This window comes from Phoenix dactylifera, chromosome 15 (assembly GCF_009389715.1).
Source record: "Phoenix dactylifera cultivar Barhee BC4 chromosome 15, palm_55x_up_171113_PBpolish2nd_filt_p, whole genome shotgun sequence".
Classification (NCBI taxonomy): domain Eukaryota; kingdom Viridiplantae; phylum Streptophyta; class Magnoliopsida; order Arecales; family Arecaceae; genus Phoenix; species Phoenix dactylifera.
In genome coordinates, this window is record NC_052406.1 from 2,147,106 (window position 1) to 2,279,477 (window position 132,372).

The 132,372-nt window shown below is 39.4% G+C and overlaps 6 protein-coding genes, 3 long non-coding RNA genes and 1 pseudogene across 12 annotated transcripts in view; 5 read left to right on the forward strand and 5 right to left on the reverse strand.

The window, feature by feature from the left end:
- Nucleotides 1–944, reverse strand: part of LOC120113240 — a 2,511-nt gene extending 1,567 nt beyond the window's left edge. The window contains exon 1 of the long non-coding RNA XR_005515032.1: nt 686–944. This is a non-coding gene — a long non-coding RNA (uncharacterized LOC120113240). The remainder of the gene's footprint in view (nt 1–685) is intronic.
- Nucleotides 945–3,337: 2,393 nt separating this feature from the next.
- On the reverse strand, nt 3,338–5,232 carry LOC120113325 (expansin-A23-like). The gene is made up of 2 exons (XM_039134463.1): nt 5,148–5,232; nt 3,338–4,126 (listed from the first exon to the last, which is right to left on the reverse strand). Exons 1-2 carry the CDS (start codon nt 5,230–5,232, stop codon nt 3,507–3,509), a joined length of 705 nt encoding a protein of 234 aa, XP_038990391.1. The 3' UTR covers nt 3,338–3,506.
- Nucleotides 5,233–23,987: 18,755 nt separating this feature from the next.
- On the reverse strand, nt 23,988–26,080 carry LOC120113241 (expansin-A23-like). The gene is made up of 2 exons (XM_039134084.1): nt 25,951–26,080; nt 23,988–24,955 (listed from the first exon to the last, which is right to left on the reverse strand). Exons 1-2 carry the CDS (start codon nt 26,078–26,080, stop codon nt 24,336–24,338), a joined length of 750 nt encoding a protein of 249 aa, XP_038990012.1. The 3' UTR covers nt 23,988–24,335.
- A 2,538-nt stretch (nt 26,081–28,618) lies between these two features.
- On the forward strand, nt 28,619–30,290 carry LOC120103950 (putative disease resistance protein RGA3). The gene is made up of 2 exons (XM_039134464.1): nt 28,619–29,677; nt 29,730–30,290. Exons 1-2 carry the CDS (start codon nt 28,619–28,621, stop codon nt 30,288–30,290), a joined length of 1,620 nt encoding a protein of 539 aa, XP_038990392.1.
- Nucleotides 30,291–44,919: 14,629 nt separating this feature from the next.
- Nucleotides 44,920–46,219, reverse strand: LOC113461637. 3 transcript variants are annotated; one of them, XR_005515266.1, is made up of 4 exons: nt 46,082–46,219; nt 45,853–45,974; nt 45,118–45,767; nt 44,920–44,973 (listed from the first exon to the last, which is right to left on the reverse strand). It is a non-coding gene; the product is annotated as an uncharacterized LOC113461637 (long non-coding RNA). The 3 variants fall into 3 exon arrangements; XR_005515264.1 differs by having other exon boundaries at nt 45,879–45,974; nt 46,082–46,217; XR_005515265.1 differs by having other exon boundaries at nt 44,937–44,973; nt 45,137–45,767; nt 45,879–45,974; nt 46,082–46,217.
- Nucleotides 46,220–56,304: 10,085 nt separating this feature from the next.
- Nucleotides 56,305–72,728, forward strand: LOC120103994 (annotated as a pseudogene).
- Nucleotides 72,729–83,500: 10,772 nt separating this feature from the next.
- LOC120113242 lies at nt 83,501–86,829 on the forward strand. The gene is made up of 3 exons (XR_005515033.1): nt 83,501–83,672; nt 85,652–85,970; nt 86,350–86,829. It is a non-coding gene; the product is annotated as an uncharacterized LOC120113242 (long non-coding RNA).
- A 43-nt stretch (nt 86,830–86,872) lies between these two features.
- Nucleotides 86,873–99,038, forward strand: LOC103708247. The gene is made up of 8 exons (XM_039134465.1): nt 86,873–86,924; nt 87,028–89,084; nt 89,185–89,333; nt 89,712–91,874; nt 92,060–92,108; nt 92,190–92,437; nt 92,650–92,757; nt 98,560–99,038. The coding sequence occupies exons 1-8, from the start codon at nt 86,873–86,875 to the stop codon at nt 98,786–98,788; spliced, it is 5,055 nt and encodes a 1,684-aa protein (XP_038990393.1). The 3' UTR covers nt 98,789–99,038.
- Nucleotides 99,039–107,558: 8,520 nt separating this feature from the next.
- Nucleotides 107,559–112,528, reverse strand: LOC103708248 (ribosome biogenesis protein WDR12 homolog). Of its 2 annotated transcripts, none has more exons than XM_008793081.4 (14): nt 112,216–112,528; nt 112,020–112,120; nt 111,821–111,927; nt 110,501–110,536; nt 110,327–110,412; nt 109,999–110,063; nt 109,803–109,913; nt 109,579–109,710; nt 108,984–109,127; nt 108,582–108,690; nt 108,356–108,492; nt 108,225–108,260; nt 108,048–108,148; nt 107,559–107,855 (listed from the first exon to the last, which is right to left on the reverse strand). In XM_008793081.4, the coding sequence occupies exons 1-13, from the start codon at nt 112,376–112,378 to the stop codon at nt 108,059–108,061; spliced, it is 1,317 nt and encodes a 438-aa protein (XP_008791303.2). In that variant the 5' UTR covers nt 112,379–112,528; the 3' UTR covers nt 107,559–107,855; nt 108,048–108,058. The 2 variants fall into 2 exon arrangements, with proteins under 2 accessions (XP_008791303.2, XP_008791302.2); XM_008793080.4 differs by having other exon boundaries at nt 109,999–110,066; nt 112,216–112,527.
- Nucleotides 112,529–115,764: 3,236 nt separating this feature from the next.
- Nucleotides 115,765–120,023, forward strand: LOC103708250 (flavonoid 3'-monooxygenase CYP75B137-like). The gene is made up of 2 exons (XM_008793082.4): nt 115,765–116,748; nt 119,236–120,023. The coding sequence occupies exons 1-2, from the start codon at nt 115,837–115,839 to the stop codon at nt 119,875–119,877; spliced, it is 1,554 nt and encodes a 517-aa protein (XP_008791304.2). The 5' UTR covers nt 115,765–115,836; the 3' UTR covers nt 119,878–120,023.
- The last annotated feature ends 12,349 nt before the right edge of the window (nt 120,024–132,372 follow it).

The following is a 132,372-nucleotide window of genomic DNA, read 5'->3' on the forward strand; positions in this document are numbered from 1 at the left end:
GGTCGGACCCGTTAAGGGTCTCTCTCTTTTTTTTTTCCTTTCCTTTTCTTTTCTTTTTCTTTTCTTTTTCTTTTTTTTTCTTCTTTTCTTCTTTTTCTTTTCTTCCTTCTTCCTTCCCGAACCTTCTTCTCCCATTTTTTTTTTCTTTCTTTTTCTTCTCCTCCTCTTCTCTTCTCCCGATTTCTCCTTCCCCCTTTCTTCCCATTTCTTCTCCCATGGAGGGGGGAGGGCGAGCTCGGGAGGCTTGGGAAGAACGGGCAGCGGCTGATGGCGCCCGGCGGCCGGCCTGCGGCGCCCACGGCCACACCCGTGGCCGTGCTCGGGGGCGCATCGGCCGCCCGCGGCCGCGTCTGCCTCCCACCGCCGGCGACCCGCGTCCCACGACCGATGACCCGCGGCCCACGGCCGAGGCCGGCGCCCACGGTTGCGGCTACGGATCACCCACTGGTAAGTCTCTCTTTTTTTTTTATCTCCTCCCCCTTCCTTCTCTTGTGAAGGGGGATCGGCTCGGGAGAGGGCCGGCTTGAGGCCGGCGGCACCAGCTGCGCCTATGGCAGCCTCGGTAGCCGCGGTCTGCCTCCCCTTTCATCTCTCTTTCTTCCCTCTTCTTCCCGTTTTAAATTTTATTTTGTTCTAAATCTACTCTACAAAGCATAATTTGTAGAGAACAGGAATTAGAGCTTACCTGATCTGAAGGTGGTCGTCCGCCTCCTACTCCGGCGATGCGGCCCTTTACTCCGGCGGCGTGGGTCTAACACCGGGTCCTGCCAATCGGAGAGGATTGTGAGAGAGGGAGACAAACAGTGGAGGAGGAGGATGAACGGGTGGTGAAATGGTAGCCGATCGGGGCTTCTTGTAGCCTCGATCACTGGGAAGGCGGACGGTTGTAACCGCCTACCATCAGGCGTTACGAACGCCTGCACAATGGTGTAATGCCCCCCCCCCCCCCCCTCCGTTTCTCTTGGGAGTGGGACGGTTATCACAATTTCTGTCTACTCGACTCATTGGTTGTAATTATCTGTTTCTGTAAGTTCTATGGATAAGATTACTAAATTATGATTTAATATATCTGGTCTGGAAGAATAAAAAGTTTATTTTCCGACCTGCTTAGCTCATAACTTTCAAATGAGTAGGAAAAAATAAGAGAATTGTTAAAGAATGGCTCTAGTTCACCTTTTATTTTATTAATTAAATAAAAATATATATTATAATTTGCTCTATTTATACTAGTGAGATTTGTTCCTACAAAATTTACGTCGGATTCCTCTTCTAGTTGGAAGAATTACAACTCTTCCAAAATAACCGTGTATAGTGGAAATAATTATGAAAAATGTTAAAATTTACCTGACGATTGTTCTTAACTTCTCTATTTCATCTAGTTGTTCCCTGATTATGAGTGACGTGTGATCAAAGCATTTTGCAAAAAAGGAAACACTTATTTTTGCTGGCCCATTGTTGATCGAAATATTACAGTATGACCAAACTTCTGTGTGCATCAAACTCTTTAGGGTAGATGCAGCATCATAAATCTTGAATAGTTATCTAGTTTCAAAAAATAGGAGCATCTCCATTAGAAATTGTAAAGCAAAGTTATGGCCTCCTGAAATTTTGATACATGATTTAACTTTTGATGTAGTAGATCTTGCTCCAGGACCCTATGCAAACCTACACAAAATGGCTAAATCGGTCCACATTGGTTTGGTGATATTTGTGGATCATTAATTTATGATCAATTAGAAAAATTGACAATTAAAACTAAAGATGTGGTATTTCAAAACAGGATTGGTCTAATTCATATGTTCAAATTCACGAGCCAACTAATTTTGTTCACAAAACATTTTCCAGTTAAAGAAAAGTTTGACTCCACATTAGGTTTTCTACTTCTGATGATAATTTGTATTGCTTGGATGTTTCTGGTGCCACTTTGAACCTCAATTTGAGAAGAAAACTGTTGATATTCCATGGTCTTTGATCTTACTCTTTCACCCAATGCAAATTCTCAACATCTTGTTCTTAATTTGTTTACCAAATTATATCCCACTTTGATAAAGCTTTTTATGAGTGCTTTTCCCTAAAGTATGACTTGTGTAACATGCTCTATACAGTAACTCTGCTACATCAGTCTTTTCTGCAGTAAACTAATCAGTAAACTCTGTCTCCCAGGTTGCTTTCAGAGGGCATTGGGCTTTCTTTTATGAATGCCATGGCATACACATTGAGGCTATAGTGTGGTTAAAACCTCAAGTTCAGATGTTCTTTTATCTGGTGCAGCTTCTTGGTATCTAAATTATAGGTGATATTTCAGAGAGAATATTATCCTTTTCTAAACTGGTGAGAAATTAGGTCTGTAGATTTTGCAGGTTATTTTATAAGATGTATGATACAATATAACAGCAACTTTTAATTTTGGAGACTTAAAGAAGAGATAATTGTTTAATTCAGGCGGAAGCAATGGGTTGTAAATTTATGAGAAGAAAGTAACTGGGCTATGCTCCTCTTTCAGCAAGAGAGAGAGAGAGAGAGAGAGAGGTTGTTTTATTAATGTTGTTGTACAAATTGTGGTTTGCTCTGAAGCAATGATTGGGGACTATCTAGTGCCGCTATTGGGCATTTTGCACAAATAATAAATCAATTTTAATTGACTCATGGGAGATGGACATATGTTCATAAACATATAATGCATACCTGCAACAGAATTGCAGGTATAATGAAAGGAACATGAACTCATAAAGCTTTGCCACAACAACCTTCTGCAGTGACACAACCTCCACAAGCTTTGTCTCCATTGGTGACTGTAGTCCTTTCATATATCTACTCATGGGTTCCATATTTATTGACCTGCTTGCATGGATATAGTGTGATCCCCCAGAATAAGGGCCGGAGCACCACATTACACATCAATTTAGGTAGCTCAAGCGCTGGGGAGAAAGATACCAACTAGTGGATCAAAGTCCCAATGGTACTAAGTACAAAACATAATGCATACTTTTGCTGCACATAGTGAACAATTTTTTGCCATTGAATTGGTTAGATGAATGTTAGGGCTTCTCTTCTTAATTCTGCATTCATGAATTGACATACATTACCCAACCGATGCGTATATAGGTTTTATTTTGGAGATGGGGTCCCAGAAGGGCAGGTGAGTTGCATCATGGATGAGTTTCTTTTCTCTGAACAAGAAAAATCGATCCAGTTTCTTGTGTAGTTCAGGAGTCCGGACAATCTCATTATACGATCACAAGTTCTTTTTTTTTTCACTAAACACCTCTTAGATTCTACGACTGATATTAGCTAGCTTTCTAGCAATTCTTCCTATAACCTACTTAAGTTCCTTTTGATGAGAAAGATCATTTTATTGCAAGACAAATCATTCCACAAGGCTTAGACTATATCTATAAAAGGCTTACTCTATAGCAGAATAATGCGACACACTCTTTTGTTGCTCCAAATCCAAAAGGAAAGAACAATAATCCTATAAATGTACGTCAATTTTCCTTATGACTCATCTAGAATTGCTTCCCCTCAAATACCTGGCCAAATTTCCAGTTCGCAGGAGCCATGTCATCGGACTGCACCATCTTTCCATCGCTTGTTGTCACTCGAAATGACAGGCTTTGCCCGAGCAAGTGCCGTCGAGTCTGCCAGTTTTGGCCCCAGTTCCTGGTCATGGTTATCCACCCGGTTCTCGACCCCTTCACCTGCATGGCTTTCACGTCCCCGGCCCCTCCCACGTTATACACCAACACCAAGATCCAGTCTGGGTTGCCCTTGATCTCGAACCTTACGCCACCTTTCTTGATGCATGGGACCCTTCGGAACCGCACCGGGACGATCCCGGCGTGGTAGTCCTTGGTGATCTTTGTGAACATCGGCATCGAGAGATCGAAGTGCTTGCGAGGAGGATTGCACCAACCGCCATTGTTGCCCGGCTTGGCAGCATTCGGGGGGCAGAAGTTGGTGGCGGTGATGGTGATGGCCCCCGGCGCGCACCACCGGGGATCGTTGACGCACTGGAGCTGGAAGCATGCACCGCATGTGAGGCCATCGTTGAAGAGGGCCGTGCTCAGTGCCGCCGTCTTGAGGCCGTAGCCTTGCTTGAAGAGGTCGCCGTAGCCGCATGCTCCCTCTGTTGGTCAGTGAGGGATGATGGTAAAGAAGAGGAATAAAAAGCTTGGCCACCCAAAATTTATTCAATTGAGATGAATTACAAAGTCAAATTTGAAGAGAAAGCAGAAACAAGGAGAACTTAGAAGTATTCAGTTGCTCCAGATCAATCACACGAAGAATAGAGTAACAAAAAGGTATTTGGTGATGCAGTGAAATCCGACAATAAATAATGCTGATATTTATCTTCTATGTGCGCAGAAAAAATCCTCCTTCCTTATATTGAACTTATAATTAATCTTCCACCGGAGCAAATGGAAGGTCTTCCATAATTCTCTAGAAACTGACAAGGCTTTGTGATTACATAGAAGACAGAAATCATGTCACATTATTCCAAGATCAATGTCAATATGATTACTCTTTATTTTTTATGCATCCTAATCGATGAGATAAGATTGTAAAGACAAGTTTACCATGTCAATATATGTAACCACAAGAAGAATGCATTTACACTCCTTGGTTAGCGTTTTTTATGATCACCACCATGATGAGAATACTTTTAGGAATGGAAACACATCCTTGTCTGCATGATATACATGTATATGCTCCGATACTCAAAATTAAAAAATTATGAAGACAAGACTGCTGAAGCAATGGTGATCGAATAAAAAAAATACCCATGCATGGTCTTGTAGCACTGCTGAGTCAAAGTAGGTTACATCTAGTAAAAATGAAACACGGACCAGAAAACCCTTAGATCAGTCAATCATGTACACGCAAAAAATGAACTCAACCATGCTCAACTCCCCCATAGATATGCTATTTAAAAAGTATATATGGTAAAAATAATGTCTATTATGAAAATAATGACTATAGCAATAACTTTATCTCCCTTCCTCGGATCAAATACAAAAAATCAAATATTGGCTCGTGATTGCAAATATATTGATCTTTTTTGGAGCAAAACGGTGGTTATTGGTCCAAGATTTTATATAAAGCTAGAATGCATGAGCAATATATATTGAATGAAGACTATAACGCACGCATGGTTTCTTTGCCGCTCATGTCGCCATAAAACGTCGCAAAAGCTTTATGCCATCCATTGTGGGCGGCCACCCCGGAGGCCATCAGTAATATAGCCATGCATGCAATGCAAGCAATAGCCAAACCCATCCTCTCTCTCTCTCTCTCTCTCTCTCTCTCTCTCTCTCTCTCTCTGTCTGTGTGTGTGTGGTGGGGCTCTAGCTTCGAAGGTCGATATATATAGGCTAGGGCTGGTGGCAGAGGGGGAGAAATCAGGCTTGCACTACATAAAAAATAATTTAAATACTATTTGTGCAGATAATTAATTAAGAGCAAAGTTTTGATAGATTAAATTGGGATGCAGTGTTTAATTTGCTAAAATAAAGCAGTATATTAAAATAATAACTTGCTATTTGTGTGGAAAATAAATTAGGAGGAATGATTTGCTACATTGAATGGCGGTGTTTAATTTTGAATCTCCTGCATTAATTAGCAGCATATCTTGGATTAGATACAAATGTATGTTATAAATGGAATGCATTTAATAATTATCTATTTTTACTTTATGCATGTACCTGAATTTTTTTTTGAGTGGAAATTTTTTGTGCATCACTAAAAAATTAAAACTAACCATGCATAGAATTTTTTATAATATAATATATTTTTTTTCCTTCCACTAAACTTTCCAATCATTTTTATTATCAGCACATTAATTGTTGGAAGAAATACAGGCCATATTTTTTAGTCTCCTACCACCTTGGATCATCTTGATACTAAATTAAAGTTTGAAACTTTTCATATCTATAGAAAAATAAACAAGATGTAAATTATTAAAAATCTAATTTTAGTGCTTCAAACACTAATTTTTCTTTTTTGAAGCAAATATAATCTAATTAATTTTCTATTTGCCACCACTAAATATCACGTAATCATATCCGGATCCACACGTAGTCAAACTAAGAATCGGTGATACACATATAATTACATATATAAATCATCTTTTTTTTTAATACTATCGCTTAAAATTTTACAGAGGAGAGTGCAACAAATTCAATTTTACATACTTTATTCCATTTGGATGATTCAATCATCGAGTTATTAGCAGAATTCCAACGATCAATCAAATTTCATATAGTTGCAAAGTTTCATATGCAACTTATTTTGGAATCATAATAACAATTACGCAATCAAAATTTAATAGGTTTAGAGGAAACTGCCTTCCTCTCGTCTACGAGAAGAAGAGGGTCAACTGCACATTTTTTTCTTATTGAGTTCTTGCTTGCTTGCTTGTAGATCCAATGTGCTCAAGATAAAAGGATCGGAAAGCACATGTAGAAATGATAAACAAATCCTTGCTTGTTGTTGAACTCTTCTTTCCCAGAATTTAATTAATAGCATGCTTGAGAATAATGTTGGGGTGGTTAAGCAAATGTACGATAACCTTATGGCCGGCTTACCATCACAACAAACGACGCAAGCGTCAATGCCTTCTTTCCTTGATATAAATTAAGACTGTGGTTAGGTGGTGCTCGTCGTTATCAGTTTACTTCGAGTCAATTGAGCCGGTGGTCCATTTTATGTGGAAACTAGGAGTGAATCCATGCTTTCTTCTCTATTTGCAATCCAAGAGAAAGAGAGAAGCTCTGAGGGAGGAGAAGTGGTTTCTTCAGCATGGGGCCAGAACTGGTAATCGCAGGGTGGCTTGCATCTGTTGCAATATGTCAGCTGCTTGGCTTGGCCATCTCCTACATAAAGGAGCGGCCCGTGTGGCTGAGTATGAAGAAACAATTGAAGAAGCTACATGCCGCCCTTCAACGGATCCAAGCAGTGGTGGAGAGGGTCGAGAAGTTGCAGGTCATCAATGGCCATAACTCGGCAGAGGAAGCGTGGCTGTGGCAGCTGAAAGATGCTATGGACGAGGCTAGTGACGTGCTGGATGAGTTGGAATACTACAAGCTCAAGAAAAAAGTGAAGAGTCGAGGAGAAAAGGTGCGTCCCTCTGCCTCTGATCGCACTAAGAAAATTATCAGGTGTACCGCTTTTGCCTTTAAACATGGTAGGCATCTAAAGAAGAAGTTGAACAGAGCTGTTAAAAATCTAGATCATGTTGCTGATTCTGCTGGAGATTTCCTTAAACTTCATGATCTGTCAAACGAACATGGCAAGGAGGCAGCAGATTGTACCCCCTGAGAGTGGCTGCTTGGTGACTGAAGACAAGGTGTTTGGGCGAGAAAAAGAGATGGCAAAGATAGTTGGGTGGTTGAAGATGTCTGAAAGCTGTGAGCATGGGTCCAACGTTAAGCATATATGTCAAAGTTCTCCCAATAGTTGGTGCAGCTGGGATGGGAAAGACTACTCTAGCACAACCAGGGAAGGCAAAGGGAGTTTTGACCTCAGCATGTGGGTCTGTGTTTCCAATAATTTTGATGCGGCTGGCATAATGAAAAAGATCGTTCGGGCTGCAACCAGAACAAACCCTCAAGCTGAAGAACTAAGTACACTTCAAGAGATTCTTACAGAGAAGCTAGAGTCCAGTAAGTTTCTCTTAGTCTTAGATGACGTGTGGAATGATGATGATAGGTAGAAATGGGAGGATCTGGTGGCTCCTTTGAAAAAGGGGAAGCAGGGAAGCAAGATCTTGTTAACAACTAAAATGAATTCAGTTGCAGAAATGATTGGTAAAGTAATGGAGGGAACTGAGGAACCAGTGAATTTGCGAGGCATAGAATGGAATGGAGGCATGCATTTGCTGGTGTGAACCCTGATGATCATGGAAAACTTCAACGGATTGGCAACCAAATAGCGAAGAAGCTATGGGGGTCTCCTTTGGGGGCAAAAGTTGTGGGAGGAATGTTGAATTCTAACTTGAACTTTGAGTTTTGGAAAGAGGTCTTGGAAAATGGCGTTTTCAATTCAATACAGAATGAGGACTTCCAGCGAGTACTGAGATTTAGTTACATTCAGCTTTCACCACAGCTATAGCGTTGTTTTAGAAACTGTAGTATATTTCCCCAAGACTATCTGTTTGAAAGGGATGAGTTGGTCCGTATGTGGATGGCCGCAGGGTTAATCCAGCAGTCTGAGGATAAGAAGAGAAGCCCAGAAGATATAGGCTGTGAGTACTTCAATAGTCTATTAGGGAAATCTTTCTTCGATTGGGCTCTCCACTGGGTTGGTACGAATACCACATACTATATCATCCGTGATCTACTACATAAAATGATATGCTCTGTCTCCAAGGATGAATGCTTGGGAGTTGATTACAGCAAGCCAAACCCAAGAGATAACCCAACCACCCTTCGTCACTTATCTATCATGGTTGATGATCCACTTGTGCTCAACAAGGTGCCTCGGTTAAAAAACTTGCACACTCTTGTCCTATGGATTCATGGTCATGATCGCAGATGGGATGTTATGGTTAATAAGGTGCTCAAAGGATTCAAAAACTTGAGGGTTCGGAAATTAGAGTCATCTGCCACTTGCAAGCACAGGTCTCGGAATGCAATTGGTGATCTAAAACACTTCAGATACTTGCATCTTGACAAGATTGTTGATACAACTCCATTGACTAAATCAGTGTACAAGCTCTATCACCGGCAGACCATGATTGTTCTATGCTTGAATCCTTCTACAAAAAGAATAGGTGAAGGCATGAAAAGCCCGATTAACTTGCGACATCTGATCCTGCCGTCGGTAGCAATTCCCACAATAGCTGAGATTGGGAAACTTACTTCCCTCCTGGAGTTGGACAAATTCCCTGTCAGGGAGGGGAATGGCTGCAAGATAGGTGAGTTAAAGCACTTGAGGGAGCTTCATGGCGAGCTACACATCAAGAATCTTGAGAATGTGAGAAGCTGCGAAGATGCTAGGGAGGCTGAGTTGCATAATAAAGAGCATCTCCGCACACTAGTGCTGCAATGAGATACAAATTTGAGTAGCACTTCTGAGGTGGCAGCAAATGTAATTGATGGCCTCCGACCTCATTTTTGCCTTGCAGATCTGAAAATTATTGGCTACAGTAGTGCTTGTCCTCCATGTTGGTTGGAAACTCGATATCTCGCCATGCTAGAATCCATTACTTTGAGCAATTACGAAGAGTTGGAACTCCTCCCACCCCTTGAGGAGCTGCCTTTCCTCAAGTTTCTGTCTCTTGAAAATATGAGGGCATTGAGACAAGTTGGTCATCCATTCCCTAGGCGTAATATGGTCACTTCTTTTGGAAGGTTGGAGGTTCTAAAGTTTAGGAACATACAGATGCTGGCGAGGTGGTCTGGCGTAGAGGATGGTCAATGGTTTCCTTGCCTCAAGTTCCTCAAGATCGAGCACTGCTCTAGGTTGATGGTGTTGCCCCCACTACCTCATAGTTTGGAACGACTGGAAATATATGATGTGGGGTTGACTACTCTTCCAAGACTGTTGCAATGTCAAAATAACGATTGCGAGAGCTCGTCGCCATCAAATCTTCGTCTCTTGAAGATTCAGTCTTGCCACAAGCTAACGTCTCTAGCTGGAGGCTTGCTACAACACACTGATCATTTTATGGCTGTCGAGGAGTTGTTCATCCAGCAATGTAAAGCGCTAGTGCATCTGCCGGTGGAAGGATTCCAAAAACTCATCTCACTAAGAAGCCTCCAGATACGGAAGTGCCCGTGCTTGCAGAGACGCAATGCGCCTCATGATGACTTCTTTCTTCCCTCGTCGGTCCGGACAATTTCTATGATGGACTATGGTGAGATGGACGCATCACTTCCTGGTGCGATGCAGCACCTTGCATCTCTCTCCGTGATGCACTTGTGGGAATGCACAAGCATCACAGCCTTCCCCTCAGCAGAGGTGTTCAGAAGGCTCAAGGTACTTCACAACTTGTCCATTGTTCGTTGAACAGAGCTAACATCATTGGGAGGTTTGCATGCACTCATCTCACTCGAACGCTTGGAGATCAGAGGTTGCCCCAAGCTTGTGGAAGCAGCACTAGCAGCTACGCCACCAGTAACCAGTGATCCCGACGAAGGGGCAGCTGATGGCTCTGCATCGCCACTCGACATACTCCAGATTGATGACCCCTCATTGCTGCACTTGGAGCCATTAAGAAGCCTTACATCCGTTCAAGTTGTGCACTCGTGGGATTGCTCCAGGCTCCCATCCTTGCATGAGGAGTGGCCATTACAAGTCCGCAGTCCCGACCAAGTGATCCAGTTGAACAAGGCACTCTCTCTGAGGTTCCTCTCTGGGAGCTCTAAAGAACTCAGCTCCCTCCAGGAGGTTGCGTTCCCCTCTATTCCTGTCACTGCCAGAGCTGCCCAATTCATCACTGACTGTGATTCAGAGTTGGAGGACAGGTTCCACAAGAAGATAGGCCAAAATTGGAATAGGATTGCCAACATCCATCAGGCGGTCTTTCAGTCAAAGAAACAAAGAATATAACAACTAGCAAATTGTTACCGTATCCTCTCTCTTGGTAAGACCAATCTGTGCCCTTCCTGCACCTCCATCTTTTTATTTGACCCGCATGTTCCTCGAGATACTTATGAATCCAACCATCTCGCTTTCTTCCCTGCTGACAAATTGTTACCTTAAGTTTCAAGCAGGAGTTTATGAAAAAAGAATAAATGAAAGAAACTTGAAGTTGTGGAGATTAAGAATACTAGATTTATTAGAAGCACTAGTTGTTAAACTCCAAATACCTGAATATTTCAAAGCATGGTTAGCTTACTCCGGAAGCTAGATATTTCATTTGTTTCTGATGTTTGATTGAAGAACTAACTGAGTGCATTTAAAACTTGTTTCTGGCAAAAGGAAAAAGTGTGTTGTTACATGCCATTGCAAACTTTGCCTGCTAGTTCTAATGATGATTTGTTGCCCTTGTATTTTCCTGGTGTTTCTTTGAATATCAGTTTTGAGAATAAAGGTGCCAAAAGTTTCATTGCATATATTTTCAACTTCTAGATCTGTTTCTGCCTATAAATTGATCTTAATCATACAAACAATGCTAATTCTTGCCATCTCATTATTAAAATTTAATTTCTCAAATCATGTCGCTTAGATGAAGCTTTCTTTTAGCGCTTAAAGTATCAGTGAACTCAGAAAAGTCACTCTGCTATATTATAGACTGCTTAAAGTATCAGTGAACTCAGAAAAGTCACTCTGCTATATTATAGACTTGAAAGTAAATCTCACGAGTTGTTCTCGAAGTGCGCTGCCCGATGAAGCAGAAATATGTTGCGTATTTATTTTTTACTTCAAAAACAAGGTCTTATGGTGTGTATCTATATAGTTTTATGAGTTGTTTCTTTCTTATTTGTTAAATCAATGCCCTGGCATACACTTTGAGACTCGATATCATTGCAGCTAGGAGTTGTTTCAGATGTTTCTTACACATGAGGTATGGAGAAGTCTCAATCCTGCATAGCTTTTGCGAACGCTTGGCATCTGAATCAAACTTTTATTGCAGAATCTCAGAATTTCATTTTCTTTTGCACTAGCAAAAATCAATTTGATAAATTTCACATGTTGTTTTTAATATGCAGAATGCGCTGGATCAACAAATTTTAATTCTGAAGCATGTAGAAGAAATCATTCAATAATCATGTCTCTCTACTGTGAGTTCGCCATTTTATTGACATCGTACAAAGCGAGGTTGTTTCTGAAGCAATTGCTCAGACTAGTCTGTTGGTTTTTGAATGGAACAGTCTCATGGAAGATGGACATTTGTTCTTAGGCATATATTACATAAATGATAACAGTTTTTCAGGTAAAGCAGCAGCAATGTCTCCTAAACTTTAACCTTGGCAAGCTCATGTAAAAATACACCCTCCAAAGCTATGTTTTTGTTTCTGAAGGTAATATCTTAAATCCTTTTGGTTTCAAATTATTTGTAATTCCCATTTTTTGTTGATTTCAATACTTAGGGTCCATTTGTTTGCCTATAATTCAATTGCACGCAATTCAAATACAAGCTACAATTGAAAATGTTGCATTTGAAATTGCAGTTGCAAAACTTGTTTCTCTTTAATGCTCTGTATTTGAAAATTGCATATGAAATTGCAGCTGTTTGGTTGCACAATATCGAAAGATATTTACTAGCCCTACTCCTACAAATAATCTGATAAGGTTACCTCCTTGAAAACAATAAACTGTCATTTTGCTATTATAGTATAATAATTAACATTTTATTTTTATGATTATAATAAAATAATGATAATATTATTAGATTATTATACGATAGATATTATAGTAATTATATTCCTCCAAAATAATATGATGTTATAATAATTATATATAACATCATATTATTTGAAGATTGCTATCAATTGCGAGAAATCTTGTAATTAAAACCGTTGCCTGCAATTCCTATTATAAGATTCTGGTTCCTTTTTTTGCAGCTCATATGCTTATCTAATGCGGCTTCTGAGGAGTCCTTTCCAGCAAGCTAACAAAGTCTTTCCTCCCTTCAAATATTGGAGCCATGCAGTCCACTAAAACTCCAATCACTGCCAGACCTGCCCAGCTCTGTAGAAAGATTTAATTATCCCTCACTGTCATCCATCATCGAAAGAGATTAGCCCAAGATTGCCCACATCGGGCAAGTAGATGTCATGGCATCTGATGAATTAAAAGGCTTTGGCTGATTCCTCCTCTCTTTTGGCACAGTAAATTTTGTTCACCTTTTTGTTGCCCTTCCTTTCTCAATTCCATATTGCCCAAGTTAGCTATGAATCCATCCTTCTTACAACTTATTAAAATTTCTATCTACTCGACTTATTGGTTGCAATTATCTGTTTCCATAAGTTCTATGGATAAGATTACTATATTATGAATTAATATATCTGGTCTGGAAGAATAAAAGTTTTTTTCCGACCTGCTTAGCTCATAACTTTCAAATGAGTAGGGAAAAATAAGAGAATTGTTAAAGTATGGCTCTAGTTCACCTTGTCTTTTATTAATTAAATAAAAATATATATTATAATTTGCTCTATTTATACTAGTGAGATTTCTTCCTACAAAATTTATGTCGGATTCCTCTTCTAGTTGGAAGAGTTACAACTCTTCCAAAATAGCCGTGTATAGTGGAAATAATTATGAAAATGTTAAAATTATCCTAACGATAGTTCTTAACTTCTCTATTTCATCTAGTTGTTCCCTGATTATGAGTGACGTGTGCTCAAAGCATTTTGCAAAAAAGGAAACACTTATTTTTGCTGGCCCATTGTTGATCGAAATATTACAGTATGACCAAACTGCTGTGTGCATCAAACTCTTTAGGGTAGATGCAGCATCATAAATCCTGAATAGTTATCTAGTTTCAAAAAATAGGAGCATCTCCATTAGAAATTGTAAAGCAAAGTTATGGCCTCCTGAAATTTTGATACATGATTTAACTTTTGATGTAGTAGATCTTGCTCCAGACCCTATCCAGACCTACACAAAATAGCTAAATCGGTCCACATTGGTTTGGTGATATTTGTGGATCATTAATTTATGATCAATTAGAAAAATTAACAAGTAAAACTAAAGATGTGATATTTCAAAACAGGATTGATCTAATTCATATGTTCAAATTCACGAGCCAACTTATTTTGTTCACAAAACATTTTCCAGTTAAAGAAAAGTTTGACTCCACATTAGGTTTTCTACTTCTGATGATAATTTGTATTGCTTGGATGTTTCAGGTGCCACATTGAACCTCAATTTGAGAAGAAAACTGTTGATATTCCATGGTCTTTGATCTTACTCTTTCACCCAATGCAAATTCTCAGCATCTTTTTCTTAATTTGTTTACCAAATTATATCCCACTTTGATAAAGCTTTTTATGAGTGCTTTTCCCTAAAGTATGACTTGTGTAACATGCTCTATACAGTAACTCTGCTACATCAGTCTTTTCTGCAGTAAACTAATCAGTAAACTCTGTCTCACAGGTTGCTTTCAGAGGACATTGGGCTTTCTTTTATGAATGCCATGGCATAAACATTGAGGCTATAGTGTGGTTAAAACCACAAGTTCAGATGTTCTTTTATCTGGTGCAGCTTCTTGGTATCTAAATTATAGGTGATATTTCAGAGAGAATATTATCCTTTTCTAAACTGGTGAGAAATTAGGTCCGTAGATTTTGCAGGTTATTTTATAAGATGTATGATACAATATAACAGCAACTTTTAATTTTGGAGACTTAAAGAAGAGATAATTGTTTAATTCAGACGGAAGCAATGGGTTGTAAATTTATGAGAAGAAAGTAACTGGGCTATGCTCCTCTTTCAGCAAGAGAGAGAGAGAGAGAGAGAGGTTGTTTTTATTAATGTTGTTGTACAAATTGTGGTTTGCTCTGAAGCAATGATTGGGGACTATCTAGTGCCGCTATTGGGCATTTTGCACAAATAATAAATCAATTTTAATTGACTCATGGGAGATGGACATATGTTCATAAACATATAATGCATACCTGCAACAGAATTGCAGGTATAATGAAAGGAACATGAACTCATAAAGCTTTGCCACAACAACCTTCTGCAGTGACACAACCTCCACAAGCTTTGTCTCCATTGGTGACTGTAGTCCTTTCATATATCTACTCATGGGTTCCATATTTATTGACCTGCTTGCATGGATATAGTGTGATCCCCCAGAATAAGGGCCGGAGCACCACATTACACATCAATTTAGGTAGCTCAAGCGCTGGGGAGAAAGATACCAACTAGTGGATCAAAGTCCCAATGGTACTAAGTACAAAACATAATGCATACTTTTGCTGCACATAGTGAACAATTTTTTGCCATTGAATTGGTTAGATGAATGTTAGGGCTTCTCTTCTTAATTCTGCATTCATGAATTGACATACATTACCCAACCGATGCGTATATAGGTTTTATTTTGGAGATGGGGTCCCAGAAGGGCAGGTGAGTTGCATCATGGATGAGTTTCTTTTCTCTGAACAAGAAAAATCGATCCAGTTTCTTGTGTAGTTCAGGAGTCCGGACAATCTCATTATACGATCACAAGTTCTTTTTTTTTTCACTAAACACCTCTTAGATTCTACGACTGATATTAGCTAGCTTTCTAGCAATTCTTCCTATAACCTACTTAAGTTCCTTTTGATGAGAAAGATCATTATTGGAAAATCTGAAGATGATTTGCTTGTTCTAGCCCCTTCTTCTTTAGCACCAACAACAGCAGCTACTTGAGTATTAGAACCAAAAGAACCTTTGGATATATTTCTCTTGTACCCGGGTGGATAACCATGAAGGAGAAAGCATTTGTCAATGGTATGGTTATCTTTTTTACAGCGTGTACAGAATAATTTTGTGAGACACGGGCTGAAGTCGGCAGCCCCTGCCGACTTCAGTCCCGTTCTCTTTTTGGAAGGCCGGAACAGAGGATCGCGATTTGCGATCCTCTCCGGCTCTTCCGGGGATGATCGGGGCGGGGATGTCACTAGTCCCGCGGCACCCCCCCCCCCCCCTCCAGCTCATCCGCGGCCGAACCGCGGCCGCGGATCTCGCTCGGCCGCCGCGATCTTCGCGGCGGAGAGCCATCACGAGGGGGGTGATAAAAACCCCCCAAATCCTCCTCCCTAGGGCAAACCGAGCCCTCTTCCTCCTTCTCTTTCCTCCTTCCCTCCTCCTCCTCTCCGATCGGTGTGTCTTCCCGACCGAGCGCCGCCCGGATCCCCTCCGCGAGCTTCCCCTGCTCCGAGTTCCAACCCCTCGGCTTCAAACATCGCCGCCGTCGCTTGACGCCGGACCGAGCCTCCCTCGGCCGGGATTTGCCACCTCCGTCGACCGCCGGTAAGCCCTCCTCCGTCGAGATCCTCCTCTCCTCTGTTTCAGCCCAAGCAGCCGAGATCATCATCTCGGTTGCTTCTCCTCCCCGTCGGTCCCTGCAACGCCGCCGGCCGCCATGGCGGCTGGCTGGCAGTCGATCGAGGGGTGGCCCCTGGCCACCCAAGCCGGCCACCCCCGCCGGCCACCTCCCTCTCTCCTCCGTCTCTTCTTCTCCCCCTATTCGTGGGGGGGAGTTTGGGGAAGGAGGAGGCCCATCACGGGCCAAATTGGGCCGTTGGGCCCAGTCCATTGCAGGCCCAACTTGGGCCCAGTCCAGTCCGGTTGGGCCCAGTTGGGCAATACCCCCATGGGCCCAACTTGGATCCAGATCAAACCCGAAAATCCGAACCCGAACCCGAACCCGAACCCAAACCTGAACCTGAACCTGAACTGGAACCCGAACCCGAAACCCGGGATCCGAAACCCAAACCCATTTGACCAATAAACAGATTTTTTGCAGTTAAGCCCTTGGCAGTATGCTATTTCAGAAATAGGGACTCCTGTAATTTGTATTTGATCCCTATAGGAAAGATTTATTACATAAAGGCCCCCAACTATATTTATTTAGTCCCCTCACTCAAGTTTTATTATAGAATAGTACCCTGTAATTAAGTATTAGTCCCTGCAAAAAAATCTTATTGTATAAATGAACAAATTAGAAGCCAACCTTGGGGGCCCTATTTAGCCGAGTCTATGCGGGCCCATTGGGCCGAGTCCGATATGGGCCCTATCAGGCCGTGCCCATTATGGGCCAACTTTGGGCTCTGTTGGGCCATGTCCAATAGTATTATTTTTGAATTTTGCTTAGTCTGAAATTAACAAGAAATTAATTAAACTTTAACAGGTGAACCTGATCCGTCTACCTGAAATAGGAATCAAGCAAGAAGAGGTAAGTAACTTAATACTTCGAGTGTGATTTCTAAATTATTTGATAAATAGATTAAATTCTGAAATATGTTTTGTATTTAGTAAAATGGGTCTGGCATGTTAAATTTCTGAAAATTATGCTTTGAAATCCGTAAACTATGATTGGAAAATTTATGAAATCTGTTTTTATATATATGTATTCTCAGCATGGCTATGATCTGTTCTGTTCTGTTCTGGCCCCGCCAATGGGGATTATACGTTGGCCCTGTCGACTTGTAATCTGTGAGGAACCGGTTTCGACACCGTACCACCGGTGATTAGAATAGTGGTATTTGGACACCACCGGTGCTTAATAATAGTGGTGTTTGGCACCTTGTGCAACTCATGCCACTGGGTTACGTGGCCGTAGCCTATTATGTTGAGATTCTGGTATAAGAGTTTTTGGAAAAATGATAATAAGTTTTGAAAACAACAAAACGATGTTATTTATGATTTATTCCAGACATTATCCTGTATTTTGATCTGATATGCTCTGACCCCACTCTGGGGTATTTTGTTGCTTACTGGGCTAGTGTAGCTCATTATTCTATTTTCTCCATTTTTTCAGATCCAGAGGCTTGATCTCACGGGATTGAGGAGTGCGTTAGATTTTCCGACGATTCCTTCAGTTATTGGTCCTTTAGTTAGATTGATTAAAGTATTTAACTTACGTAAGCATATGTTATTTGAAATTTTGTAAGACTGCTTTTGAATAAATTTAAATAATTATGTCAGTTTTGAATATCTGTATTTGCTTTGATATGATCCGATGCCTTGCACGCCTGTGCGGCCCGCCGTGCGGGCGTGCGGCGTCTGCTGCGCCTCGGGCTCGGGGCGTGACAGATTTGGTGGTATCAGAGCTTAGGTTTCAGATTCCTAGGGATTGTATTTGAAATAGTCAGATGGAGCTTAAGTTTTAGGATCTTTAGGATTCGTCAGAAAGTTTGAGAGATGGGTAGACATTAGGCCATTAGATGAAGGCATTTATTGGCTTTTGTTATTGATAAATTTGAGTTATTTTATCATAATTTTGAAATGCTAAAATTAGACTGCAACCTAATTATGGTCGTAACCAAAGTGTGAATGAGCTACTCTAAGAGTTTTCTTGGTAGAGCAACTTGTATTTCAAGTTATGATTAATTAGATTTTGACTAAATTAAGTGAAGGAATATTAATCATGAGTTATTATCGTGCAATGTAATTATTTGGGAAGTTTAACTTGATATCAGGCACTGTGAATATTGCTTCTAGTTGAAGTTAATTATTTTGGTAGCAATTTAAGATTCATCTATAAAAAGATGTTTAAAGCTTGGACTAGAAAATATTCATTGAAATCTGTATGTGAATCATGCATGGAGCTCGTATATAGAAGGAAAATATACTCTGGGATGAGACTTAATAATTCTTATTTGGCTCTACTTGAGACTTAAAACAATTAAGATTGATATTTTGATGGAAAGTCAATTAGTAATCTTGAGAATATTGGTGGATTTAAATATTTTTTTTGGGTTGGTCGAAAATAGGACTTGCTTGATTTAGAAAAGTTCTTGATGCTTGAAAGAAAATAAAAAATAAAAATAAAAATAAAAATCATTGAAAAGTATAGTATTTTTGATTTTGATTGATATGGATATCATTGTGTTATTAGTAAATTCTCTAAAGTCCAGTAGATTTACAAGATCCTGAAATGTTTGCAGTATTACAAATAAAAATATTTTACTTATTTGAGGAGTTGATCTCAATGTAAAATCATAGAGTTTATATCTTTGTGGAATTTCTTGTAAATCTTTGAACCAGATTATTAGATTCTTGTTAGTTAAATATTTATAAATCAAGGCTATGAGTTGATTATGGATTTTGTATCACCGTATGAGAAATGCAAGGGGGATTTCATGAGAGGCCAAAATAAGTTTAGCCTAAAAGAAAAGATTCGGGATGATTAAATAAGCTCCTGAGTAAGTTAATCGATCGAGAATCTTTTAATTATCGAAGCTTCGAATAAATATCAACTTGTATAATAGAATTGTTAAGGAAAACTAGAATTGGCTTAGTTCAAATTTGGATCTAGAATATGATTGCTTGATTATATGATGGTACAAATACGATAACTATCTCAAGGGTTAATCATGATCTAGTGTACTTGGGAAGCAAGGATAAAATTTTGTTTGGATATTAAAAAAAAAAAAATTTGCTGATGATGTGGGATTAATAAGAAAGTTTGGAAAATATTGATCTGAGTTGTGCAGCAGAAATTTGATTAACTGAGTAAATTTAAACTGGTCAAAAATATTGACTGTGTTTTGGTAACATGTTATGATGAAAGACTATGTTATTCAATAATGAAAGATTTTGTTAATAAGGGAAGGTGAACACTATTGATTCTCAGGTCAATCCTGATATGATTATGTTATTTCTTGGATAGACTTTGCTATTTTTGGGTATGCTAAGAAAATAATAATAATAATGATAATTTGAACGTATCATGACTCGGGTTAGTTGATTGATGACCAAATATGGTCTAATTTGTTAAATATCTGAATAAACCATGCATTATTTGCTCTCATCTTATGATTTATAAGTTTAAGTTAAAGGCTTTGTGGCATATTGAATCATGGTATCAATACTTTGCCTTCTTAGACCTACTTTTGCGATTTGATACAAATCATTTTTGAGATAAATCGTTGCTATCTAATGATTATCAGTACATGTTCATTTTGTGAATCATATTCTTAGCAACATAATAATTTGACTCTAAGGTTAGTCATTATCCTTTGAGGGATCAGCACACTACCGGTTGCTTCTGTTTATGCTTATATACTATTTGATACTGGTGCTGCACATTCATTATGTCATCGATATTTGTGCGAAAACATGATCTACCTTGCATGCTGTTAGAGTATGATTTGCATGTTAACACCCCTGCTGGAAGTGGGATGATGGGTAATCAGGTCTGCAAGACTTGTCCGGTTCAGATAGTAGGTAAAGACTTGCCTGCTGATTTGATAGTTATAGATACGCATGACTTTGGCATAATTCTCGGTATGGGCTACTTAGCATCACACTTTGCTACCATTAACTGTCATGAAAAGCGGATAAAATTTTAGATCCCTCGAGATACTGAATTCAGCTTCATCGACAGTGGTGCATATACCTCCCCTCGAATTATTTTTGCTATGCAAATTAAGCGACTACTTAGAAAGGGGAGTATGGCATATATTGCCACAGTGGTTGACACTAGACAGTCAGATCAAAGATTTGAAGATATCCCAGTAGTAAATGAATACCCCGATGTCTTTCCGGAAGACCTCCCTAGCTTGCCACCAGATAGAGAAATTGATTTTGCAATTGATTTGATTCCTGGTACCACACCAATCTCTAAGACCCCCTATATAATGGCTCCAGTTGAAATGAAAGAATTAAAGGAGCAGTTGCAGGATCTTCTTGATAAGGGTTTCATCAGACCTAGTGTTTCACCTTGGGGAGCCCCAGTCTTATTTGTAAAGAAGAAGGATGGTAGTATGAGATTATGTATTGATTATCGAGAGATAAATAAAGTAACAATAAAGAACAAGTATCCTCTACCAAGAATTGATGACTTATTTGATCAGTTAAAGGGGTGATGCGATTTGGAATACGCGGAAAACTTAGTCCACGCTATGTGGGCCCCTTTTGAGATTCTGGAAAGAGTAGGAGCTGTGGCATACAAATTGACACTCCCACCTTCACTGTCTGGAGTCCACAACGTTTTTCATGTTTCTATGTTAAGAAAGTATATTCCAGATATGAGCCATGTGGTAGAAGTGGCTCCTTTGCAGCTTAGAGAAGATTTGACATATCCTGAGCAGCCTGTACGTGTGGTTGATAGAAAAGAGCAAGTATTGAGGAGGCACACGATTCCTTATGTTAAGATCCAGTGGAGCAATCACTCAGAACGTGAAGCCACGTGGGAGCTGGAGGACAAGATGAAGGAAAAATATCCGGACCTTTTTGCAAGCTAAGGTATGTTAAATTTCGAGGACGAAATTTTTCTAAGGGGGAGAGAATGTGAGACACGGGCTGAAGTCGGCAGCCCCTGCCGACTTCAGTCCCGTTCTCTTTTTGGAAGGCCGGAACAGAGGATCGCGATTTGCGATCCTCTCCGGCTCTTCCGGGGATGATCGGGGCGGGGATGTCGCTAGTCCCGCGGCACCCCCCCCCCTCCAGCTCATCCGCGGCCGAACCGCGGCCGCGGATCTCGCTCGGCCGCCGCGATCTTCGCGGCGGAGAGCCATCACGAGGGGGGTGATAAAAACCCCCCAAATCCTCCTCCCTAGGGCAAACCGAGCCCTCTTCCTCCTTCTCTTTCCTCCTTCCCTCCTCCTCCTCTCCGATCGGTGTGTCTTCCCGACCGAGCGCCGCCCGGATCCCCTCCGCGAGCTTCCCCTGCTCCGAGATCCAACCCCTCGGCTTCAAACATCGCCGCCGTCGCTTGACGCCGGACCGAGCCTCCCTCGGCCGGGATTTGCCACCTCCGTCGACCGCCGGTAAGCCCTCCTCCGTCGAGATCCTCCTCTCCTCTGTTTCAGCCCAAGCAGCCGAGATCATCATCTCGGTTGCTTCTCCTCCCCGTCGGTCCCTGCAACGCCGCCGGCCGCCATGGCGGCTGGCTGGCAGTCGATCGAGGGGTGGCCCCTGGCCACCCAAGCCGGCCACCCCCGCCGGCCACCTCCCTCTCTCCTCCGTCTCTTCTTCTCCCCCTATTCGTGGGGGGGAGTTTGGGGAAGGAGGAGGCCCATCACGGGCCAAATTGGGCCGTTGGGCCCAGTCCATTGCAGGCCCAACTTGGGCCCAGTCCAGTCCGGTTGGGCCCAGTTGGGCAATACCCCCATGGGCCCAACTTGGATCCAGATCAAACCCGAAAATCCGAACCCGAACCTGAACCCGAACCCGAACCCAAACCTGAACCTGAACCTGAACTGGAACCCGAACCCGAAACCCGGGATCCGAAACCCAAACCCATTTGACCAATAAACAGATTTTTTGCAGTTAAGCCCTTGGCAGTATGCTATTTCAAAAATAGGGACTCCTGTAATTTGTATTTGATCCCTATAGGAAAGATTTATTACATAAAGGCCCCCAACTATATTTATTTAGTCCCCTCACTCAAGTTTTATTATAGAATAGTACCCTGTAATTAAGTATTAGTCCCTGCAAAAAAATCTTATTGTATAAATGAACAAATTAGAAGCCAACCTTGGGGGCCCTATTTAGCCGAGTCTATGCGGGCCCATTGGGCCGAGTCCGATATGGGCCCTATCAGGCCGTGCCCATTATGGGCCAACTTTGGGCTCTGTTGGGCCATGTCCAATAGTATTATTTTTGAATTTTGCTTAGTCTGAAATTAACAAGAAATTAATTAAACTTTAACAGGTGAACCTGATCCGTCTACCTGAAATAGGAATCAAGCGAGAAGAGGTAAGTAACTTAATACTTCGAGTGTGATTTCTAAATTATTTGATAAATAGATTAAATTCTGAAATATGTTTTGTATTTAGTAAAATGGGTCTGGCATGTTAAATTTCTGAAAATTATGCTTTGAAATCCGTAAACTATGATTGGAAAATTTATGAAATCTGTTTTTATATATATGTATTCTCAGCATGGCTATGATCTGTTCTGTTCTGTTCTGGCCCCGCCAATGGGGATTATACGTTGGCCCTGTCGACTTGTAATCTGTGAGGAACCGGTTTCGACACCGTACCACCGGTGATTAGAATAGTGGTATTTGGACACCACCGGTGCTTAATAATAGTGGTGTTTGGCACCTTGTGCAACCCATGCCACTGGGTTACGTGGCCGTAGCCTATTATGTTGAGATTCTGGTATAAGAGTTTTTGAAAAAATGATAATAAGTTTTGAAAACAACAAAACGATGTTATTTATGATTTATTCCAGACATTATCCTGTATTTTGATCTGATATGCTCTGACCCCACTCTGGGGTATTTTGTTGCTTACTGGGCTAGTGTAGCTCATTATTCTATTTTCTCCATTTTTTCAGATCCAGAGGCTTGATCTCACGGGATTGAGGAGTGCGTTAGATTTTCCGACGATTCCTTCAGTTATTGGTCCTTTAGTTAGATTGATTAAAGTATTTGACTTACGTAAGCATATGTTATTTGAAATTTTGTAAGACTGCTTTTGAATAAATTTAAATAATTATGTCAGTTTTGAATATCTGTATTTGCTTTGATATGATCCGATGCCTTGCACGCCTGTGCGGCCCGCCGTGCGGGCGTGCGGCGTCTGCTGCGCCTCGGGCTCGGGGCGTGACAGATTTCCCTTTCTTTGATGAACCCGGTCTATAGTTTCCTTTAGCCATCATAGCAGCAGAGTCTAGGACTGGGCTATTTCCAACCTCTCTCTGTCTTTCCTCTTGTAACAACAGGGAGTAAACTTTACTTAGAGGTGGAAGAGGGTCAATGAGAAGGATTTGTCCTCTAATTTGACTATAGGTGTCGTTTAGCCCCATTAAAAACTGAATCACATGATTTTGCTCTAGTGATGGAAGTACCCCACATGTACAGTTCCGGGCAGATATGTAGTTATTCAAATCATCCCATAAGCCCTTGATTCTTGTGTAATATGTAGTGATAGAGGAGTTACCTTGCTGCAAGTTGGAAATCTCTCTTTGGATTTGAAAAATCCTCGGCCCATTGGTTTGAGCATAGCGTGCTCCTAGCTCATCCCATATGTCCTTTGCAGTTTCAAGATAAAGCACACTTGAGGCTATTTCCTTTGACAAAGAGTTGATTAACCAGGACATGAGCATGTTGTTGCAGCGACGCCATGCGAGATACGTTGGGGATCTTTCTTCAGGTCTGTTGATAGAACCATCAAGGAACCCATACTTTGTTTTTGCTTCCAGTGCCAAAGTCATGGATCGTTTCCACGCATAATAATCTTCATTGCCATTGAGTGGCTGAGGAACAAGAATAAGACCGGGGCTCTCTCCATGATGGAGATAAAAAGGGCTAGTTGGATCATTCATCGGATCAACAAATGTGTTAGTCATGGTGAGGTAAGAACTCTCAGAAGAGAAAGAAGGAAGAACAGCCACAGAACGTCCTCAACCTTCTCTGATACCATAAAGAAATGAAATTGGGAAAAAGGAATGGGCTCTCTTATTCATTGCAGTATACAAGGATTCTATATATAGATACCGATGATCCTTCTAGTGACTATCTTTCCTAACTGTTAACAACAAACTAGCAACAAAAAAAACAAATTTTTGGTGTAACTAATTCTGCCAGCTGCATGCGTAATGTGGAGTTTGTAATTTTCCAATAATCATTTTATTGCAAGACAAATCATTCCACAAGGCTTAGACTATATCTATAAAAGGCTTACTCTATAGCAGAATAATGCGACACACTCTTTTGTTGCTCCAAATCCAAAAGGAAAGAACAATAATCCTATAAATGTACGTCAATTTTCCTTATGACTCATCTAGAATTGCTTCCCCTCAAATACCTGGCCAAATTTCCAGTTCGCAGGAGCCACGTCATCGGACTGCACCATCTTTCCATCGCTTGTTGTCACTCGAAATGACAGGCTTTGCCCGAGCAAGTGCCGTCGAGTCTGCCAGTTTTGGCCCCAGTTCCTGGTCATGGTTATCCACCCGGTTCTCGACCCCTTCACCTGCATGGCTTTCACGTCCCCGGCCCCTCCCACGTTATACACCAACACCAAGATCCAGTCTGGGTTGCCCTTGATCTCGAACCTTACGCCACCTTTCTTGATGCATGGGACCCTTCGGAACCGCACCGAGACGATCCCGGCGTGGTAGTCCTTGGTGATCTTTGTGAACATCGGCATCGAGAGATCGAAGTGCTTGCGAGGAGGATTGCACCAACCGCCATTGTTGCCCGGCTTGGAAGCATTCGGGGGGCAGAAGTTGGTGGCGGTGATGGTGATGCTCCCCGGCGCGCACCACCGGGGATCGTTGACGCACTGGAGCTGGAAGCATGCACCGCATGTGAGGCCATCGTTGAAGAGGGCCGTGCTCAGTGCCGCCGTCTTGAGGCCGTAGCCTTGCTTGAAGAGGTCGCCGTAGCCGCATGCTCCCTCTGTTGGTCAGTGAGGGATGATGGTAAAGAAGAGGAATAAAAAGCTTGGCCATCCAAAATTTATTCAATTGAGATGAATTACAAAGTCAAATTTGAAGAGAAAGCAGAAACAAGGAGAACTTAGAAGTATTCAGTTGCTCCAGATCAATCACACGAAGAATAGAGTAACAAAAAGGTATTCGGTGATGCAGTGAAATCCGACAATAAATAATGCTGATATTTATCTTCTATGTGCGCAGAAAAAATCCTCCTTCCTTATATTGAACTTATAATTAATCTTCTACCGGAGCAAATGGAAGGTCTTCCATAATTCTCTAGAAACTGACAAGGCTTTGTGATTACATAGAAGACAGAAATCATGTCACATTATTCAAAGATCAATGTCAATATGATTACTCTTTATTTTTTATGCATACTAATCGATGAGATAAGATTGTAAAGACAAGTTTACCATGTCAATATATATGTAATTAACCACAAGAAGAATGCATTTACACTCCTTGGTTAGCGTTTTTTATGATCACCACCATGATGAGAATACTTTTAGGAATGGAAACACATCCTTGTCTGCATGATATACATGCATATGCTCCGATACTCAAAATTAAAAAATTATGAAGACAAGACTGCTGAAGCAACGGTGATTGAATAAAAAAAATACCCATGCATGGTCTTGTAGCACTGCTGAGTCAAAGTAGGTTACGTCTAGTTAAAAAAAAAAAAAAAAGTACGGCCACCATGCTCATCAACTTCCTCATAGATATGCTATTTAAAAAATATACATGTTAAAAATAATGTCTATTATAAAAATAATATGACTATAACAATAACTTTATCTCCCTTCCTCAGATCAAATACAAAAAATCAAATATTGGCTCGTGATTGCAAATATATTGATCTTTTTTGGAGCAAAACGGTGGTTATATATTGGACCAAGATTTTATATAAGGATAGAATGCATAAGCAATATATATTGAATGAAGACGATAACGCACGCATGGTTTCTTTGCCGCTCATGTCACCATAAAACGTCGCAAAAGCGTTATCCCATCCATTCTTGGTGGCCACCCCGGAGGACATCAGAAACATAGCCATGCATGCAACGCAAGCAATAGCCAAACCCATCCTCTCTCTCTCTCTCTCTCTCTCTCTCTCTCTCTCTCTCTCTCTCTCTCTCTCTCTCTCTCTCTCTCTCTCTCTCTCTCTCTCTGTGTGTGGTGGGGCTCTAGCTTCGAAGGTCGATATATATAGGCTAGGGCTGGTGGCAGAGGGGGAGAAATCAGGCTTGCACTACATAAAAAATAATTTAATTACTATTTGTGCAGATAATTAATTAAGAGCAAAGTTTTGATAGATTAAATTGGGATGCAGTGTTTAATTTGCTAAAATAAAGCAGTATATTAAAATAATAATTTGCTATTTGTGTGGAAAATAAATTAGGAGGAATGATTTGTTACATTGAATGGCGGTGTTTAATTTTGAATCTCCCGCATTAATTAGCAGCATATCTTGGATTAGATACAAATGTATGTTATAAATGGAATGTATTTAATAATTATCTATTTTTACTATATGCATGTACCTGAATTTTTTTTTGAGTGGAAATTTTTTGTGCATCACTAAAAAACTAAAACTAACCATGCATAGAATTTTTTATAATATAATATTTTTTTTCCTTCCACTAAACTTTCCAATCATTTTTATTATCAGCACATTAATTGTTGGAAGAAATACAGGCCAGATTTTTTTAGTCTCCTACCACCTTGGATCATCTTGATACTAAATTGAAGTTTGAAACTTTTCATATCTGCAGAAAAATAAACAAGATGTAAATTATTAAAATTCTAATTTTAGTACTTCAAACACTAATTTTTCTTTTTTGAAACAAATATAATCTAATTAATTTTCTATTTTCCACCACTACATATCACGTAATCATGTCCGGATCCACACGTAGTCAAACTAAGAATCGGTGATACACATATATATACATATATAAATCATCTTTTTTTTTATACTATCGCTTAAAATTTTACAGAGGAGAGTGCAACAAATTCAGTTTTACATACTTTATTCCATTTGGATGATTCAATCATCGAGTTACTAGCAGAATTCCAACGATCAATCAAATTTCATATAGTTGCAAAGTTTCATATGCAACTTATTTTGGAATCATAATAACAATTACGCAATCAAAATTTAATAGGTTTAGAGGAAACTGCCTTCCTCTCGTCTACGAGAAGAAGAGGGTCAACTGCACATTTTTTTCTTATTGAGTTCTTGCTTGCTTGCTTGTAGATCCAATGTGCTCGAGATAAAAAGATCGGAAAGCACATGTAGAAACGATAAACAAATCCTTGCTTGTTGTTGAACTCTTCTTTCCCAGAATTTAATTAATAGCATGCTTGAGAATAATGTTGGGCTGGTTGAGCAAATGTACGATAACCTTATGGCCGGCTTACCATCACAACAGACGTCGCAAGCATCAATGCCTTCTTTCCTTGATATAAATTAAGACTGTGGTTAGGTGGTGCTCGTCGTTATCAGTTTACTTCGAGTCAATTGAGCCGGTGGTTCATTTTATGTGGAAACTAGGAGCGAATCCATGCTTTCATCTCTATTTGCAATCCAAGAGAAAGAGAGAAGCTCTGAGGGAGGAGAAGTGGTTTCTTCACCATGGGGCCAGAACTGGTAATCGTAGGGTGGCTTGCATCTGCTGCAACTAATCAGCTGCTTGGCTTGGCCATCTCCTACATAAAGGAGCGGCCCGTGTGGCTGAGCATGAAGAAACAATTGAAGAAGCTACATGCCGCCCTTCAACGGATCCAAGCAGTGGTGGAGAGGGTCGAGAAGTTGCAGGTCATCAATGGTCGTAACCCGGCAGAGGAAGCGTGGCTGTGGCAGCTGAAAGATGCTGTGGATGAGGCCAGGGACGTGCTGGATGAGTTGGAATACTACAAGCTCAAGGAAAAAGTGAAGAGTCGAGGAGAAAAGGTGTGTCCCATTGCCTCTGATCGCACTAAGAAAATTATCAGGTGTACCGCTTTTGCCTTTAAACATGGTAGGCATCTAAAGAAGAAGTTGAACAGAGCTGTCAGAAATCTAGATCATGTTGCTGATTCTGCTGGAGATTTCCTTAAACTTCATGATCTGTCAAACGAACATGGAGCAAGGAGGCAGCAGATTGTACCTCCCGAGAGTGGTTGCTTGGTGACTGAAGACAAGGTGTTTGGGCGAGAAAAAAAGATGGCAAAGATAGTTGGGTGGTTGAAGATGCCTGAAAGCTGTGAGCATGGGTCCAATGTTAAGAATGTCACAGTTCTCCCAATAGTTGGTGCGGCTAGGATGGGAAAGACTACTCTATCACAACATGCCTACAGGGAAGGCAAAGGGAGTTTTGACCTCCGCATGTGGGTCTGTGTTTTCAATAATTTTGATGTGGTTGGCATAATGAAAAAGATCGTTCGGTTTGCAACCAGAACAAACCCTCAAGCTGAAGAATTGAGTACACTTCAAGAGATTCTTACAGAGAAGCTAGAGTCCAGTAAGTTTCTGTTAGTCTTGGATGACGTGTGGAATGATGATGATAGGAAGAAATAGGAGGATCTGGTGGCTCCTTTGAAAAAGGGGAAGTAGGGAAGCAAGATCTTGTTAACAACTAGAATGAATTCAGTTGCAGAAATGATTGGCAAAGTAATGGAGGGAACTGAGGAACCAGTGAAGTTGCGAGGCATAGAATGGAATGCTTATCTCTTACTTTTCAGGAGGCATGCATTTGCTGGTGTGAACCCTGATGATCATGGAAAACTTCAACGGATTGGCGACCAAATAGCGAAGAAGCTGTGGGGGTCTCCTTTGGGGGCAAATGTTGTGGGAGGAATGTTGAATTCTAACTTGAAGTTTGAGTTTTGGAAAGAGGTCTTGGAAAATGGCGTTTTCAATTCAATACAGAATGGGGACTTCCAGCCAGTACTGAGATTTAGATACATTCAGTTTTCACCACAGCTACAGCATTGTTTTAGATATTGTAGTATATTTCTCCAAGACTATCTATTTGAAAGGGATGAGTTGGTCCGTATGTGGATGGCCGCAGGGTTAATCCAGCAGTCTGAGGATAAGAAGAGAAGCCCAGAAGATATAGGCTGTGAGTCCTTCGATAGTCTATTATGGAAATCTTTCTTCGATTGGGCTCTCTACTGGGTTGGTACGAATACCACATACTATGTCATCCATGATCTACTACATAAAATGGTATGCTCTGTCTCCAAGGATGAATGCTTGGGAGTTGATTACAGCAAGCCAAACCCAAGAGATAACCCAACCACCCTTCGTCACTTATCTATCATGGTTGATGATCCACTTGTGCTCAGCAAAGTGCCTCGGTTAAAAAACTTGCACACTCTTGTCCTATGGATTCATGGTCATGATCGCAGATGGGATGTTATGGTTAATAAGGTGCTCAAAGGATTCAAAAACTTGAGGGTTCTGAAATTAGAGTCATCTGCCACTTGCAAGCATAGGTCTCTGAATGAGATTGATGATCTAAAACACCTCCGATACTTGCATCTTGACAAGATTGTTGATACAACTTCATTGACTAAATCAGTGTACAAGCTCTATCACCTGCAGACCATGATTGTTCTATGCTTGGATCCTTCTACAAAAAGAATAGGTGAAGGCATGAAAAGCCTGATTAACTTGCGACATCTGATCCTGCCGTCGGTACGTAGCAATTCCCACAATAGCTGAGATTGGGAATCTTACTTCCCTCCAGGAGTTGGACAAATTCCATGTCAGGGAGGGCAATGGCTGCAAGATAGGTGAGTTAAAGCACTTGAAAGAGCTCCGTGGCGAGCTACACATCAAGAATCTTAAGAATGTGAGAAGCTGCGAAGATGCTAGGGAGGCTGAGTTGCATAATAAAGAGCATCTCCGCATACTAGTGCTGCAATGGGATACAAATTCGAGTAGCACTTCTGAGGTGGCAGCAAATGTAATTGATGGCCTCGGACCACATTTTTGCCTTGCAAATCTGAAAATTATTGGCTACAGTGGTGCTTGTCCTCCATGTTGGTTGGAAACTCGATATCTCGCCATGCTAGAATCCATTACTTTGAGCAATTGCGAAGAGTTGGAACTCCTCCCACCCCTTGAGGAGCTGCCTTTCCTCAAGTTTCTATCTCTTGAAAATATGAGGGCATTGAGACAAGTTGGTCATGCATTCCTTAGGCATAATATGGTCACTTCTTTTGGAAGGTTGGAGGTTCTGAAGTTTAGGATGGTCGATGGTTTCCTTGCCTCAAGTTCCTCAAGATCGAGCACTGCTCTAGGTTGATGGTGTTGCCCCCACTACCTCATAGTTTGGAACGACTGAAAATATATGATGTGGGGTTGACTACTCTTCCAAGACTGTGGCAATGTCAAAATAACGATTGCGAGAGCTCGTCGCCATCAAATCTTCGTCTCTTGAAGATTCAGTCTTGCCGCAAGCTAACGTCTCTAGCTGGAGGCTTGCTACAACACACTGATCATTTTATGGCTGTCGAGGAGTTGTTCATCCAGCAATATAAAGCGCTACTGCATCTGCCGGTGGAAGGATTCCAAAAACTCATCTCGCTAAGAAGCCTCCAGATACGGAAGTGCCCGCGCTTGTAGAGACGCAATGCGCCTCATGATGACTTCTTTCTTCCCTCGTCGGTCCGGACAATTTCTATGATGAATTGTGGTGAGATGGACGCATCACTTCCTAGTGCGATGCAGCACCTTGCATCTCTCTCCGTGATGCACTTGTGGGAATGCATAAGCATCACAGCCTTCCCCTTAGCAGAGGTGTTCAGAAGGCTCAAGGTACTTCACAACTTGTCCATTGTTCGTTGCACAGAGCTAACATCATTGGGAGGTTTGCACGCACTCATCTCACTCAAACGTTTGGAGATCAGAGGTTGCCCCAAGCTTGTGCAAGCAGCAGCAGCAGCTACGCCACCAGTAACCAGTGATCCCGACAAAGGGGCAGCTGATGGCTCTGCATCGCCACTCGACATACTCCAGATTGATGACCCCTCATTGCTGCACTTGGAGCCATTAAGAAGCCTTACATCCGTTCAAGTTGTGCACTCGTGGGATTGCTCCAGGCTCCCATCCTTGCCTGAGGAGTGGCCATTACAAGTCCGCAGTCCCGACCAAGTGATCCAGTTGAACAAGGCACTCTCTCCGAGGTTCCTCTCTAGGAGCTCTAAAGAACTCAGCTCCCTCCAGGAGGTAGCGTTCCCCTCTATTCCAGTCACTGCCAGAACTGCCCAATTCATCACTGACTGTGATTCAGAGTTGGAGGACAGGTTCCACAAGAAGATAGGCCAAAATTGGAATAGGATTGCCAACATCCATAAGGCGACCATTCAGTCAAAGAAACAAAGAACATAACAACTAGCAAATTGTTACCGTATCCTCTCTCTTGGTAACACCAATCTGTGCCCTTCCTGCACCTCTATCTTTTTATTTGACCCGCATGTTCCTCGAGATACTTATGAATCCAACCATCTCGCTTTCTTCCCTACTGACAAATTGTTACCTTAAGTTTCAAGCAGGAGTTTATGAAAAAAGAATAAATGATAGAAACTTGAAGTTGTGGAGATTAAGAATACTAGATTTATTAGAAGCACTAGTTGTTAAACTCCAAATACCTGAATATTTCAAAACATGGTTAGTTTACTCCGGAAGCCAGATATTTCATTTGTTTCTGATGTTTGATTGAAGAACTAACTGAGTGCATTTAAAACTTATTTCTAGCAAAGGGAAAAAGTATGTTGTTACATGCCATTGCAAACTTTGCTTGCTAGTTCTAATGATGATTTGTTGCCCTTGCATTTTCCTGGTTTTTCTTTGAATATCAGTTTTGAGAATAAAGGTGCCAAAAGTTTCATTGCATATATTTTCAACTTCTAGATCTGTTTCTGCCTATAAATTGATCTTAATCACACAAACAATGCTAATTCTTGCCATCTCTTTATTAAAATTTAATTTCTCAAATCATGTCACTTAGATGAAGCTTTCTTTTAGCGCTTAAAGTATCAGTGAACTCAGAAAAGTCACTCTGCTATATTATAGACTGCTTAAAGTATCAGTGAACTCAGGAAAGTTACTCTGCTATATTATAGACTTGAAAGTAAATCTCACGAGTTGTTCTCGAAGTGCGCTGCCAGATGAAGCAAAAATATGTTGCATATTTATTTTTTACTTCAAAAACAAGGTCTTATGGTGTGTATTTATATAGTTTTATGAGTTGTTTCTTTCTTATTTGTTAAATCAATGCCCTGGCATACACTTTGAGATGCGATATCATTGCAGCTAGGAGTTGTTTTAGATGTTTCTTATGCATGAGGTATAAAGAAGTCTCAACCCTGCATGGCTTTTGTGAGCGCTTGGCATCTGAATCAAACTTTTATTGCAGAATCTCAGAATTTCATTTTCTTTTGCACTAGCAAAAATCAATTTGATAAATTTCACATGTTTTTTTTAATATGCAGAACACGCTGGATCAACAAATTTTAATTCTGAAACATGTAGAAGAAATCATTCAATAATCATGTCTCTCTACTGTGAGTTTGCCATTTTATTGACATAGCTCAGACCAGTCTGTTGGTTTTTGAATGGAACAGTCTCATGGAAGATGGACATTTGTTCTTAGGCATATATTACATAAATGATAGCAATTTTTCAGGTAAAGCAGCAGCAATGTCTCCTAAACTTTAACCTTGGCAAGCTCATGTAAAAATACACCCTCCAAAGCTATGTTTTTGTTTCTGAAGGTAATATCTTAAGTCCTTTTGGTTTCAAATTATTTGTAATTCCCATTTTTTGTTGATTTCAATACTTAGGGGCCATTTGTTTGCCCATAATTCAATTGCACGCAATTCAAATACAAGCTGCAATTGAAAATGTTGCATTTGAAATTGCAGTTGCAAAACTTGTTTCTCTTTAATGCTCTGTATTTGAAAATTGCATATGAAATTGCAGCTGTTTGGTTGCACAATATCGAAAGATATTTACTAGTCCTACTCCTACAAATAATCTGATAAGGTTACCTCCTTGAAAACAATAAACTGTCATTTTGCTATTATAGTATAATAATTAACATTTTATTTTTATGATTATAATAAAATAATGATAATATTATTAGATTATTATACGATAGATATTATAGTAATTATATTCCTCCAAAATAATATGATGTTATAATAATTATATATAACATCATATTATTTGAAGATTGCTATCAATTGCGAGAAATCTTGTAATTAAAACCGTTGCCTGCAATTCCTATTATAAGATTCTGGTTCCTTTTTTTGCAGCTCATATGCTTATCTAATGCGGCTTCTGAGGAGTCCTTTCCAGCAAGCTAACAAAGTCTTTCCTCCCTTCAAATATTGGAGCTATGCAGTCCACTAAAACTCCAATCACTGCCAGACCTGCCCAGCTCTGTAGAAAGATTTAATTATCCCTCACTGTCATCCATCATCGAAAGAGATTAGCCCAAGATTGCCCACATCGGGCAAGTAGATGTCATGGCATCTGATGAATTAAAAGGCTTTGGCTGATTCCTCCTCTCTTTTGGCACAGTAAATTTTGTTCACCTTTTTTGTTGCCCTTCCTTTCTCAATTCCATATTGCTCAAGTTAGCTATGAATCCATCCTTCTTACAACTTATTAAAATTTCTGTCTACTCGACTCATTGGTTGTAATTATCTGTTTCCATAAGTTCTATGGTTAAGATTACTATATTATGATTTAATTTGTCTGGTCTGGAAGAATAAAAAGTTTTTTTTCCGACCAGCTTAGCTCATAACTTTCAAATGAGTAGGGAAACATAAGAGAATTGTTAAAGTATGGCTCTAGTTCACCTTTTCTTTTATTAATTAAATAAAAATATATATTATAATTTGCTCTATTTATACTAGTGAGATTTGTTCCTACAAAATTTACGTCGGATTCCTCTTCTAGTTGGAAGAAGTTACAACTCTTCCAAAATAGCCGTGTATAGTGGAAATAATTATGAAAATGTTAAAATTATCCTGACGATAGTTCTTAACTTCTCTATTTCATCTAGTTGTTCCCTGATTATGAGTGACGTGTGATCAAAGCATTTTGCAAAAAAGGAAACACTTATTTTTGCTGGCCCATTGTTGATCGAAATATTACAGTACGACCCAAACTGTTAGGTGCATCAAACTCTTTAGGGTAGATGCAGCATCATAAATCTTGAATAGTTATCTAGTTTCAAAAAATAGGAGCATCCCCATTAGAAATTGTAAAGGAAAGTTATGGCCTCCTGAAATTTTGATACATCACTACCAGAAAACACGCGTATAGTGACGGTGATTTCCGTCACTATACCGTGTTTCCAGTTACTAATACGGAATTTGTGACCGGAGCTTCCGTCACTGAATTGGTTACAAAAACACGCGTCACTAAATTCTCAGTGACGGCGGCGATTCCCATCACTAACCTCTGTGACAGAACCGCAGTCACTAAGCCGTTACAAATTCAAGAATTAAATATTTAAGAAATTACGTATTTTCCGTCACTATCCAGTTGCGGCATTAGTAACGAAGGTAACTTGGTCACTGATTTTGTCACAGAATGCGGTCACAAGTTTGGTCACTGATCTGTCATAACCTTCAGTGACAGATTTGGTCATCACAAACATGGTCACACATTTTGTCACTATATTTGTCATTAATCCCGTCACTGACTCTCAAGACAAGGTTACCGTCACTAATTTGTTACAAACGCTCTGAGCAAAATCAATTTTTATTAACCAAAATTCTGTCACTAAGTTTATGACTGCTCGTCACAATACTTGGTAAACAATTTAGTAACAAAAATTTGGTCGCTGATCACAATCTAATAACCTGGTATATTTGGCACATTGATTGGCTCATAATAATGATAATAATAATAATAATAATATCATTCATAGCAAAGGCATTTAACATTACGCAAAAGTCATTTAAAATATCCTTCAAAATAAGCATCAACATGTCCTAAATCCATCAAAATCAAAGTCTAAAAATATGTCATAGAGATCAACAGAGATTTCATTCCTCCTAGGAATGCAAAGACCTATCATCTAAGGCAAAAGCAATCATAATGAAGCATGATTAGCATATCCAGAATCGCCATTACTCCCCTGATCTGCAAGCCTTGGTCCAAAGCCCATCTCTTCTCTCATCATTTGAAGAACCTCCTCTTGCCATTTTTTCTTTTCCTGCTCAAGAATACGTAGAAGGTCTTCACGCATGTACAGCTCTAGAGCTTGACTTGTAGAGGTGGAAGAGGATGATGATTGCCCAATAATTCCAGTAAGATCCTCTAGGGGACTAAAGCCATAGACATGGCCATGAGTTGGGACACCAGTTGCCTCAAACCACAAGTCATAATCACATGGAGGAGCATCTAAAGTGGAGGCATCACCATATTTTTTGGAGTATTCAGCTGAATATTTTGCCTGCTAGTTGATTTAAAAGAAGAGAAAAATATTATGGTGGATCAAACAAGAGATAAACATGAGCAAACTCAATAATATTTATGAATCATAAAAAAATTATACTTACCATGACAGCTTTACTTCTCTTATCTACATATCCTCCCATGCCTTGCTTTGTCTTATGCATCCGATTAAAAGATTCAACTATTGTTGGCTCCCTACCTAACTTTAATTTTTACAAAAGAGAAAAGAAAAAATTCATTAACATATAATGGGCTGATTTGAGATGATTGAACAATAATATAAAAATTATTATAGAAATCTAATTGAATAAAGATGTGTACCAGTCGTTCGTCATGATTGACAAATGCGATTAATCCTCCACAGTGTTTAGAGATGCTACCATTCTTCATGGTGTTTCTATTATTTTTGTTGGCTTCTGATTTATTCTTCCATTTTGGGGAGATCCAAATGTCAATTAGCTTATTTCAATTTTCTCTAGAGATCCAATTAGGGGGTTTATCACAGGCTCTATTTAAATCTCCTTTTGCTTCCAGAAGCTTTTGGCTTCTGACCCTCCCTAATGAGGTTGTCAACCGTCGCTGACAATGCTTATTCCAAACTTGATGCACATGATGCAATTGTCCTGGAAGAATTGTGTGTATCTCCTAACAATATATAGGTCGCAAGTAATCAGACTTACTAATTGGCATGTGTAACAAGGGCAAAAGTTAATGATAAGAAATATAAATTAATTACATCACCTCAAATTTGTTCCACATTCCAACTTTAGCATGTGTAAGGACCTCCCTCCATGACAACCACGGACCATTGAAAAATTGGCGCATGATAGCAACAACTTTGTGACTGACCTCATAATCAAGAAACCTGCAATTTAAAAAATATTCATTAGAAAATAAACTAAATACTTTAAATGCAACAAACACATAAATTCAAATTAGTGATGGAAGAAAGTGATATTTTCATACATTCCTCTTGTGCACCTAACAATCACTTTTCCATTTGCATCAACAGGGGCTTTAAGGATTGGCTCTCGGCCATTGCTCTGTCTTGGATCAATCCCAAGTTCATCATTCATCTGATCCTCATTCATAGTATCCTCATGATTTTGCACTGCACCATTCATTTCTTCATCATTGATTTCTTCATTTGTATCCACCTCTTCATTCATGTCCCCATCAAGAATGTAATCATCATCATCATGACATTCCTCGACACGCTCAGGCAACCTAGGAGGTTGAGGAGGAACTTGAGTAGCAGTCAGTATTAAAGCTGCTTCCATTACCTCTTGGTTTCCCTTTTTTCTTGGCCATAGCTGCACAACAATAAAAAGTTATAGTTATTTCACAATATAAATGTCAACAAATCCAATCAAAGTAAAGAACAATCAGTGGACCTGTTGCTTTCCCTTTGCTCTTCCTCATGTCTGCACAATTATAATTTATAAGTCTAAAATTAGTTATATTAGCATTCATAAATATGCATGTTGTATTTTAATCTTTCTCAGCCTCATGCTCCTCTTCCTCGGTTTGTTCATCTTCAAAATCTTCTTCTTCATCCTCAAAGTCCTCTTCCATTTGGTTAGTTGTCAACTCAATTTCTACTGCATCAATATCTTCTGCATCTCTATTAACACCAACCAAAATGTCTGGATCATCAAGCTCATCTGTCATCGAGATTGGAGTAGGAATCCTGTAGTTTTCTTCTTGATAAAAATCAAGAAAATTTTCTTCTGTCCCACTAGGAGGAAACCTACCTCTAGCTTTTGTCTTAATTACTGCCCACCACAATCTTCGATTCTTCTTCTTACCTGGGTAACCAGTGTAGAACACCTGATGTGCTTGTTGAGCTAATACAAAAGGATCATTGGTTGGAAGTCTTAGTTTGTAATTGATCTCAACGACGCCATGTTGAGGGTGCACTTTCATACCCTTAACTCTATCATACCAGTCACATTTGAATAACACTACTTTATTACCAACCCCAAAATAGTCTAACTCGATAATGTCAACCAACATCCCATAATAGTCACTCTCAAAGTCATTGTAACTGCTTCCCTTAATGCACACAACACTGTTGAAGATTCTTTATCCTTTCCATATTCTTTGGTGTGAAATCTGTACCCATTTACAAAGTAGCCCTTATAACATTTAACTTTATTCCCAGGGCCATATGATAGGTCCTTTAAGCGCCCATCAACATGATTTTTGCTGTCATTAACCTAACATGATAAAAATAATATCATAAGAATAAATCAAGAGAAAGTCTAATTTATTATTATATTTATGAATTATGTACTCACATATGACCTAAACCAAGCCGGAAACTCCATTTCGCGTCGTCTTTCCAAATCTATTTGGCTTATATTTGGACAAGCTTGCCGGATATAATCATCAAAATACCTACAAGACAAAAGCTATAATCACATATATTGTACTCCATATGCATTTTTAAGCATGATTATAATTAAGTACTTGTGTAACTTACTTTCCAAAAGGTTGAACCTCCTCACAATTCAGAAGAACATATAAATCAGCAGCATTAAACTCCTGAGTAGTCAAATGCCTTCCAAAAGGTTTCCCAAAAGGCCGACTTGATGAGTAAAAATGGATAGACGATCCACGAGATCAAACTCCCCTTCGTCTTCATTACGGGGAACTTGATTTAACCTCATTTGTATAGAAGGCTCAAAATAATGCAAACAGAAAGTTGATATTTCTTCTATGATGTAAGCCTCGACAATAGAACCTTCAATCGATGCTCGATTCTTTACCTTCTGCTTTATATCATGCATAAGCCTATAAATGAGATTAATATGTTAATTTCTCAAATTTAATGGATACAAAGCAACTATTTAATGGTTTTATAGAAATTGTTACCTTTCAAAGGGGTACATCCATTTGTACTGCACGGGCCCCCCAACCTTAGCTTCATAAGCTAGATGAACAGGTAAGTGCTCCATTGAGTCAAAAAATCCAGGAGGGAATATCTTCTCAAGTTTGCAGAGAGTTACCACAATATTTTTCTCAAGAACCTCCATATCTTGGACACGCAAAGTTGTGTTGCATAAATCTCTAAAGTAACAGCTTAATTCTATCAATGCATCCCACACTGGTGCTGGCAATACTTCACGGAATGCAATTGGAAGCAATCTCAACATGAAAACATGACAATCATTACTTTTTAATCCGTAAAACTTATAATCATCCAGGTTAATACACTTCGATATATTTGAAGCATATCCATCAGGGAGTCTTAACCTTTCACCCACTCGCAGACCTCCATTGCTTGGTCTTTGGACAATACATAGGAAGCTGGAGGCTTAACTAGCTTTCCATTAACAAATTGAATCCTCAACTTAGGACGCTTGCAATACAACTCTAAATCTTGCCTTGCTTTCACATTATCTTTAGTCTTCCCTTTTACATCCATACAAGTGTAAAATATATTGAGAAACACATTCCGAACAATATGCATGACATCTAAATTGTGTCGAATAAGTAGTGTATGCCAATAGGGCAACTCCCAAAATATGCTCTTTTTCACCCAATTATGCTGTTTACCGAATCCAGGAATGGTGTGCTTAGGAGATTTCAAACCAAAAGTTATATTAGGCAAGGCAGAGACCCTATTTTTCAACTCCTCACCAGACAGTCGAGGAGGTGGGGGGTCTGTCTCTATTCTACCATTGAAGAAACCATCAACTTGGTATCTGTATGCATGGTCCATGGGCAAGAATTGACGATGGCAGTCAAAAAAAGAAGTCTTCCCACCATGTTGTAGTGTAAAAGTTTTTGAGTTCTCCATACAATACGGGCAGGCCAACTTTCCATGTATACTCCATCCTGAAAGCATGCTATATGCAGGAAAATCGTTGATAGTCCACAATAAAACTGCCTTCATTTGAAAATTTTCTTTTCTAAAAATGTCATAAGTGGTGACCCCTACTTCCCACAATATTTTAAGTTCATCAATCAAAGGCCTAAGCAAAACATCAATACTTGCCGGGGCTCTTAGGTCCAGAAATGACTAAATTTAGGAAAATGTAGGGTCGTTTCATACATATTGATGGTGGAAGATTGTAAATTGTTACGAAAACTGGCCAACAAGAATAAGGACGAGCTGATTGGCTAAAAGGGTTAAATCCATCCGTACATAACCCAAGTCTCACATTACGAGGCTCGATAGAAAAGGATGGATGAATGCGGTCAAAGTGCTTCCAAGCCTCCCCACAAGCAGGATGCACCATCTCATCTGAATCACCTCCCTTCACATGCCATGACATGTTTTCAGCCGTTCTGCATGACATAAAAAGCCTCTGAAGTCTTGGTGTTATTAAAAGATATCGCAACCTTCTATAAGGAACATCGTTTCTCCTACCACCACCATCATTTCTTCTGAGTTTATATCAAGGATGACCACAAATAGTACACTCAATCAAATTCTCTGTTTCCTTATAGAATAGCATACAATTATTCTCATAAACATCAATAGTTGTATACTCCAACCCCAACTTCCGAAGCATCTTCTTTGATTGATAGAAATCAGGGGGCAGCTTCTCACTTTCTGGCAACATATTCTTCACTATTTTCATGATTCGATCATAGCAAGATATACTCATATTAAATTCAGACTTGCAATTTAATAATTGAGTAATAGCAGATAACTTAGAGTATTTTTTACACCCTTCCCACAAAGGTACTTCTGCATCTTTCAACAAAGAATAAAAATCTGCAGCATCCTTGTTTGGCTCTTCCTCATGATTAACTTCAAGTGCACTCCTCAAATGAAGTTCCTCTTCTGGACCCATAGCTTCCATCACCATGGTTCTATATTGCTGACCATGTTGACAACCAACATCCATTGATGTGGATGCTTCAACTACACTTGTACTTATAGGAGCAACTATACCAAGTAACTCTCCATGTGCAAACCATGTTGAATACCTCGGTGTAAACCCCTTTCTCAACAGATGAACATTGACCGTATCACGGTTAAGAAATTTTTGGTTGTCACATCTTATACAAGGGCATCTAATCTTATCACCACTACAATACTCTAACTGAGTAAATGCAAACTCAAGGAACCCTTTAACTCCATCACAGAACTCAGCTCTTATATAACCATTTTCACTAAGTCGGTGGTACATCCAATTACGATCAACTGACATAGTTCCTCTAAAAATCAAAAAAATAAAACAACATAAGAAAGCCTAGAAAATATTAGAGAGATGATAAAAAAAGAAAACAACATAAGAAAAACAGGACCATAAAAACACGAAAGGCAAGATCATAAAAAATGTAAAAGAAACAAAAACTGGTATGATATTTATGAAGATGAGAAGTTATCATAAGCATGACAAAAATAAGTCCTACAATCTTGTCCCAGCATCATTGACATTAAAAAAGCATTCAATCTTTACAAAAAGCTGAACATAAGGAATTAATCTTTACAAGTTATCTGTTCATTCATCTAATACCAGCAATATTCAAAAAGCATTTAATCTTTACAAAGACAAGGAATACAAGTCCAATCATCCAAATTTACATATGGAATACTATCTGCTTCACATAGAACAAATGTCAATATACATGATCGCCTCTGATGCTAGGAAAGCATGGTACTTCTTAGCAAGCTTTTTGACCAGCTTCTTGATTGCACACTGGAAATAAGTCACAACCATGAAACAACACCACTTTCCATTTTTTCTTGCAGATGAACATTGATTGTAGAAATGAATAACATGACGAAGAAATTAAAATCCATAAACTTTACAGAGTCTGAACCCATCAACCCTCAAAATTACAACAGCTTATTTTTCTTCCTCGTGCCTAACATTTGTAATGGAGAAAACTATCAATAGCAAAAGAACACAAAAAAGAAAAGTACATATGAATGGAGAAGTCTCTCAAAACATGGAGGACCTGAAAGAAAGATACAAGTAAGCTTCTCAACTGATATATCTATCACTTTGTGTTCTTCAAGACACAATTATTTTATATATAACTCCTACATATTAAATGCAACACTCCACCAAACTATGATAATACATCAAAACATTTAGGGGGCTGTGTATAATTAGGCCATTAAATTCAGATACCTAACATTTTTTGTGGGTTCATTTCAAAACATATTATTAAATGCCAATCTAATTGGTATACACCCAAATGTCTGCAAACCATATAAAGTGGCCCTTTCTTTGCACTCGGGCTGGCAACTATGTTCATTAGTAAATATTATGGTGGTGTTGGAAATCCTCTGATTTGTGCTACTGGTTCAGAGCAAGATTGCTTTGGGGCGGTGCCCATGCCATTATCCTACTTCCATTTCAACATAATATGCATCAGAGGTCATTTTGGGTATTTTTCTTATACTCAGCAAATGAAGGGTTGGTATTTCAGTCATTTTTCGGGCTTTATTAACCCTTATTATTGGTGGCAATTTTTTTGGAGACATCTAACCACCTATTTTGGCTTGGTTAAAAGTCACTCTAGGCATTTATCACCCTGTGCAAAATTCGGTATCAGATAAAATTCTCCCTTTAAAACTAGAATAGGTTTAGGTCCAAGGCCATATATCCAAAAGAAAAATAAGATTTTTATTACAGTATTAGTTACAAAAATATTCAACTATATCGGCAAAGAACATATAGAGCACAAACCCTGTCAACCGTCTTTGCATTTTTTTCCAACAAGAGATCAGATCAGATATAAAGCACAAACCAATGTCACTCTGTCTCTTTTTTCCCCCTCCCAGATAGAGAAGTTTGAAAAGGGACTACCCGCAGCAGAGGGGGGAGGAATAACCCTCTCTGCCTTGCCTACCTGCAGCAGGGGAAGGAAAAGAACCCCTCAAGGAGGAAAAGAAGAACCCTAGCGCGGCCGTCGACAACTGCGGCCACGGCGGCGATCAAGCGCGGCGTCGGATCCACAGGCGGAGACCCTCGATAGGTTCCTTCCCCCTTCCTCTTCCTCTTCTTCATTTCTTTTATTTTGTTATAATGGGGTAAAAGGAAATGGGGTTAGGGGTTACCTCGCTCCGGGAAGAACCAGTTGTGGGTTCTGAAAACCCTACCCGACGAGCAAGAAGGAGGGGGGCGTCGACGGGGTGATGTAGCCGCGATGATCTTGTCCCGGGTGAGAGTTGGATCGGCCGATCGGGGGGCGTGATGTAGCCGTGGTCGCCATCGACGGGTAGGCAGAAATGGTCGGCAAGGGGGAGCCGGAGAGGAGAGGGCGGAGGTGGAGGAGAGGAGAGGGGAGAAGAAAGGGGAAGCCACGATGCCAAAATCCCTAAACCTCCAATCGGGCGACGCCAATGTGCTATACTAATCGGGCTGATAGGGAAGTGCTTCGAATCGGCTCGGGACTGGGTAAGTCGGTCTGCAAGCCAAATTTCATATCAAACTATTTTTTATCTATAAGGCTGATTGGACGGAACTTGATGTCTCCCAGCTCCCCACTCACGAGGATAAAAAAAATCCCACACCTTCTTCCAAAATCCAATCACATTGCATGAAAGTAGCAGTAGGGGTGCAAATGGGTCATGGCCGAATTTGGGTTATCGAAGAAATTTGGGTGCAACGGCGGGCACACTTAATTTCATTTTGGATTTTCCTCCTTTTTTTAATTTAAAATTACTCAAAAATAATATTTTTAATATTTTTAGAATTAAAAATTAAATTTGGTGACGGAAATTTTTGTCAAACACCCGTCACTGCCAAAAATAATCTTTTAAAAATTTATAAACACTTGGGTTACGATATTTGTGACGGCTGAATTTGTCACTGTCTCGTTGCAATTTCGGTTATCATTTTGCTGACAGATATTCCGTCACTATGATGGTCACTAAGTTTTGGCGCCCATCCTACCCGCGCACTCTGTGACCGGTCTGTCACTAATCTGTCACTAAGTTTACACCATGGTGACCAACTTTCTGTCGGTCACTAATCCGTCACAAATAGTGACTGATAACGGTCCATCACTAATTTTCCATCACTATACGCGTATTTTCTGGTAGTGCATGATTTAACTTTTGATGTAGTAGATCTTGCTCCAGGGCCCTATCCAAACCTACACAAAATGGCTAAATCGGTCCACATTGGTTTGGTGATATTTGTGGATCATTAATTTATGATCAATTAGAAAAATTAACAAGTAAAACTAAAGATGTGATATTTCAAAATAGGATTGGTCCAATTCATATGTTCAAATTCACGAGCCAACTTATTTTGTTCACAACACATATTCCAGTTAAAGAAAAGTTTGACTCCACATTAGGTTTTCTACTTCTGATGATAATTTGTATTGCTTGGATGTTTCTGGTGCCACTTTGAACCTCAATTTGAGAAGAAAACTGTTGATATTCCATGGTCTTTGATCTTACTCTTTCACCCAATGCAAATTCTCAGCATCTTTTTCTTAATTTGTTTACCAAATTATATCCCACTTTGATAAAGCTTTTTATGAGTTCTTTTCCCTAAAGTATGACTTGTGTAACATGCTCTATACAGTAACTCTGCTACATCAGTCTTTTCTGCAGTAAACTAATGAGTAAACTCTGTCTCACAGGTTGCTTTCAGAGGACATTGGGCTTTCTTTTATAAATGCCATGGCATACACATTGAGGCTATAGTGTGGTTAAAACCACAAGTTCAGATGTTCTTTTATCTGGTGCAGCTTCTTGCACTACAAGAAAATACATATTCAGCGACTAAGATTCTAGTCGCCGAATAACCATATTTGGTCGCCGAAACCTTTTCGCGACTAGTATACTCTTTGTCGCTGAACCCTAGTCACTAAAAGGTTTTGGCGACCAATATTGTGTAGTCACCTAAGGTACACCAACAACGACGAACATTTGGTTGCCGAATAAAATTTTCAGCGACCAAATCTATTGTCGCTAATTTCAACGCCGACCAAATAGTTGATCGTGGAATGTTTGTCTTCCGCTACCAAAAAATTGGTCACTGAATGTCTATCTTCCCCCACCAATAGTTTGGTCGCAGAATATATTGGAATGCATTGGCAACAAACATTTTTTGGTGGCAGAAAGTATTAACCTGTATTTAATTAACAATTCAAATTATAAGCTTAATATTTATTTTTGGGCTCGTTCTATCTGTACAACCAATACAGCCTATCCAATATCCATATTGCACAATACATTTGCTCATCCAAATAGAAGTATACACAATGTTAGAGAATCTATAATCATTCATTATAAATATCATCATCTATAAGTCTAAAGTCAAGCATACTATTAACCATACATCACAATATTTCATCCATACCATATGTTAAGGTGATAATCATCACCAAACACATCAAAATGTAAATTAAAAATCCCAAAATATCTGATCTTGCTATTCCTCCAAACAACCATCATATAGACAAAAATATTCTTATACCAAAAACTGGATTCTGCTTGTAGACATCTCCACCATGATCATCTGAACAAAAGCTATCCATGTACCAAAAACTAGATTTCACATGCTCATAACTCCACCATGTATCTTAGAAAGCAAAAAAGAATACACAATCAATAACCACATGTGAAAAATAATAAACTAAAATTCAAGTATAAGTTCACAATGACATTTCGCTTAATTTGATCAAAATCTCTAAATAACCTACGTAATATAAATGAGAATACATACCAACGAGTATTTATACCACCAGTTGAATACATGGCCCCATCATGATGGATAGATGACTTGTGCGTTTGAGTCTTTTCCTTTAAGAACTCTGTCACCAAACTTATAAGATGTGACACACGACTAGGTGTGGAAGAAGATGAAGAGGGCTTCGGCCCAACCCCAAATCCAAGAATGTATCTCTTCCTTTTTCCAAGTGTCTGCCTAGACATCTCTGATGTTAATTGCACACAGGATTGGGAAGATTCTTCTCGCAAGCTCAACATCCGCCAGTTCTTCACTATTCTACTGACTTTGCAAACACTGTACTCTCCATAGCTAATGTGATGGAAGACCAAGTTTTGAATCAGCTGCTCGCTTCACTCAGTTTATGTCTTCTATTAAAGGCAACTCCTTACTCCTAAGCTTCAATTAAGGAACTTATTTCCACCTTTCCTTGCTTATTATCAAAATCATTTGATCCTTGTCAATTCAGCAGATTGTGCAGCAATGCAACCTAAAGTCTCAAATTAGTGCATCCTTAGATGTAGTTGAAGTAACAAAGTCAGGCATCATTAATCACTGACCTTTAAGTCTGACCAATTCTCAATCAGATTGGTCCCAAGATCTAAATTATGAACTTTTATGTTCCGTGCCAACTCAGCTGGCAGAGCCTGGGAAATGAAGCAAGACATGGTTACAAGTGACAGAGACAAGCTAGGACTAGGTCAAAAAAATAAGGACTGTGACAACAATTACATGTATTTTATGCAGGTAAAACATACTGTAATCTTGTTTTGAGCAAATCTGATTGACTTCAAAACCACACATGACGTGAGGGAAGATCCAATTTCTTGAATTTGACAATGGGAGAGAGAAAGCTGAAATGAGATGTAAGTTAGAAAAGCTGTAGCAACCTCTGATATAAATGATCATAGTTGCGAAAAAAAATGAAAGAATTAAAACCATATCAATATTTAAATCTTACCTTTGTGATAGATGTCAATTTCATCAAAGAGTCACCAATCTCATGAATTGGATTTCGTGAAAGAACTGAAGAGAAAAGATTTAGGAAGAAAGAAAATAAATATTGCTATTTTTTTAAAAGCATTTCTCATCAATGCCCAATATACTGAGTTGGTATTTGTTGACCAAGAGTATGCAATAAAATAGTCAAAAGTTAAAAGGAGGATATCTGTCACGCCCCGAACCCAGTATCCGGATCCGGTACGCGACCGGCCGCATGAGCCCTAGAGCAGTGCCCTAAAGATCATGCAAGGCCTAAGATGAACAAAAATCCGATAATTCCATAGTTAATCACTTAAATCAAATAGATAAATCCAACATGACCAGATAATCAAATTGGTACATTTACAAATGCTTTCAATATTCATTGATATCAAGATAGACTAAGTAACTAATGACTCTCATACTCGCACTCTGCGCTCATTCCATCATGTCTATGCATCCTGCAACTCTGAAAAAAGAAAGAAGAAGAGGGGGTGAGCTTTACAGCCCAGTAAGAATCCCTACACATCCATACCAACACAATAATAATATGAATTTGAAAGCCACGACAAATCGATGCACATTTCATGAAATCATAAACCGGCTATCAAAAGGCTCAAATAATCAATATAAGTATGTACGTCAAATATCAATGAAAGTCCAACCACGCAAGAATGATATAGCATACGATAGCTCATAACTCTTCATTAATGTTTTCAATGCTTTTTCTTTCCATTCTATATTAACTTGATCCGGATCAATTATCTTTCCGACTTTGGGCTACATCCCGATCACGTTTCCGGCCCGTGACGGGGCAATCGATAGTATCACATTTCCGACCTGTGATGGGGCAATCGATAGTGTCACATTTCCAGCCTGTGACGGGGCAATCGATAGTATCACATTTCCAGCCTGTGATGGGGCAATCAATACTAACGAGATAAGCCCAAAGTCCCTACTCATTTAACCAATTCACATGCACACATCAATTCCTTTTTCCATCTTATATCCAGCCTAGACTAACCAAGGTTACGTTTCCGGCCCGTGACAGGGCAATCAATATAACATGGTTAGTCCATCCACCATATCCATTAGTCCAATTATTTAAATGTAAATTATGCTCAGGATTGTATCCGTCATAATATCAATTACAAACAAATATAACCAAAATACGATTTAATGTCATCATATCATAGGAACCCCATTTATAATTCCAAATATGCAGGTATAGGTTATGCGCATACATGCATCCACCATAGTACCAATCATAAGCCAACACGATCAAAATATAATTTAATATAAAATTATTTCTGCTTTGTCTGGATCATAGCATATCAAACATATATGATGTAAAAATATTTATATCATACAGGATTGGCGTACAAGGATTCTTACTTTTGTTAACTCAGATAGACTAATCACCCACCCTCACGGCGATCTATAAATCCGGATATGCAGAACCCTGCTCAGCGTCCTTTCGTCCAACAGATTGTTCCCCTACAGAATCAAGTCATTATTAAAAATTATCCAAAATATCTGACAACCCAAAAATCTTTATGGATCCTCTAAGGGTCCACAAGTATCTATCACCCCAGGACTAACCAACAGTCCATGATCTCCCTAAATTAAACTAGGGAGAAATCATAGCAATAAGAGAGAGCAACTAGAGAGGGAGAAGAACAAAGAAGAGGGAAGTGGATGGTTCTCTCTCTCTCCCCCTCTCTTCCTTCCTCCCGATTGGTGGAGAAACTTGATGGCGGCGGCCCATGGTCGACACTGCCCCATGACTGGCGGTGCCGGCAGTGCCGGCGGTGTGCCACGACCGACGACGGCCGGCCGGGATGGAAGAGAAAAGCAAACCGAAATAGGGGAGCACGGTTCACATCGATCCGGCGGCTTGCCGGCCGGATTCCCAAGAAAAACAGTGGCCTAAAGACAAGGAGAAGGAGGATGAGGACCTTACCTCGCCTCCGGCAAACTCCTCCGGCCGGCCCGACGGCGAACAACCCAAGCTTCTCACGGATCTATCTATCTCTCTCTCTCTCTCTCTCTCTCTCTCTCTCTCTCTCTCTTTTGAAAGAGCTCTCGATTGATGCCCTAGGAAGAGTGAAAAGGGGTCTTTTATAGAAGAGGATTGGTTCAATTTAGGTAAGATTTGATTCCCCTTTTTTTCCTCTCTTTTTTTTCTCCTCTTGCGGTGGATTCGGGAAAGGATTGAAGCAGGGGAGGGAGAAGACCCCGTTCGGGAGTCTCCCTCCCCTTCACATGGGTCGGGCCGGTGCCGTGGTTAGCGGACCAGCCCGGCTAAAAAATGTGGCTCTTACATTCTCTCCCCCTAAAAAAAAAATTTCGTCCTCGAAATTATCATACATGTGGGTTCAAATAGTTCCGAATGATTGACCTTCATCTCTTCTTCGAGCTCCAAGGTTGCCTCTCTTTCCGTATGATTGTTCCATTGCACCTTCACAAAAGGAATAGTTCGATGCCATGATACCTGATCTTTTCTATCCACAATTCGTACCGGAAACTCCTCATAGGTCAAATCCTCATGAAGATGTAATGGCTCATATGCTACCACGTGACTTGGGTATGGGACATATTTCTTCAACATTGACACATGTAAAACATTGTGCATACTGAATAAACCCGGTGGTAAAGCCAGTTGATATGCCACCTCTCCAACCTTATCCAAAATCTCAAATGGACCAACATACTTAGAGCTCGATTTACCATGAACCCCAAATCTCATCACTCCTCTAGTGGGTGACACTCTCAAGAAAACATGATCCCCAATTTAAAATTTTAGTTTTCTCCTTTTATTATTAGCATAAGTCTTTTGACGACTCTGAGCTATACGAAGTCGTTCTCTGATCACTTGCACCTTATCTATGGTCTATTGCACTGTCTCTGGGCTTAAAATTTTTCTCTCGTCCACATCATCCCAACAAATAGGAGATCTATATTAAAATATTCCAAGTCTAAGACCAACCAAGGAATCATCAACCATTAACACTAAATTTAAAATGTCCAAGTTTCTTCCAAAAGTTGTTAACAAAAGAAGAACCCTTTGGTGAAAGTTACATAGCTACCTCTCGATCATCTATAAAATCAACACCATTCTCCTCTACTAGAAACTAACTCAAGTGTTCTATCATAATACCTTTTTCATCAAATATTAATGTCCTTAACCAGTTTCAAAATAAGCCAAACCACCACACTTCCGTTGCGCACTTTGATTTAATCCATTAAATACGCTAAAGCCTCTAAATGATTTATGACCGAATTATCACTTTGCACTAGGAGTAAGAAAAATCCAAATTTTAGAACTTTAATTGAGCAGAACCTCCAGATCTCTCTGTCCTCAATTTATGCAGAGTATACTAAACATAACTAATCCTCAAGCCATTAATCAAGTTTAAGGTCCCTACATGATCTTCACAACCGTTTTAGAATTTCAAATATCTAGGTTTAATTTAAAATAAGTTAACCTTGGATTTCCTTAGCAATTCAATTAGACAATCTACGTTGATCTTCTTTCCAAAAAGATTTACTTCAAATTCAATGGGTTAGAAGTCATTGAGCCAATACACTATGATTAGAAATTAACTCTATCGATCTTCAGATCTTTCTTCACCAAGATTCTTAACATTCATCAGCAATGCTATATATGATAAATCATATAAACATCTCATGTCCGAGGTCTCTACTCAATATGACATTTATTAGTGGCTTCACCAATAACGACAAAAAAAAATCCCTGCTTAAATCTTAAATCTAGGCTTGAGTATTAAATTAACACATCAAATAGTCTTCTACAATTATAAGTAAAATCTAGTAACCCAATCCAAACATGAGAATTCAAATAATTAGAATTTTCCCATCAATATGCATACTCTATGGCCTCAAAATAATCAAATACATTAATAGAAAATAGACCTATTTGCAATATTCAACATGCCAATACCAGATATAATCCACATACATTTTCAACTTCGAAGAACATTCCTTTCAATATTATGGAATCTCCTTAGCTCACTTCAATACTATAGAAGATCTACTTACAAATCCCACTCTAATAATTAGCTGCAAAATCAAAAGTACGATCACATCAAAACCTATATCAAGTTTGAACTTACAGGTCATTTAAATAATATCTGAACATGGTATAACCGATATGCCATTGTTGACCTTCCTATAGTTATCTTAGGTCAAACCTCTCTGATCATGATCAAAGACAATTTATACTTTTCTTTCACACTCATCGAAAACCAAACTCGATGCATACATTTTATCACAATGCCCAGTGATCTTATACGTTAAGCACTGAATTTAATTGTCATGTTCCAAGTGATCATAACCTTAAGCTATAATATATTTTAGTCACGGTCCCTAGTGATCTTAAACATATGCTCAGATTCCAATTTTGTCACTATCCCTAATGATCTTAAACCTCAAACTCTAGTGCCACTAAGGCCACAGTCCTTAGTGGTCTTAAACCTTAGATTACATTATTATTCCTGTTACAATCTCAGGTGATTATAAACCAAGGCTCTGATAGTTTTCCGATCATAATTCCCCACTCACACTCACCTAAATCTTAACCCTAGGATACTTTAACCTTAGGCTCTGATACCACTGCTGTCACGCCCCGAACCCAGTATCCGGATCCGGTACGCGACCGGCCGCATGAGCCCTAGAGCAGTGCCCTAAAGATCATGCAAGGCCTAAGATGAACAAAAATCCGATAATTCCATAGTTAATCACTTAAATCAAATAGATAAATCCAACATGACCAGATAATCAAATTGGTTCATTTACAAAAGCTTTCAATATTCATTGATATCAAGATAGACTAAGTAACTAATGACTCTCATACTCACACTCTGCGCTCATCCCATCCATGTCTATGCATCCTACAACTCTGAAAAAAGAAAGAAGAAGAGGGGGTGAGCTTTACAGCCCAGTAAGAATCCCTACACATCCATACCAACACAATAATAATATGAATTTGAAAGCCACGACAAATCGATGCACATTTCATGAAATCATAAACCGGCTATCAAAAGGCTCAAATAATCAATATAAGTATGTACGTCAAATATCAATGAAAGTCCAACCACGCAAGAATGATATAGCATACGATAGCTGATAAATCTTCATTAATATTTTCAATGCTTTTTCTTTCCATTCTATATTAACTTGATCCAGATCAATTATCTTTCCGACTTTGGGCTACATCCCGGTCACGTTTCCGGCCCGTGACGGGGCAATCGTTAGTATCACATTTTCGACCTGTGATGAGGCAATCGATAGTGTCACATTTTCAGCCCATGACGGGGCAATCGATAGTATCACATTTCCAGCCTGTGATGGGGCAATCAATACTAACGAGATAAGCCCAAAGTCCCTACTCATTTAACCAATTCACATACACACATCAATTCCTTTTTCCATCTTATATCCAGCCTAGACTAACCAAGGTCACGTTTCCGTCCCGTGACAGGGCAATCAATATAACATGGTTAGTCCATCCACCATATCCATTAGTCCAATTATTTAAATGTAAATTATGCTCAGGATTGTATCCGTCATAATATCAATTACAAACAAATATAACCAAAATATGATTTAATGTCATCATATCATAGGAACCCCATTTATAATTCCAAATATGCAGGTATAGGTTATGCGCATACATGCATCCACCATAGTACCAATCATAAGCCAACACAATCAAAATATAATTTAATATAAAACTATTTCTGCTTTGTCTGGATCATAGCATATCAAACATATATGATGTAAAAATATTTATATCATGCAGAATTGGTGTACAAGGATTCTTACTTTTGTTAACTCAGACAGACTAATCACCCGCCCTCACGGCGATCTATAAATCCGGATATGCAGAACCCTGCTCAGCGTCCTTTCGTCCAACAGATTGTTCCCCTACAGAACCAAGTCATCATTAAAAATTATCCAAAATATCTGACAGCCCAAAAATCTTTATGGATCCTCTAAGGGTCCCCCAGTATCTATCACCCCAGGACTAACCAGCAATCCATGATCTCCCTAAATTAAACTAGGGAGAAATCATAGCAATAAGAGAGAGCAACTAGAGAGGGAGAAGAACAAAGAAGAGGGAAGTGGATGGTTCTCTCTCTCTCTCCCCCTCTCTTCCTTCCTCCCGATTGGTGGAGAAACTTGATGGCCCGTGGCCCATGGTCGACACTGCAACATGACCGGCGGTGCCGGCAGTGCCGGCGGTGTGCCACGACCGCGACGGCCGGCCGGGACGGAAGAGAAAAGCAAACCAAAACAGGGAAGCATAGTTCACATCAATCCGGCGGCTTGCCGGCCGGATTCCCAAGAAAAACAGTGGCCTAAAGACAAGGAGAAGGAGGATGAGGACCTTACCTCGCCTCCGGCGAACTCCTCCGGCTGGCTCGATGGCGAACAACCCAAGCTTCTCATGGATCTATCTCTCTCTCTCTCTCTCTGTTTTTTTTTTTTTTTTGAAGGAGCTCTCGATTGATGCCCTAGAAAGAGGAAAAAGGGGTCTTTTATATAAGAGGATTGGTTCAATTTAGGTAAGATTTGATTCCCCTTTTTTTCCTCTTTTTTTTTCTCCTCTTGCGGTGGATTCGGGAAAGGATTGAAGCAGGGGAGGGAGAAGACCCCGTTCGGGAGTCTCCCTCTCCTTCACATGGGTCGGGCCGGTGCTGTGGTTAGCGGGCCGGCCCGGCTCAAAAATGTGGCTCTTACATTCTCTCCCCCTAAAAAAAAAAAAATTCGTCCTCGAAATTATCATACATGTGGGTTCAAATAGTTCCGAATGATTGACCTTCATCTCTTCTTCGAGCTCCAAGGTTGCCTCTCTTTCCGTATGATTGTTCCATTGCACCTTCACAAAAGGAATAGTTCGATGCCATGATACCTAATCTTTTCTGTCCACAATTCGTACCGGAAACTCCTCATAGGTCAAATCCTCATGAAGATGTAATGGCTCATATGCTACCACATGATTTGGGTATGGGACATATTTCTTCAACATTGACACATGTAAAACATTGTGCATACTGAATAAACCCCGGTGGTAAAAGCCAGTCGATATGCCACCTCTCCAACCTTGTCCAAAATCTCAAATGGACCAACATACTTAGAGCTCGATTTACCATGAATCCCAAATCTCATCACTCCTCTAGTGGGGTGACACTCTCAAGAAAACATGATCCCCAATTTAAAATTTCAGTTTTCTCCTTCTATTATCATTATAAGTCTTTTGACGACTCTGAGCTATACGAAGTCGTTCTCTGATCACTTGCACCTTATCTATGGTCTATTGCACTGTCTCTGGGCCTAAAATTTTTCTCTCGCCCACATCATCCCAACAAATAGGAGATATATATTAAAACATTCCAAGTCTAAGACCAACCAAGGAATCATCAACCATTAACGCTAAATTTAAAATGTCCAAGTTTCTTCCAAAAGTTGTCAACAAAAGAAGAACCCTTTGGTGAAAGTTACATAGCTACCTCTCGATCATCTATAAAATCAACACCATTCTCCTCTACTAGAAACTAACTCAAGTGTTCTATCATAATACCTTTTTCATCAAATATTAATGTCCTTAACCAGTTTCAAAATAAGTCAAACCACCACACTACCGTTGCGCACTTTGATTTAATCCATTAAATACTCTAAAGTCTCTAAATGATTTATAACCAAAATATCACTTTGCACTAGGAGTAAGAAAAATCCAAATTTTAGAACTTTAATTGAGCAGAACCTCCAGATCTCTCTATCCTCAATTTATGCAGAGTATACTAAACATAACTAATCCTCAAGCCATTAATCAGGTTTAAGGTCCCTACATGATCTTCACAACCGTTTTAGAATTTCAAATATCTAGGTTTAATTTAAATAAGTTAACCTTGGATTTCCTCAGCAATTCAATTAGACAATCTACGTTGATCTTCTTTCCAAAAAGATTTACTTCAAATTCAATGGGTTAGAAGTCATTGAGCCAATACACTATGATTAGAAATAAACTCTATCGATCTTCAGATCTTTCTTCACCAAGATTCTTAACATTTATCAGCAATGCTATATATGATAATTTATATAAACATCTCATGTCCGAGGTCTCTACTCAATATGACATTTATTAGTGGCTTCACCAATAATGACAAAAAAAATCCCTGCTTAAATCTTAAACCTAGGCTTGAGTATTAAATTAACACATCAAAATAGTCTTCTACAATTATAAGTAAAATCTAGTAGCCCAATCCAAACATGAGAATTCAAATAATTAGAATTCCTCCATCAATATGCAATACTCTATGGCCTTCAAAATAATCAAATACATTAATAGAAAATAGACCTATTTGCAATATTCAACATGCCAATACCAGATATAATCTACATACATTTTCAACTTCGAAGAACATTCCTTTCAATATTATGGAATCTCCTTAGCTCACTTCAATACTATAGAAGATCTACTTACAAATCCCACTCTAATAATTAGCTGCAAAATTAAAAGTACGATCACATCAAAACCTATATCAAGTTTGAACTTACAGGTCATTTAAATAATATCTGAACATGGTATAACCGATATGCCATTGTTGACCTTCCTATAGTTATCTTAGGTCAATCCTCTCTTATCATGATCAAAGATAATTTATACTTTCCTTTCACACTCATCGAAAACCAAACCCGATGCATACATTTTATCACAATGCCCAGTGATCTTATACGTTAAGCACTGAATTTAATTGTCATGTTCCAAGTGATCATAACCTTAAGCTATAATATATTTCAGTCACGGTCCCTAGTGATCTTAAATATATGCTCAGATTCCAATTTTGTCACTATCCCTAATGATCTTAAACCTCAAACTCTAATGCCACTAAGGCCACAGTCCTTAGTGGTCTTAAACCTTAGATTACATTATCATTCCTGTTACAATCTCAGGTGATTATAAACCAAGGCTCTGATAGTTTTCCGATCATAATTCCCCACTCAGACTCACCTAAATCTTAACCCTAGGATACCTTAACCTTAGGCTCTGATACCTGTTCGTCCGATTCCTGTCCACCTAAAAATATGCTAGACAGATCGTTGTTAGAACCGACGGATAAAAGTTAAATTAAATTTCTACTCTTACCTGTTCTACTCGAAGAATAGCGGTTGTAAGAGGTCGATCCACAGGGAGGCGATTGGAGTTGCATAAAAATTAGAACATTCACTCGGATTCAAAATCGACTTTTGAATGATGGAAGAAAAACATTATTTTGAGGATGTTGATGGATTCTCTAGTCTACCGGAGAATATTTTTTTTATTGAAATTAACTAAAAGATGGGTATTTAAATTCAAAAAGCATTTATTTAATTAATCAAAGAAGAGTTTTGGCATAAATTAAAATGGATAAAATAAGAAGATTGAAGCGAACACAAATTGCATGAAGGAAGATTTAATTGTATTGCATAACAAAGAAGAAAGATTACAGAATTTGGAGAACGAAAATTAAAAATAATAGAAATTAAAAACTTTAGCATAAATAGATCTCTCTATTAAACTAAAACTAAAAACTCCAAGACAACATGCTCTCAAACTAAAACTCTTACTAAAAACATTGCTCTTCAATCAAAATAAATAAATAAGAACAACATGATACCCAAAACAGAACAATTAAACACCAATTAAAAATATAACCTTTAAAAGAAAAACAACTAAAACAATAAAAAAAAACAAAAGAAATGTAATGCTCTGTTTTCAAATCTGAAAACAGAGCACTACTGCCGATCCTTTCTTCTTCCTCTCGCTCGACTTCTCCTCCCTCCTCTGTTCTTGGAACTGATCCCCAACCGAGCTCCTCTCCTTTGGACCCCGCCGGCCACCAGCCTTGGACCCGCCGGCCACCACCCCGAGAGCCCTCGCCCTCCTCTCCCTCTCCGTCGGCCTCTTCCTCTCCTTAAATAGGTCGCCCACCCCCTGATCTATAGCGACGAATCCCTTGATGGAGGGGTAACGGATGCAGGGGCTCTCGAATCCGGAAGAGGGGGATTTGGTGCGGGATCATCGGGAAGCCGGAAGAGGAATCAATGGGCGGAAGAAATGGGGACTTGATCGATGGGAGGAAATCACGGAAGGGCTGCTGGGGGCTTGGACATGTGCTGAAACTCGGAAGCGGGATCATGGGGAAGGCTGAGAGGTTGATTCGGGAAGGGAGGAGATGCGAAATTCCCATCTGGTTGGCCAAGGAATCGCTGGATTACGGGATGAGAAACGCGGACTTCCTTCTTCAGGCGCTGCTGGGGACTGCTGGGAGCGTGATCGACGGGGTGCCGAAGAGGAAGGATGTTGATCGTGGCATGCTTGAAGATGGCGGCCTGATGCGGAAGGAAGGATCAGCTGGGAATCCGGAATGGGCGCACGTCTTGATGCATCGCGGGATCTTGGACACGGAAGGAGGGAGGAGCTGCAGACGGCGTGATTTGCTGGCACGGTGGCTGGCACGGATGAGGGACCGTCGGGGTCACGGAAAGGCAGGAGACGCGGGATCTCACTTGACTGAATATGGGTCATGTGCCAGTTTCTGCAATGGAATTGGATTTGGAAGAAGGTCCGGGTCCTTCTCTTCCCTTCTGAAGGGGAGCTGGGAGACACCAAGTTCCGTCCAATTAGTCATATAGATAAAAAATAGTGTGATATGAAATTTGGGAAATTCGTCACAGGTCATCTGTTCTGACTGGAGGTCAATTGCCAAGTCTTTCAAGTCATGGGTCAGCCAGCACCTCATAGTTATGATATGGTCAAATTAGATTTGTCCAAATTCTCTCCCAAAAACACAAAGAAATTGGACCCGATTCGGATCCGAACCCGACTCGGACCCGAACCCGACTCGTACCCCGAACCCCGAACTCGGACCCGAACCCGACTCGTACCCGAACCCGATCTTCAACCGGGTCGGATCTGGGAAGGGATCCTCTTTAGTCAAATTTGTACTTAATGTGCATTTTATCTCTAATTTATTAAATCTGTGCCAAACCCAAATATAATATTAATCCAGTGAATTTATCATTATCGGTTAGCAATAATACTAATTTAGGTGACATGTAGGTCGCACTTTTGTGCTCTCATCAATACCACTACTGTCATGCCCCGAACCCAGTATCCGGATCCGGTACGCGACCGGCCGCATGAGCCCTAGAGCAGTACCCTAAAGATCATGCAAGGCCTAAGATGAACAAAAATCCGATAATTCCATAGTTAATTACTTAAATCAAATAGATAAATCCAACATGACCAGATAATCAAATTGGTTCATGTACAAAAGTTTTCAATATTCATTGATATCAAGATAGACTAAGTAACTAATGACTCTCATACTCGCACTCTGCGCTCATCCCATCCATGTCTATGCATCCTACAACTCTGAAAAAAGAAAGAAGAAGAGGGGGTGAGCTTTACAGCCCAGTAAGAATCCCTACACATCCATACCAACACAATAATAATATGAATTTGAAAGCCATGACAAATCGATTCACATTTCATGAAATCATAAACCGGCTATCAAAAGGCCTCAAATAATCAATATAAGTATGTACGTCAAATATCAATGAAAGTCCAACCACGCAAGAATGATATAGCATACGATAGCTCATAAATCTTCATTAATGTTTTCAATGCTTTTTCTTTCCATTCTATATTAACTTGATTCGGATCCAATTATCTTTCCGACTTTGGGCTACATCCCGGTCACGTTTCCGGCCCGTGACGGGGCAATCGATAGTATCACATTTCCGACCTATGATGGGGTAATCGATAGTGTCACATTTCCAACCTGTGACGGGGCAATCGATAGTATCACATTTCTAGCTTGTGATGGCGCAATCAATACTAATGAGATAAGCCCAAAGTTTCTACTCATTTAACCAATTCACATACACACATCAATTCCTTTTTCCATCTTATATCCAGCCTAGACTAACCAAGGTCACGTTTCCGGCCCCGTGACAGGGCAATCAAATATAACATGGTTAGTCCATCCACCATCTCCATTAGTCCAATTATTTAAATGTAAATTATGCTCAGGATTGTATCCGTCATAATATCAATTACAAACAAATTAACCCAAAATACGATTTAATGTCATCATATCATAGGAACCCCATTTATAATTCCTAAATATGCAGGTATAGGTTTATGCGCATACATGCATCCACATAGTACCAATCATAAGCCAACACGATCAAAATATAATTTAATATAAAACTATTTCTGCTTTGTCTGGATCATAGCATATCAAACATATATGATGTAAAAATATTTATATCATGCAGGATTGGCGTACAAGGATTCTTACTTTTGTTAACTCAGACAGACTAATCACCCGCCCTCACGGCGATCTATAAATCCGGATATGCAGAACCCTGCTCAGCATCCTTTCGTCCAACAGATTGTTCCCCTACAGAATCAAGTCATCATTAAAAATTATCCAAAATATCTGACAACCCCAAAAATCTTTACGGATCCTCTAAGGGTCCACCAGTATCTATCACCCCAGGTCTAACCAACAGTCCATGATCTTCCTAAATTAAACTAGGGAGAAATCATAGCAATAAGAGAGAGCAACTAGAGAGGGAGAAGAACAAAGAAGAGGGAAGTGGATGGTTCTCTCTCTCTCCCCCTCTCTTCCTTCCTCCCGATTGGTGGAGAAACTTGATGGCAGCAGCCCATGGTCGACACTGCCCATGACGGGTGGTGCGGTAGTGCCGGCGGTGTGCCACGACCGGCGACGGCCGGCCGGGACGGAAGAGAAAAGCAAACCGAAACAGGGAAGCACGGTTCACATCGATCCAGCGGCTTGCCGGCCGGATTCCCAAGAAAAACAGTGGCCTAAAGATAAGGAGAAGGAGGATGAGGACCTTACCTCGCCTCCAGCGAACTCCTCCAGCCAGCCCGACGGCGAACAACCCAAGCTTCTCACGGATCTCTCTCTCTCTCTCTCTCTCTCTCTCTCTCTCTCTCTCTCTCTCTCTTTTAAAGAGCTCTCGATTGATGCCTTAGGAAGAGGGAAAAGGGGTCTTTTATAGAAGAGGATTGGTTCAATTTAGGTAAGATTTGATTCCCCTTTTTTTCCTCTTTTTTTTCTCCTCTTGCAGTGGATTCGGGAAAGGATTGAAGCAGGGGAGGGAGAAGACCCATTCGGGAGTCTCCCTCCCCTTCACATGGGTCGGGCCGGTGCTGTGGTTAGCGGGCCGGCCCGGCTCAAAAATGTGGCTCTTACAATATCGAAATTATTATGAGAATTATACATAATGCATTACATCTAAAGCAGTCTAAAAAGAATCAGAACACTATGAGAAGTCTAATGCGAATTTAACATTTAATATATCCTTGGATCTAACTGAAGAAAAATAATCAAAGCTTATTATTAAAAATATAAACAATCAAAATTGGCAATTAAAAAACAATCAATTTCCTGCACTATTGAAGTTAATTCCCATAGTGAAATGCATGAACCTCAATCTAAACTGCAAAAAAATTCAAGAGAATATGGAATCCCATAACATCATTAGGATGTCAGAACTACTCGTTCGACAATTGTTGTTTTATAATCCGAAGGCATTAATTTAGAAACTAAACACAATAAATTCATCAATCCAGCGAAGTTTCCATCCATTTCCCGAAATAGATAGCATAAATTCCACACAACAGAGAAAGTATCAATTTAATCTTCCCCAAATTACCACCTTTATCGTTTCCATTGAAAAACAATTCCATTAAGTAACAAAAATTAGATCGAGTAGAGCTCAAAAATCCCACCATAGAAGGACCATAAGCACACAGTATCCGTCTCGAAGCGGCGGATGATCCGCCAACCAGCATCCGACGCACCTCGTCGGCGAGGGCATGGAGCAAGAGGCAAGGAGAGAAATGCCCCAAATCTCCCTTCGATCTCTTCTTCTCTTCCTTCGAGATGGTCGGAAATGGAAAAACCTAGAGGTCCTCCGGTGGCCATCGAAGCAGCTCCGCCTGGCCGAAACGGAGGATCTCGGGGCAGCAGCGGAGAAGCGGCACTGGGACTGGGAGGATAGGAGGGCCGCCATGGGAGCTAGAGTTTTGAGAGGAGAGGGATTGGGGAAGCTAGGGTTTTGGAGTTAACGCAAAGGAGAGGGGATAAAATAGTGGTGAGAAGAGATAGTGGAAATCGGAGAGCCGCTAGACGTCCCCACGGTGTGGATAAGGCTGTCCGAAATCCGGGCGGTCCCTCGGGAGCATGCACAGGAATCCCGGACATTGAGGGGGAGGGGGATGTCCGTAATGAACTACTTATACTTATTCCCTAATCACTGACTTTTTTTAAAGAAGTCAGGATAAGACAAATAAAAGAAAGACTTGAAATACCAAAAAGAACTCATTCTATAATACTATAAAATCGGTCAAAAATCGCACTTGTACGTCCCAGCAGCATGGCAATGCGGAGGTGCCCTAGAGAGGGTTCTAAGACACCCGGGGAAATGGTCGATTTCCCACCTTCCTTTTTCTCGGGCATATCGAGAGGTTGGTCTAGTACAAGAATGAGAAGCCACAACAGCAGGGAACAGTCAGACACTGCGCGTTTCGGTTAGGGATTTGTTGGATTTAGGTTAGGGAGGAGGAAGAGGGGTTAGGGATCGCGTGGGGGCGGGAGGGGATGGGTGGGTGCCGGGGCCGCGGGTTGAGCGGCTGCAGGGGTTTTGGGAAGGGGAAGGGGGGAATTTGGGCGGGGCGGCGGCACTTAGTTTCATTTTGAATTTTCCTCTTTCTATCTTTTTTTTATTATAATTATTCAAAAATAATATTTTTAATATTTTTAGAATTAAAAATTAAATTTGGTGACAGAATTTCGGTCCAATAATCCCATCACTGCTAAAAATAATCTTTTAAAAATTTATAAACACTTGAGTTACGATTTTGTGAGGCTGAATTTGTCACTGTCTGGTTGCAATTTCGGTTACCCAGTTTTGTGACAAATATCCCGTTACTACGGTGGTTACTAAGTTTTGGTGCCCACCCTATCCGTGTATTCTGTGACCGGTCTGTTACTAATCTGTCACTAAGTTCACACCACGATGACCAAATTTCTGTATGTCACTAATCCGTCATAAATAGTGACAGATAACGGGCCGTCACTAGTTTTCCGGTCACTATACGCTTGTTTTCTGGTAGTGAAAGTTGTGGGATTGAGATTCAGTCCGAAGAGACGAGGATATGCTAAGTGAATTAAGGTGTTAAACGGCACCATTTGAAAATAAGTAGTTTTTTTTTTTTTTTGAACTTAGAAATTAGCATCTTATGGGTGCTAGTACAACATCGTTCGGTTTTACGAGAACCTTTCACTACCAAAAGTTTGGTCACTAAAAAACTCAAACTTTCTGCCCAATTTTTCATCCGGAAAAAAGCGCCATTCGTAAAAGTTTTCCTGGACTAAATTTTTTTAGTCACTGGAGGTGAACCTTTAAGGACCAAAATTTAGTCGCCAAAAGTTTTACCTCCAGCCCGGGCGAAATATTGGACTCGTGCCAACTTGGTATTGCTTTTTCCGCGACCAAATATGCATTTAGTCGGTGTAGGACAATTATTCAGTAACTAATAAGAATGTTGGTCGCAGATAGTCTTATTTTCAGCGACTAAACTTTAGTCGCCAAATGTTTTACCTCCACCCGCCAACTTAGTTTTGATTTTCCGCGACCAAATATGCATTTAGTCGGTGTAGGACAATCATTCAGTAACTAACAAATATGTTGGTCGCAAATAGCCTTATTTGGCAGCGACCACTATTCATTTAGTCGCCAAAGTGGTCGTTGAAAGTGTATTTCTTTTAGTGTTGGTATCTAAATTATAGGTGATATTTCAGAGAGAATATTATCCTTTTCTAGACTGGTGAGAAATTAGGTCTGTAGATTTGCAGGTTATTTTATAAGATGTATGATACAATATAACAGCAACTTTTAATTTTGGAGACTTAAAGAAGAGATAATTGTTTAATTCAGGCGGAAGCAATGGGTTGTAAATTTATGAGAAGAGAGTAACTGGGCTATGCTCCTCTTTCAGCAAGAGAGAGAGAGAGAGAAAGAGGTTGTTTTTATTGATGTTGTTGTACAAATTGTGGTTTGCTCTGAAGCAATGATTGGGGACTATCTAGTGCCGCTATTGGGCATTTTGCACAAATAATAAATCAATTTTAATTGACTCATGAGAGATGGACATAAGTTCATAAACATATAATGCATACCTGCAACAGAATTGCTGGTATAATGAAAGGAACATGAACTCATAAAGCTTTGCCACAACAACCTTCTGCAGTGACACACATCTCCACAAGCTTTGTCTCCATTGGTGACTGTAGTCCCTTTCATATATCTACTCATGGGTTCCATATTTATTGACCTGCTTGCATGGATATAGTGTGATCCCAAGAATAAGGGCCGGAGCACCACATTACACATCAATTTAGGTAGCTCAAGCGCTGGGGAGAAAGATACCAACTAGTGGATCAAAGTCCCAATGGTACCAAGTACAAAACATAATGCAATACTTTTGCTGCACATAGTGAACAATTTTTTGCCATTGAATTGGTTAGATGAATGTTAGGGCTTCTCTTCTCAATTCTGCATTCATGAATTGACATACATTAACCAACGATATGTATAATAGCTTTTATTTTGGAGATGGGGTCCAGAAGGGCAGGTGAGTTGCATCATGGATGAGTTTCTTTCTCTGAACAAGAAAAATCGATCCAGTTTCTTGTGTAGTTCAGGAGTCCGGACAATCTCATTTTATGATCACAAGTTTTTTTTTTCTTTTTCACTAAACACCTCTTAGATTCTACGACTGATATTAGCTAGCTTTCTAGCAATTCTTCCTATAACCTACTTAAGTTCCTTTTGATGAGAAAGTTCATTTTATTGCAAGACAAAATCATTCCAAATGGCTTGGAATATATCTACAAAAGGCCTGCTCTATAGCAGAATAATGTGATACACTCTTTTTGTTGCTTCAAATCCAAAAGGAAAGAACAATAATCCTATGTACGTCAATTTTCTTTATGACTCATCTAGAATTGCTTTCCCCTCAAATACCTGGCCAAATTGCCTGTTTCGCAGGAGCGACGTCATCGGACTGCACCATCTTTTCATCGCTTGTTGCCACTCGAAACGACAGGCTTTGCCCCCACCAAGAAAACGGCTAGATGAAACCTTTTTTTATTTGAACATAAAATTAGAAGAGGATAGATATGATACTCAAATTTACCGTCATTCTTTTTACATGCAGCAACTAATGCAGCTCTTATTTCCTGTCAAACATGTCTAAAAGCCACAAATGTTCTTGCTCTTTGCTGTTAACTTAACACTAATCTATCTCAATGATGAACATTACATTGTCACTGCCATCAATAGCAGGAGACATCCAAGGCTCTGGTTCCTTATATCAATAGATGCCAGGTGATAAGTTGGCAAGATTTGAAAAAAAAAAAAAAAAACATGGAGTAGCAAGTCTTCTGCAGATAGAAGGCAAAAAGCACTTGGCACAAATAAATAGTGACCCTTTTGAGCCTGGTCCAGCCTCTTAGAAACATATCGTAAATTAGGGTGTGGCTTGGTTATTGTTTAAGCTTGAAGGGGAATTTGAGTACCGAACTGGTATGGTGCGATTTACCTCCGTACTATCTGGTTTGGTATGGTATGATGTATCATGATTGTCGGGATTAGGTTTGATCAATTCCAACCTTGGGTCCCAGCAAACATTAGGCCCAGAGCTTTGACGCTGAAGTAGAGGGGAGACGATCTTCAAAAAGACCATCATGCAACCAATCCTCAGTCATTTAGGATTTCCGAAGACAATCAAATTGGAAGAAGGATAAAAGAACACAAAAACCACAGTAAGTTTTCTTTGAAATTTAAGTGTAGAAAAATAGAAGTGACTTCAAAGTAGTTATGTCCATTGGCTTGAAAAATTTGAACCATCACAATACTTATTCATTCAACTAGAAAACAAATGAAAATAGAACAACTGAAAGAAATAAGGGCATAGCCGTGATTAATTGATGCTGATACTGTGAATGCCGTGTAGAGTAGGGGTGCCAATTGGACTGGGTAGGAGAAGTCGGACCTAGGCCTGGTATCAACCAGACAAGGTTTGTTATTGTAGCACTATCCTATGACCTAATGTTACGGGCATGGTGTTAGCGTGTGTAAAGTTATGTTCGATGAGTCAAGCTTGAGCTTGAAGTATATAGTCTTCATTTGGATTATGAACTCTTCGCGGCCTCTGGATTGTGAACATATATGTGAGGATGATGGTGATCCCATTTGATACGTCCGATCACAGCCAACATGGCAAACCGACCAATCAAACCTCTCCAAGAAGCTCTCGACCAATCAGTCAAAGCCCGCCATGTGGCCAACTCAGAAGCGTGCAAAGAGTCCTTCAATTTCAAATTTTCTCCTCAATTGATGACACGGCCGCAATCGCAAATGATTTCCATAACAGTATAGGCAAGATGCATGGAACGTGATGTGCAGGCAAAACACCCTCATGAAGCCTTCCGGAAGTGCAATAGCCTACCAAAAATGGCCGATCCACACATCCGAATCCATCGGTGACGGGCACCGACCCTCGCCTATATAAACCATTCCTAGGGGATTCTTCAGGTAAGTACTCTCAAGCCTTCTTACGCCCTTGTGCTATCACTCTACTACACTCACAACACCTCCACTAGTCTCTAAGGAGTCTGAGAGGACCACTTTATAGATGAGGTACCCTCGGATGTAGCTAAATTATTACTACTTACACTATATCCAAACCAAATATCTATGATTGGAAGTTAAATCAAAAATAAGTCTCAGAAGGCTCTCTGGTATAGACCAAGTAATAGCAGGTTTTCAAAAGAAGCATCTTGCCAAATAAGAGGTTTTGGAAGGATGTCAATCCTTCAAGTAGTAAGGTGTAGAGTGAGTCAATCATTAGGCCAAAATTGTACTTAGCCACTAGCCCAAGTTACATTTTAGCCTTCGACCATGCGTCCAAGTAGGCCGAAACACTAAGGGTGCAGACCAAGTGGCTGGGTTGTTGACTGAGAGGGCAAGAGCTATCGACTTAAGATGAGATTTTTAATGGAGCAAAGTCCAAAAATAGTAGTTAGCTAGAAGTTACCACTATCTATAACATAGGATGAGTGGTCACACTATCTAGAACATGAAAAGAGTGCCTACCATGCATGATATAGTGGCTTATATAGCATATAATAGTAATGACAAGAGTCAAAACTAAGCAATGACACATATTTTACTACTATCTAAGATATGAGTGGAGTGGTGGCACTATCTATCATGTATAGAAATAGTAGCTCATGTGGCACACAATAGTAAGAATAAGTATAGGTCACGATGACACCTATCTTAGTAGTTGATAAGCCATTTACAAAATATCATATTGTAATGCTAAAAAAGAGAAACCTTTTGGCAAATCAATCAAACCGGTTTAACTTCATCTTTATATTTTAAGTTATCCTTCTTTTAACTTTTGAATTGTATGCTTTATTTTTTTCGGTAAGATTCTAATTTATCCATAGCAGTAGTAATAGTGTACCTCATAGTCCCTGCTATAACCCTATTATTTCTCTCCCAAATAGACAATGTGATGGTGGCAAGAGCCCTTAAGGCTAAGACATTTGGATTCATGCTACCATTATTATCCTCCTTTTATTTCCTTTCCAGCTAATCTGATGTCGGCAGTATGTTCATACAATCACTCAACTTAGTTGCTAGGCCCGTTACCAGTCTCCACTAGCCAATAGGGCAAACAATTGGCCGTGGCTTTTTGCAATCCATCAAACTCTAAGGCAACCATCTCAGCCACTTCATTTTGGCAAATCAATCAAACCGGTTTAACTTCATCTTTATATTTTAAGTTATCCTTCTTTTAACTTTTGATTGTATGCTTTATTTTTCGGTAAGATTATAATTTATCCATAGCAGTAGTAATAGAGTACCTCATAGTCCCTGCTATACCCTATTATTTCTCTCCCAAATAGACAATGTGATGGTGGCAAGAGCCCTTAAGGCTAAGACATTTGGATTCATGCTACCATTATTATCCTCCTTTTATCTCCTTTCCAGCTAATCTGATGTCGGCAGTATGTTCATACAATCACTCAACTTAGTTGCTAGGCCCGTTACCAATCTCCACCAACAAATAGGGCAAACAATTGGCCGTGGATTTTTGCAATCCATCAAACTCTAAGGCAACCATCTCAGCCACTTCCCCTTGGGTAGTGGTTCCCATGCTAGTTTTCCCTCTGACCATAGCTTCCTCATCAACATGAGAATTGAGATAGGGATGAAGACTTGCTGATACTAGTCTTGCCCTTAGAAGCCTAGTCAGCTGATGGATCCTCCTCAACAACTTGGACTCGAATTTTGGGAGGAGAATTGGAGCCACTTGGTTGCTTAGAAGCCAAATTCTTTTCTCCTGAGGCGCAAGGCTAAGGAGATTGTTAACAGCTCGTTAGGCACAACGCTCTTCTTTTCTTAGACACCCTCTTGACCGGGATCCAATCCCTTCCAGCTTATTTTTTAGCTATATATTTCTTTCTTAGGCACAACATTTGGTTCGATCCGCTTGGAGGCCTGGGTTTCGGCCCACCTGCATGGGCCGTGAGGTTAACCCCTAATTTTAAAAAGAAAGAGAGAGAAAAAACTACTTCGCTGCCACACTTCGCTCCCTCTCCCCTCGCCCAATCCGCCATTTCCTCTCCGCCAAAACCCTAACGCTCCCCCTTGCGGCGCGCACCGGAGCTCGGAGCTCGTCCATGGCGGGGAAGACGGCAATCCTGGGGCGAGCCCATGCCCTCTTACACAAAACCCTAGCCCTAGTACCCCCTTCCGCGCCGCTATCTCCACTTTGCCCCTCCTCTCCCAGGAGCCCCAGCTCCAGGAACCTCCCTCCTCCACCTCAGCCACAGGCGGCGCCGCCTCCCCGCTTCCCCCGAACCCCTCCACGGGGAGCCCCTTCTACCAGGAGAACTGGCGCGTCCCGAACCCCGGACCCGCCCCTGTGCTCGGCGGTCAGTCCCTCGTCCCCCTGGGCGGCTCCGCCACCACCCGGATAATGGCCTACTCCCAGACCCTCGACATGGCCAGCCTGATGAACGTCTTCGCTGACTGGATGACGTCGCAGCGGTGGTCGGACCTCAAGCAGCTGTTCGAGTTTTGGATCCGGTCGCTGGATGCCACCGGGAAGCCCAACAAGCCAGACGTCCACCTCTATAATCACTACCTGGAGGGCCAATCTCATGATGGGGGCGACCGCCGGGGAGCTGTTGGATCTGGTGGCCCAGATGCAGGCAGTACCAGATTGCGCCGAACACTGCCTCGTACAATTTGGTGCTCAAGGCCATGTTCCAGGCTAGAGAGAGTGAGGCAGCCGAGAAGTTGGTCGACCGGTGAGATATAATAGCTTGCTTACCCTTATTCTTTTGTTCAGCGGAATTTGGTTTTTGTTTGATTTCTGTTGTAAATTCTTAGGCATGGTTGGAAACATTTCTTTTTATTTTAGTGTTGATTGAGTTGCTGTCTATGCTTTTCGCTACCAATGATTTTTCCAGCAATAGAATTCATGTAAAGTTGATGACTTAGCTGTTTCAGTGCATTTTTTGCATGCTATTTACACTTGATAGTGATGAAAAGAGGGGGAAATGACTCTTTATTTAGTGTCTCCCTCGCATTTATAATGCTTTATAGTGTTTTGTAGGATTAGTCAATTGCTTGGCTTGTTGTTGCTAGCAGGGGCAGCTTATTTTGATCAAGGTTTCTTGAATTGATTACCACTTGATTCAGTTTATGTTATTCTGTAATTCTGTTGAAGTGGGCTTTCACCATGTATAGAAAACGAGCTCTGTTGCAATGTTGGTTCGGGGTTTGGAACTGAGGATAAATTTATTTTAATTTGGAAGAGTTTTGATGTGATTTCTCATAGGATACTTATTTGTGGGCTCCAAGTTTCTTTTTTAGATGTTTTGGGTAACTTCTAAGTGGAATCCTTCACTTCGGTACTTGAAAATTTAAGATGTAAATATTTACCTAAACTTTGCTATGTACCTTGGAATGCTTCAGGGTACAAAAGTCGATGCTATATGAAGTTGAGATCTGAAACTCAAATCAGCTTCTTCCTAGCATATTCTGGATGCCACTGAAAGAAATTATGCATTAGATACAATGGCAGTTGGGCTCAGGTTGTTATGCTTCTATTGTTGTTACTATATTAGTGAGCTGGAATGAATTTACTCATTATACATCAATTAAATAAAATAATTTATGAAAATAATAAAAGATAAAATGATTTGATAAATTTGAAGAAAGTGGGAAAAAGGATGAAATAGTTATGTTAGTGAACAACAAAAATAATGATGGGTGGAAAAGGTTCAAGTTAACCTGTAATTTGATATTCATGAGGGTTTATTCATCTTAGAGTCGGTTTATGTCAGATGCAGGTGGGATCACAAAGGGTGTTGTAGTGTTGTGATGCAATTAGTTTTTCATGCTGGAATATGTTAGCAAGTGTTTTCTATGCTTGTCTGTATTTAGATGAAAGCTACTAGGTGGATTCAAGGGATGAGTTTTAGTTTTTATGGCCCTATAAGTTGAATTAACAATGTTATTTGTGTAGATTGTTCTGTAAATTAAATAGGATAATACATGCTGATTGAGGGCATCTTTTTGTATGGTGCCAAATTGTGCTGCCAAATTCTTTTGGGAGTAGTAGGTAATAACCTATAATAACCCTGTATTATCCTAGTCAATCATTTTGTTAAGTTGGCAGATTAAACAGATGCCTTCTTTTGAATGGTTGACAATTGACATTCCTTGATATTTTTATATTTCTGGGTGCTGGGAACTGGTTTCTTCAAAATATATAAACTATTCTCAAGGGTTCTTCAAAGATTTAAAATTATAAATCAAGAAATGTGTTTCTTTACAGATGGTGATATGGGATATTAAAATCCCATACATAGTAAATGTTCAAGTAGAGGACTTAAGGAGATGGGGTGTCATTAAGCTTGCCATTGTGACACAGCCCAAGATGGATCATTTGGAAACCATTCAATTATGCCATCAATTAAGAGATGTTCTTTTTGAAGAATAATCAATGCAACATTTTGAACCCCATGAAAAGCTTTTGGATCCTTTTGGAACTCTGGAACATTTGAGTGTGATAGGAAAAACAACTGTACTCTTTTGATCCTCATAAGGAAAGTAGAGGTACCATGTTATCTTTTGCCGCTTTACATTTTAGAGATTGTAACACAGATTAGTAGATAAAACTGTTGAGTGCTTCATATTAGATGAGGGTGACCAAAAAGGAGAGATTGAAATAATACATAGAAAATCCTAATGCCATCTTAAAATTTTTTACTATGATTCTCCAACCTGATGACATCTATCAAATATCAATCATCTTCATTTCTAGTAATAAAATACTCTGGAAGAAAATACAATGTTACATTAAGACGTAATTGCTTACTGACCTATTCTAAAATAAGTTAATAACTTACGCATACAATTCAACAAAATATTAAGCAGTCAGTGTATGCAGATTAGTTCAGGAATGAATGTTAGTCAGCGACCTAGGCAATTGTCACCGTGTGCAGGTTGAGCAATGATTGAAGATTACTCGGTAGATATAGGATCATAATTGGGAGGAAAGGTTGACTAGTTTATGGCTGGTTGAGGATAAAATTTGGGTATAAAGGAAAAGGATATCAGACCTTATCAAAATTGTTGTCAGGAATTTTTTTTAAGACATAGCAAACCACAAGAGGGAGTTTAATTCTTAATCAGGTGGAACCAAATTTGTGATATTCAAGTTAGAAGCATTTAGAATTGATTAACTCTCTCTCTCTCTCTCTCTCTCTTCTCTCTTCTATCCTTATTCTATTGTTGAGTGGTGGGGGGGTTAGCATCTGCATTTTACCTTTGCAAATGACCGTTTATTGTTTGACTTCAGGATTGCTTGCAGACAGGGCACTTTGCCAGATGATGAATCATATAATTTGGTTATAGGTCTTCTGATTTTTAGTGGAATCAGATTGATTCTTCCTTAAAATATTTAGATTGACCCTGAAATCGGGTTTCATGGTGTCATCGAGCATTTTTTCGGATTGTGTAACGCGAGCTGTGTTAATGCTGGGAGATTGGATGCATTGTCATCTATCATAGAGAAATGCAAGGTACAAACCAAGGTTAGTTTGTTTAGTTTTAAGCTGAAAATGCTGATTGATGAAAAATGCACTAGAATTTCATTGTTCTTGATTAAGTAGTCTTCTGTTTCACTGGATTTTAGACTGCCCATGATGAATTGGGTCTGGCATCATCCTTTCACCAAACTAGTCGTCTTCAAATCAACTTTCAATCTGTTATCAGCTACATTATTGCTGATACTGACTTTTTTTCTGTTTGCGATCTTACAGATGACAGACCAAAACAAAGCCTTATGCCCTGTTGGAACTTATGCAACTACATTGCTGATGTTGCATTGCAAGCAGATAATAGCAAATTGGCGTACTTCTCCTTGGAATTTCTGGCTCGATGGATTGCTCGTGGTGAGAATGCTAGACCACCTGTTCTTCTTTCTGTGGATGAAGGGTTAGTCGTGTCAGCTCTTGGTACTGCCTGGTAGAACATACGATTCTACCCTTCTAGATGCTTCTTGGTCAATTTTGCGGCGTTCCTTGCGTCAGAAAAGGGCCCCCAATCCAGATCTTTACCTTGCAAAGATATTTGCACATGTATCATTGGGGAAATCTGCAACGTGCTTTTAGTACCCCTCAATGAATTTGAAAATGCATTATGGGAATTCTGGAGGAAGTTGATCAGCAGCTTTTTTTCTCCTTTTACTTTCTTTATATCCACTGGTTCTTGCTTGCTGCAAAAATGGCTTCTTCGACATTGGACTCGGTATGGCTTGCGGTATATTAAATATTGTGTCATGCTTTCAGAACCTGGGCATGTCTTTAATCATAAGGAAGTTTTTGCCATGATGCACGTTGTCACCATGCTCCCTGCGTTATTCACTTGTAAATGCTAAATTTGGTAATGAAGGTATGATGTCAAAGCTTAATAATAAATACACACATATAATATCATAATAAGAGTTGTACTGTTTTTTAGTTGTGCCTTCAACATTACCACTGAGTTATGAGGTCATATAATGTAACAATACCAGAGGCAGAGTTTGGAAATTTGTTCTTCACTGCAATAATAGCCTTGGTAACTTTACAACCACCCTAATTAATTTGTGTGCTGGTTTTAGGTCTTCTTTTGCGTTTCATTGCTGTCTATAACACACTGTTGTTAAAGTTCTAGTGAATTTTATGTATTATTTTAACAACTTTTTTTTGTACCCCAATTCATAATGTTCTCATGTATCCAAATTCATGATTTGTTATTCTGCAATATTTCTGCATAAACCATCTTGAATTATGATGCGTTGTGCCCCAAGTTTGTCGTTAATCGCTACATAGTTAATGTTGACTCCCAAGCTTGTCGCTAACCCACTACATAGTCTACACTGACAGTTCTAGGAGTATTGTTGTTAATTATGGTTCATTTACATTGTGTTTAATCAGTGAATTGGATCTTATTAGCTCTTTATGTCATGCAGTGTGAGATTATTATTGTGTTGGTCATAGATGAGTTTCTTCATTAACTCTATTGGTTAAATCATTCAGGTGTATTTTCAATTGGAGAATTTGAGCCGTGCAGATCCCCTTACAAGTCTGTTTCTGCTCTCAACTGTGTGATATTAGGTTGTGCAAACAATTGGGATCTTGACCGGGCGTATGAGACTTTTGAGGCCATCACTGAAAGATGGGATTAACACCTGATATACATTCTTATAATGCTTAATGCGTGCATTTGGAAAGCTCAAGAAGGTTAGGATCTCTAAGTTCTTTCTAAATACATTTTCGATATTTTAATTTGTTGAATGTTTGTCCCTGAAAATTTCAATATTTACTTGTGTGCAGACAGCTGAAGCTTCGAAAGTCTTTGGAGCATTTAGTAAGCTTAGGTGTTAAACCAAATGCAACAACATATTCATTGCTTGTTGATGCACATCTTGTCAATCGAGATCCAAGAAGCTGCTTTAGCTGTAACTGATGAAAATGGTACAATGTCTCGTTGAGTATTCAGTTGGCTTGTTCAAATATTGTGGTTGGTCTCTTTTTTCACAAATGAACTAATGTTTTGGGATGATTGCTTATTGGACAGGTTGAGGCAGGATTTACACCCTACTAAAGAGATGTTGAAAAAGGTGCGAAGACGCTGCTCTCGAGAATCAGATTTTGATAATGATGAGCATGTACAGTCTATAGCTCAAAAGTTCAAGATCCGACATGGGTGGTGAATTTCGTAGAGAGATGCTATACAACCTGGAGTACAGCACTGATTATTAGAAAAGAGGTAGCTCTCCTCAGTATCACTTCTAAGCTCATGAGTCCATCATTTGAACAACCATACCCCCCCTCCCCCGCTCCCCCTCTTCCTTTTTTACTTTGCCATTTTTTCTCTTTTCTTTGATCTGGTGGCTACAAAAATCAACCGACATCATCAGTCTTCGAGAGATCAAGAACATTGTTTGACAATACAACAGCCAGCCATCTCAGGCCACAGTTAACTCCGACATGCTATCACCCAGCAGTTTCATTTTCTCCACTGAATCTGATCATTGTGTTGTTGGCATTTAACATCGGATACTCCAGTCATATCTAAAAGCCAATAAAGAGCAAGTGTGAACAACCATCATTTAGCTCTTTATATGTCATAATGTATTTGTTTTCAGCTAGCCAGCTTTTCTTGCTACTTTGCTGTGATGCTGCTTGGTTTTTGGATTCCATTGAATATCAGGTCTTCAATCAAATTGGGGAAATTATAATATTATTTTTTTTAATTTTACCAGGCTGCTCCATCTGTGGAACCGGCTGCCCGGTGAAATGGCAACCATCCCAGTCTGTACATTACTATTTGTAAGCAATTTTGACCAATATTTGTAGAGAAATGTATAGGATCGTGAACAAATTTTATCGTTTGTTTCCCTTTAATTATTACCCAGCCTCCGGAGTTGTGTTGAGCTTTTAATTAGTAGTTTATCTGGGCCATTTGTGAAACCAGATGCTAGGATTTTCAGAATAAAGACAATGTTCTCAAGATCAGAAGGAATCATTTGCTTAACAATTCTGGGGTGCTTCACCTCTTGTTACTACTGATACTCTGGTTTGTCCATCTATCTAAAAAAATGTTTTTTGCTGGAATTTTTCCCTGCATTGTGTATTACTTGCCCTGAGATATGGACTAAAACTTTGTATGAATATATAGTCCTTCAAAATCTTAATGGTGTCCCCTCTTCTGAAGCAGAGTTCCCATCTGTTGGCTTTTGCGTTGTTCAGCAATTTAGAACTACTAAATTTGGTCGTCGGTATTAGATGCTAGATCCATTTGAATCTTATCATTTCAGCGTATCAATGCAATCCAGCTGAAACTCACACCAGAGAAAAGTGATGAATATTTGTTTAAGTTGGATTCTATTTATATTAAATTACTCCATAAACATATCAAAAGTTCACATTTTGGAACAAATGGTATCTTGCAGGCCATTTCACTTATGAGCTTAACCTTCAACGAAACATGAGAAAGCAATTAAAGCCAGTAAGCCAGAAGGCAGAACGCATGGCCAGTGTGAACAGAAATGGATGCGACTCTTGTGATGAATTCTGGGGTAATTCACCCATCTAAGGTGGAGGCTGTTGAGCAATATGAGGTTTAAGTTACCATCCAATTGAGATAGACAATATTGAACCTTGGTTGCTCTGGTACTGCTTTCTTTTTTGTTGGTTCATGAAATATGTTTGAAGGGCTAAGATTGAACAAACCAGCTGGGTGGGTATCTCATATTTTATCGGAGATGCTAATATAAGTAGAGTTCTATGTGTTTCTTGATGGGAAAAGAAGATTCTATTGTAAATAGACGAAGATCCAGACCAAGACTCTTCTCTGTCTACAGTAATAGATGGATCTAATAAATTCACCGTAACTGCAATGCTTTCCTTCTTTTTTAATCTTGTATTCAACTCTAGCGTATGTTTTTGTTATTCATACTCATCCGCCATTTTCTCTCTTTCTCAATCGCACATTTGATTCCTCCTAAAAAAAAGCTCAGATGGCAGTCAATCTCAAACTTTTTCATAGAGAACAAAAAAAAGAAAAGAAAAGATTCTTATGATATCTACATGAGGAGTTTTTTTTTGAATTTTTCTATTTTTTTTAAAGAGAGAAACAAATGGGAGAGGAAGGAACGGATACCATTAAAAAAAAATCATATACACGGCATCCCAATCTCGCATGTATTTTTACTCAAGAAAATTTTCAAAAACAGTGGCAAATAAAAAAGTGAGACGATTATGGATAAGAAAGCGGATAAGAGTGGCACCTGGAGAAACGATTGATCTTTAGAAACTTCACTCTTAAACTGAACCAGTAAACAAATTAGCACTCAATAGTTTCTTTGCTCCTCTTTAGTGGAAGGGTGAAGATTGGATTTAGTACGCCTTGCGAAAAATAAACAAGGACGCCGAACAATCCTTGAAACCTACTGCTGCATTGCTTATTCTAGAGGCAACATCTAAAAAGCCATACTTCAGAATAATTGATGAATATTTATGAACACTTGATATTAAATCCAATGATTGATAAATGAAACATACTTGTGATTGTGATGTTGCATCACATTGATGGAATATCTAGAATGTACAATTGTTTCTAAGGCTTCGATCATTCATTCATGGCTCTTCTCCTCCTATCCCTGGTGATCATAAATGCCTCCAAGATCCATAACCCCACGTCCTCAACTAGTTTCCACCTTAAACATGACCACTCACTCTCACGGGAAAATTAGTGCAAGAAATATCATCGAGCCTTGGCACCTCCACCCCCCCATCATCCTACCGGTGGCCTCCAATGCCCTCCTAACTTCACCATCCCTTACTAACCCTCTTCCATAGATGACCATGTGAGGACCGTGCGGGCATGTATTTAGTCCCACATTAGTTATTCACTAGGTAAATCTTGGGTACTATTAGAATCAAGGAACTCCAATAATATTTTCTAGCTTACCTTTTTGAGTGAGGTCCTGGTTGTCACAAATTGTATCAGAGTAGTTGTGACAAATTGTATCAGAGCGGACCCAGCCCATAATTTATGTGGAGTAGGAGACACTGCAATACGGATCCATTAGGGCTAACCACGGGCCGAACGTTGTGCTTGTAGTTAGATTTTAATGGATTTGAACCCTTAATTATTCGCTGGGTAAATCTTGAATACTTATACAAGATCAAGAAACCTAAATAATACTTTTCCGGCTATAGCCATTTTGGATGAGGTTCTGTATTGTTACAAACCCTATAGTAGCATAATATAAATGTGCATGACAGGCTCGGCCCCTCTCTTTATCATCACCTGGGAAACTTCAGTTGCCACCCTTGCTTTTCTTATCCTCAACAAACCCCTCTGTTAAATTCTCTTTAAACTCTCCAGAAACTCTATATTCCTCTAACCAAAAGCCCATAAATCAAATTAGCCCTCTCTTTGCCAATTTTACCGACGACATATAACCACTCGAAATCCTCCCTTCTTTGCAAATTTGAGTGATCACCACCCTATAACAAGGCACATTGCAATGCAGATTCTTGGAGTTGATTGTCGTTGATCATAGTGTTTATATTGAATGATTGAATTTAGAGCTTTAGCCTAGCAAAGATGTTAAGGCTTAAACTAAGTAGTATATGAAGGACCCGAGTGGGTATGTCTTTAGTCTCATATCAGCTCAACATGGAATATGACCTCGAATACTTAGTAAAGCAAGGAAATTCAAATAATATTTTTTAGCTAGCTTTTTTAAACGTGATTATAAATTGTCATAATTTTAATCCAATTCAAGCCCCCTATCATCTTGTTCTGAAGCTTGGATGCATCTACCGAGTTCTCAGCTTCTCAGAACCCCAACCACCAGAAACCTAGAGATAGCCTCACTCGGCGTAATAAAATGCCCAACTTTGGCAGCATCAGGTAACCCTCCCTTTTTGCTAAGAGTTCATCAATGTGATTCAGAATCTCGACATTGTAGAGGGAATTGTGTGTCCTAGGAGTGCATTGAGCTGCAAGAGCTCGGTTGCACTTTTGATCTCTTGGTTAGGCGAGGAGCGGGGTGATGAGGCAAAGATTATGGGGATAACAAGGCAAGCGGAGAGCATGTCATGAAGGAAGGATCAAAAGAGGAGGATGTTACAGGCCTTACTAAGGATGTCGAGGAGCTGTGACATGGGGCGAGGGAGAGTAGCAGCGGCGAAAGAAGAGGTTGGAAGCGGCGGGTGGCCTTCCAGAGAGGGGTAACTTTGTGCAAAGGAAGAGCTTGTGGAAGGAGGAAGGCGGAGTTTTTGGAGTGAGAGCGGAGTTTTGGGTCGGGGGCGTCTTTCTATTGGTCGGGGATGATGTAAAGGCAAACGAGAAGGCAGCGTCAATTGGGAAGGTGCGAAAGGGGGGTTGTTGGAGGTGGAGATTCCGGAAATTAGAGGTGAGGAAAGGGGAAATCATGGGCCAAGCGCAGGCCTATTCTTGAATATTTTTAGGCTCAAGCCTAGCCCATGATCTGCTTCTAGTTGTACATAAATAGCTATTCAGATTAAAAAATAGCAAAAATAAATAAGCAAATAAAATGTAAATAGTGGAGATGCAGGGATCAACCTTGTATATCCCCAACAATGGCAGGGGTTCGGTAATTTTATTAGATTACAAAATCGCAAAGGAAAAAAAAAGCAAATAAAAGGAAGATAGTGGAGATGCAAGGGTTCGAACCCTACAAAGGGATTAAACATAGCTGCATGCAGAGCAAGCGCTCTTACCATTTGAGCTACATCCCAAGGTTAGTAGTGGGCAAGTTGCCCAAATAAAACAATAGGAAAGAAAAAAAATAAAAGGCAAATAAAACAAAAATAATGGAGATGCAAGGATCGAACCCTGGTACCTCTACCATATTGAGCTGCAATCCCCGTGCAACAATGCTTAAATATTACTGGCTCTAATGTTGGCTTTATTCCGTTCTCCACTATTTACAAGTCTAATAGAAAATTGAGTCTAAACCTGTGTAAGGCAACAGGTTTTTTAAGTCTGTGGTCATGTATTGATCAGAGCCTTTTTTTTAAATAGCAGAATGCTTTCTAAACCTCATTATATCAATTATGCTGAGATCGAGATAACATAGATCTCAGATTTATCTCAGCCAATATCATAAATTAAGAATTATGAAGTGAATTATGAGGGTTCGAAGAAGGCCCATCGTCTTCTGCCACCAAAATACTTCATGTTGCCCGTAAGAGAGAGTGATGCATAGCCAGCTTCTGTCGGAGGTCGACTATCTCCCCTCTGATAAGGCACCACTACTATTTCCCTCTTCTGAAGATCGGCAATAGATGCTTCCACCACCCTCGGGCATCAAAAAATATCACCCACCACCTCTCGTTTCCATCTTTGCAACCTCTGCTTGGTGAGCTCTAGTTTCTGGGTGATCCTCCGTATAGCATCCTCTTACACCAAAGCTTCCCACACCCCCTGGACGATGTCCTAGGATTGAGGATACGACAATCACACTTCTTAAACCCAGAACGGGCTATGATGACAAGTGCTCAAGATTGTGCTAATCAAAATAGCGCAAGTCTTCACTCCTCTCCCGGATGATCTGCTTTTTTCTTTATTTGTCCTCTTTTCTCTTTCTCTCTCTCTCTCTCATGTTCTATTTTTCCTCCCTTTATTTTGTACTGATTTCCTTTTTAATGGAACTTGTGGTGGTCTTTTGCCAACATTTTGCTCAAAAAAAGACTATTTCTCGTAGGAGTATTAAACTGGAAAGGTGGCATTTGTAACTTAAGGAACATATAGAAAAGATAATAAAATTGCAGTTTCCAAGGCTGCCAAACATTATAATTTATGCTTATATAGTCTATAGTTGTATTTCTCACTTATATTGTTTGAGCCGAAAATATTACTATCGTTTCTTAAATCTCCGACAAGGTATGGTAAAGTTTATATGTACTATTATTCAAGTCTGATCCAACCAAAATCCAACTCAACCTGACCCATTGTTATCCTCTTTCCCTCGAACAGCCTAATGACGAGCTTTTGCTAAAATATGCTTAGAACTGTAAAAATAAAACCTTAGAACATCAAGGCCCATCTAGCATTCCCTTTCATTCAGCCCTCTTGAAATCTTGTTTCTTTTGGAAGAAAGTTGGTTCCACCGGCCAGCAAACACATAAATTTGTCACACAGCATCCTATATAGCACTTGAGGCTCATTCTTAATAGTCACATCTCTCCACTTATTTGGTCGGATATTTTACGTTCAATGCTCGGGCAATGCATTCAGAAAAATTTAGACCTAGATAATTAAATCCAAGTTGGTCCATCCTTTTGTCTCTCAAACAAAAATAAAATAAAATAAAAAAAATTTAAACAAAAGTACAAATGCATGGCAATCTATTTGTCGCATATGGCATAGAGGGATTGGTGTAACTCATAAAAATTAGTACGATACCTTTAAGATGGTTGAATAATGAAGCTAACAATCCAGCATTGGTAAGTCCAATAAACTTTTATGGGGAACGCGGATAATTGGCACCATGACTATAAGAACCATACACCAGACACATTTAGGACTAGTTTAGGCTGGGCCCAAACCAAATTTGGGCCAGGCCCAAACTGAACCATGATCATTGCAAAGACATCCGGCTGAAAGTTAGGCTTCAAAGTTGGCCAAGGTTTGCATTTTTCTCCCCTTTCCAGTTAGGTTGAGTTAGAACTGAATTTGTTCTACTTCCTCATTCAAAATTGTTGGCTACTTTGTTTCCCACGAATACGCCGAAGAGAAGGCTATATCGAGCTTCGGAGACTTTGAGGATCTTAAAAGGATTACAAGCCTATGCCAAGGAATTATGGAGGCTTGCAGCATGAATCGATTACTTGCATCCCAGAAGCTACTTGACATGCTGTCATATGGGATATTTTTGTTCTTTTAACTGAAGCATTTCCAGAAGGTAGAGTAACAACATGCAACAAAACAAGCCCTGTAGATTGTCAACAATTTCATCGCCAAGTGGTACACATTCAGCTATGATATATAGTAATACAAGTGTTGCTTTCATGGGAGCACCTTGCCCACTTTCATTAAAACATTGATCCTTAAGACGTTAAACAATTGCTCCACACTTTTAAAATGGGAAACCCAAGCACTTAAAAACATTAGTTTGGGAATATAATGTATAAAGGCTGGTCAAGTAGACCCCTGACAAGAAACCTCTACAAGTCAGCTCAAAAGAATATCTTTCACTCCCTTCCATGTGTCGTCACCTTTCAATCTCTTGCCGGCACTTTATACCTCATCATTTTTTTTAACGTAATCTCCAATCAAAATCATTTCCATGATTTGAAATACCCCTTTCTTCAACCTTATGATTGACATGTACTTCTTTAGAAAGCGATTTGGGTCAACTCAAAGCCTTTTAAAACTGTTTGAAAGAGAAAGGAAAAGGAGTGAGAAGTGCGTACTTTGAAATACTGGTCCATCTGTCATTAGTTTAAGGTGGCAACTGCACATTTTAATGAAGAAAAAGGAGCAGTATCCAACTATATTCTTGGAGTACTCGGTTCCTCAGTCCCCAATCCACTGTCCCCCACATTCTCTCTCACATCTCATTGCATGTGACTTCAGTGTCCACAGTATACCCTTTTCCAGCACAACAGGAGCCGGTAAGGTCAGAAGAATATAACTGATGACACGTAATCTAATGATGTTTCTCTTTGGATATCTAGTACTGAACGACAAAGATCTTAGCCTTATTGTACTGAGGCCACGTGTTATGACTCCTCCATGTACGCACTCTTCTTTTAAGGTTAGGATATGAACATTCCAATAGGAAAGATGTGATGGGAATGGAGCCATCTTAGCGAGGTGACGTGATAAAAATAAATGCTTGCACCCACAGGTGAACAAGAATTTTTGCCTCCTTTCCTTCTTTTGTCAGCTACGAGGTTTGGGGCCAGCTTTGGACGGCGAACCCTGCACTCCTGCAGTGTCGAGGAGAATGGAAGTGGCTCGGATGTCTGCTTTCAAATAATATATACTACTTTATACGCTATAATGTCTTACTCTGATTCTAGATATATCATAAAACCAAAAACCAGGCTCTGTAGGGGACGTAAACCAGCTGTGAGCAACATGTGTACACCATTTTCTTTAGGCATGGCTGAAAAAAAATCAGTAACCTACCTCTAGGATAATTAATTTGGGCGCTAGCAAAGTGCCATCAAGTGGTTGATGAGGTTCTGGATATAAAGGTAACACAAGATTTTGGCAAGAGTAGCAAAAATCCTTACGACAATTAGCTAATAGAAAATATAAGCCAATGCAAAGTCGTCGGAGCTGGATATTTATATCGCATGTGTATGTGCATCCACGTGTTTCAATTATAATAAAAAATTAGGTTTGGGTTGAAATGAAAACATGATAAAGCCTCGATGCTTAACCTAAAGTTGTTTATCCTATTTATGATAAACGTTGTATAGGTATTCTATTTTTAGCATAGGGTCAAGATATTTGTGAACTGCAACAATCCAACACAGAGAGGACAAACTTATAGGCTGTAATAACAATTCGTTCTATGCAAGTCAAAAATGATAGCAAGGAAAGCAAAATAATTTTAATCAAGATTTGTCATATATTGAAGTCAAGAAAGAGTATTGAAACAACAACCAAAAGAAGAAGAAGAAGAAGATTGATCTAAAAAGCATAGAGAACCATACTCAAAAGATTTTACTATACATTGTAATTTTATGGTGTATGTGTAGTTGAAAAGTTACTGAAAAAACTAGAATATTCCGGTAAAGAAGCAAGGGTAAAGCCTCATGACGCTTAAAATACAAGCTTCTCTAGAAGGTTTGGATAAGAGCTAGGCATCTTGCTTTGCTGGAGTTTGCATGATAAATACTATATAGATAGCAAAGAGTTTAGTTTGAGGTTATATATATATATATTTGTGTATGTGTGTATATGTATATGTGTGTATATATATATATATATATATATATATATATATATATATATATATAACATTTTCTATTAGATATTCACTGGATATATAATCTAGTTTTTAACACCATAGATTAAATATTGCTTTAATTTGCTTATCTAGTTTAATTGTGTCATGATTTATCATGTTCTTTGCATAAAATATTCCTCCCAACATCTTTTTCTTCAGGGCAGGGGGGAGGGAGTTAAATATCCCAGGATAATTATTGAAGGCATCGTAAGGTTGTGGAGTAGTTTGTAGATGGAACATCATTTCACACTAGCATAATATACTTGAAGCAATTGATATCCTCCTTTGTTTAAAAAAGGTCCTAGGCTCAAATATTCTTGGGTTAATATCTATGAGTTCCCGATTCATTTGAAGGTTTTTTGTGTGTTTCTTTTATAAACTTGATAAGTTAATATAGAAATTTATGCATGCAATAATTAAACTATGATAAATGAAGTGCCAGCATCATGCAATAATCAAACTATGATAGATGAAGTGCCATAATCAGGCTTTTGTCTAAAACATGCAATTACATTTGAGATATCTAACATTGAGATGAACTTATGGATAATAAATAGTTTTTAAGTAGAGGATATTCAACTTATTGCTTGAGGTAAAAACTAATGACTCAATAGCTAGTCTGACATATTAATAAAAATCTCACATAATTCTTAGAGAATTTTTCTCTTAAAAGTCTAAGTATACTAATCAAATCCCCTAAATAATAAAAAATATTTTAGTTTAATTGAGAAATAGTGGCCATCCATGATATCCCATGTGCATCGCAAATGCCTTATAGTAGTCTTTCATGGAGTAGAAAATGAATCGGTCAATAATTAAAAATCTAAAGGAAAAAAACTGAGTTCAACCTAACATATGGCAGTGCGATTTAATTCATGTAGTATTCTGTTATTTAGAGGTAAACTATCTCTTTTCTTTTAGTTATTTTGATATGATTTCTAATATCCAAATTGATAAATGTATCATATTTATATTTATATAAAAAAAGATATGAATTTTATTTAGTCTTATATAGCTGCCATTAACTTTAATGAGAAATAAATAAATATATTTTTAACTTAATTTATTTTTTATACAATGATATCTTTGATGCGGTAATTCATAAAATTTATCTGTCTAATTTATATTAATATTTATATTTGTACTATCACTTTTCAAATTTCAATCAATATTTATATTTATTAGCTAAAAATAGATATAAATATGAATATTGTTGGTATCCAGTGATGATTAAATCCATTTTCAACCTTTTACTCACCACCGTTCCGGTAAAAATAGTAGAAGTTATCAGCGGATACAAAAAACCAATTAAGAAACAAGTAAAGTGGTAAGAGAAAAGGAGTCAGAAAAACCTTGACTTCAACAGTAGTTCCACTTTCCGGTTCACTGACCGGTTTGAACGGAACCGGTACTGAAGGGCTCGCCTCCCAATGGTAGTACGGCACTGTCATCCATCCAACCTATCCTCCCCTAACGTCCGTTACGAACTCCGTCTCCCCAAACCAAACCGTCAACGCCGAAAGAAGCCTCTCGTAAAAAAACCCCACACCACGATGTGAGTCCTGCACAGGTCCCATAAACGTATATAACCGATTCCCGAAATCAAATTACGGAAACCATCAATTGGACGGTCCAGATTTACGGATGGCTAAGCAATTATGGTGTCCAGCGGAAGATGGAGACCTTTTTGTCTTTTCTGCTCGCAACCATTTCCCCCGTTCGAGGCTCCGCGCAAGATTCCTCTGCGCGACATGTCACCTACCATCAGCAACGCCTCGAAATTCGGAAGTACAAATCTCGGAGCTTTAATGAGCGGCAGATTCTCTTCCCGCATAGAAAATTCGATGGGTTCCTTCGTTGAGGGTACGACGATCGGAGAGCCCGGGGAACACGGAACGGACGGTGGAGATTGGGGGAACATCGGATCCTTTTCCCGATATAAGTAAAGAAGATAAAAATGGTTCCCCGGTTCTATTCCGAGCCTGGACGGCTCGGGGGTCGGAGCCTCCCGGTTCGGACCGAGGCCGGGCGTCTCCCCCTCAGTACGTTGAAATGTTCGCACGATGCCTCTACTTTATCTTTGCCACCCCGCACGGTCCGAGAAACCAAACCCCCTTCCCCTCCCCCCCCCCCCCCCCCCCCCCCCCCCCTCTCTCTCTCTCTTTCTCCTAGCTCGTAGCGTATCGCAGCTTCGAAGGCCATCGCCCTCCTGCCTCTGGAACCCTAACCCTAGCCGGGAGAACTAACGAAATCCTAGCCCTAGATTGAAGGAACCCCGATTCGATCGCCATTCACGGAGAGATCTCCGCCCATCCGAGTAAGTCCCGCTCTGTTGTTCTGCAAATCCCCCAATTTTCGCCCCCCGGATCGCCCGCCCCCGTCGCCGGGCGATCAATCTAGGGCTTTCGCCTCGTGTGCTTGCTAGATTCTCTGTTTTAGTTCGTTTTGCTGTCTCGTTTTGCTTACGCATCCGAATAGGGCGGGGAAATTGGGAATCTTGAGCGTCTGGGCTGGATTTGGTCCGGGGTTGTTGGGAGGGAGCTTGGAGTTTTGCTTCGTGGGGCTCGGTTGGAGGTTGGAGTAGTGGTGGGGTGGGGTTTTGGGGTGTGGGGAGTGGGCTGCGCACGGAGTATCTGTTCTAGGGTTTGTGGGATTTTGCCCGTTTGTACCTTTGCGCGGTGTTGTTCAAATGGAGGGGGGAAGGGAGTTTCTTTTTGCGTCTTCGATGGTTAGATATGCCCGAGATTTTGATGCTTCGGGGTTGATACACTAGGAGGAGCGTATATATTTGGGTCTTAGACTTTTTTGCATGCGAATTGGTTTGGAAATTAGTAGCAGCTAAAGATCATGTGTGCGGCTTTTGGAGCCCGGGGTTTGAGATTGATTTAAGAGTGTGGATGAGAGGTTGGACTTCTACTTACCTTATAATGCTGTTCTTTCTTTTTAAGGATTTGGATAGCTCGTTTTGAGCTTGACTTGTTACTGAAATAAACTGTTCTGGTGCGGGGGGACATGATTCCTGACGATGGTGTCTTGTTAGAGTACGCATCATAAGTGGGCAGATGGAAGCGTTCATGAAATGGTATCAGGAGTAGACGTATATAAATTTGGAAACTTAAATATCTTGATTGAGTTAGATTCTTTGGGTTCTGGGGCTATCCTATTTGTCAAAATTTTGTCTTTCAGCTTTATTTCCCACTAACTCACCTCATAACTTATGGCTTGTCCTCTACTTGTATTAATTGGTGACCTGCATTGTGAAACCAACGAATGCTTGATATTATTTATTAGGTACTTTAAACTGCATCTCCTCCGCCAAATAAATTTCGTACTAGCATTTCAGCAGTTAGTCTTACGCAAAATTATCTTAAAACTCTGTGCCAAAGTCCATTTACCATCTTCAAAGGTTTCATGGGTAGCTCAAAACCAGATCTCAAGAGCAGAAACTTAGAACACAAACTCACACTCTTCCTGCAAAGATCAGCAACCTGAGAAGAGAACTCTTGTTATGAGCCTGTAGGACCCTTTTTACACAAAAGTTATAGATTTTGTGTTTAAGAATGGAACAGTATGCTGTTTGCTAGACTTCCTCATTCCATTGTATTTTTTAGTAATGGATTAAAGGGTTTGATATTCATTTCTTTTTAAAACTAAATATAGACAGATAAATCTTTCTGACCAATTAACGTGCTCTGTTTTTCCCCATAGATTCATACTACCTCCTATCTGTGTGCCACTTTATTGCCGAGTACCTTTTTTTTACCTTTTAGATTAGATCATCGTGGTGATCACTTTGTGTATGTCTTGTGACAACTTTTCTTATGGTTATCATTTTTTCTGTAAATGTTGAATAAATATCCTGTGTTGAGAAGAAAGTGCCAAATTATTTAAGCCATCCAATATTAAATGATCGTTTGTTCTAAGTTTAAACCATTACAAGCCACCTCCTACTTAGATCTTGCTTTTTAGTTGTATTCTATGATTTAACTTGCACTCACATGAGAATTGTTGATATGTTGTAAGTAAATGCTGGATATCAAGGGACAATGTTAAGTTTGTCTAAGTGTCATTCTGTCTTTTTTTTTCTGCTTGTACTTTTCGTGATGCAGCTACATGAAAAGTATGGTGACATCATAATTCCCATTTCTTGACTTGTTATCATGGATTCTTTATTTCTGCTTTCATCTGCCATAATTAACTGGTCACCACATCATTTTTGCCCCACATACTTTTGCTCAATGCAATTTTATTGATTATTAATTTATCTCAAATCATTCTGTTCATATTGTTTCACAGAGTTGACATCCTAGGGGTGGACTTGAGCAGGGAAGTATCTGCTAGCAGGACATCACCTGTCATATAATGCATCCATAATTTGTGGAAAATTTGTGTTTATAAGGTTTGTTTGGTGGAGGCTGGACTCTCTATGCCTGGAATGAATTTACTGAAGAGGTCCACTACTTTGTTAAGGAAGACAACGCATCCCAGCATCATCCATCTGAAATTGGAAATGGAAGTTGGCCGAATTTCAATAGTAATTCACGGGCTGGAATTCAAAGCCAGAGTGTAATACCTCTGAATGTTAATTCAAGAAATTCCACTGTTCAGTCTATAGGTATGTGCCTATTAATTGTTCTCTTGAATTTATCCTCCTTAGAATCAGATTCAGCATCCAATTGTTGCAGCTCTTAAACTTCAGTGACATTGCAGCCATATGGCATCTTGATGTTTTTAGTAAGTAGGCCATCTTTGATACAGTCTTAATTGTATGTACCTGTGTTTTCTCATGGGCTGTCTTTAAAATGAGTGGAAGAGGAGAAATAAATAAATATTTCGCCCCTCCACAAAACATTCATGTTTAGTGGTTACAAAACCCATTTCTTCATATTGTTGTAAAATATATTTTTTTGTTTGGTTTTTTTTATCTTCAGATTCTGATAGGGCAAAATATCAGGCTAACTTCTCAATTGTCTTTTGGTGTGAATATCACTCAGATAAATCCAATTCCAGATTTTGGTAACAGTCAACCTGGAAACCAACAGTTAGATTTGAAAGGATTTATGCATGGTTCTCAAGATATTCAAACAAGGCCCAACCAGGCAGAGTTTGTAGAGGATAATTCTTTTTCTGATAGGCACAATACTGCATTTAGAGGCGTAGCTACTTTTAGTGCACAGCAGGGTAATGCTCCTCTACACAGTTCGGGTCTTATAAGAAATTCAGAAACACCAGAGGTTGCCCAGGCTCCTGTTAATTTTGACTTTTGTAATAGTCAACAGCAGCTCATTAGGAGCCGCCACCTTGGAACATCACAACCTCATCTAAGGCAGCAGCTGGGTTTTAACAACATGCAGTTATGGCAACAGCAATTGATGTACAAGCAGCTACAAGAGCTTCAGAGACAGCAGCAACTTCAGCAGCTGGATCAAGGGGAAAGGCAGCAGAATCCACTTAGCCAGTTATCTGCTGCTGCGAAGCCCAGCAGCGACCAATCAATTTCCGGCTCTTGCTAACGAAATGCCCGTCAATGATGCATCTAACTATGTGTGGTCAAATAACTTTGTGGGAGGTGAGTCCAAAATGCCTAGCAATTCTCAGATGTTTGTTGCTGGTAACATGAACTGGATACAACCCAGTGGCTCTCCTGCCATGCAAAATTTGACAAATGGTAGGATGTTTCCAAATGACCAAGGCCAAGCAATGCAGACCATGGGGTTTTGTTCCACAGAAGCTTGACCAGTCTCTGTATGGTATGCCAGTCTCCAGCAGCAGAGCACAGATGAATCAATATTCTCAGTTCCAAGGGATGCCTAGTGATAGCACTGATGTGATGACTAAGGCAGGTGGGATCCAAGCAGAAAAGGTGTCAATTCATTCAGATCCGCTTAATTCTTTTCAAAGTAGTCGGGGTATTCCTGAACAAGCTTGTTTGCAGGATAATATTTCAATTTCTACACACAGCTTTCAGGAAAAACGTTTGTTTGGGAATGCTTCAGTGCAGAGGGTAAGTAGTGGTGCTGCATCAGGCAATCTTCAGCAAATGAATCATTTGCAGCGCGGTGTTCAGCTTCAGAATTTTCAAGGTACTCAGGAGCAAGCTGATTTGTCTGGTAACTTGCAGGAAAAACCAGCACAAGTAGGACTTTCTTCTGATGAGGCTAGTCTAGATCCAACAGAACAGAAGCTCTTATTTGGTACTGATGATGATGACAACTGGGGATTTTCTTTTGGAAGGAATGTTAACTCTTGCACGGGAGGCTATCTGCATGGAAATTCTTCGGACAATGATTATATTGGTGCATTTTCATCTGTCCAGAGTGGCAGTTGGAGTGCCCTTATGCAGGAGGCTGTCCAAGTTTCCAGTAGTGAGAAGGGACTTCAGGAAGAATGGAGTGGCTTGAGTTTCCACAAAACAGAATCCTCTACTAGAAACCATTCAACCGTATCTAATGACAATGGGAAGCCGCAAGTAACATGGGATGACAATAACCTGCAGAGTGCACCTTATTTATCTTCAAGACCTTTGCCTTTGTTTAACAATGCTGATGCAAGCATAAGCCATTCTACTGCCCCTGGTTTTCAGCATTCATTTACATCAGCATATGAACAAAATGACAGGGTACCAGCTGAAGCTTCTTCCCATGAGTCCTTTCAGCAGTCAACTAGAGAAACACAGGACAAACAGTCTCTTCATAACCACAATCAGAAGCAATTTCTGGAGGGTGTCCTCCATGCACAAATGCAAACAAATAATGGTGTTGGGACTGGGCAAACACTTGGGCAGCTGGAGAACAATTCATGTTATGCAACAGTGGAGTCCAAATCGCATAACATGCAGGGTGTCTGGACTCACCAACAAAACATGCCTTTGTTGAATACTACTAGTCAATCAAGTAACAAGCCAAATAGCTGGAACATCACAGATTCACTTGGTAACAATGATGACACTAAGTATGGTGAGAGCAATAACGCAAACAGAATCATGGATGTCGAAAGGTGTTATGATGGCAGTATGTGGAAGGTTGGTGGAAATCAAGTGACTCCGATGGGTGGACTGGAGCCAATGAAATCTGATATTAGTAGTCCCCAGATGCAAAGTGACACTTCTTTCACGGGCAGTGTAGCTGCTGTTATGAATTCGGGTACTTTGAGAGTGAATCAGGAAATGAATCAGCATCTAGTTAATAGACATCAGATTGATCGTGGAAAACATGTTGCCCTTGATTCCTTTATAAATTCTGCAAGTAATGTAAATGCGGAAGGAAACCAGTATAATAAAAGCAGCAGATCACAAGCGTGGGAATCAACCATAAATAACACCGGAAAAGAATTGGTCGAAACCTATGACAGCAAGCACGAGCATCCAAAAACAGTTTCCAATGAAGAATATATGTCAAACCATTTAAATTTTGGGCAGCATAGCAGTGGTGGAGGTGCTGCAAGAGAGAGCTCCTTGTTAACTGAAAATGACACCCGTGCTTTGGTTAGTGGCAGCCAAAAATCATTTAGTCACTCTGAGCAACGAACTCCTGGTTCCCACAGGCTTCAATATCACCAAATGGGAAGTATGGGGATCAATGTCCAACCTTCTATCCTTCAGTTGCAGGCATCATATCCTCAGGGTCTGCCTCAGTCAGTCATCCGAGGATCAAATCATGAGCAAAGATATATTGGGTACTCACAGTTTGCTGGCCCAGTTGTTTCGAACAATGTTATTGGTATGGCAAAGGTACTGATGCATTTTTATGTGCGAGTTGATTTTATCACTGATGATACTTCGTCAAACCTCTTTATTTCAGGAGGTGTTAATGATACTTTTTCATTTACAGGGAAACTTTGCTAGTGTACAGAAAAATTCAAAAGGAGCCGAGGACATACAATCTAGAGCTACTGTACCTAGATATGACTCAACTGGATCTAATTCCTTCGGTGGATCAGCTGCTCTAAATTCCCAGAATAAAGGAATTGGTCAAACAAGGTAAGTGGTAGTAGCTAGAGATATTGCTACTTAACCCAATTACCTTGTTATGATCTTTTCACTTGAACCTCATTCCAGATGTCTACATGCATAAATCTTATTATTGACATTGAACAATGCTCCACTTGTTTTACTCTTTTGTTGCACATTCGATAAACGTACAATGGCCAGGAGAATGCTTCAGATCTCACTGATAATTTTATATGAAAACTTCCATTATGTCATTTGTACATGACTTAGCATCCTTTATGCTTTTCACTTATTGCATTTCCCAATATTTTGGGATAAGCAATTTATCATTGCCATGCATAATGATTAGAGCCCGTTTCTGGCTTTGGTATTGGCCATTCCTCACACTGCATATCTTTCTAAATGCAGTCAGGAAATGCTTGAGCTTCTTCACAAGGTGGACCAGTCAAGGGATGGCAAAGCTATTGCTGCATCTGATGTACCCGAAGCAGCTGCTTCTGATATCTGTGCTTCTCATCCTCAAGTTATTCAGTCTTCTGCCTCGCAAGGTTTTGGATTACGATTGGCCCCACCATCACAACGGCAGCCAGTTTCAAACCAGCCTTCTCAGACTTCCTTACGTGATTTTAGTAGTAGGCAACTTGACCATGTGAGAGGGACTAAGGATCGAACATGGTTAGCTTCTACAGCTTCAGTTCGACCTCTGCCTCATGAAGCATCTCAAATAGAAAATTGGGACACTAGGTGCAGTGTATCTGGACAGACATGCATGGAAACATCAACATCGTATAGTCAGGTCAACTCACCGGCAGCAGCTGCTTCAGATCTTTCTCAAACGGGAATTCAGTTCCAACAGCAGGAGCAGCAACACCACATATCTGGAGCATCTGGAAATAAAACAGTGGGGCAATCTGCAAATTTTTCTCTTGGCAATCAAGCTAATGTAAATTCATTTGCTAAAAATGTTCCTCTTCTTGGACAGCCACGTGAATCACATGACAGAGCTATGGCTGATCGATCTTTCCAGACATCAGTGCCTAATCTGGCTGGAAGAATTCCATCTTCCAGGCTTTCTTCCTCTGCTGATACTCATGCACCTGCTGCTTCATCATTTTATTCAGCACAGACAGATCATTCCCAACCAATGGATGCAGGCTTTTCTCGTACTAGAAGTTCAGGCCAGCCACTCCCTGTAGTAGAACCTGGATCAGGGTCACAACCTTCTACATCAGGGATGCCTCAGCAAGCTGGCTTCTCAAAAATGTCGCATCATGTATGGACAAATGTACCAGCTCAACATCTAGCTGGTGTCCAGCCTCACAATCTTACTTCTGCTATATTTCAGTCCATGAGTTTATCAAATAATAGGCATACTGGATTGTGGGGCCTGCAGAAGGTGGATGATCAAAAACATAGGGGAGAAAATGTTCCATCTGAGTCTGGTACATGTTATGTCAAATCACAACAAGCCACTGAAGGAGAGGAACATGCAGTCATGGATGGTTCCTTGCAACAAGTACCTTGCGAGAGGGTGGATGTTGCTACTAAGGCAGGCGATGTATCTCAAGGGCAAGAACCAACACAAAAGCATCTGTTAGAAGGAAGTTCTGCTGTTTCCATTTCATCCTTGGTCCGTCTGCATCAGCAAGATGCCAGCAAGGGAAAACATGGGCAGGACTCAGCACATAACCTACAGACAGTATGTGTTCCTCACGCAAATGCTGCTTCTTCTAGCAGTGATGTTGGGTTGCATGGGCGCACTTCAAAACCTTCAGAAGTTCAACAGCAAACTTACTCTCTACTGCATCAGATGCAAGCCATGAAGGGTGCTGATTCTGATCCAAGCAAGAGGGTTGGGAAAAGGCTTAAAGGGGCAGATTTTGGTTCTGATGCTTTACAGATGGACTGGAAAGCAGGTCAAGGCATTGTTTGTGGACAGAATGCGGTCTTCAGGGTTCCTGCAGATAATGAATTGGGTGCAGCTTCACACAGTTCCTTCTCATCAGATGTCAAAATGCTAAGCTTTGCTTCAAGGGATAATGAAGAGAGAAGTGCGAGCGCATGTTCCCAGCTCCCCGGTAGAGAAGCTTCTTCTCAGGATGTACGTGTTGTGGGATGTCATGATCTTCAAACTCACATGCACTCTCTTACTAAATGTTCTCCATCAGATTTAATAGGGGGAAGCGAGCGCCCACAGATTAGTCCTCAGATGGCTTCCTCCTGGTTTGAACAGTATGGAACCTACAAAAATGGTCAGATTCTTGCAATGTATGATGGCCAGAGGAGTGTGAAACCTGCCACGCAGCAGTATTATTTCCCAAAAGTTTCTGGGAGCATGGATAGTGGTACTGAAGTGGCTCAAAGAATGGATACAAGTCAGGTTGGCGATCTTGGGCGAAGCACATTAGCCACAACTGTAGCTGCCAGTGAATCTTCTCCTAGTTGCCTGCCTTCTAATGTCATGGACCATGATATGGTTCCAAGACTGAAGAAGCGTAAAAGTGCAACATCAGAGCTTCTACCATGGCATAAAGAGGTTGCACAAGGTTCACGAAGGCTGCAAACTATCAGGTGGTACTTTCCATCAGTGTCAACTTTGTCTGATAAGCACTACTACTTCTGTCTACTTTTTGGAACAGAAAAGGCAGATGCTTTATTGGAATGTTGGCGTACTTCATTTTCTTTTTTCCATTCTCGGGAGCAATGTGATTTCTTTGCGATCTTTCTAACAAACAAATTTTTTAAATTGTCTACAGCATGGCAGAGCTGCATTGGGCTCAAGCTTCTAATAGGTTAACTGAAAAGGTTTGTGAATTGTCCATTTTGATAGCTGTTAGTTCCTATTTTTGAATTGTATTCTTTACATGGCTTAGTTTTTGATTATAGGTGGAGGATGAAGCTGAAATGTTAGAGGATGGTTTGCCAGTGCCTCAACCAAGAAGAAGACTAATCCTTACAACTCAGCTAATGCAGCAGCTTCTTCCGGCCATACCTGCTGCAATTCTTAAAGCAGAGTCCCCTTCAGCTTATGAAAGTGTGACATACTGTGTTGCTAAATCAGCACTAGGAGATGCATGCAGCTTGATTGCTTCCTCAGGATGTGATTCTTGTGTGCAGTTAGACAAGGAAAAGATGTAAGGATGTCGATGCCCTTTAGAAAATGAACGAAGTAGTATGATTTCTAGATGCTAAATTGCTTTAGCTAACATGCGAAGTACGGATAATATGCTCGTTTTAACTGCTCTTTTATTTGAAGAAATGTCATATGGATGCATTTATTTTCTACAGAAACCTTTGACAAAACCATGGTCATTAAAGGCAGTTATGTTTTCCCCTAATTTTACAGGATATCTGAAAAACATAGGACTTCGGAGAAAGTGGGAGACAGCATTTACTCAAAAGTTGTAGAGAACTTTATTGGAAGATCGAAGAGGCTGGAAAGTGAATTCTTAAGGTATGAACAATTTTCAGTGGTTTCTTATGGAAAATTCTCTCTTTTCCTTCCTGCTGTCATGTTGATGTGCTTTGTTATGATTGTACTAATGACTCCTGTGCATATGCTACCACCTTCTTTTGTGACTAATATACGTAAATATGTGTTTGATTCAATCATTTACCTGGCTTCAGTTATTTGGAAGGTTAGTATTAGCTTTGCTGCTATGATATCTGTGTAATTAGATCAGTCTTCCTGTATTCGTCAGTCGAACATCAGTAAATCTCCATATATATGAGATCCTAGTATATTGTATTATAGACTCCTTGTGCATCTTTTTTCCTTTTTTTTTGATGACTTGCACTTTGATCAATAATCAATATGCTATGACAATTTTTTATCCTTTTGACAAAATTGCTTGTTAGTTGGTTATAATCAAATTTCCCTTTTAACATGGGTCTATGTTCTGTTCATTATGGACACTTACTGCTTGGTATGTACTGCTTGTACCCCCTGTAATGTATGTGGGTGACTAATTACCAGGGTGTGTGCCTGTACCTCAGTATTTTAAACCCCTTGTTGTCTGGTTTGGTGTTACATTTAATTATTAGAGAGCTTATTTTGTCTTTTTTTTAAGTCTTGCCCTGACTATGTTCCTGGGAGAAAAACATTTTCGATGCAATTTTCCCAAGCATGTGGGTATGATTCCATTTTCTTCTGAAAACTTAGGAAATTTTTTTTTAACTAGTATCAAGTACTTGGATAATTGTTTGTATTTCTTTTTGAAATGGTTTTTAAAATCTGAAAGTAGATTGCTTAAACCCAAATTCAAACTAGGCAAGTTTTGTTAAAGCCGATCTTTTGCTTATGTGAAGAGGGAGAAGCCTAATTTCTTAAAGCAATTTCAAGGATGACCAATTATGATGTTTATGGATGGTGGTGACAGAGAATATAATTAAAGTTTTGATTACATGATTTGAAGATGATTCAGAAGGATCTTTAGACTCGATGTGGACCACTTTGACTACTAGGAGAAGGGGTGATCAGGGTTTAAGAGCGAGATGCGCCGCATCGTGAAGCCGAGTCACAAACCAAACTTTCGAAGGCGATAACTTGGTTATACGATGCTTGATTAAAATAATTTTTTTTTTGAAATTAGGTAGTTTTTTAAGATGAATAACTTTGGGCCAACCTCCTAGGAGGTTGAATCGGGACAATTTTATCTTTTAGCTCTAAAACGGGCTGGTCGAACCGAAAGATTTTTTGGGTAAGACTTCGATTGGGCGTCGTTCTTTATCCGAAAAGAATCAGACGGAACAATAGAAGGTAGAGTTGATGTAGAGATTGAGATCTACTTCTTTAAGAAATTTAGCTTTTTTAGTATATTTTTAAATTTTAGTTTTTTCTAAAATATTTCTATTAGTCATATCTATTTTAGAATACCTAGTTTTATTTGAACTAGGAGAGAAATCCAACTCATTGTGAAAGGGGGGATCTCGCTAGTATTATAAATAGGGGCTATATACCTAAATTTAGGTATGGGGATGATCAATAAAAGAAAAGAAGACTTAAGCTCTATTTTCGAAATTCTTCCATCTTCTAGTTGAGCGAGTTGAAGGAGATTTTTCTTCTCTTCGATCAGATTAAGTTGGTATCAGAGCGTCGGTCCTCTACATTTGTGGGTCCTAGTTTATGGTCCAAATGTGCGAGTAATACAAGCAATCAGGAGAAGGTCTATTCGTGCTTCAAGTACATCGAAGGATAAAGGCGAATATGGCTGCTAGTTCTTTCTTGATGGATGATGAGATGAAGGGATGTCTCATACAACTAGAAGAGAAGATTGCCCAACTCACCAAAGTCCTCTCCAGATTGGCGATACCTTTAACACAAGCACCAATTTCTGTTGCAAAGCTATCTTTTACGTCTGTAAATGAAGATCTACAATTTAGCGAGGAGGATAAGCAACCTACATATATGAAAAGTCTTTCTTCAACTCTTTAAAGTTGAAGCTCAAATTGAGATTCCTGTATATGATGGGGTTGTTGATGCGGACAAACTAGATAACTAGTTAGACCAGAGATGTACCTTACTATTTATGGATACTTTAGTGTCCAAAAAGTAACTTTTGCCCATCTCAAGCTTTCTAGCCATGCTCTTATCTGGTAAAATTCGTATATGAGAAATAATGGTATAATTTAATCTGGAACAAATTCAAGAGTCTAATCAAGAAGCAGTTCTACCCAATAGGTCACAAGGATGATTAGTGTATTATGCGGCGGTACCTATGACAGAAGCATGATCAGTCTATCCAGGACTACACCGAGTTTCACAAAAAAGCAATTTCTTTTGCAATCTCCATCGATGATCATGCAATTCTCATAAAGTTTAAAACAATGAAGCCACCTTGAAGGTTGTGGGAATTGAGGAGAAGAATCGGCCTAGGGAAGGAAAGAAGGGCGACAAGTTCAGAAAAAATTGGTGGAATTCTAGGTCAGGAGGGGGAGCAAGGTACGAAGCACGTTAACACAACTCATATTAATTACTACAATCACTGTAACTTTCATGGACACATCAGAGAAAAGTGTTGGAAGCTTCACCCTGAGCTGTAGTCGAAGAGAAACATGTAGAAGGACGAGGATTCTAAGAAGGGAAAAGTGGTTCTCAATGCTGTAGAGGTTGAGGAGCTAATTGAGCTGGAGCAAGTAGACTTCAAATTGAGCTTGATGGCGAGGAAATCTAGGACAACTGAGACAAATTTAGAGGTGCAAGAGGAATTGAAGCAAAGCATCATCGAGGCTATTGTAGATCCTGAAAGCTAGAAGAACCTCGTCTCTATAAATCTAGTTCAGAAGTTGTGGTTGCAAACGAAGTCTCATCCACGTTCCTACCCTCTTTGTTGGATTCAGAAGGATGTCGAATTGAAGATCATCAAGCAGTGTACCTTTAAATTCGCCATAACTGAGGTATATTGACGAAGTAAGTTGTGAAGTAGTTACTTTGGATGTTTGCTAGATTATTTTTAGGAGCCCGTAGCTTTGGGATCGAGATGCAGTTTTCTACCGACGTCTGAAGAAGTATTATCTCGTAAAAGATGGAAAAGAGCTCATGATCAGTGACTCTAAAACACAAAGTAACATTGACCTTGCAGCTGCTACCCAAGCGAAGTAACTTATTAATGCTTGAAACAAGTTTGTGATGATGGTACAAGAACCCGATACTACTTATGAGAGGCCAAGCTCTCGTTCCTTGGTTCCATTGACCAATCTACCGATATCAATATTGAGGAGTCGCCGTACTCATCATCGATGAGGAAGGACGGCAAGGAGTGTCCCTACCACGAAGTCCAGAGGCAGGAGCAAAGCAAGTGGTTCGCTGAGACTCGAGAGCAAAGAAGAACCAGACCAGAAACCATCTTCGAGCAAGCCAGGTGGTTCAACTGCGAGATAGGGATGTATGCATTTCTCCACCTTCACTTTTGATTTAGCGAAAGCTAAATCGCTTAAACAGGGTGATTTAGCTTTTTTTGATAGTTTCCTTTTTGGATAAGACTTTGATCGGATGTAGCTTTCTATCTAAGAAGAATCAAGTGAAGGGTTAAAAGGCAGAGTTGATGTAGAAGTCGAGATCTACCTCCTCAAGAATTTTAGCTTTTTCTAGAATATTTCTAAATTTTAGCTTTTTTTAAGAGTATTTCTATTAGTCATATTTATTTTAGAATATCTAGTTGTATTCGAACTAGGAAAGAAATCCAACCCAAATTGTGAAAGGAGGGATCTCGCTAGTATTATAAATAGGAGTTATGTACCTTAGTTTAGGAGATGTGGTTGATCAATGAAAGAAAAGGGAGTTAAGCCCTACTTTCAAGATTTTTCCATTTTCTTCTAGTTTTTTTTTTTAAAGATTCGAATTGAGCGGGTTAAAGAAAATCTTCCTTCTTCCCGATCTGATCAGATAATAGGGTTGTGCATGGTTATATAACAAGAAAAAATTTTGAATATTCACATTGGCACTTCGTAGTTTGTGTATGGCCATTTCTGTATGGCAGTTTTGAATGGATGGTTGCATTTTGTTTGAGCCTGGATGGAAGTTCTAGTCACACAGATCATATAGCACCAGCGCTATGCTTTGGAGGAACAAGCTGTTATACGTCCTATTTGGTTTTTACTTAAGATTTGTGGTGTCTCTTATATTTCAGAGATGCATACTAAGTGTGCCTTTGGTATGCATTAGTAGAAGATCGGCATGATAATTTTTGTGGAATTTGATTTACTCTCCTATATCAGAAAAGAAACTGAGCTGTGTGGATGTTGCTTGGCAAGGGTAAGTTTCCACTTTCTGGTATAATGAGCAATTGCTCTAACCTTCTTTTTATATTTATACTTTTGGCCATGTATGTCTTTATTATTTTGGAGGTTATTTACAGCATTGCAGGTCGTTCTTTCCTTATTCTGTTCCTGCAGCAGCCTTGATATTGACTCAGCCATCCCTCATATGTTTACCTTATAACATTTTTCCTTGTCATCCAAAAAAACTGTGCATATACTGCAGAACAACAAGTGGGTGTGCCATATTCAAGTTGTGCCATATTCAAGTTAATGGTGAGGATTGAAACTCAGTGAGGTTGAATGTAGAGTATTTGGGGATTTTATGTGACCATGTTGATGGGATTGTTGTTGTATATGTGGTTTCTGTTTTCAGGGGTGGTGGTGATGGGGTGTTGGGGGGGGTCCGATCTCAAAAAATAAGAGGTTCTAATATGTAGTCGGATTAGGGAACAAATAGCATTAGAAGAGTAGCTCCAGAAATTCTCGAAGAGTCCTGAGGCTATGATGTAGGGGAATGAAAGAGAACTTTACTTCCAAGTTCCAACTAGTGATGATAAAGAAACTGCAAAATTATGCTCTTTTTTTAAAAAATACAAAAAGAATTGAAACACCAATACAAGTGACCTACTGAAAGAGTAACGATGCCTAATTATGTATAGAAGGTGAAAAGAGGTAATTCTTGAAATTATTAAGGGTGTGTTTTGTAATGATTGTCTTTCATTTTAAGGTGCCAAGCGTTCATGTTAACTGCCTTCTTTGTGCTTTTTAAGATAAGGATTCCACTTTATTTTCCATATTTGAAGCAAAACATCACTGTCTTTTGCTTTCTTTTTCATTTTTTTGCTGTATAGGTGAAGGGACATGTGATGCACTTGATTAATTCTTGAGGGAGTTTCCTTCAAAAAAAGATTAGTTCTTTAGGGTGTTTTTGATGGATGATTTTGATTTCATCAACCTATCAAACATGTAGGTTAAATCGCTAGATATCTTGTTATCATTTCCCTTCGTTAACTTTTATGTGAATTAATAATTATTTGTCCAATTTTGATCTGTTCCCTGTATGGCTGAAGGGAGACAAATTTAATAGGGTGCATTTAATGAAGGTAGATGTAAATTATAGAGGATCATGACAGCTTGGGAGCTTCACCTGATGCCCAATGCTTGTGTTATATGTACTAGGTATACTAGTGGTGAGAGCTGAGTCATCTAAATGATTTTTTTTTTGTTTAACATGCTTGCTGCAAGTTTATCTGCAATATCTCCTTACAGTTTTACTTGTATGTCGAGTTTTATTTTTTGGCAAGATATATGCTATGTTGATATATTTGATCCTTCCATCATCTGAATTTTCCATAATGTCGTGCTGATCTTTTCTTATTATCTAATTAGTTGAAGCTATAAAGGAACCTGTAAACATTCAAAAATTTCTGTTATGTCATACTGATTTTCTGATCATAATTTCCTTGCTACTGTTTTTACATGGTTTCTCCTCTATCAGACTGGACAGGAGGACTTCAATGTTAGATGTACGGCTAGAGTGCCAGGAGTTAGAAAGGTTTTCTATTGTCAACCGTTTAGGCAGGTTTCATGGTCGGAGTCACACAGATGGAGTTGAGAGCTCATCGACTTCTGAAAATGCGCCTCGTAGAACATTTCCGCAAAGATATGTTACTGCACTTTCCATGCCTGGAAATCTTCCTGAGGGGGTGCTCTGTTTATCACTCTAGATCATTAATTGATTGATTTTTTTTCCTTTGATCCCTGCTCCATGCTTTTCTACTCCCCATTTATAATATGCATAGGCACATAGATAAACATGGAACAGGGGAGGCAGTAGTTACATTCAATATATAATGTGAAGAAGCTGAGGCAACCTATAGGGGTGCCCGCCTTTGAAAGCAGTGCCTCGTGTGTTCTTTTACCCAAAGCACAGGTCTCTGTAAATTCATGGAATTAAGGAGGTTTGGTCTCGCTTCATTTTCCAGTTGCAGAAGAGTCTAGCATCATTATATATTTCTAGAAGAATTCATCATAATGACTAAGTTATGCAATCTCAACATTTCCCAATGATCAATCTCAACATCAACTTGAGTTTTGCAATCTTGCCATACATGGGTATAGGCAGGTAATACATGCTTGGAGGCATTATTTTTGGCGTTCCTTTCTTCAGCGATCTGTTGATGCGTGCGTAACATTGGTAGTTCAAAGCGCGACCTTGTTTGGGTGCTACCTGCTGAAAAGATTATCTTATGAGGAGGTTCCAGTAGTTTCAAAACCAGCTACCTTTTCAGGCGGGTTCTCCTAGAAATTTATTTGGTAATCGTATTTACTTTGAACCAGAAATTTGGTAATATATGATCCATGTAAATTGAATAATTAACTAGTTAAAAGGGCCAAATAAGTCATTCTTCTTATTACCAGCCAATCATTTAATTTTGTAGTGCAAATTACTCCCAGAACGGTGTTATGGAAGAGTAACAGAACTATATCAGAACTGTAGTTTAGGAAAAAAAAAGAAAAAGAAAAATGAGTAACAGAAATGTAAAAAGCCAAGAAGTTGAACATTGAATGTGGCCCGGCACGAATTGTTTGAATATAATGGCAGTGATCAAATGCAAAGCTTTAGCCCCATTAATACCATGGAGGTTCAATCGAGTTTGGGTCTGGTCAAGCTTGATTTGTTTATCATTATTTTGAGCTCAATTCGAGGTTAATTTCGTACTGAGCTGACCAAGGGCTTATGCTTGATAATTCTATATTGAGCTTTAATCAGTTGAAGATTAGATGATGAATTCTCAATTATTGATTTCAAGCTTGATGTAAGGTTTGGTTCGTATCCAGATTACCATTTAATTGATCCAAAAAAATTTAAAAAAATACACCAATTAAAATCTTAATTCAATTGTCAATCATATAAAATATGTATTTATATAGAGTTTATATGTACCCAAATCTTATTGAGCGAAGTCTAAGCGAGCTGGGTTGATTTTTTTGGCTCTGCTTCAAATCAATCTCGGGGCCCGTATTGTAGTTCAAACTTCGGTTTGTTTAGCTTCAAGCCGATTTGATTCAAGCTTTTCTCGAGAAGAGACCGACATGTATCTGACCTATTAGAGATATTTTCGTCTGTGGAGGATCCAATGTACAGCTCTTGATACCGTGCATCCAAACAAAGGCATTAGAATATGACAGTTCTATGATTAACATCGTTCGAAGATCTTTTGTATCTTCTGTTCGTGGCTGCTTGCAACTGCTTCTGTTACATTAGTTCGAATACATGTGGAGTAAAAAGCAATAATAATTTATTGATGGTTTGCATGACTTAAAATGATGGCGATGAAATAGAATTATGACCATGCAAAGATATGCAGGATGTGTTGTGCAGAGCTCCTAAAATGTAGGCTGCTGCCAAAATGTGAATGTAAAAATTGTCAGGGGTAGTTCTTCATGTTGATTCGAGTATACATTGATGTTGTTGTGGAAAATGAATTCGGAGAAGGGAGACTAGGGTTTTACAGAGAAAATAATTGAACTTAAGAAAAGAATTTTCTTCTAACGATGTTAGAACATATTTTAGTGTTAAATTTGAGTTTTAGTTAGGTTTTACGTTTAATGTTTAGCTATCTCTCTGACCGCTTGAAATACGTCCGTGTGACTTTCTGAATGGCACCTTCCTCTCAAAAAGCATGCAAATTCTGTAATATTGCCTCCTGATCTCAATTTTTCTGATCCGAAAGGAAAACACGCTTCTCTTGTTGAGGAGGATCAAGTCGTTTTCTTTCCCACGATCGGGATGAAGTTTTTTTTTTTTTTTTTACTGCAATGGAGGAATCATACGCTTTTAGTGAGAATACATCCAAAAAAAATAAAAATACAACAAATCTCATAGTGTCCTAGATAGCTCTCTCTTTCTAACCCACATGCCCTCTCTTCTGAATGGTCGGCTATAAATGAGACCACCTAATGTACAGCCCCATTGGTCTCTCCATAACATCTTCATTTAATATAATCGGAATATTTCGAAGCAAATAGAATGAGAGAGATACTCCTATTGGATTGTTGGGCTTCCACTTGGTTTAGGACCAACCATGGTCTTGGCGTATTTGGTCTGGTTCGACCAACAGGGGAAAGAGGAGATCACGAAGAACTCATATATGGTCCGCATGTCACCCAGAAGGCGCGAGAGGAGAGAAAAAATGTGCGCGATTGTGAGAGGAAAAAAAAAATGAGAAGGAGGACGAAAAAAAGAAGAGAAGATGAAGAAGAAGAAGAAGAAGAAGAAGGAAAAAGGACGAACACTAGTTGTGGTTGTGGTGTGGTGATGGTGACTTGGCTCCGGCGGCGGTGGGTCAGCGACCGGTTCGGGGTGGCAGACAATGGTGGCGGCCGGAAGAAATGGGTCAAAAATGGACAAGAAATGGGTAAAACAAACAACAAGAAATGGGTGAAACAGGGCACCTGGGTGGGGCTTAGCTTAAGGGAGAAAAGAAGGTGAAGGAGGGCCAGGGAGATGGCCACAGCTCCATTGTGTAGCTGCGATCCGACTGCATGCACGGAAAAACAGAGCAAGGAGGGAGATTGGCTTCGGTGGCAGCTTCCTCGACCACAAAGACTGCGAGAGGGCAAGGGGCTCTCCGGCGAGCAGAGATGGCGGTGACTCTCGGCCGACGACGGCGGATTTCGACGGGAAGAAGGGCGATGGATCTCGGAACTGGAAAAGAAATAGACTAAAAGAGGTTTCGACAGAGAGGAAATAGGGTTCGGCTGGTGGTGCTCAACTGTGGCGGCACGGCGGCCGCCGGAGAGGAGGAAGAAGGGAGAGGGGACACGACTAAGCTCGATGGTGATCAATTGTAGAGGAACAAGAGGATTAAATAAAGGATCTTCGGAAAAGGATATAACGCCGGCCGTTCATCGATTGGAAACTGACCCAATGGCTCGATGGTGTTCGTCCGCCTCACGATCGTGATCGCGCTTCCCCTATTTCAACCCTATTTTTTTATTATTATTTTAAATAGCATTTGCTTGGGCCTGCCGACTTGATGTCAAAATAGGCCCAGACTGATTTTCGCATCCTTTCCTCTTTAAAAAAAATATCATCCTCTAAATTTGAAAAATTTAGACTCTTCAAAATTAAAAATATCCGGCCCAAAAACTCATCTTACCCAAAGTAGTTAGGAGATAACTTATCACGGAATTACTATTTTCCTACCGAACACCCATACAGTCACACACCAAGGCCAACCATCCTAAATCCTTCCCTCGGGCATATATAAATGCACTGCAGTCCAGCCCTATAGCCAAGCATGCACCTATATATCTTTGCTCAGCAATCCTATCGAATTGAACACATACGACACCCTCAAGTACCTGCAAGCAACTTGACCCCTCAGATCAACCAAAATGCTTATGTTCATCTCTGTGCCAAAGCATAGACTCTTCCCAATAGCACTCCGAAATTCAACACCTCTGTGCCAACTCTAGAGCTTTGCCCCCTAAGTAACATACAATCTAAGTTTTCGTCTCTCCTCGATCAAAATCAATGCAACGGCTGGATTTGGATTAATTATCAAAAGGTTTCTACCGTATTTAAGATTAAGATATATACTCGAATGTTTAGCACTAGATAAGTGACTAAGAGTTTCAGACTGAAGTTATCATCTAGTTGTGAATGCAGGTTCACTTCAGGCGGGATAGGAATCCATTGAATGCTAAATTCTTATAACAAGATCGATTATTAAAATTAATTGTATTTGGAATAGAGCTTGAAATGAAATGGATTCAATATAGATATTATGGTGGAGTGCAGATCTAATAAAAGATAATGACCAATTTTAATTAAAGTCAATCATTAGATGGCGGTGAAGGTAATTTACAAAGCAAATATGTAGTGATGGGCTTTAGACAAGAAAGGTATATCATAAAGTTTGAAAATAATTGGCATTGAATCATAAGAGCAAGTTCGAGAAGGTAAAGGATTGATACCATGGTTCCTATGTTGGAGTGGAGATTATAAGTTTTCTAATAAGGTAACTAATATGTAATAAAGCTTAGAATTTAAACTTAAATTTATAAATCATTAGGAGAAAACAAATAATGCATAATTTATTCAAATACTTAATAAAATAGATCATGTTTAATTAATAATCAACTAACTCTAATCATGAAATGCTCAAAATTTTTCTTAGCACAACCAATCATAGAAGAACCTACCAGAGAGAATAACATAGCCCCATCATATTAGCCCAAAAATCAAAAGTATGAACCTTTCCTTCATTAAGAATCAAAATTTTTCTCTGTTACCAAGAAATTGAAACAAACCTCAAAAATGAAAGAAATGGAAGAAGAAAGCCATGTAAAAACTACTTCTAAAATAGAGACTAAACATGAATAAGAGGGATCCACCGAATAAGTCCTTTCTTCCGTATCATTAAAGTCACATAAGGACCTTCAAGAATTCCTTCTAGAACCTATTAAATAATTTTTATAGATTCCTCCATTGCACTCTTTTCGTATTAAGTAATGATTACTAGACATATGGATCTTCTTGGATGAATTTCATGATCATCTATTGGTTCTTCCTCCTTTTGTCCCTCTTGTTCTACTAGAACATTAAAGTCTGCTAGAAAAAAGAACTTGTACATTATTTTTAATTATTTCGTCTTTATCTCATTCATAAAGAGCACATATAATCCTAAATCTATTTATTTTTTTGGTAAATATATTTTTTAGATCGAAAACTAGGTCTTTTTAGGTCCTATGTACCAAATTGAAATCTCATCCAATAAAATAGAAAAATTAGAAATTTCAAAAGCAATAGATATGAATATTGTAAAAAGAGCTATTGCGACCTCCACAAATGGTGTAGTCTCCCAGCTTGGTGCTATTTTACCATATTCTGAATACCAATAAATTTTCTATAGTAGATCATCTTGGTCCAGATCTAGAACTACCCTCAATAGTTTGTGTAGCTATAAATTGCTATTCTACCAAGTATATACCATTTCATTATAATTGTAAATAAATGATCTTATATAGATCCAATGTAATTTTAAAATTATCTAATAATTAAAATAGAAAAACCTAGTCGTCGTCTCTATATATTGTTTGCTCATAAGCTTTATTGGATACACCTTATATACCCTTTTGGGCAACCCTCTATTCAACTAAGAGGTCCATTAGGAGATATCGAGGTAGAGTAGGAAATCAAGCGTCTTTTAGGCATTTCTTCAACGAGCTTGCAAACATTAACAAGGTGATGGGATTTAGAGCACTAGTTAAGGAGATGGTTACAAATAATAGTTCCATATACAAATCCAATCTTGATAGGCATGGAGACATTCAACATCAGGGAGAGAATAGAGATGCAATCGAGCCGAGTTGAGTCGAGTAACTAAAGGCTTGAGCTCGAGCTCGACTTGATTCAAAGTACTCAAGCTCAAAACTCGACTCAAGATCGATTGAGCTTTACTATCCAAGCTCGAATTTAACTCGATCAAGAAAAAAAGCATGACTTGAATATTCAACCATACTCGAGCTTGAGTTGGAGATCAAATTCGAGCCTTGGTCATAATTAAAAATATAGTTGAAAGTAAAAGTTATATCAAATTTTAAATATATAAATATTATATTTAAAAATATTAAATTAATAATATATATTATTACTAAAATATAATATTGTTAAAATATATATACTCGACTAAGCTCGCTAGCCTTCAAGGCAAGAATTTTTGCTACTCGAGCTTAATTCAAAAAATCGTTTGAGCTATTGAAGCTCGACTTGAGCTCAATAATAGTTAAGTTAAGTTGAGCTTGGGTATCTCGAACAGTTTCACTCAAATAGCCTAACATGTACCGCACTTACATATAAGGCCTATTTGACATCAATTTGATTTTTTATCTTCTATTTTTTTAAAAAAATACAAAAACAGACACAAAATATGTTTGGTAATATTAGTTTTATTTCTTAGTTTTTAAAAATTATTTTTATTATTTCTAAATAAAAGTTAGATACCATGGCTTTCGATATTTTCAAAAATAAAAAAACTTGTATTTTTATTACCACCACTAGAGCTACAAATGGGTCGTGCCAGATTGGGGCATGATTGACCCTGACCCGACCTAGTTCCTTATCCGGGTCTTGATGTTGGACCCAGATCCAACTCAAAAGAAGATTAGGTTAGGTCGGGTTGAGTCCACATCCTAAATTTTTGGACCCAATGGATCGTTCAGGTTAGGTCGGGTTTATGTATGACTCGATCCCAATCCAAAAAATTTAGATCCGGGTCATTAGCTTTAGAAAAGCATGTACATTTTTGTTATTGTGAAAATATTAGCTTAGGATCATTTTCTAACAAAAACTTTATAGAAAACAAATCAGTTCCTGAAGTGATCGCTTCAAAGGCCTTTGTCAACCACCATAATTTCCTAGCTGTAGCGTACATTCTGAGGGATGGAATGGGTTCTTGGAAGGGAAAAATAGAGAGTAACTCTGACTTCCCTCATGGCAGTAGAACTAGAAGACCTAGCTTTCAACTGGCCTGATCAAGTAATGTTTAATTGGTTCTGGTTCTATCGGCCATTGGGCTTGAGTTTTCCAGTTGAGGCCAATCCATTGTGAGAGCTGAAAATACCTGTAATTTACGTAAAAAGCCATTTTTTTGTGGGCCTTTCTTCCATGCTTTCGGTGGAGAACAAAATTGTTTTATTCTTTATACCTGTTAGGATGCTACTCCACTCTAATGGTTTAAAACTAGGATGATACTCTACTCTAATGGTTTAAAACTAAGTACAATTTTGTACCAGGTAGTCCGTTGAAATTTTTATTCATAATAATTTGAATAATTTATTTTTGTGATCATGCAACATTAGGGTATCCATAATAATTTGAATAATTTATTTTTGTGATCATGCAACATTAGGGCAATCATGTGGCCGGTTCTTTTCCTTTATTTTGGTGGTGGTTGTTTCTCTGCCTTTTGTGAAGAGAATTTCCATCATGGGGCCATCGGGTATACTGAGTTTGGATCAGGCAGTAGATATGAAAATCTGACTTAGACTTAGATAACAAACAGGTTTAATCAGATCAGATTAAAATTCAACAAACTCAGACTACCTGTAAATATGAAACAGGTCCCATTTGAAACCCGACCTAGCCCTATGGATCTTTTAAAATAGGTCAGATCGAATCAAATCACAAGTCAACTGAATCCATTTGCAACCTTAACCACGACCAACACTGTCATCACTACTGCCATCATCTTCTTCACAGCTGCAGTCGCCGTCTCCACTACCATTGTCACCATTACCACTCCTATCATCACCGCCTCTACCATATTGCCAGCACTCCACTATCATTATTGACCCTACAGCCGTGCCATCACCACCTCAACCATATAGCCAGCACTTCTAATATTACCACTGTAGCCACTAACCACCACACCACTGCCACTACCGTCATCACCTTTATTATATCAACGGTACCCCCATTGCCACCAAACCATCGTAAATCCCATCGGCGTCATCATTGCCTTTATCATTATTACTATCAAACTTTATCATCATCATCATGATATATTTTTAAAAATAATTAACTATACAAAACATTTATATAGGCCAGATTGAATCAAGTCATAAGTCAACTGAATCCATTTGCAACCTTAACCACGACCAACACTGCCACCACTACTGCCATCATCTTCTTCACAACTGCAGCCGCCGTCTCCACTGCCATTGTCACCATTACCACTCCTACCATCACCGCCTCTACCATATTGCCAGCACTCCACTGCCATTATTGACCCTATAGTTGTGCCATCACCGCCTCAACCATATAGCTGACACTTCTAGTATTACCACAGTAGCCACTAACCACCACACCACCGCCACTATCATCATCATCTTCATTATATCAACGGTACCCCCACTGCCACCAAACCATCGTAAACACCATCGGCGTCATTATTGCCTTTATCATTATTACCATCAAACTTTATCATCATCATGATGTTATATTTTTAAAAATAATTAACTATACAAAACATTTATATAGGCCAGATCGAATTAAGTCACAAGTCAACTGAATCCATTTACAACCTTAACCAAGACCAACACTGTCACCACTATTGCCATCATCTTCTTCACAACCGCAGTCGTCGTCTCCACTGCCATTGTCACCATTACCACTCCTACCATCACCGCCTCTACCATATTGCCAGCACACCACTACCATTATTGACCCTACAGCCATGCCATCACCACCTCAACTATATAGCTGGCACTTCTAATATTACCTCCGTAGCCACTAAGCACCACACCACCGCCACTATCATCATCATTTTCATTATATCAACGGTACCTCCACTGCCACCAAACCATCGCAAACACCATCGGTGTCGTCATTGCCTTTATCATTATTACTAGCAAACTTTATCATCATCATGTTATATTTTTAAAAATAATTAACTATACAAAACATTTATATGATTAAAAATTTTTAAAATAAAAAAATAAAAACTTCTTTTGATTGAGAACATAATCCCGATGTCCTTCGAGTTGAAGTGATGTCTTGTGGAACAGTAGTGTTCAGAACATCAATTAAAAATATAGTGTAAAATGGAAAAGTACAATTCACTCTATTCTGATCCCGACCCACTTGAAGGCTTCTTTGCACATTTTTTGGTCAGGATGGTGATGACCAAAAAATTCCGTCCCTTTAACTTACGTTGTACTCATCTTTTTCTGCATTCTCACCAGCTCACGTTCTGGATGATGATTGGAATGTGATGATATTTGCTGCTCCGCAAACATTCAAAAGGGACAAATTAGGAGTTGATTGATTATGATGTAGTACAGCATTACATGTTGGAAGGCAACATATCAAACAACCATCTAAACCCACAAGAAAAGGCAGAAATAAAATGAAACGCACTCCTTTAGGAAGGAAGTTTAGAAAGCTCATGCAAAAGGAATTGAAATAGAACATACCCTGTGCTTCACTAGATTTGTATTCCAGAACAAATAAAAAGCTTTGAATCAGCTCCTCCACTTATTACGCTATCATCTTTCCACCAGTCTGCGCATAGCACCTGCATTTACCAAAGCAATCAAGTCAGCAAACACAATGGTTCTCCTCAGACAAAAGGATCAGGGCAAAATACATACCTTGTCTTTGTGCGAGTCTATAGTTGCCAAGGGCCACTGGAACAAGAATGTTAGTCAATATATTAGAATATGGCATGCATTTATACAACCAGAACATTATCAAACAATGCAGTGCAGGAATAGAACTGTACCGCTGTTCTCAAATCCCACAACATCACCTTCCCATCATAGGAAGCCGATAACAAATGAAACCATGACCTTGTATGCCACTTGGAAGCAGTGATCCAAGATGAATGAGATGAAAACTGAAAGATAGGAGCCAGAGTTCCTGCAGAGATAGGTTGTCCAAGTCTGATTCAGAATGGAGGGCAAACTAGAAGAAGATTCTTTTATGTATAATTTCTTCTATCTGTTCACCTGGTTTTCGAGGATCCCATATCCTCAAAACTGGGTCAGAGCCACCAGCAACAACAAGTGCAGAGCTCTCCCCACCAACATCGAGACAATTCAATGCTTTTCCACAAACCTATAGACAAGGACGTTCATGCTTCAACTCACATATATCAAGCTATATGAAAACAATGACAATATAATCAAGCCTAATTATTAGTGCATGCCCATTTGAAATGAGAAAAAGCATTGAAGTTGAAAATGGTGTCTGCAGAGTCAGATGTATGGCTGCAAATATGAAGTCTGAAAACCTAAAGCAAGGTACTAAGTAGCTCGGCAATCATGATCTCTTACAATTTTCTGTCATCTTCAATCCATTAGCAGCATCAATTCACACCCATGAAATTTGATGAATAAATTATATCATACCATGTTCCAGGTCTCGTTGCCTGTTTGAACATCCCATTGTCTGATAGAATGATCCCAAGATGCTGAATATATAGTCTGAAGTTCCGGCCAAACAACTGAGGAAACACATTGTGCATGTCCAACAAGTGTTGAAGTGGCTGTGCCCTGAAATTATCACCAGAAAGAGCTCAGAAGTGCTACGAAACCAAAAATAGAAGACACCAGCAACACAAAAGGAGTTCACCAACATGATATCACATGGTTCAACACTTGAACATTACTTGACTATACATTTGGGAGGAGCATAATTCCATTCAATAGTTTCTCAGTGTTCTCACTTATAATTGACTACTGTTTTGAACTCTACTCTTTAATTTTCCTAGCAAAGATGTGCGCTAAGATTTCTTTCATTTTCTTCGCATGCCAATTTCTGATATAACTGTTGACCCTGACACTTGAATTAGATTTCTCATAAAGCCTTTGCAGAAATTAGGCTTCATCAACAAAATCAGGTCTTCAAATCTTTCTGTTGTCTATGAAAAAATGGATCTACTTCACTATCCCAAAGTTGAAGTTATCAACCAAATAAGCTGTCTGTAAAGAGGATCAGAGATACCTCCAACTGAGACTCTTGTTCTGCTGCATCAGAGAGAAGCTTTCTCTTCTTTATTGACACTGAATCACCTTCTGCTTCAGACTCCTTTACTTCCCATAACTTAATAGAGCAGTCCCACGAACCTGAACATACCTAAAAGCACGGAAACTCACATCAAAATCCACTGAAAGAAAAGAGCTGATATTTACAGGCATGTGGCGGGCACTAATCAAGGAGGAGCTGACCATGTCTCCAGAAGGAGCTGAAGAAATGCTCTGAACAGAAGAGGTGTGCTCTTGAAAAATTTTATATGCCCTGATCCTCAGTGGATGATCCACATGTTCACCTGCATCAAACTTTCAGGATGTACAAGATACCTAAGTTGTGCCAGCAGACAAGCATACCTCCTTCTAAATGGAGTTTGTACAATATATAGCATACCTTCCACAGTCTCAACGACCGATCTTTTGAACCAGTTGCCACATAAAAGCTGTTTTCACTCTCTTCTCCTGCAAAAGAACAGGACTACTAAATTAGTGAATATACTTCAGAAAGAGCAGGTATCAAGCACATCCACATATATATTCAACTATAAATTTATATTGCTGAACATGTAGCCAAAGAGCACATGCAGAAAAGCTTAGTTTTTCAAACACGACTGGAATCTCATTTAGAATCTACCATGCTCCCCTAAAAAGTGAAATTCCTCCAAAAAACATATCCAGCAAGATACAATGAATTGTTAGAGTGATAGTTTAACTAGAACAACCTTTGCGATTGATGACACTAGCAGCAGTAACTGCACCACTGTGCCCCTCTAAAATGTGTGTGCACACTGATCCACCTTTCCATATTCTAATCAAAAAGAAAGATCATTAAAAAGCAAATTAGATATGCACACTGTTAGTACAAAACTTCTGCTGAGAGATTTTAAGAAGCTTACCTGGCAAGACCATCATAGCACCCTGTTAGTATGAAACTGCCACAAGAGACAAATTAGCATTGTGGACTAGTTGCTCATATATATAGCTAGCCAAATTTACCAAGATGTAAGGAACAGGTGATCTAATTCCATTTGGCATGTAATTGACCAAGAGATAATATGGAGGTCACATATAAAGACACTCTACTTCAATACTAAGGACAAAAATAGATACAGGAAAATCCTTCTAGTAGACAACAAAGGGTTCCAATCTTTCATAATCGATAATATTAATCTCGTGGAAGGAGGAACACAAACAATGAAAAAAAGAAATAACCAATAAGTACAATGTGCCAGGGTGCAACCAACTTCAAGTAGCACATTCAAACCAAAGATTGGAATAACCATAACCAGGAAGTGTTTTTCCAACCATACAGGGTTGGCTATATGGACGTTCATTCATCAAGTATTCCTATTTAGGGATGGAATTACTGTCTCAAACAGGGAAGTTTTTATCTTGGTCTAGACCATCTACATGAATATTGATTTGAACAAGAAATTATCAGAAGCACCAGTAAACTAATGTGTGCAAAGCAACAATGAAAAGAACACAATACAAAGAGCTAACAACTGCATAACCATTTTATCTGTTGATATTTTTATGTCTCATTATCAGGGGAAAGAAACAATGCTTAAAAGTGATACCAAGTTCTACACAATCTAAGACCATGCTGCCTTTTGTTTGCATAATGTACTTCAGGCTATGTCTTGGAATCAGTAAGCTCAGTATGAAATGGCCCCTGGTGAAATAGAAACCAAAAGGCGTTTATAAGCTTAGATACAAAACTTCCCCTCCAACAATAAGTCCACCTTATAACAGTATACACCACTTTAACATCATCTCTGAAAGAAAATTCAATTTCATCCATCTTAACTGGTCCCATTCCATGCCTCGGTGATCAAAATAGCAAGTCCCCTTTTACATAATCTACAATGCAGTGCATTACTCTCTGGTTGTATTTTCGACTCATTCTAGCAAGTCCCATTTCACATAATCTACAATGTGTTGCATTACCCTCTGATTGTATCTTCAACTCATTCAAGCACCAATATTTTCATGACAAGTTTCAAGAACGCAGAAAGACGCACCAGTGACATCGAATAAACTAAACATGTGCAATTGAAAACCGATAATTTCACCTAAAGCAAATTATCAAATCAGGCATGCCACTAAGGTTTCCAGTGTCGTCCTAAGTATAAAATAAAAACACAGAAGATGACAGTAACCCGATAAACTAGACTCTAATAAGAAACTGGTAAATTCCCGTCAGAAACATGCACCTTGGATTAGAACCATCAACAGCACTGACCCAATCATCATGTAAACAAGGATCCTCCTGTTTTCGTGGAGCTACAGCGTTTATATATTCGATCTCAAGTACTTTCTCCTGCAATTCATAATATACCAACAAGCATTGAAATTTATAATAAAAAATAAAAAAAGTGAGAACTTTGACAGAACAACGGCCATAAAACATACCGCTGAGATACCCTTGGCCAACAGGAACTGCTCCAATGGCATTCGAACGAGCTCGCCATCGACAAGAAAGTCAAATGGTTGAAATTGGTACCCAGAATCCACTGTACAACATATCATAATATAGTAAAAACGTGAGTTTGCAAAGATTCCAATGCTTAAAAGAGCAAAAATTAGGAGAGAACAGAGCGGATGGTACTGTTTTTGAGGAGATGGTTGACGATCTCTGAGAGGCCCATTCGACTGAGGTTGGAGGGAACGGCGAGGGAGGTGGTCGGGACTCGCAGCGGTGGTGGTAGCTTGGTGGCGAAGCGGACTCGGACCTGTCTCGAGGTCTCCATGCTGCCGCCATTGGCGTCCATATCTTTCTCTGTCTCTCCCTCTCCTGGTGTCGAGATTGGAGCAGCTCGTCGGCGGTGAGACGGCGGAGGTCGGAAGGAAAGGGGAAATAATAGAGGGAGCGATCCGAGCTAGGGCTAGGGTTTTGAGCGGGAGCAGCTAATCAGGGTTTAAGGGGAGACCGGTGGGATTAGTTTTTCTGGAGGAAAGGATCCGGATTCCAGTGCGTGCAAACTTGGGATTGGGCTCGGCTAAGATGGCTCAACTCAAGCTCAACCCTCCTGAAGCGAACCCAACCCAATCTAACTTAACCTGGAAGCGAGCCAACTATGAAATTTTTAGGCCAGGGCTAACTTAGGTTTGGTTGGATTAGGTTTTAGTCACGTAGGGTTAATGCTTTGATATGGTTCTAATGGAAACACACACAAAAAAAACTTTAATATAGAAATGCAAGTCAAATCAATTTTTCGTCCAATCGGAGCTCAATCGAAATGTTGCGAGCCAATTATGAAATTTTTAGGCCATGGCTAACTTAGGTTTGGTTGGATTAGGTTTTAGTCACCTAGGGTTAATGCTTTGATATGGTTCTAATGGAAACAAAAAAAAAAGAAGCTTTAATATAGGAATGCAAGTTGAATCAATTTTTCATCCAATCGGAGCTTAATTGAAATGTCGCATGGCCGATGAAATGTAACTCCTAGTGATAAGAAAAAGGAGGGCCCATACATTTCCTAGTTAAAGGTATCTTATGTTAATTTTACACAATCAAAAAGATTTTAATTTTTTTCCCAATAGAGCTAGCAAAAAATAACACTAATGTTACAGCAAAATCTACAGAGCGAAGGGTTGATATTATGAGAAAAGAACAGGAAAAAACTCACAGTGCTTCAAAAGGGAAGCATTTTTGGCTCAATCTATTGTTGTTGGAGAAGTAGAAGCCAATGAGAATAAACATCGGTTATGCTTGTTATGTGGATGCCAATAACAACATCTTCAACATCCACCTTAGAACCATGGTTTGATCCCATTTACTTTCTAAAAAACATACTTTTTTCTTTCACAAAAAATAATGTTCTTCTTAGTCATTTTGTCATACCAAAAATACTTTCTCAGTTTGTTTACCAAACATATATTAAAATGGCACGACACTTTAGAAATATAGTTACCAAACAGCAAATAGCTTTTCATAAAATTTTTACTTCAAAAAGTTCTACTTTCAAAAGCTCTACCTCCAAAAGCTCTACGGCCAACAACTCTTCCAAACAGAGAAAGCTCTCCCCATAAAAAAAAAAACTAATATGTAATAAAATTTGAGAGCTTTGAAAAGTACCTCAATTTTACTTGAAGCAATGTAAAACCGAAAAATTTCAGATTTAGAAAAAATGTGAGTTAATCAAGCATATCTCTATATATAATAGATTAAAAGCTTCCCAAGAAAAAAAGGGAAAAAAATACTTGACTTGGATTTGGCCTATGCCCGAGGTTCTTATGCATGGATCACTATGGTTCCAAAATAAGAGTTTAATATGATGCTTTCCAGTCCAAAGAGAGGATCATAAGATCTAATATCACTTGATCTAATCTAAAAGAAAAACATTTTTTTCAACCTGCTCGATTAAAAATGATTATTATTTTATATTGAGTCCCTATTGATTAAAAATTTTGTCATCTTATATTTGTTTTTGGATGGCCAATTGTGCTTAATTCTCGGCCTTTATATAAAAGTATGAGGTTGTGCACATATGTGATTGAACTTGATGAAATACATCTATGTACAGAGACAAAAGATATACAGACATCCAGCACCATTATATGCATTTTATTTTGCACCTCATTTCTGTACATCGTACGGATGTTTTGCTTGTAATGAATAGGGACGGGTTTGTTTATGGCTACTGGAGAGTAGCTAAGATTTGTGTCAATGATGAGTATTGTTAACAATTTGTTTCGTAGAAAATTCTAACTTTTAAAATTTAGATTTCTTCATTAAATATCCCACTAAAATGATTGTACGGTCAAAAATAATAATTTCTTATCCAAGAAAAAATGAACAAAAAGATAATACCATTATCTTTATTATAATACTGCTATCATAATTATTATAATGTTTATTATTTCAATATTAAAATTGTTAAATATATTTTTTGGGAGCAAATAATAGCTTTTATTATTATTTTTAGAATAGCCCGGCTCGGTGGGTGGAAAACATCTATCCGAGTCATCCCTTTTTTTTTTTTTTCAAATAATGTGCCGCATGGAAGTTTACCTAATTAACAACTATGTTGACTTTCCAATACACCTGTGTGCCTAGCTACAAGGAGTCGAGAACAATTTCGGTAGAAATCCGTTAGGGCTCGTTTGGTTCGTGGGAAGAATTTTTCCTTCTAGAAATATGATTCTTGAGAAACAAATTCCTAAAAAGATGATGACTAGGAAACTACTTTTGGCATGTTTGATTGATCATTGGAAAGTGACAAATTTTCAAAATGCTTATGTTTGGTTGGCCATCCACTTTTCTGTGAAAGTTATGTATAATTTCTATTATGCCCTTAATAAAAATTAGATTTTTAATACTTCTTTAATGTTTCTTTAATACTAAATGATGTTTTTGTAAAAAAGTAAAAATACAGTGATTCCCGCCTTATATAAATTTTTTTTAATAAAATATGAAAAATATATTTTTATAAGAATATAATTTTTTTAAAAAAAAATTTTAATCAAATAAAAAGCATTTCATTACTTTTTGGTTAATCACTCTTCTTTCTTCCTCATTTCTTTCTTTCTTTTTTTGCTTTCTTCTTCTTCTTTTTCCTGCTGCGAACCTAACGATTATGCGAGGACTACATCCGTAACTTTGAAATCCAAGCCTCTGATATTATTGTCCCTCAGCTCTTCTGACAAAAACTGGTCGCCAAATTATTAGGTGCAAGGATTCGTCCTATGATCCGCCGTACATCTGTCAGCGCCACTTGCGTTCCGTCACGCACCGCGTGCATCAATAAAAAGTTCCTGACGTATCAAATCAGGACACCTGTCATCACTAGCTGGACGCCACCATATCGCCGTAGAGCACCTGCCACCCTCCAATAACGCTATCTGCACCCTATGTTCAAAGTTATCGTCCTACGCGGCACGTCCTACGTCTTCCACGTGTATGTGCACCCATATATTTCTGGGTAGGTGGCTTCTACGAGGCTGGCAAAATGCCACGAGCTGTCAACCTTCCAGTCGCCGTAAAATAACTTCGCTAAGGTGGTAGGTAAAATTAATGACCGGTGAACCTCCACATGCATAACCTTAGCCACAAAAAATAAGAGGATAAATTACTTTCCATCCCTCTAAAGACCCCACCCTCCGAAAGACCTGGTATAACAAAAACTCATAAAATCTTCGGTCCAATAACCTCACAAAGTTTAAAAACCACTTGCATAAGTGCAGCTAGTTTACTCTTATCGTGCACCACACTTGCTCCTCTCAATCCATGGCTCCTCTTCTCCTCCTCTTCTTCACCCTTCTTCTTTCCTATCTCCTCTACTACTACTTCTTCTCCAAGGAAAGGACAAAAGGGAGCCGAGCTCCACTGCCGCCAGGCCCGAGGGGCTGGCCGGTTCTTGGCAACCTCCCCCAGCTCGGCCCAAAACCCCACCACACGCTCCACGCCCTGTCTAGGGCCCACGGACCGCTCTTCCGCCTCCGCCTCGGCTCGGTCGACGTCGTCGTAGCCGCCTCCGCCGCTGTCGCCGCTCAGTTCCTCCGCGCCCACGACGCCAACTTCTCGAACCGCCCGCCCAACTCCGGCGCCGAGCATATCGCCTACAACTACCAGGATCTGGTCTTCGCTCCCTACGGGCCCGGGTGGCGGGCCCGCCGAAAGCTCCTCAACGTCCACCTCTTCTCCGGCAAGGCCCTCGAGGACCTACGGCCGGTCCGGGAGGGCGAGCTTGCGCTCCTCGTGCGGGCCCTCCGGGACCGGGCTGGCGCGAATGAGTTGGTGGATTTGGGCAGGGCCGCGAACAAGTGCGCCACCAACGCGCTGGCCCGGGCCATGGTGGGCCGGCGGGTGTTCCAGGAGGAGGAGGACGAGAAGGCGGCGGAGTTCGAGAACATGGTGGTGGAGCTGATGAGGCTCGCCGGAGTTTTCAACGTCGGGGACTTCGTGCCCGGGATCGGGTGGCTGGACCTCCAGGGGGTGGTACGGCGGATGAAGGAGTTGCACCGCCGCTACGACGGATTCCTGGACGGGCTCATCGCCGCGCACCGCCGGGCGGCGGAGGGCGGCGGGGGAGGGGGGAAGGATCTCCTAAGCGTGCTTCTCGGGCTGAAGGACGAGGACTTGGACTTCGACGGCGAGGGTGCCAAGCTCACCGACACGGACATCAAAGCGCTGCTCCTGGTAAGCTTCAAACCGAAGCATTGAAATGCCGCTTTTGATCCAAAAAAAAAACAGAAGCATAGAAATAATGTCTCTTGCCTTATTCTTTTGGTAAAATTTGTTACATTTTTTTACACCGTCTTTTAGACCATAAAAAAAGAGATTTTTTTCGTAAATATCCTATAAACATATATGTAAAAAAATAAAAAGTATAGCATACAAAATAAATATTTTATAAAAATATAAATATTAATTTTAAAATAATATTTATATAAATTTTAATATTTAGAAGGATTTGCAAGAAAAAAAAATTATGCGATCGCGCTAGGTTCATAATTAAGGCGTTAGTTTAATTTAGGACTAAGTTCAAAGTCATCTCAAAAGAGGGAAGGATGGGGGAGCATTTCAGATGGGCTTCTAGAAGAGAGAAGATTTTTTTATCACCTCCACGTTTAATTATAATAATCAAAGGGGACTTGCCCTGACCGCATGGGCTTGCTCCGTTGCCCGATAGTACCATACCCTATTTCTTTTTGTTTTTAATTACCAAGATAGAGACATTACACCTAATTCTAAATAATGGTTCAAACTATTGTGCCTCTAGGAAACTCCTAAGAAACTCACTAAGCCTTTAATCTTCTGTGAATGTGCCGAAGAGAGGCTCAGTTGGGACCTGAATACTGATATTTCATTGTACTTCTTGTGGAAAAACAAAAAAGCAGGAAGCAACGTATAAGACTAGACTAAATAATGTGTACTTCTTTGTTTTTTTTTTGCTTTTTAAATGTTTAAATAACTCCATGGAGCTATAACCCAACCATCACTTTTAAGATAAGAAGTCCTATCTTTGTTTTTTACGTTAAATTATACCATCATTTTTCTACCACCACTTTCGAGAAGAAAAGTTGTTGTTTTTTTTTTTTGTACCATGCCTTTATCTTTTTCATATAAATATGCCGCCTATGTCATGTGGTCATGTTTCGGCCAGTACCCCTATCATCACTTCAAAGATAAAAAAGTACCTGTGGCCACGAGGTGCATCACAAGTTGCACATTGGGATGCCTGTACACTTACCCCACCTCATGTCACGGGAGGATCTCAACCACTAAACATACTTTAGATGGGTGCTTACATAATTTTGTAGCCATGTAGACAGGTATGTAGACAGGTCAGTCATAAGTTATATTTTAAACTTCTGAATCCCTATATAACCATCTAATATATTCCAAGAGGACCAAATATATATTCATACATGTCTTCGTATACAAATGGTAGCAGAAAAAGTTTTAGGCTTGAGCCCAAGCTCCATAAGGGGCGTTTGGTATGGATTATCGTCCTAGGATAAAGGATCGATGATGTGGGTGGAGATGATGAGATTATCGTATTTGGTTGCACCACGATAATCCTACGTGGTAATGATCACACATCACTTTCACTCCTTAAATTATCTTTCAACTCCGTGATGGGATATCCGTTCTTGATGTCGGAAATCCAAGATCACCTCGGGGCAGTGGGTTGAAAGCTAAAGACAAAAATACCTCTCAATTTAGCAGAAAAATTGATATATCAATATACTATCAATATATTATGTCAATATTATATATATATAATATTATGTTGATATTATATGTTATATTAATAATATATATTATATTATAATATATTACTAATCATATTATTATCCTATTATTATTGAAGGATAATTTTAAATTATAGTAGAATTATACTAGTATATTTTATATTTATATAATGAAAATATTTAATATATTACTCCTATTTACCTTATTTTTCTAATCAAAATAATTATTAGTATTAAAAAATTATTATAAATATAAATAAAAATATTAATTCTATAATGAAAAATAACATATAAATATATTAATAATTAATATATTGAAAAATATATATTAATAATTAATATATTGAAAAAATATATTAATATTTTATTATAATATATTTTATATGATTAATAAATATATGATAAGGCCTACTAAAAGTAGAATGTGTGATAAAATTATGAAGCTATTATAGAAATTAGCATATTGGCTTCATTTTTGATTCATGAGAATTAAAAACACAAAAAATCCATCTAAAATATATCAAAGGTATTTGTGGTATTATGTAGTCGGTAATTTTGGATCCCTGTACCATACCAAATAAGTTACTCATGGATATCCAAAGATTTTTAATCACTGGATCATGGCCTACCAAACACATTGATCTTAGATTAGTGGGATCAAATCACCCCAGTATTCGGATCACTAGGGATCTTAGATCACCGTGGTGATCCTGTTGTGGTTACCAAACGCCCCCATAAGCTCGAACTCCATTGCCTGGGACTTTCTCTCAAAAAAGTTAGGACTTATGTAAAGGTCGTGGAGAACCAGATTCCCAGGCCTGAGCTTACTGGCCTTTCTCAACTGAAAGCTACGAAGTAATGGTGTCAAGAAGTAGGGGCTGAGAAGGCTCTTATCAAAATCTTGACGAGAACTGTTTTATTTTCACAGAACTTATTCACGGCAGGGACAGACACCACGTCGAGCACCGTCGAGTGGGCATTATCAGAACTCGTCAAGCATCCAGATATCCTCAGAAAGGCCCAGCTTGAGCTCGACTCCGTTGTGGGCGGAGACCGGCTCGTCTCTGAGTCAGACCTGCCCAACCTCCCCTTCATGCAGGCAATCATCAAGGAGACGTTCCGGCTCCACCCATCGACGCCACTCTCCCTTCCCCGCATGGCCGCGGAAGAATGCGAGGTCGCCGGCTACTGCATTCCCAAGGGCGCAACTCTCTTAGTGAACGTATGGGCCATCGCACGCGACCCGGCCGTGTGGCGTGACCCGCTCGAGTTCCGTCCTGCCCGGTTCCTCCCGGACGGCGGCTGCGAGGGCATGGATGTGAAGGGGAATGACTTTGGGATCATACCATTTGGTGCCGGCCGGAGGATTTGTGCCGGCATGAGCCTGGGTATAAGGATGGTCCAGTTCATGACAGCTACGTTGGCGCATGCTTTTCATTGGGACTTGCCGGAGGGTCAGATGCCGGAGAAGTTGGACATGGAGGAGGCTTATGGGCTCACCTTGCAAAGGGCTACGCCATTGATGGTGCACCCTGTTCCAAGGCTAGCCCCCACGGCATACCAGTCTTAGTCACTGGAGATTTCATTGTATACTGTATGCTCCTTCCACCCCTACCCCCTCCTCCTCTCCTGGCTCTTTGGTTTTGTGTGTATGCATGTGTTGTCATGCCATACTATTTCTCTTAATAATAAAATGTTTCCATTTACCAATTGTTAGTATAGTTAGTTAGCATATTGCCTTATTTTACCGATAATATTTAGATAAAAAATAATTTATTTTTTTATATATTCAAAATTTACTTTAGAATTTGGTACATATATCTTTTTGCATTACTACTTTCTCGGATAAATTATGAAGTTCTATCAATATTTTTCATAAAACCTTTTGTCTATATATAAATAATATATTCTATATTTATAATAATATATAAGTATTAATATATAAAAATTATAATATTATATTGCATTGGGTTAGCGGTATTCTGAAATAAAATAGAAGGATTATTTTATTAATTGATGGGAAAATAACTTTTTCATCTAGAGAAGCACCTGGGAAAATTGGTTTATGAAAAAGTTAATCAACTTTTCATGATATTTATTTACGAAAGAACATGTTCTATTTAAAAGAAAAAATAATGCTTCAACTCAAGTTTGTTAATTTGTAGTTTGCCCTTGGTAAGGGTTTAGGCGGGGGAGTTGAAAATATTATAAAATTTATGGATTCGATTAGTACAATTAGCAAATTATAGGATTATAGGTTGGGTTAGAGTTATATTTCTACCTATTCAAGAATAGTTTGAGTAGGTGGCCCGATTCATATGGGAAAAAAAAAAAAGATATGCTGATTTTCTTCTTATGTGGTTCGGGTCGTCCAATTTTATGGTTTTGTTGGTTGCAAATTATTTAAAATTTTCAGTTCAATCAACTAAATATTATTATTAAAAATATATTAATATAAAATATAAATCTACAAAAGTGTCTATTTATATATAAATATAAAGTGAACCTCGCATGCAACTTGCTCGTCCTTTCCGTGCTTATGACGTAGATGACGGCTATCTAACTAAAAGATAAACCGCTAATATTGACATGTACGTCACACGTCAAATTGCATAGCTACAGAAATTTCGGAAAAGTTGCCGTGTTTACAAATGGTTGCGTGAAATCCAAGTCACACCGCAGTTATTATATATATATCAATTATCGTACCATGAATCATGATGTTATTCGCTGCCTCCAGTGGAATAAAATTTGTGAACGTCACCACACAGATCTATCACGCAACAACACTGCAGTTATTATTCGCTGCCTCCAGTGGAATAAAATTTGCGTGGCATGTCATGCCACACAAATCGTACTGCAATTTTTTAAGTGAAATAAAACTAGAATGTTTGTAGTAAACATTTTTACATTAATACTCTCATAAATATTAAATTTTATATAAATATTTTTTAAAATTAATATTTACATATATATCTTTATAAAATATTTATTTTATAATTTATTTTTTTTTATATGTATCATGCTACCTAACGACGTTAAAAAATTAACAGTTTCAAATTAAAATAACTAAAAATTTCTTAATAGATAGATATGCAAATAAATTGTGATTCCGCATAATCTTATAATTTTATTTTATTTTTAATTAATATAAATATGATTTTATTAATATCATTAGTATATCTGTTATATTGTACAATAATAAAATTTTACATAAATATGCATACAAATATTAATTTTTGAAAAATATTTATATAAAATTTAATATTTAGAAAAATATTTATGAAAAAAATTTTACAGTAGTAAATCCCTGCACTTTACCTTAAAGTTTTATCCGCTGGTATATATATATATATATATATATATATATATATATATATATATATATATATATATATATAAAGATGTCGACATCTTGATATGACTATTTCTGTGGTGCAGAGTGGGGGTTGTGTCATAGGTCCCCATCCTGTTCGTACTAGGCACGTGGCACCCAGCAGGAAACGCCAACAACCATTTTGGCTCTTGCGACCAGACCAGACAGCAGTGAACTATTCGGTTCGAATGAAACCGTAATTTAAAATCAATGGTTGCTTCTTGGTCACCGATCGAACTTCCACTCAAAACAGTAATATATATATGTATATATATCTGAATATATTTAGATAAGACGATACTTAAAAAAACAGAGAAGGCTCTTAGTAGATGATAGCGGAATAATCTATCGGGGCATTAGAGTACTTTTCCGAAAGATCTTATAAAGAGTGGATTGTATATACCAAAGTAAGCGTCTATCGCCCAAAAATTCAGACACATGGATCGGTTGTAATTGACAGGCCTTCCCATGCTCCAAGAATTAGAAGTGAGCATTTCACACACATCACGCCATGTCTATTTCACTAATGTAATTTCAGAAACCGCCCAAAATCACAGCCGACGTGTTGCAAACTATAGAGGGTTTTGGAATCTGGAGAGCCACTCGCGTGCTTCTAGGCTTGCCACATGGTAGGCTCTGGTTGTTGGTTCAGAGACTTGGTGGCAAACTTTGATTGGCCGGTCTTTTGTTCGGGTTATGCCAATGAATTTATGCTAACAATTGATAGAAATAAGATAAAACAAATAATATACGCATATTACTGTTTTTATGCCGAAAATATATCCTGTTTTCACATTCAACATTCAAGACCTTACTAGAACAACTACTATTGACTAACCTCAACAAAGTAGAAGGACTCTGAAAGTATAAGCTCGAACTACGTTAATGCATTTAATTTGAAGATCATGTCTTATAATAGGATATGTCAATTTCTGCAACACTTCTGGAGGAGTTGATTGACTAACCGGTGAAAGAGCATGAAATAGTACAGCACCATGTGTTTGAATTATGTATGAGTAGAGATATAGCAAACATATGACGAAGGAAAGAATAAAGTTCAGATATTAGATAGATGAGGACTTGTCACAATAAAAAGTTTCCTATATACTAACTGTTCAATAACCAGGAGCTGTCGCAATATTTTGTTGATTCCCTGCTAGCAATAGATACAAAGAAAGACTGGCGCAGACAAGTTTACTATTAGAGAAATTACAGCTCTTCTTCTCATCCTGGTACAGTTGATCAGGAATGACTGCATGATCATCCCCCATTGATCGGTGCCGTCGTCTAATGCGGCATTTCCAACTTGATTCATTAGAGATGGTGCATGAGTACCAGCTTAATTGCTTAAGATTGATTATAAAAGAAAAGATGGTAAATTCGCACAAGAACGCGAGAATGATCTTTGGATACCCGGACCTGGTGAGAGCTACAGAGACAAGAAGAAGATCTGGTTGATGGTCACCAGTGTAAGCTTTAGCAAGTGGCGCATATTAACTTAGCTACGCTCAATAGGCCTTGGTTGGTTTGGCTTCCTCTCTTTTTAACCATTTCCAAGAGCTTAATACAGGAAGTTTATAATAGTTATTAATGTTTCATAACAACAACTTTATCATGCATCCTTTAAGATTTATATAATCATTGAAGATTTTCTCCACAAGTTGTGCAACATAATGCCCTGCAGATAAAGCGATAACAAAGTAACTATATTCCAACTATAGGAATTAAAGACACATTTCGCTAGCAAAAGAAATGTGATGGTCATTAGAAGGAGCAAATCTTTACTTCCATAACTTTCTCCAGCAATGGAGAACTCGGAAACAACACCAATAGTCTCAGCTTCTTAACAGAGAGCACAGCAAGAAAGTAAAAGGAACCATCTTTTATTCCAATACCAACAGCAGATCATTTATCTATAACAAAAAGAAAGTTCTTTGATTGAAGAGTTGCGAAGTTACAAATATCACTTAAATGGTTACTCGACGTTGAACAGAGTTTATACTCTTTATTCATAACAGGGATTTCTTGATCTCATACTCTAGCTCTTCTCTTTATACTAAATATCTCTTTAGGATGCTCTAATTCTTTAATAAGCTGAACTTCCTTCTTTCCAAGTTAGAAATCTTGTCTTGATTCCTTGTATATTCTGTCATGAAATAAGTTTGAGGAAAATAAGCACAATCAAAACAGATCTATCAAAAGAATGTTTTATGAACAATGCTAAAAAAGTGAAAAGATTAAGTAGGAAAACAATAATATCTAACCCTTGTACCTTGTGTCCTTGAGACCAGGATTTTCCCAATGTTCCTCACGTTGAAGACAAGGGCACCTTGATGTCGTGCTAGCCTTTCTTTACAAAGGGATTGATGCTGCAATAGATTGAGCAAATCAAAATGATATTGAGAGATAAAAAGAGGAAAAATAAGAAAAGAGTTGATGTTAACATCTTCTTCTTGCCTCCCTTATTTCCCTTGGAGATCTCCTGCTCTTGTTGAAACAATGGGAAATGCAGAGAAAGAGGTGAGAGATTAGAAAACAAAGGGTTTGAGAAGAGATATTGAGGAAGGCAACGGGAGATTTTGAGGAAGTTAGTGTTTGAGATGAAAGATTAGTTCTAAATGAAGACTAGACCCAATCCTCAACCTCAAGAAGCAAGATCTTGGTGTCTCACTGCTCAACGGCTCGATCGATGACGAAAGGGGTACTTGGAGTCTTGGAGTTGGTCGACAGCGCTCACTTAGAACTCTCTAGAAGGAAGCGGCAAAGCGAAAGAAATGTAGGAAACCCTAAAGGTGTAGAGTACCCTAAATTGGGGTTGCTCTGCTCGAGACTCGGGACTTGAGAGGCGAGAATCTATCCAGAAAGGTCTCTAAAAGTTTGATTCTGATGTTAGGGTTGCAGACCAAGCCTTATCTACAATTATACTCTCTTGGTTGAATTCAAATAAACTTTAAGTTGAAGATAACCAAATAGTGTATCTTTAAATTTGCAATAACTAAGAGATATGTCGAAGGGGTGGCATATGAAGTAGTTCATTTAGATATCTACTATATTAACTAGGGAAGTCCGTACTTTTGGAATTGAAATGCAGTCTTTTATAGGCGGCAGACAAAGTATAGATTCATAAAGGACGTAAAGGAGTTTATGATCAATAAATCTAGAACACAAGAAAATGTAGACTTTGCTATTGTTGCACAGGCAAAGCAACTTGTTAACGCCTGAAACAAGTTTATAATGATGAGCTGAAAAGATGGTACCACTCATGGGAGGCCAAACTCTTATCATCGGGTTCCACCGACCGATCAATGAAGATCGTGATTGAGGAGAACTCATCGCTGTCATCAAGGAAAGATGGCAAGGAGCATTCCTATCATGGAGTTCAGATGCAGAAGTAGAGCAAGTAGTTCACTAAGATCCAAAAGCAAAGAATATGAAGGTTAGGAAAAGCCACTAAACTGTGTCATTTAGAGGAAGGTCATAGGAACCAAGTGCAGAAGGATTGACTCTTTTTGAATTATCGAATGGGTGAGCTTCCGTGCAAAACCAAGTGATTCAGTCGTAATTTCTACCCTTGAGTTGGCTGTGGGGTAGAGAATGGAAGATCATGAAGTTCTAGCCTTGAACTGGCTCCAAGGCCAGCAAGAGTGGAAAGTTTTCATGGGCCATCAATGGCACATAACCTACCTCAAGATGCAGATTGTGTGCCTTGATATTCAACAATGCTTCCTCTCGGAGTTGTATAGCATTTAAGCTTGGAAATGATGATAACATCATGTTTTGGGAAGATAGATGGCTAGGCCACCCCCTTTCAGTTTACTCTCGTCTATTCTTGCACTCCTTTAAAACCAACGATTACCATGGCCTCACAGTAAAGGTGGAGAGAGGATGCTTGGTGCTTGTATTTGCTTAGACATTTTGATTTGGAAGCTGATAAGGTGCCGAGCAAGTTATTGGAATTGCTCTCCTTGATGCGGCTTACTAGGATTGAAGATGTAAAGGCCTGGCCTGAAGTAGGAGGATCATGTACGTTTTGCATGCGAGGCAAAAAGAAAAAAACTCATGCAACTTGCAAGCGAGGCAGGAGAGCAAAACTCCCGATGAAAGTCTGCCTCCTCTCTCGAATCCGGTGGAAGAAAAAGTCCTGTGGCATGCCAAAGTTCGTCCAAACCCTGAGGCCTTCTTTATCAAACTCTTCCCCCTTCTCTTCTAAGAACTCCACCATTAGACCTTGCCTTCAACTGCTTCCGACTTTGTTGAAAAACCTCCTTGGATTCCCGTTAAGATTTATCAGCAAGCCACCCTTGATACCTTTTTGGAAATGAGGTAATCAACCTCAAATCCCTCTTCCTATCTTCTTCCAACCCCAATGCTATGATCGTCAGTCAGATTTTCATGAGCTAGTCGTCGGACTTGATCGAATAGATTTCCTCTGCTTTTAGTTTTCTTCCCTTGTTCCGGTCGTAAATCTCTTTTATTACACCCGCTCTTTGGTGCTGAGGTTCTTGCCGGAGTTTTGGTTGAGCTCTGGTTACGACCGGAACAAGGGAAGAAAACTAAAAGCAGAGGAAATCTATTCGAAATTTATAATTGAAAACAAGCTGTCCTTTCCATTTAGATCAAAAACAAGCTGTCCTTTCCACTCTAGTAATTGAAATTTATAATTGAACAACTCTGGTTACTTATAAATAAGATATTGTTTTGTCTTATTATGAAATGAGGTTCATTTTGTCCTATGATATTGAACTTATGGTGAATTTACAGATCTTGTATATTATCTTGGGGTTTGCCTTAGAGGATGACCCGGGTGATGAATTTGGGGCATGATAGAAACAAATCTCTCTGGAAGCTTACATCGAGCGAGTCCTACTCTCTCTCGTCCTCCTACAAGTTCTTCCGTAATAGAAGCCTCTTATCCCCATATTACAAAATTTTTTGGAAGACCGCAGCACCGGAGGTGGTCAAAATCTTCACTTGGTTAGCTTTAAAGAAACGTCAGTATACCAAAAGATTTACTTAATAGAAAAGGGTGGATGGTGAATGATCTTTTCCCGCTATATGAAGGTAAAACCTGAATTTATCATCCATCTGTTCTTGCATTGCTTCTTCAGCAAAAGTTTGTGGACCATCAAAACCTGGAGATCAAAACGAATTCCTTTGAAGCTTAGAAGCGCCTGGCACCAAGTGTGTATCCACTATCACTTGGGAAATTTCGACAGGAAATGAATTGGCTATCGTATTCCTCATGGATTCTCCGAATAAAGGCATGGTGAGAATTTTTGTAAGAAAGAATCACTCGAAAGCATTTGTGACATAAGAATTTAAGGATGGCTTACGTCTTAGATTCCACTCAAAAAGGCAGAAAGAAAAAGAAACCAAACCCCTTCAATTTCTAGAACAAAAAAATAAAATAAAAAAACTATAACATCCGGAGGGAATCTTGGAAAGCCCAGCAGCTTTTTTTATTGATACCGCAGGTATCAGCTTACGGTTCACTCTCGACGCCTTTGGGAATTTATTCACCTCCTTCCTCCGCAGCTTCTTAGAAAAAACCTTTACTTTTCACGGAAACCATTTACGTGGATCGTTTTTTTTCTAGAAAAATAGATGAAGCCTTTCTCTCTAGAACTTCACCTAAAATTACTAGTTAAAAAATATTATTTGAGTTTCTTAATCCTATATAAGTACCTAAGATCTATCTAACGATTAAACCTACGTCCGTACGGATACTTCTATACTTTTTCGTTTAAGTCCCAATATTCTCATCATGCTAAATGTTCAAATTCATTCAAATTTAATCACAAGCACCATGATTGGTTCGTGGTTAATTCTAATAGATCCGCACTGCAGTATAATCTAGTCCACATAGATTATGGGTCGGATCTGCTCTGATACTATTTATTAGAATTTAGGATGTTATTCAAAATTACTAGTCAAAAAGTATTATTTGATTTCTTAACTTTATATAAATACTTAAAATTTATTTAAAAATTAATTAATATGAGACTAAATATATATCCGGTATGATGGGCAACAGCGTGGGCGGCCTACAACACGGATCCAAGTCAAACAGAATGATGGTAACAACACAAGCTGGTTCAAAACACAAGTAATCCTAAAGGCAACTCGCGTCCGTGGGCAGCAACACCTCAATCCTGGCGACCACGAGCACCCCCCTGGACGAATCCGCTTCAATCCACAGCATCACCACCTTCGGAGAGAGAGGGGGAGAGAGAGAGAGAGGGGAGAGAATAGGTGGGAATTGGAGAGAGATCTCCCAACAAACCGCCATCATTAACTTGTGCCGAGCTTTTCTCGTGTTCTGTTTCAACCTCTTTCTTCTCGACCCCGAGTCGAAGGTCTTCCTTCGATCCCCAAACCCAATCTGATCGTATTCCAAACGCATTTCGGGGTGGGACAATGAATAAGATAGGTGGTATAAATTGTTTTGAGCATACAGACTATAGATTTTTCTGCAGAAAATAACCAAAATAGAATATTTGAGCATTCGGATTAGGCTTGTAACGAGTCAAGCCGAGCCCGAGCGAGCCTCGGGCTCGGGCTTGGTACCGAGCTCTGTATTGGGCACGAGCTTGGGCTTGTTTGGTAAAGCAAAGACTCGGGCTCAGGCTCTGTAATATCCGGGCTCAATACAGACCGAGCCCAATACTTGAAGGGCTCAATTGAAGAGTATTGGGTCAGGAGGGTTAGCGGGCCATGCTAGCCCATGAAGAGCAGCCAGGAAGACTGCCATCTCCCGCCTGAGGGCTGAAAGGACAAGACCACCAGTTGGCCAACGGAGAGACCCCCCACAGACATGCAAAACGGGAGCCCGCCACCTCCTCCCTCTCGGCAGCTGAGCTCTGAGCTGGCCTGAAGAGGAGGGACAGCTGGTGGCTCCCGGAGCAGTGAGGAAGGAGAGGATGCCACCTCTCCTTGGGGTCAAATCCTAAGCCAAGCATTTATAACCCCTAAGATTTGCTAACCCCCGATTTTGATATACCCTCCTAAACCTCTAACCCTCTAGATTTACTGCACCAGAGAGCTAAGCCCTGGAGCTGGAGGCAGAAGGGATCTCGCAGCCCTAGGAGAGGAAGGAGGGAGCATGCTAAGATGGTACTGCACAACTTCGACCGGCTACAGTAAGGTAAGGGCCACTGTAAGTAGGTCTTAGGCAAGAAAAAGGGTGGAGAAACCCCTCTGTGGGGTGTTCTCCTCTCTGTTTCATCTAGGAAACAGAGGGGAGGAGACCGGCACAGAGAGGAAGACCGGCACAAAGAGAAACGGGAGAAGGGCCGCGGGCCGGACTCACAGGCCATGGGCCGGCCTGAGGACGGCCCAAGCCCAGGCCCGATGTCCACCCGAGCCGAGCCTAACCAGACTCGGCCTGCGGGTGACAGGGTACCATAGCCTTCCCTGGTCGCGGTTGCCCTAAGGCTGAGGGGCAACCGAGGGCCGCCGGGTCTGGTCGAGCCGGCGACAGATGCGGCCACAGGGCTGCCAGCCTCAGCCGAGCCCCACCTCTTCGCCGGCGAAGAGGTGGTGGCGCTGTTTTTTTTTTTAAAAAAAAGAAGAAAGAGAAAAGAGGGAAAACAGAAGAAGAAGAAGAAACAAAAAAAAGGTACTTACCTCGGACCACGGCCTTTCCTCGTCGTGGTTGGAGCCGGTGAGGACCCCCGGAGGAGATCCGACCTCGATCCCACCTCCCGGTTCTCCTCCTCTTCTCCGGCATCACTTCGGAGAAGGGGAAAAAGGGGACCAGTCTCCCGCCGCCGCTGCCCCGAGGGAGGAGCACCGCCTCGGCCGGAGGATCGGGGGAGCTTCATCTCCCCGGTCGCCTGCGAGAGGGGAGGGAGGAGCTGGAAGGCGACGAGGAGAAGAGGAAGGGGGACCGGAGGAAGGGGGAGAGGGAGAGGCACGGACGAATAGGCCGAAGCCTCTGGAAACCCCCAGAAGAAAACCTTAACGGGTTGCCTAACGGGTCGGATCCAAGTTCAGGTCCGAAACTCGTTAGGCCCAAATAAATTGAAATGGGTTCGGGAAAAACCCAATAAAGAGGTGAACCGAGTCCAATTGAATGAAGCGAGTTTGATTAAGCCCAAATAGCATCCGATCTGAGCCTAATTGAGCCTGAACGAACCCAATTAAGCAAATTGGGCTAAACCCGGACCCAATTAAGCTCAATTAAGCTAGGTCCTAACCCCGTTCATATCATGTTGATCTCAGCAGGCCCAATTAGTTCTAAATCAGGCCTAGACCAAGCCCAATTAAATTGGCAGAAGGCCAAATTGGCTAGAAAAAGGTGGACCTAACCATAAATCAGACCCAACCCTTTTATTAAAGGCCCAATTAGGCCTTGTAGACCCAAATTACTTTAATTGAACCCCAAAGGCTTCAAGTTGGGTGAATTAAACTGGGCTGAGATCCTTGGTTGGGATCCAAACAAGTCCATGATAAGATGAACTAAATTTTATGATAAATAGAGGATAATGTGAGTCTTATAATGTGGTTTCAGAAATCAAAGACTCGTCGTCCGGACCCAAGGAATTGGACAACAACTTATAGTAAGTAGCCTGTTCTAATCCCGTTATGGATCATATCATGTTTATTTATATTTTCCAAGTGTTATTCAAGTACATACTTCATGGATGATATGTTATGATTTCATAAATTATGGCCATGTATGCACCATGATTATGCTGATATTTTAAATCATGCATGCAAGTTAGTATAGCAAAATCCTACTTAGCCAAGAGGCACTATAAATGGATTCAAAGATGCTACCGATCGAATGCAACTGAGCTGACCTTGCTAGTGGCCGAGAATAACTGAGCCAGCCCTGCTAGTGGCTAACTAATAACTGAGCTGGCCCCGCCAGTGGCCGAGAATGACTTCGCAGTAGCATCCGAGAGAATGGACCACGGCATGCCGGGGGCATGGTTTCATATGTACATTTTACGAAAATTATAGTTTGACTTAAAGTACTGCTTTGTTTACCCAGCATACATATTTTGCCATGATAAATTGTTAGATAATATGCATGTCAGCTTCTTAAACCCTGTTTAAACATGTTTAGCATTTTAGTTGATCCGATAGGATTATGCAGAATTACTTACTAAGCCGTGTAGCTCATGCCCGTTTGTTTTCACTTTCTTTCAGATCCTCACCATTGATCGCCATCAGATGCATTTTTCTTTTGCAACAGAACTTTTTTCTTTTGGTGTACAACAAGTATACTTTTGTGTACATAAACTACATAGAAGCTCTGTATTTGGGGTACTGACCAGCATGTTGTACTAAGAATGCTTTCATATATAAAGGTTTGGTTGGTTTGACTACCCTGTTACCCATGTATGAGGCTTCGTGCTATTGGGGACGGTAGTCGGCAATAGCACGGCCGTGTCACGGATCCGGGTCCGGGGCGTGACATCTTGTGGTATCAGAGCAATAGGTTAATCATGAGTAAAAATTTTAAGTTTTAATAAGGGAATGGGTAGTTAAGTCTCTTTCGGTGAGATTCTGCATAATTGGAAAGAAAAAAAAAGATTTTATTAGTTGTATCATCGGTCAATCACAAAAAAAAATTGCTTGACACAAATATTTTGATAGGTGACAATGAGCAACAAAAAGAAAGAAGTTAGGGCTAATACAAAACCATTCTAGGGGCATGATTGTGACAGGTATGATATCAGAGTTTAAGATTTAAGACTACTAAGGACTGTGACATAAGTGGCATCCAAGTTTGGATGTTTAAGATCATTGGGAATTGTAACAAAATTGGAGTCAGAGCATTGGTTTAAAACCAATAGAGACTGTGAGAGAAGTATATGAGGGCTCAAATTTAAGACCTCTAAGAGATTATGATAAAGATAGACGTATTATATCTTAAGTGGTAGGATCGTTAAGATGTGTCGGAAAGTTGGCAGGATGGATAGCAATTAGGCAAGGAGACAAATATCTTTATTTACTTTTGTTAGTGATAAATGATGTTATTTTATTAGAATTTTGCAATGCAGAAAATAGAATGCTAGCAAGCCATGCCAAAATAAGAATAAGCTATTTTGGAGATTTCTCGATAGAGTAATTTGTATTTTGGATTATGATTAAATTAGATTTTGACTGATGTTAAGTGGAGTACTAGCAATGGAATATTAAAGTACATTGTGATTATTTGTGTATCAGTATATAGGTGATACTGGAAGTTTAACTTGATACTGGGTACTGTGGATAATACTTCTAGTTTGAAGTTAATTATTTTGATGGCAAGATAGGGTTCATTCATAAGTTGTTTAAGGCTTGGACAAGGAAAAGTTTTATATTCTTGAGGATAAAATCTGTATGACAATTATGCATGAAATTATTGTATAGAAAGAAAACATATTTGAGAATGAGATTTAAGAGTTTCTCCTTTGTTTACTTGGGATGTGAAATATTAGATCTTTTCAAATTACAATGCAAGATTGGTATTTTGATTGGAAGTCATTTAGTAAATTTTGAGAATAATTTTCAATCCTGAAGAATATCTTAGGCTCAAATATTCTACTATAGATAAAGTGTAGTAGTTTATGATCTTGCGATAATCAATTAAATGAATATTAATGATGTTTTGGCACCAAAAAAAAAAAGAAAAAAAAAGAATGATGATCATATGGGGGCAATAGGAAATGTGAGTGGAATCAGCAATAGAGTTTG

Bases quoted from the DNA above. Each gene is read 5' to 3' on its own strand.
- LOC120113325 (XM_039134463.1), bottom strand. From the start codon at position 5,232: ATGGCCTCCGGGGTGGCCGCCCACAATGGATGGCATAAAGCTTTTGCG. The intron at 4,127-5,147 runs GTGCGTTATAGT...ACTGACCAACAG, and splicing joins GAGCGGCAAAGAAACCATGC to AGGGAGCATGCGGCTACGGC.
- LOC120113241 (XM_039134084.1), bottom strand. From the start codon at position 26,080: ATGGGTTTGGCTATTGCTTGCGTTGCATGCATGGCTATGTTTCTGATG. The intron at 24,956-25,950 runs GTGCGTTATCGT...ACTGACCAACAG, and splicing joins GAGCGGCAAAGAAACCATGC to AGGGAGCATGCGGCTACGGC.
- LOC120103950 (XM_039134464.1), top strand. From the start codon at position 28,619: ATGAATTCAGTTGCAGAAATGATTGGCAAAGTAATGGAGGGAACTGAG. The intron at 29,678-29,729 runs GTACGTAGCAAT...ACTTCCCTCCAG, and splicing joins GACATCTGATCCTGCCGTCG to GAGTTGGACAAATTCCATGT.
- LOC103708247 (XM_039134465.1), top strand. From the start codon at position 86,873: ATGCCCGTCAATGATGCATCTAACTATGTGTGGTCAAATAACTTTGTG. The intron at 91,875-92,059 runs GTGGTACTTTCC...AATTGTCTACAG, and splicing joins CGAAGGCTGCAAACTATCAG to CATGGCAGAGCTGCATTGGG. The intron at 92,438-92,649 runs GTAAGGATGTCG...CTAATTTTACAG, and splicing joins CAGTTAGACAAGGAAAAGAT to GATATCTGAAAAACATAGGA.
- LOC103708248 (XM_008793080.4), bottom strand. From the start codon at position 112,378: ATGGACGCCAATGGCGGCAGCATGGAGACCTCGAGACAGGTCCGAGTC. The intron at 109,914-109,998 runs GTATGCTATATA...ACATCCTGAAAG, and splicing joins GGTCGTTGAGACTGTGGAAG to TTTGATGCAGGTGAACATGT. The intron at 109,128-109,578 runs GTATCTCTGATC...TGATAATTTCAG, and splicing joins AACAAGAGTCTCAGTTGGAG to GGCACAGCCACTTCAACACT.
- LOC103708250 (XM_008793082.4), top strand. From the start codon at position 115,837: ATGGCTCCTCTTCTCCTCCTCTTCTTCACCCTTCTTCTTTCCTATCTC. The intron at 116,749-119,235 runs GTAAGCTTCAAA...TTATTTTCACAG, and splicing joins ACATCAAAGCGCTGCTCCTG to AACTTATTCACGGCAGGGAC.